The sequence below is a fragment of the Pinus tabuliformis genome, chromosome 1_1 (genome assembly GCF_031772625.1).
Source record: "Pinus tabuliformis cultivar Carrire ecotype Pingquan chromosome 1_1, CPIR1, whole genome shotgun sequence".
NCBI lineage: Eukaryota > Viridiplantae > Streptophyta > Pinopsida > Pinales > Pinaceae > Pinus > Pinus tabuliformis.
The window spans coordinates 531,227,817-531,371,995 of NC_142297.1; the positions used below are offsets into that span (position 1 = coordinate 531,227,817).

The 144,179-nt window shown below is 38.2% G+C and overlaps 1 protein-coding gene across 13 annotated transcripts; it reads right to left on the reverse strand.

Annotated features, from left to right (window-relative positions):
• Positions 1-31,440: 31,440 nt before the first annotated feature.
• Positions 31,441-99,660, reverse strand: LOC149214121 (BTB/POZ domain-containing protein At3g50780-like). 13 transcript variants are annotated; one of them, XR_016250888.1, is made up of 7 exons: positions 99,208-99,470; positions 98,889-99,002; positions 98,193-98,309; positions 97,733-98,063; positions 96,263-97,575; positions 95,821-95,927; positions 31,441-31,957 (listed from the first exon to the last, which is right to left on the reverse strand). XR_016250888.1 is itself a non-coding variant. In XM_089392194.1 (4 exons), exons 2-3 carry the CDS (start codon positions 97,742-97,744, stop codon positions 96,295-96,297), a joined length of 1,293 nt encoding a protein of 430 aa, XP_089248320.1. In that variant the 5' UTR covers positions 97,745-98,063; positions 98,889-99,470; the 3' UTR covers positions 31,441-31,957; positions 96,263-96,294. The 13 variants fall into 13 exon arrangements, 1 of the variants encoding a protein (XP_089248320.1); XR_016250883.1 differs by lacking the exon at positions 98,193-98,309 and adding an exon at positions 99,506-99,660 and having other exon boundaries at positions 98,889-99,410; XR_016250889.1 differs by lacking the exon at positions 98,193-98,309 and having other exon boundaries at positions 97,733-98,056.
• Between the last annotated feature and the right edge of the window lie 44,519 nt (positions 99,661-144,179).

Consider the following 144,179-nt stretch of genomic DNA (forward strand, 5'->3'; position numbering starts at 1 on the left):
AGAAGTTACAATTAGATCACATACATATAAATGGAGACTCAAGAGCTCTCATCAATGGTATTCAGGGCCAAACCAACTTTGTGCCCCCAAATCTTGAATATTGGTTGGATCAAATAAAAATACTAAAATTGTCTTTCCAACCCATTACTTTCCAACACATCTTACAGGGATCAAATATGGTGATAGATGGTCTATCTAAAGAAAATCTTAGTGTTGTTGTGGGGGTCCTTAGATACAGTTACTTTGAGGATGATATCTCTAGGGACATGGGCGTGCTACCTCTCCCTTAGGATGTTATTTTAGTTATTATAGTGAATATATATCAAACGGTTTGGATAATTTGTTCAATGTTTTGTTAGATGGTGCTCTATATACAAAGTAGGAACCTATGGTTTTATTGTTTTTTTGCTTATATGTGGATGAGAACTACAATATCTCCCTTTTTGTTGTTGGAATTATGTTGTATTTAGATATATGTGCTGGACTCTATATTATAATATAAGGCTAGTGTTTTTTCCTATGAAAAAAATGTAATGGAATTCCAAGTTCTCAATGACCTTCGGAAGACAATGTAAAATGATCCTGAGAGTGAATTGTGATAAAGTTCACTTTTTCAGCCTAAATCTGCACAAATAAAACTAGTGAAAGAAGGAAGTTTGGGTATATTAGGATAAAAAAGAAACATAAATGAAATGTCCTGTTTTATTTGAACTTTTTAAATAGGGTGTTGAGAGTTTGTCACAACAACCCTTAACATGGTTAGATTTTTGCTCAAGAGTTTCAAACAAATGACCTTGACATCACATAGTACCTTAACCATACACCCATCATTATCTATTCTACACCCTATAGACTATATTTTAAAAATTTTAGGTTAGACAATTTCCCGATTAAAGAAAAATGAATGGCTAAAGATCTATAACTACAAGACTGACGCACCATTAACATTTGACATATTGGATTGAAAAGTTAACTTTAGAGAAAAGATTCGAGAGATGATATTAATGATGAAAATTCCAATATAAATGTTTTACAACTTGTCATTATTCTATTGTTCATTTATTTATATTGTTCATTGTTTTCGCTATTTGTAATATCTACCTCAATCCCTGTCTCACAAATAGCAAGGATCTAAATAATTTTGTTATGGAGAAGTTGTATTAAAGGGTATGGGGAAAAGAGTTGGGTAGAAAGAAGTACTACATTGAGGAATTCAACCCTACGTGTGATCTACAACAAAAAGAGTTCATTGGAGCTAGCATTCCGTAGAGGGAAAAGGTTATTATTGCTCAATTAAGGACCAACTCGCATCAACTTTGGTGTGAAACAAGACAGTGGAAAAGGCCTGAAGAAGCTTGGGAAGAACGGGTGTGTACAAAGAAATGGCCTAAAGAAGCTTGGAAAGAACGGGTGTGTACATTTTGCACGTCTTGGGCAGTGGAATCGGAAAAACATTTCATTTTGGAATGTGATGCATTCAAAGACATCAGAGAAAATTATGGGAATATGTTAGCATTAGTTTCTTGGCATTGTCTTTTCAGCGAGGGGATTGTTGGAAGGTTGGGCCAGCTCATCATCAATTTAAATAAGAAAAAGATTTAATTGCAAAAGGCGAAAAACAAGAAACTAATGGTCTCATAAACTATATTTTTAATGTCATAGACTTTAAAATATCATTTCATTTCATATTATATTGTATTTCTTGATTTTTGAATCTTTCACAGATCACATCTGCAATTCATTTTACATTCAGGGACAGGTATCCATTTCCCTGTATTGTGCAACTTCTGGTAGAATTATCCGTATTATGGAGGTACAGAGGATGTTCAAAGTGGACAAAGTCGTTGAAAATGGGCAAAGGCACTCACCAAAGAAAAAGCACACTGAGTGGTTGATTAAAAAAAAATCGCAGCCAGATAGAGATACAACGAGATTGAGGAGGCTGAGATGGGAGGCTAGGGTTTCGACGGCGGAACGGATGCTCGATTGCGGAGTTGCAGGCTAGATCTCGGACAAGGAGAGGAGGCTCGCAGGGTAGGGAGTGTCCGGAGCAGAAGGACAAGCCCATAGGAGCGGACCTCAACAAATTAGTTTCCACTGGAGGAGAACAAAACGACAACCAGAGATTGCGGGTGCTGACCGGAAGTGATGGGAACGGAGCATGGGAGGGGAGAGATCCCCTCCTACAAAGCGGTAATAACAGGAGAAGCTAGGAAGGAAAGGAAGAGCGATGGAGAGCGAACCAATGAAGGAGAAACTTCAGAAGCTGGAGCACAAAGGCGATCAGGAATCCCAAGCAAATGTCTACCAAGGGCAACGAGGAAACCCAGTTTTGTAATCCCGCCTAATAGATTAGAAAATTACAGAAGCTACATGAGAGATTATGCTTTGATCTGTAAGTTCATAGGATATTGGCCAACTGAGAGAAATCTCATGAGATGGATCCAACAGAGGTGGAAACCAAAAGGACATGTAGAAGTCAAGTTGGGGGCAAAGGGGTTTTTTACAGTCATATTTTCTAATCTAGAAGACAAAGAACGGATCTTTGAGGAACAACCCTATTTCATGAACAATGCTGGTCTGTTCATGAGAGAGTGGGTAGAGTGCTACAACCCAGACAAAGAGAAAATGTTAGCTGCCCCGATATGGATAAGACTTTTCGGCCTACCATCAGAATTCTGGGAACCAGAGATCCTTAAAGGCATTGGAAATTCAATAGGTTCCTTTGTTAAAGTGGCTGAATCAACAAAGAGAGGAAAATACACCACATATGCTCGAATATGCTCGTACATGAACATCACAGAGCCTCTGCCAGATACTATAGAACTGGAATATCATGACGAGATATGGAATCAAACAATAGACTACGAACATATTCCATTTCGTTGCAGAAGATGCCATGAGTATGGCCACCTAATTAGGGAATACCCCATTACACTAGCTGAAAAGGAAAGGGAAGCAGAAAATGAAAGGAGAAATGCAGCAAGGAAAACAAGGGAAGAAGAAGAGGACTTCAAAGAAGTTCAACGAAGGAGAAGAGGAGGAAGTAAACAGGGGCCGATGGGTAAGCAAAAAGAAACCCAGAAAACAGAATCTCTAAACAAGTTTCAAGTCCTACAGGGAGAAGGTCTGGAAACAGAAGCAAGCGAGGAAGAAGAACTAGAAGGAATGGAGGTAACAGATGAAAATGCTGACAAAGAAACAGATAAATTGAATAAAGACCAGAGGGTAGAAAACCCAGAAGAAACCCAGGAGGATCAAGGAGAAATGGAGATAGACCCACAGAAAACAAAAGGAGAAGAAGAAGAACAAGTAATGGCGAAACTTTTACAGGAGTGGAAAAGGCTCGACGAAAGATTCATCCCAGAGGAACAAAAACAGAGGTACAAAGAAGCATTCCAAAGATATAAGGAAAAAAGGGGAATAATAGGAGATAAGAAAATCCAAAAAACGGAGAAACAAGAAGCGCAGATCATAGGAGTGAGCAGCACTGGCAAAGGAGGCAAAAAAAGAGGGAGAAGAACATTGAGTGAAACGATACAAGATGTGGGCGAAATGCTTGTCAACTCAGGAAGAGTGATACCTCTCTCCGAGGTATTCCAATCCCCCCCAAAACTGTTAAGATGATTATTACAAGCTAGAATATAAGAGGCCTCAACAGCAGAGGCAAACATAGATACCTGAATGAGAGATTGAAAAAAGAAAAACCCAGTATAATGATTTTACAAGAAACAAAAATAAGCACGGAGAAAATGAGAGAAATTTTGAATAGAAATAGGAATAGATATGAAATGATGGGACAAGATGCAGTCGGGAGCGCAGGAGGTCTGGTAATAATTTGGAATCCAGAGGAAGTACAATTCAGTAATTGGATGAGATTTCCAAGAATTTTAACAGGAACAGCAAGCATTGTAGGAACGGAGGAGGTGGTTTTTATAACAGGGGTGTATGGACCGCATATCCAGAGTGAAAAGGAAAACTTTCTGCAAAATCTAAAAGCATTAAGATGCCTAATACCAGGAAAAAATTGGATCATAGGAGGGGATTTTAATCTGATCAAAGCCTCATGTGAAAAAAGAGGAGGAGTTAGAAGAATGGATAAGGCAGTGGAGCAGTTTGGAGATCTGATAAGGGAACAAAAGCTGATTAATATTCAAACCATCAATGGAAAGCATACTTGGAACAACCGAAGAGGAGGAGCTAACCAAATAGCATCTCGCCTTGATAGATTCTTAATCTCTGAACAAATAATGATGAAGGACGTATTCATAGAAGCCACTATCCTCCCGGTAGCAGGATCAGACCATTGGCCGATTAAATTAGAAATAGACTTAAAACAAAGGCCTACAAACAAACCCTTCAGATTCGAAGCCTTCTGGCTAAGAAATGAAGGATTGATGGAGAAACTAGAAGAATGGTGGAAGACGAGTGATCAAAGAGGAAAGAACAAGATGCATACTTTCCAACTCAAATTGAAGGAAATGAAGAATAAGCTAAAGAAGTGGAACAAAGAAGAATTTGGTAATATTATAGAGGAAAAAAAGAGACTAGAGCAGAGAATGGAAGAGCTTCAGCAGATAGACATCTTAGAAGGCATACACGAGGAAAGAACAAAAGAGGAAGGTACTATATTAAACCAGGTAGAAGAGAGAAGAAAACAAGAAGAGATTTTATGGAAACAGAAATCAAGGGTGCAATGGCTTAGGGAGGGAGAGAGGAATACTAAGTTCTTCCATAAAGCAATGGTCCAACATAGACAAAGAAACAGAATTTTCTCAATAAAAAATCAAGAAGGTCAAAGAGTTCTGCAACATGAAGAAATAGAAAAAGTGTTGGTTAACCATTTCAAAAATATACTCAGAGAACCACAAGCTCACAGATCAGATGCCATATCTAAGATAAGTAGGGAAATCCCAAATATGGTAACAAGAGATCAAAACATGGCTCTAATGAGGAAAATTACGATGGAAGAAGTGGAGGATATTGTCAGAAACATGAAAAGGAATAAAGCTCCTGGACCGGATGGGTATACAGTTGAATTCTTTCAAGCTGGGTGGCATTTTCTTGCAGAAGAAGTTCTGGAAGTTGTAGAGGAGGCCAGAATAAATCAAAGAATATGGCCTGGAATAAACTCAACCCTGCTGACCCTTATTCCTAAAACGCATCAGGGAGATCAAGCTGAAGGTTTTCGGCCCATAGCCCTTTGTAACGTCATCTACAAAATAGTGGCTTCGGTAGTAGCTCAGAGATTGAAATCGATCCTACCAAGTATTATTTCCCCAGAGCAAACTGGGTTTGTTGAAGGGAGGCAGATTTTGGACGGGTTAGTGGTGGCTCAGGAAGTAATCCACACACTGAAAACGAAAAAAGAAAAAGGCATGCTGATTAAATTAGACCTCTCAAAAGCATATGATAGGCTAAGCTGGAAGTATCTAGAAACGATCCTTAAAGCTTTTGGATTTTGTGATAGATGGGTGAATTGGGTCCTGAGTATGATCTCTACCCCGAATTTCTCTATTCTGTTGAATGGGGCTCCAACAACAACATTCAATGCAACAAGAGGCCTCAGACAAGGGGATCCCTTATCCCCCTTTCTCTTCATAATAGCAGCAGAAGGATTAGGTAGATTCTTTAAAAAAGAATTAAGAGAAAGGAAAATACAAGGTCTCAGATTATGGGGAAATCAAACCACAGTTACACACCAACAGTTCGTGGACGACATAATGATATATTGCAAAGCAACCCTGAAAGAAGTGAAAAGGATAAAGAAAATCCTAGAGATATTTATGGAAGGCTCAGGGATGGAGGTTAATAATGAGAAATCCAGAACTTTTTTCTTTAACACTGTGGAACCCATTAAAAATCATCTAACCAGGGTCCTGGGATATCGGAAAGGGGATCTCCCTACCAAATATTTAGGAACAATGTTAGACTCTTCTTCCCTCAAAATAGGAAATTGGAAGAATATCCTTGAGAAGATCATGAAAAGATTGGAAAACTGGACTTTCCGAGCTCTGAATCTGGCCGCAAGGGTAGTTCTGTTAAAAGCCACTATTCAGGCAATTCCGATATATCCCTTATCAGTTATGGCTGCTCCTAAAGGAATATGTAATAAACTTGTAGAGATTTATAGAAAATTTTTGTGGGGGAGACCGAAACAGCAAAAGAAGTGGGCCCTCTGTTCATGGAACAGTCTAACTAGACCGAAGGAAAAAGGAGGCTTAGGCCTCAGAGACCCATGGACCTTAAATCAAGTTCTCGCCGCCAAGTTAAGATGGAGATGGATACAAGGGGGGCCGGATCTATGGAAAGAAATTTGGACAACAAAATATAATATGCCTCTCACCCCGGAAGAAATTCTAAGGGAGCAAGATATGCCACGAGGATCAGATATATGGAACCTAACCATTCAAAGCAGGGATTTAATTGACAGACATATATTTTGGGAAATTAAAGGAGGTCAGATTGCGAGATTTTGGGATGAAGCCTGGCAACAAAGGGAGAAAATGATAAACTTACAGGATCTGCAAGAAATCTACAGAACATGTATGGACAGAAACCTCATTACAGTTAAGGATTACTGGTCTGAAGAACAAGGAAATGAGGAATGGCGAAAATGGAAGCCTCTAGAGGAATGGAAACGGAATGCAACAGAAGACCAAAAAACAACATTCGGAAAGGAAATAGACTCCAGAAAGATAAAAAAGAGAGAAGGCAGAGACATCCTCCGATGGGGCAAAGAAACGAAAGGAATTTTTACCATAAAGGAAGCTTACAAAGTAAAAACACAGCTAGATCAGGGGGAGGAAGAACAAAAGTGGAAAAGGCTATGGAAAACAAAATGGTGGCCAAAGATAAAATTGTTTGCATGGTTACCCGGATGCAGGTGTCTTTACTAGCCCATAACTATGGCATGCGCCATGACACCTAGAGGCAGGAAGGAGCGCCGACGTCTGTACAAGGAGGCCTGTACAAAGCTCAGACAGTTAATGTACCGAGTTAATGTTCTTGGTCTGCGGCAAAGGAGGAGGGACGCTGCATTGATGCCGAGCATGGATGCTCAGGATTTGATGCGAAAGGGGAGAAAAGCCCAAGGTCGTTCCCCCGTGTTGCGATTGCAAGTTACGCATTATATTGATTTTGAAATGCCAGTTATGATGCAGAACCAACCCATTGTTGCTTTCAGTGCACGGAGAGAGGGCTTTCTATCTGCAAATTTTCAAGAGATTATTGAGTGTTTGGTAGCGTTACTTTTACAAGCCATGCCACGCAGTCGAGGGGTTCCTAGGAGTGGAGGAAGGTCCAGTACCCGCGTGGTTCTGGAAGCCCTATACCCAATTGAGCCAATCGCTGCAGAGCCACCTTCGTCTCCCAGTTCGGAGCAGGAATGTCTTCTTCCTCAGGGCACCTACCAGACTTTTAGATTCAGATTTCCAAGCCGCCTTGTTAGACCTGAAGTGGTAGTCACTTTCACCGTCTTCATCTCTGAAGAAGAGCCTGGCCGGTCAAATTCTAGTTCCCCTGCAGCTGAAATTGTCCAAGGCAGCGATATCCTCCTGGGTGATATGGAAGGCTTAGTGTATCGAACTCGTCGACACGCGGTAGCTCCATTTCAACCTGCTCCGGCCCAGCAAGCTATACAAGAGATCCTGATGCCACCCAACTCCAATGTGGAGATGGCAGTCTTCAGCCCCTGTGCTCCGATACAGGGCAACTCTGGTTACGCTGCCTCTGTGCAAGAGGTCTTGCCGCCACCCAATACAAACATGGAGGTGGAGGTCTTCAGCGCACGTGCTCCGCCAGATCAAGGAGAGCCGATTCAGAACGAGAACGAGATGGTGATTTGGCTTGACTCGCCAAGCCCAGACAAAGGAAAGCAGGAGGTCTCATTCGACCAGCCAGTCTAGTCCTCGGGTGCTCTGTTTTGTTTTTTTCTTACTGTCATGGTATTGCAAATCGTGTTGTGTCTTTGGGTCCTTTTTTGTGTCCAACTCAGTCCTAGGGCACGGTTAGGCCACTGCTGCAAGTCTCAGGCTTCAGGAGTTTGTTATTTTTGTTTAATGGTTAATGATGTAAACTGGCTCTGTCCTGCCAGTAGATATGGAGTTTTTGTCAGCTTAAGTCCAGACTATATGACGTCCAGGAACTATAATGGACTGTGTTTTATGAATCGGTTAAAGCTTCTTCAGCTTGAGGACTGGCTTCGGTCTCCTCACGGGATGTAAACCTCTGTACATATTTTCTTTTCTTTAATATCGGATTAGTCTTTACTTAGAAAAAATAAAAAAATAAAAAAAAAAATTGTTTGCATGGTTGGTAGGAAGAAAGCGGATTTTAACTTGGGATAGAATTCAAAAAAGAGGATTCTTAGGCCCTTCAAGATGTTGTCTATGTTATTCAGAGGAAGAAGATCAAGAACATCTGCTTAATGGATGTAATGTGGCCCAACTCCAGTGGGAAAAAACGAGAAATCTATTCTCAACAACAGAAAGAAACCCGCATGACATAATTCAAACCCTTTGCGATTGGGGGGAAGGAAAGTTCCAAAGTAAAATAGTTAGAAGAGCGTGGAGTATTACAGCCGGCTTTAATGTCTGGAATCTGTGGAAGGAAAGAAATGGTCGAATATTTAAAGGGAAATCATCAGGTCCGAAGGAAGTATGGAAGAGAACTCTAAATCAAATTAGAGAATCAATCCTAGCGGAGAATTGGGCGGAAGAGGATTGGAAAACCTCTGAAGCTGAAGCTGAGATTTTAAAGAAGCTGAATTTAGAGCAGGGGATGATTTACCATCAAAAAACAAAGCAGCACCAATCAATAGCAAACCAAAGTCATGCAGCCTATCGAAAGCCTCCTGAAGGGTTTGTGAAGCTCAATTTCGATGGCGCGGCAAAAGGGAATCCAGGACCAGTGGGTTTCGGCGGAATCTTCAGAAATAGACAAGGGGAAACAGAGTGGATCTATGCGGAACATGGAGGAACAATGACCAATAACGAGGCAGAATTCATGGCTGTATATCAGGGTCTCAAAATTGCCAGAAGAAATGGATACAGGAAGATAGAAATTGAGGGAGATTCCACACTAGTTGTCGATACGATAAGAAAATTAATCCAAGGAAAGAAATGGGAAAATGTAGTAAAAAGCTGGAGGAATGCAAGCATAGTCCGAGACATAGAGGAACTATTGAAATAGATCGACTACAAGATCACTTCGCATGTAAGAAGAGAGGGCAATAAACCCGCAGATTGCCTAGCAAACTGGGGAAGCAAAGAACCTTTGGATCGAATTGATGACAGCTAGACCAATCAGGTAACGCTGGCAAAATGGGACGGTCTAAAACAGCTCATTGGTAGTGATAATCATGATGCAGAACAAGGTTAATTACAACCCCGCGTGGAGCGGGATCAGGAGAGCTAGGCATGATCCGGCGGCAATAAGGAGAGGACAGAAGAACGGCGCCCTTAACGTCCTGACATCAGCAATAAATGATTTTGCAGTGAGACAGGGACGAGGCCCAAAACAAAAACCGATTACCAATACTAAAGCCATCATTCAAAGGAAGAGTGTCAATAGAAGTGGAGAGAAATCCCATCATAAGAGCAAAGGTGGCGAGAAGAGTATAAGGGAAAACAAAGGAAGAATGACAGGCAACAGAAAGGGCGCGAGAGAAGAGGCAACTTGGCAGAGAATCCCGAACCAGAGACTCAAACGCTCAAAAATGGGTGAGAGAAGAGATAAAACAGTACTAAAAGAGAAGGACACGGCTGAGGGCAGGTACTCTGATCAGGGAAGGGTCAAAATTGAAATTGAAAGTTCGGAAGAGATGGATTTCAGAAAGTGCGAAGAATTCAGAGGCAATCAGTTCGTAATCGGGCAGAGCAGCAGAGGCCCGAAGCAAGGTAGAGAGAGAGATGGTCAGAAGCAACAAGAGAAGAGGGGAAGAGGACGACCCCGTCAACCCACAAACAATGCAGAGGGCAACAGGACGCAGAAAAGGCAGAAAAGAGGGCACAGAACGATCAATACGGCTCTGAATGAGGCGGAACAAGCCTATAATCTGGAAACCAACGCAGATATAAGGAATATTATCGACGCCATGGAGGAAAAGGTGTTAGAGGAACCCTCTGACCCGGAAATGGATGAATGGTCCTCGCAGTTGCCGGACCCTGGAAACACGCGAGGGAGACTCACTCTGTATCGTCGTGCTCTACATACATATTGGGTTCTGAAACACCTTCTGGCCAAGGCCATGGAACAAGTGGCGACAGAGATGCTGGAGATGGATCACGAAACTGCGGCTGCAAAACAGGAAGTTGCAAATGTGGAGGAGCTGGTGAGGCAACAGAACGAGCACCTCAAGGAGATTAAAGAAACGCTGATGGAGATGAGGAAAGGCGGCGACAGCAACAACACCGGCAGGTGAAATGCAGCGAACTGAGAGGCATGTTTTCTGTGTCTTTTCTTTTTTGAAAGTCAATTCTCTGTTTGTTAGGAATACTATATGGCATGCGAAAAAGGCAGTAGATCATGGGGTGGTCAAGTAGGACTGAGAAAAAGATAGTTTGGTGGGATAAACTTGGGGAAAGAGGTCTTTTTGCTGTTATGTTATTTGGCAATGTCCAGTTTGATAATTGTATTGACTGTTGCAAGTATAGGAGCCAATAGATCTGGTTTCCCTTTGTGGCAGATTGAGGCTCCTAAGTTTTGTACTTTTATAAATGCATGTAGATAATAGAAATACCGCAGTTTAAAAAAAAAAAAAAAAAAAATCGCAGCCATAAGCTCCAAGGAGTATAAAATGTATTTGGTGAGTGGAAGGGGCTGTCAGATTCACAGAACACTTGATCACGGAGGAACTGTCAAAGTTCAGCAAACTAAATGACTTTGAGTCACCGGGATTTCTTCATAATTTTTAACAGGAGAATGTTGTTAGGGCATGCCCATATGGTTAGCTTCTACAGTGAAAATAAATCGCAGAATTATAGGGGCACCACTTGACATGCCCAAAATCTAAAGTATTTACAGGTTAAATTGAGAGAGAATAGTGGCAGTTTGCTTGAACCATTTTAGGGACAGATGAAGAACTCATGATGTCTCTATTTTTCTAAAAACAGTCAGTATTTCTTTAATAGAGGAAAGATTTGTGCTGAGACGTAGAGAAACCACAGAATGGAGAAGATAGGATTTAGAAGCAGAGCACAGAGAACTATACTCTGTTATTGCGCCTAGTGACGACTTCAAAAAAAATGAAGACACAGTTGATATTTTCATAGCAGCAAGTAGATTGACTGTGCCAGTGCGCAGCAAGCTTCATAGAACGTTATGGCAGTATCTGGGTTGGCTCCAGCAGAGAAACTGAGATGGGTGCGATTTCTTTATGTAATACCCTGTTATCTTGAATTCCTGTATTGTATTGAACATCATTTTTGCGGATTTTTCAGCGCTGATTCCTTAAATTACTACTGCCAAACAGAGATTGAGCTGAATATCCCTTTAATTAATCGCTTTCGTTGTTGTAAAGGCTGATAAGGAGTGAAAGCAGAGCAGAGCAGCTCTACATCAGAACCTGCAACCATGTCATCCAGATTAAACCACCAACAAATATGTCATCCAGCAAAACTTGATTAAGTATTGTAAGTGGGTGCATAACCAGGTTAATGAAACAAACAACTGTTCTTTTGCATGTATAAAACATTTGTTGCTTTGATGATGAATTTTTCAGAAATACTTTAAAAACAACTAAACTTGATTAAAAAATATCAACCGATACTTAACTAAGTTATAAAAGTTAGACGTTGTCATCCCATCCCACTTCACTAACCTTCAAGCCTCTTGAAAACATATTCTTTCATTAAGGAATTAAGACTTCTGTGATCCATAACATTGTTTCGATAATCTTCGGCAAAATCACATAACCAATCTTTCATATATATATCTATGCCTCTATTACCATAATTAATATGGTTCGCAACATTTACTGCTAACAGATTTGTATACCTGAATTGTAAACAACATTTAATCCTCACAGGATTGTATTACTAAAGCAGAGTTTCACATGAATCATGAACATGGATTTGACATTTCATTTTCTTGTTCCACACAGCTGACATGTAGAATTTTAATATATATATATATATATATAATAAAACTATATTTTTATATTAACAGAATTTTAAAATATATATATTAATAATAAAACTATATTTTTATATTAACGTAAGTTTTAAGTAAATATTGAAAGTGTACAAATTTATCAAAGGTTTGAATATCTCTTTTATTTATTTTTCTGGAAAATCTCTAGAATTTACCTCACATAATAGACGACGGAAAAATAGAAAAGCTTACTAAATACCTTTTATAAGTTTTCATCCATGTTTATTACTCATTAACTCGGTCATATAAATTAAATGTAATTTTCATCCATGGTTATTACTCATTAACTCGACCATATAAATTAAATGTGATTTATAGATCACGAAAAAATAAAAAAGCTTATTAAATACCTTTTATAAGTTTTCATCCATATTTATTACTCATTAACTTGGTCATATAAATTAAATGTAATTTTCATCCATAGTTATCACTTATTAACTTGCTCATATAAATTAAATGTGATTTATATGACTGGCACACTTCTAGACATCAATCCATAATAAACATCAAAATACCTTTTTTATGATACATCTCTTTGCTAAAATTAAAAAAAAAAAATAAAAAAAATCATAAAACTAATTAAACTATAAATTTATTTTACATTATTATTTATTATTATTAAAAATAATTAACATATAAATTGAATATATATATATTTAAGAAAAACATGGAACAAGATTCTTTTTTTAAGCTTAATAGGATTTAGATAACTTTAAATGGAAGACTATGTCCACGAAATATACAAACTTTAACAATGGTGCAAAAGTAAGGTAAGTAATAACAGTGCAACCCATTATAATTTAAAAAAAAATAAAAATAAAAATAAAAAATATTTTCCAACACATGTACTTTTCATTTTACTCAACGTTCATTTCCTTGCTCCCAAAACAGACCAATTTAAATATATACACATTGTATCAATTGTCACAATATAACCCTATAATTTCTAGTCATAAGGATTAGCTCAATTGGTCGAGCCCCCATCGTTAAAGCACATTTACTATTGAGAGGTCATGGATTCAAATCTCTCGACACCCTAGGGGTCAGGCTCTATGGTTGAGCCAGCAAGAAATAATTCCTTCAAGTGAATCTATCAAATACAAATATTCCATAAATATACTCATCACTTATCTTTTAAATCCATAAACCACAAAAAAACAAAACAAAAACAAAAAAATCATAACCCTATAATTTTCCTCACAACTAATAACTCCATTTGCCTAGTAACCCCTCTCCTCCATTTGCCTTGTAACCCCTCTCCTAGTATAACATATAACCCCTCTTCCTAATAAAACTTTGAATTATATAAATTCAAATAATTATATGTTTGTCGCCATAGAAGTAATACGGTTAATGTAATAGAAATAATACAAGAAATGTACCAAAAGCATTGGCTTGCAACTAATACAATTAATATAATAGAAATAAAGAGATATAAGACAATTAATGTAACGAAAATAGTAGCTGGCATGCTATTACTACCAGCTCCAACATTTTTTAAAATAGAATTAAGGGAATCATTGACGCTTTGAATAAGAAAGTTTATCTACTACTCTTAATAATGTGATTCATACATAGGAACGAATATCTGATTAATGACATTGATACATAGGAACGCATATTTAACTAATGCCATTTTGGGGATTTTTCTTTAAAGAATCGCAACTTAACATTTTCAATTAATCTAAAAGGGAGAAAATGGTTAAGAAATGCATTCAAATGATTTATCTACATATTTTGTTTTCCCTCGCATCATGTTTTCTTTTGTTCAGGAAAGTTTTCTCTGGTGGAGTAGACAATCCTCTTCTTGGAGAACGCTGTTCATTATCACATGCTGGTATCTGTGGAACTGGAGGAATGCACACATTTTCCAAGACACTAAGGAACCCCTCCAGGCTATTCTACAGCGTATATTGGCATGTTATGATTCCTATCATCAAAATTCCTCTACGTCAACACCTGCTGCTATATGATGCCGCGAGTTCGTGGTTTCTGCATGAGGTTTCTGCCTTTCATCCTGTCATTATCTTTTTGTTGGACCCTCTTCATCAAGGCTAGGCGTATCCGCCGCCTCTTTCTTTTATTTATATATTTTTTTGAAAGAACCTCTATATGGTATAGCCTCGTCAAGATTTGACACATCTCCAACAAGCTATATGATCAACTGGTCATGGAGATGTATTATATATGTCTCTATTCTCTTCTATGTGTTTTCTGATCTCGTCTGTCATAGTATTTCTTTTTGCTTAGGATGATAGGAATTATCTGCCTGTATGGAAAATCTATATGCATTTTATGAAGAGGTCCGGGCATATCCATGCCATATCAGTTATCTCGATCATGTATTGAAGATCTTTATATACTCTTAATATAAAGCTATGTTGTTTTTTTCTCTGAAAAAAAAAAAAAAAAGGGCAAAAACTTACAATTTAGGTTATTTTGACCATAGTGGAGGAAAAGATATAAATGAGTTTGTTTATACATATAGAATTTTCTAAGTGGTTAAAATAGGACCATAAATCATTGGCATATATAAATCCTCACCAATGTTTAAGCATCTTCGATTGGAATCTCCATGGAATATGGTTTATTTATTTGTTTTTAAAAAATTATATAGGTTAATATATATTTTACATAATATAATCACATGTAACAGAATAAGTGTTTTCTTTCTATTTCAATCACGTGTAACAGAATAAGTTTTTTTTCTCTGCCTTTCATTTTTGTTATGGATAGATAAAAGTTTGAAGATTAAAGTGGTTAGGATTTTAGATACATTCAAGGGTTTCAACGAGCTAACAGTGTGACAATTACATATTTATTTTTTTGTTGATGATGTCCTCACTTTTAGTCTGCTCTCACGATCACAATGGGCTGCATTTCACAATATTTTTATGAGATATGGGGAGGCATCAAGTTTGGTTGCCAATGGTAGGAAGTGGATACTTCTTTTTTCAAATGGAGATAGGGAGGAGATTGGATATACAGCTGGAATTTTGGTGTTGATATCAAATAGTTGGAGGAATGATTCACCTACCCGGGGTTTAGATTAAAGCCAAATAATTACAAGACTAGACACTAAACTTGTTATTGGACAAATTTCATAACAAACTGAATGGATGGACTAATAGGTGGCTTTCACTGGGGGAGATATACTCTCATTCAGGTCGCCCTTCAACAAATTACGGTATACTAGACACATCTGTTCGCACTCCCGCTATATATTATTGTGAAGATTTGGTTTATTCTTACTCGTATCCTCTAGTCTAGTACTGGTGAGACCCAAAAATATCATTTGATAAGTTGGGAGGTGATCACTAAGCTGAAGGAGTATGGAGGTTGGGGCATATTGGACATGAGGGTTTTTGAGCGAGCACTATATGGCAAGGGTCTATGGCAGGATATCATTAAAGTGAAGTACTTTAAGGGGATGGGTATTACAAATTGATATAAAAGGGGTAATATTGGTATCAGATCTGGAGAAAACATTTGATTAAGCTTTCATAAGGTGAAAAGATGGTTTATACAATTGCTTGATGGTCCTTTGGTAAAGGGGACCATATTCTAATTGGAATTGACCAAGTGATGGGTGTTTGTCCTACTCACTGCATTTCGGAGGATACTATTGACTTTCTACATGCTAGGGGTTACATAATTTTGGACCAGGTCATAAAATAGTGGTGTGGTCATTATCCTATTTGGAAAGAGGCATCGAAAATCGGCTTCAAGGGTTCACAATCTGCATTATGGCATTGTTACTTACAGGGTCTTCGACATGTTGGTTTGTGTAAGAACAAGAAGGGTGATTTTCTCACCTGGGCTAGGAAACTACATCTTAGATTTGTGGTGGTCGCGAAGGTATACAATTACATACTATGTTCATATTTCCCTTTAACTAACACTTGTTGGTTTTAGAATATTTGGAAATGGAAGGTGCCCTTGAAGATTGTCATTTTCTCCTGGTTAGCTTGGCATAATAAGATCCTGACCTGGGATAGTTTGTGCAAGAGGGATCTCAAGGACCAGGATGATGTTCTCTTTTCCGATAATCATTGGAAACAATTCTACATCTTTCTTGCAGTTCATTGTGACCTTGCAGGTATGAACCCTTGTTCTACGGATGTTAAAACTTCCTTATTGACAATTCATCATGGTGGGACAATGTCTCAGATGGTGGGTATCGAGGGGTGGACAACCAAAGACAGTGCCATTATTCATGTTATGGGAGCTCTGGCGCGTGAGAAACTATTATATATTTGAAGGGATTCCTATTAATGTTCACATAATTTGTTCCAACATCTGGGCATGGATGAGCACTCAGGTGGGAAGGTCTCAGTCTATCAAAGGGTACTATGTGAGATCTATTTCACCACATTTTCAATTTCCAAAAGGGATGTTTGATGGAGTTGCACAGGGCAGTTTTTGTGGTTGTGGGGCATGGCTCAAGATTTGTACAAGGACACAATATCAACTATCCTAGCATGGTGGATCTAGTACCAATACTAGAACAAAGATCTTGGCAGTCTGTGGATTACTATGGTTTGCTAAGAAGTTACAATTAGATCACATACATATAAATGGAGACTCAAGAGCTCTCATCAATGGTATTCAGGGCCAAACCAACTTTGTGCCCCCAAATCTTGAATATTGGTTGGATCAAATAAAAATACTAAAATTGTCTTTCCAACCCATTACTTTCCAACACATCTTACAGGGATCAAATATGGTGATAGATGGTCTATCTAAAGAAAATCTTAGTGTTGTTGTGGGGGTCCTTAGATACAGTTACTTTGAGGATGATATCTCTAGGGACATGGGCGTGCTACCTCTCCCTTAGGATGTTATTTTAGTTATTATAGTGAATATATATCAAACGGTTTGGATAATTTGTTCAATGTTTTGTTAGATGGTGCTCTATATACAAAGTAGGAACCTATGGTTTTATTGTTTTTTTGCTTATATGTGGATGAGAACTACAATATCTCCCTTTCTGTTGTTGGAATTATGTTGTATTTAGATATATGTGCTGGACTCTATATTATAATATAAGGCTAGTGTTTTTTCCTATGAAAAAAATGTAATGGAATTCCAAGTTCTCAATGACCTTCGAAAGACAATGTAAAATGATCCTGAGAGTGAATTGTGATAAAGTTCACTTTTTCAGCCTAAATCTGCACAAATAAAACTAGTGAAAGAAGGAAGTTTGGGTATATTAGGATAAAAAAGAAACATAAATGAAATGTCCTGTTTTATTTGAACTTTTTAAATAGGGTGTTGAGAGTTTGTCACAACAACCCTTAACATGGTTAGATTTTTGCTCAAGAGTTTCAAACAAATGACCTTGACATCACATAGTACCTTAACCATACACCCATCATTATCTATTCTACACCCTATAGACTATATTTTAAAAATTTTAGGTTAGACAATTTCCCGATTAAAGAAAAATGAATGGCTAAAGATCTATAACTACAAGACTGACGCACCATTAACATTTGACACATTGGATTGAAAAGTTAACTTTAGAGAAAAGATTCGAGAGATGATATTAATGATGAAAATTCCAATATAAATGTTTTACAACTTGTCATTATTCTATTGTTCATTTATTTATATTGTTCATTGTTTTCGCTATTTGTAATATCTACCTCAATCCCTGTCTCACAAATAGCAAGGATCTAAATAATTTTGTTATGGAGAAGTTGTATTAAAGGGTATGGGGAAAAGAGTTGGGTAGAAAGAAGTACTACATTGAGGAATTCAACCCTACGTGTGATCTACAACAAAAAGAGTTCATTGGAGCTAGCATTCCGTAGAGGGAAAAGGTTATTATTGCTCAATTAAGGACCAACTCGCATCAACTTTGGTGTGAAACAAGACAGTGGAAAAGGCCTAAAGAAGCTTGGGAAGAACGGGTGTGTACAAAGAAATGGCCTAAAGAAGCTTGGAAAGAACGGGTGTGTACATTTTGCACGTCTTGGGCAGTGGAATCGGAAAAACATTTCATTTTGGAATGTGATGCATTCAAAGACATCATAGAAAATTATGGGAATATGTTAGCATTAGTTTCTTGGCATTGTCTTTTCAGCGAGGGGATTGTTGGAAGGTTGGGCCAGCTCATCATCAATTTAAATAAGAAAAAGATTGAATTGCAAAAGGCGAAAAACAAGAAACTAATGGTCTCATAAACTATATTTTTAATGTCATAGACTTTAAAATATCATTTCATTTCATATTATATTATATTTCTTGATTTTTGAATCTTTCACAGATCACATCTGCAATTCATTTTACATTCAGGGACAGGTATCCATTTCCCTGTATTGTGCAACTTCTGGTAGAATTATCCGTATTATGGAGGTACAGAGGATGTTCAAAGTGGACAAAGTCGTTGAAAATGGGCAAAGGCACTCACCAAAGAAAAAGCACACTGAGTGGTTGATTAAAAAAAAATCGCAGCCAGATAGAGATACAACGAGATTGAGGAGGCTGAGATGGGAGGCTAGGGTTTCGACGGCGGAACGGATGCTCGATTGCGGAGTTGCAGGCTAGATCTCGGACAAGGAGAGGAGGCTCGCAGGGTAGGGAGTGTCCGGAGCAGAAGGACAAGCCCATAGGAGCGGACCTCAACAAATCAGTTTCCACTGGAGGAGAACAAAACGACAACCAGAGATTGCGGGTGCTGACCTGAAGTGATGGGAACGGAGCATGGGAGGGGAGAGATCCCCTCCTACAAAGCGGTAATAACAGGAGAAGCTAGGAAGGAAAGGAAGAGCGATGGAGAGCGAACCAATGAAGGAGAAACTTCAGAAGCTGGAGCACAAAGGCGATCAGGAATCCCAAGCAAATGTCTACCAAGGGCAACGAGGAAACCCAGTTTTGTAATCCCGCCTAATAGATTAGAAAATTACAGAAGCTACATGAGAGATTATGCTTTGATCTGTAAGTTCATAGGATATTGGCCAACTGAGAGAAATCTCATGAGATGGATCCAACAGAGGTGGAAACCAAAAGGACATGTAGAAGTCAAGTTGGGGGCAAAGGGGTTTTTTACAGTCATATTTTCTAATCTAGAAGACAAAGAACGGATCTTTGAGGAACAACCCTATTTCATGAACAATGTTGGTCTGTTCATGAGAGAGTGGGTAGAGTGCTACAACCCAGACAAAGAGAAAATGTTAGCTGCCCCGATATGGATAAGACTTTTCGGCCTACCATCAGAATTCTGGGATCCAGAAATCCTTAAAGGCATCGGAAATTCAATAGGTTCCTTTGTTAAAGTGGCAGAATCAACAAAGAGAGGAAAATACACCACATATGCTCGAATATGCTCGTACATGAACATCACAGAGCCTCTGCCAGATACTATAGAACTGGAATATCATGACGAGATATGGAATCAAACAATAGACTACGAACATATTCCATTTCGTTGCAGAAGATGCCATGAGTATGGCCACCTAATTAGGGAATACCCCATTACACTAGCTGAAAAGGAAAGGGAAGCAGAAAATGAAAGGAGAAATGCAACAAGGAAAACAGGGGAAGAAGAAGAGGACTTCAAAGAAGTTCAAAGAAGGAGAAGAAGAGGAAGTAAACAGGGGCCGATGGGTAAGCAAAAAGAAACCCAGAAAACAGAATCTCTAAACAAGTTTCAAGTCCTACAGGGAGAAGGTCTGGAAACAGAAGCAAGCGAGGAAGAAGAACTAGAAGGAATGGAGGTAACAGATGAAAATGCAGACAAAGAAACAGATAAGTCGAATAAAGATCAGAGGGTAGAAAACTCAGAAGAAACCCAAGAGGATCAAGGAGAAATGGAGATAGACCCACAGAAAACAAAAGGAGAAGAAGAAGAACAAGTAATGGCGAAACTTTTACAGGAGTGGAAAAGGCTCGACGAAAGATTCATCCCAGAGGAACAAAAACAGAGGTACAAAGAAGCATTCCAAAGATATAAGGAAAAAAGGGGAATAATAGGAGATAAGAAAATCCAAAAAACGGAGAAACAAGAAGCGCAGATCATAGGAGTGAGCAGCACTGGCAAAGGAGGCAAAAAAAGAGGGAGAAGAACATTGAGTGAAACGATACAAGATGTGGGCGAAATGCTTGTCAACTCAGGAAGAGTGATACCTCTCTCCGAGGTATTCCAATCCCCCCCAAAACTGTTAAGATGATTATTACAAGCTGGAATATAAGAGGCCTCAACAGCAGAGGCAAACATAGATACCTGAATGAGAGATTGAAAAAAGAAAAACCCAGTATAATGATTTTACAAGAAACAAAAATAAGCACGGAGAAAATGAGAGAAATTTTGAATAGAAATAGGAATAGATATGAAATGATGGGACAAGATGCAGTCGGGAGCGCAGGAGGTCTGGTAATAATTTGGAATCCAGAGGAAGTACAATTCAGTAATTGGATGAGATTTCCAAGAATTTTAACAGGAACAGCAAGCATTGTAGGAACGGAGGAGGTGGTTTTTATAACAGGGGTGTATGGACCGCATATCCAGAGTGAAAAGGAAAACTTTCTGCAAAATCTAAAAGCATTAAGATGCCTAATACCAGGAAAAAATTGGATCATAGGAGGGGATTTTAATCTGATCAAAGCCTCATGTGAAAAAAGAGGAGGAGTTAGAAGAATGGATAAGGCAGTGGAGCAGTTTGGAGATCTGATAAGGGAACAAAAGCTGATTAATATTCAAACCATCAATGGAAAGCATACTTGGAACAACCGAAGAGGAGGAGCTAACCAAATAGCATCTCGCCTTGATAGATTCTTAATCTCTGAACAAATAATGATGAAGGACGTATTCATAGAAGCCACTATCCTCCCGGTAGCAGGATCAGACCATTGGCCGATTAAATTAGAAATAGACTTAAAACAAAGGCCTACAAACAAACCCTTCAGATTCGAAGCCTTCTGGCTAAGAAATGAAGGATTGATGGAGAAACTAGAAGAATGGTGGAAGACGAGTGATCAAAGAGGAAAGAACAAGATGCATACTTTCCAACTCAAATTGAAGGAAATGAAGAATAAGCTAAAGAAGTGGAACAAAGAAGAATTTGGTAATATTATAGAGGAAAAAAAGAGACTAGAGCAGAGAATGGAAGAGCTTCAGCAGATAGACATCTTAGAAGGCATACACGAGGAAAGAACAAAAGAGGAAGGTACTATATTAAACCAGGTAGAAGAGAGAAGAAAACAAGAAGAGATTTTATGGAAACAGAAATCAAGGGTGCAATGGCTTAGGGAGGGAGAGAGGAATACTAAGTTCTTCCATAAAGCAATGGTCCAACATAGACAAAGAAACAGAATTTTCTCAATAAAAAATCAAGAAGGTCAAAGAGTTCTGCAACATGAAGAAATAGAAAAAGTGTTGGTTAACCATTTCAAAAATATACTCAGAGAACCACAAGCTCACAGATCAGATGCCATATCTAAGATAAGTAGGGAAATCCCAAATATGGTAACAAGAGATCAAAACATGGCTCTAATGAGGAAAATTACGATGGAAGAAGTGGAGGATATTGTCAGAAACATGAAAAGGAATAAAGCTCCTGGACCGGATGGGTATACAGTTGAATTCTTTCAAGCTGGGTGGCATTTTCTTGCAGAAGAAGTTCTGGAAGTTGTAGAGGAGGCCAGAATAAATCAAAGAATATGGCCTGGAATAAACTCAACCCTGCTGACCCTTATTCCTAAAACGCATCAGGGAGATCAAGCTGAAGGTTTTCGGCCCATAGCCCTTTGTAACGTCATCTACAAAATAGTGGCTTCGGTAGTAGCTCAGAGATTGAAATCGATCCTACCAAGTATTATTTCCCCAGAGCAAACTGGGTTCGTTGAAGGGAGGCAGATTTTGGACGGGTTAGTGGTGGCTCAGGAAGTAATCCACACACTGAAAACGAAAAAAGAAAAAGGCATGCTGATTAAATTAGACCTCTCAAAAGCCTATGATAGGCTAAGCTGGAAGTATCTAGAAACGATCCTTAAAGCTTTTGGATTTTGTGATAGATGGGTGAATTGGGTCCTGAGTATGATCTCTACCCCGAATTTCTCTATTCTGTTGAATGGAGCTCCCACAACAACATTCAATGCAACAAGAGGCCTCAGACAAGGGGATCCCTTATCCCCCTTTCTCTTCATAATAGCAGCAGAAGGATTAGGCAGATACTTTAAAAAAGAGTTAAGAGAAAGGAAAATTCAAGGTCTCAGATTATGGGGAAATCAAACCACAGTTACACACCAACAGTTCGTGGACGACATAATAATATATTGCAAAGCAACTCTGAAAGAAGTGAAAAGGATAAAGAAAATCCTAGAGATATTTATGGAAGGCTCAAGGATGGAGGTTAATAATGAGAAATCCAGAACTTTTTTCTTTAACACTGTGGAACCCATTAAAAATCATCTAACCAGGGTCCTGGGATACCGGAAAGGGGATCTCCCTACCAAATATTTAGGAACTATGTTAGATTCTTCTTCCCTCAAAATAGGAAATTGGAAGAATATCCTTGAGAAGATCGTGAAAAGATTGGAAAACTGGACTTTCCGAGCTCTGAATCTGGCCGCAAGGGTAGTTCTGTTAAAAGCCACTATTCAGGCAATTCCGATATATCCCTTATCAGTTATGGCTGCTCCTAAAGGAATATGTAATAAACTTGTAGAGATTTATAGAAAATTTCTGTGGGGGGGACCGAAACAGCAAAAGAAGTGGGCCCTCTGTTCATGGAACAGTCTAACTAGACCGAAGGAAAAAGGAGGCTTAGGCCTCAGAGACCCATGGACCTTAAATCAAGTTCTCGCCGCCAAGTTAAGATGGAGATGGATACAAGGGGGGCCGGATCTATGGAAAGAAATTTGGACAACAAAATATAATATGCCTCTCACCCCGGAAGAAATTCTAAGGGAGCAAGATATGCCACGAGGATCAGATATATGGAACCTAACCATTCAAAGCAGGGATTTAATTGACAGACATATATTTTGGGAAATTAAAGGAGGTCAGATTGCGAGATTTTGGGATGAAGCCTGGCAACAAAGGGAGAAAATGATAAACTTACAGGATCTGCAAGAAATCTACAGAACATGTATGGACAGAAACCTCATTACAGTTAAGGATTACTGGTCTGAAGAACAAGGAAATGAGGAATGGCGAAAATGGAAGCCTCTAGAGGAATGGAAACGGAATGCAACAGAAGACCAAAAAACAACATTCGGAAAGGAAATAGACTCCAGAAAGATAAAAAAGAGAGAAGGCAGAGACATCCTCCGATGGGGCAAAGAAACGAAAGGAATTTTTACCATAAAGGAAGCTTACAAAGTAAAAACACAGCTAGATCAGGGGGAGGAAGAACAAAAGTGGAAAAGGCTATGGAAAACAAAATGGTGGCCGAAGATAAAATTGTTTGCATGGTTACCCGGATGCAGGTGTCTTTACTAGCCCATAACTATGGCATGCGCCATGACACCTGGAGGCAGGAAGGAGCGCCGACGTCTGTACAAGGAGGCCTGTACAACGCTCAGACAGTTAATGTACCGAGTTAATGTTCTTGGTCTGCGACAAAGGAGGAGGGACGCTGCATTGATGCCGAGCATGGCTGCTCAGGCTTTGATGCGAAAGGGGAGAAAAGCCCAAGGCCGTTCCCCCGTGTTGCGATTGCAGGTTACGCATTATATTGTTTTTGAAATGCCAGTTATGTTGCAGAACCAACCCATTGTTGCTTTCAGTGCACGGAGAGAGGGCTCTCTGTCTGCAAATTTTCAAGAGATTATTGAGTGTTTGGCAGCGTTACTTTTACAAGCCATGCCACGCAGTCGAGGGGTTCCTAGGAGTGGAGGAAGGTCCGGTACCCGCGTGGTTTTGGAAGCCCTATACCCAATTGAGCCAATCGCTGCAGAGCCACCTTCGTCTCCCAGTTCGGAGCAGGAATGTCTTCTTCCTCAGGGCACCTACCAGACTTTTAGATTCAGATTTCCAAGCCGCCTTGTTAGACCTGAAGTGGTAGTCACTTTCACTGTCTTCATCTCTGAAGAAGAGCCTGGCCGGTCAAATTCTAGTTCCCCTGCAGCTGAAATTGTCCAAGGCAGTGATATCCCCCTGGGTGATATGGAAGGCTTGGTGTATCGAACTCGTCGACACGCGGTAGCTCCAATTCAACCTGCTCCGGCCCAGCAAGCTATACAGGAAACTTCTGGTTATAAAGCCTCTGTGCAAGAGATCCTGCTGCTGCCCAACTCCAACGTGGAGATGGAAGTCTTCAGCTCCTGTGCTCCGATACAGGGCAACTCTGGTTACGCTGCCTCTGTGCAAGAGGTCCTGCCGCCACCCAATTCAAACATGGAGGTGGAGGTCTTCAGCGCACGTGCTCCGCCAGATCAAGGAGAGCCGATTCAGAACGAGGACGAGATGGTGATTTGGCTCGACTCGCCAAGCCCAGACAAAGGAAAGCAGGAGGCCTCATTCGACCAGCCAGTCTAGTCCTCGGGTGCTCTGTTTTGTTTTTTTCTTACTGTCATGGTAATGCAAATCGTGTTGTGTCTTTGGGTCCTTTTTTGTGTCCAACTCAGTCCTAGGGCATAGTTAGGCCACTGCTGCAAGTCTCAGGCTTCAGCAGTTTGTTATTTTTGTTTAATGGTTAATGATGTAAACTGGCTCTGTCCTGCCAGTAGATATGGAGTTTTTGTCAGCTTAAGTCCAGACTATATGACGTCCAGGAACTATAATGGACTGTGTTTTATGAATCGGTTAAAGCTTCTTTAGCTTGAGGACTGGCTTCGGTCTCCTCGCGGGATGTAAACCTCTGTACATATTTTCTTTTCTTTAATATAGGAGTAGTCTTTACTTAGAAAAAATAAAAAAAAATAAAAAATAAAAAAATTTGTTTGCATGGTTGGTAGGAAGAAAGCGGATTTTAACTTGGGATAGAATTCAAAAAAGAGGATTCTCAGGCCCTTCAAGATGTTGTCTATGCTATTCAGAGGAAGAAGATCAAGAACATCTGCTTAATGGATGTAATGTGGCCCAACTCCAGTGGGAAAAAACGAGAAATCTATTCTCAACAACAGAAAGAAACCCGCATGACATAATTCAAACCCTTTGCGATTGGGGGGAAGGAAAGTTCCAAAGTAAAATAGTTAGAAGAGCGTGGAGTATTACAGCCGGCTTTAATGTCTGGAATCTGTGGAAGGAAAGAAATGGCCGAATATTTAAAGGGAAATCATCAGGTCCGGAGGAAGTATGGAAGAGAACTCTAAATCAAATTAGAGAATCAATCCTAGCGGAGAATTGGGCGGAAGAGGATTGGAAAACCTCTGAAGCTGAAGCTGAGATTTTAAAGAAGCTGAATTTAGAGCAGGGGATGATTTACCATCAAAAAACAAAGCAGCACCAATCAATAGCAAACCAAAGTCATGCAGCCTATCGAAAGCCTCCTGAAGGGTTTGTGAAGCTCAATTTCGATGGCGCGGCAAAAGGGAATCCAGGACCAGCGGGTTTCGGCGGAATCTTCAGAAATAGACAAGGGGAAACAGAGTGGATCTATGCGGAACATGGAGGAACAATGACCAATAACGAGGCAGAATTCATGGCTGTATATCAGGGTCTCAAAATTGCCAGAAGAAATGGATACAGGAAGATAGAAATTGAGGGAGATTCCACACTAGTTGTCGATACGATAAGAAAATTAATCCAAGGAAAGAAATGGGAAAAGGTAGTAAAAAGCTGGAGGAATGCAAGCATAGTCCAAGACATAGAGGAACTATTGAAATAGATCGACTACAAGATCACTTCGCATGTAAGAAGAGAGGGCAATAAACCCGCAGATTGCCTAGCAAACTGCGGAAGCAAAGAACCTTTGGATCGAATTGATGACAGCTAGACCAATCAGGTAACGCTGGCAAAATGGGACGGTCTAAAACAGCTCATTGGTAGTGATAATCATGATGCAGAACAAGGTTAATTACAACCCCGCGTGGAGCGGGATCAGGAGAGCTAGGCATGATCCGGCGGCAATAAGGAGAGGACAGAAGAACGGCGCCCTTAACGTCCTAACATCAACAATAAATGATTTTGCAGTGAGACAGGGACGAGGCCCAAAACAAAAACCGATTACCAATACTAAAGCCATCATTCAAAGGAAGAGTGTCAATAGAAGTGGAGAGAAATCCCATCATAAAGCAAAGGTGGCGAGAAGAGTATAAGGGAAAACAAAGGAAGAATGACAGGCAACAGAAAGGGCGCGAGAGAAGAGGCAACTTGGCAGAGAATCCCGAACCAGAGACTCAAACGCTCAAAAATGGGTGAGAGAAGAGATAAAACAGTCCTAAAAGAGAAGGACACGGCTGAGGGCAGGTACTCTGATCAGGGAAGGGTCAAAATTGAAATTGAAAGTTTGGAAGAGATGGATTTCAGAAAGTGCGAAGAATTCAGAGGCAATCAGTTCGTAATCGGGCAGAGCAGCAGAGGCCCGAAGCAAGGTAGAGAGAGAGATGGTCAGAAGCAACAGGAGAAGAGGGGAAGAGGACGACCCCGTCAACCCACAAACAACGCAGAGGGCAACAGGACGCAGAAAAGGCGGAAAAGAGGGCACAGAACGATCAATACGGCTCTGAATGAGGCGGAACAAGCCTATAATCTGGAAACCAACGCAGATATAAGGAATATTATCGACGCCATGGAGGAAAAGGTGTTAGAGGAACCCTCTAACCCGGAAATGGATGAATGGTCCTCGCAGTTGCCGGACCCTGGAAACACGCGAGGGAGACTCACTCTGTATCGTCGTGCTCTACATACATATTGGGTTCTGAAACACCTTCTGGCCAAGGCCATGGAACAAGTGGCGACAGAAATGCTGGAGATGGATCACGAAACTGCGGCTGCAAAACAAGAAGTTGCAAATGTGGAGGAGCTGGTGAGGCAACAGAACGAGCACCTCAAGGAGATTAAAGAAACGCTGATGGAGATGAGGAAAGGCGGCGACAGAAACAACACCGCCAGGGGAAATGCAGCGAACTGAGAGGCCTGTTTTCTGTGTCTTTTCTTTTTTGAAAGTCAATTCTCTGTTTGTTAGGAATACTATATGGCATGCGAAAAAGGCAGTAGATCATGGGGTGGTCAAGTAGGACTGAGAAAAAGATAGTTTGGTGGGATAAACTTGGGGAAAGAGGGCTTTTTGCTGTTATGTTATTTGGCAATGTCCAGTTTGATAATTGTATTGACTGTTGCAAGTATAGGAGCCAACAGATCTGGTTTCCCTTTGGGGCAGATTGAGGCTCCTAAGTTTTGTACTTTTATAAATGCATGTAGATAATAGAAATACCGCAGTTTAAAAAAAAAAAAAAAAATCGCAGCCATAAGGTCCAAGGAGTATAAAATGTATTTGGTGAGTGGAAGGGGCTGTCAGATTCACAGAACACTTGATCACGGAGGAACTGTCAAAGTTCAGCAAACTAAATGACTTTGAGTCACCGGGATTTCTTCATAATTTTTAACAGGAGAATGTTGTTAGGGCATGCCCATATGGTTAGCTTCTACAGTGAAAATAAATCGCAGAATTATAGGGGCACCACTTGACATGCCCAAAATCTAAAGTATTTACAGGTTAAATTGAGAGAGAATAGTGGCAGTTTGCTTGAACCATTTTAGGGACAGATGAAGAACTCATGATGTCTCTATTTTTCTAAAAACAGTCTCTATTTGTTTAATAGAGGAAAGATTTGTGCTGAGACGTAGAGAAACCACAGAATGGAGAAGATAGGATTTAGAAGCAGAGCACAGAGAACTATACTCTGTTATTGCGCCTAGTGACGACTTCAAAAAAACTGAAGACACAGTTGATATTTTCATAGCAGCAAGTAGATTGACTGTGCCAGTGCGCAGCAAGCTTCATAGAACGTTATGGCAGTATCTGGGTTGGCTCCAGCAGAGAAGCTGAGATGGGTGCGATTTCTTTATGTAATACCCTGTTATCTTGAATTCCTGTATTGTATTGAACATCATTTTTGCAGATTTTTCAGCGCTGATTCCTTAAATTACTACTGCCAAACAGAGATTGAGCTGAATATACCTTTAATTAATCCCTTTCGTTGTTGTAAAGGCTGATAAGGAGTGAAAGCAGAGCAGAGCAGCTCTACATCAGAACCTGCAACCATGTCATCCAGATTAAACCACCAACAAATATGTCATCCATGTTTATTACTCATTAACTCGGTCATATAAATTAAATGTAATTTTCATCCATGGTTATTACTCATTAACTGGCCCATATAAATTAAATGTGATTTATAGATCACGAAAAAATAAAAAAGCTTCCTAAATACTTTTTATAAGTTTTCATCCATGTTTATTACTCATTAACTTGGTCATATAAATTAAATGTAATTTTCATCCATAGTTATCACTTATTAACTTGTTCATATAAATTAAATGTGATTTATATGACTGGTACACTTCTAGACATCAATCCATAATAAACATCAAAATGCATTTTTTATGATACATCTCTTTGCTAAAATTTAAAAAAAAAAATCATAAAACTAATTAAACTATAAATTTATTTTACATTATTATTTATTATTATTAAAAATAATTAACATATAAATTGAATATATATACATTTAAGAAAAACATGGAACAAGATTCTTAACCATAGAAATTTACTCCTACTTTACCATAAAGATATTTAATCTATAAAGAGTCTTTTGTTACAATATCATGGCATACCAATACCACATACCAAATAAACCAAAACCCACTTCATATGGCACTTTTTTAAAGTAATCAATTTAATTAAAAGGACAAAAAGTGGAGATAAGTCTTAACATATGTATACTACTATGTATTCTAGAATATCCTTTGGAGGTTAAATCCCTACTATCCACCTAATATTTATTGATAATTAAATTAAAATTCTAAAAGCCCTATTCCAAAATAGACACGCCTATCAGTGTAATTAATAAAAGAGGTCAAATAAATTACTTAAATCTAAGGGATCATTTTTAGAAAAGAACCACTATTAGCACAATGTTAACCATTCATTCTGCAAAATGTTGATTTTTGTAGCATCAGATGTGCTCTAGCCTTGAAACTTTGCAGAGAGACTAAAACACATGCATTTTCCAATACCTAAGAATCATTTGGGAAAATTCCACCTAGAGATGATTTAATTAAAATAATTAACTTTTTTAAATAGTTTCTTAAGTCTAAACTTAAGAAATCTGGTTAATTAAAGGGTATTAATTAAATCATGTATGGATCTTCTAAAAGAAGATGATGATCAACTCCCGGTTAATCTTAGCCATTGATTATGTTTTAATCTTGGCCGTTGGAGCTCTAACGAGAAATTAGGAGGAGTTCGATGGGCACTTGGAGAACACATCAAATGAGAGATCATAGATCAAAATTCTCAAGAGTAGCAGCATTGTGTTTCCAGAGTAAGATCGAGTGATCTTCTCACAGTGAGGGGTAGGGATAGTAGTCCGGAAAAGAGATTCCCAGATCCGGAGAGTGCAAGGTAGAGAAGGCAAAGAGCAGTGCAATGAGGCAGCACAGAGGCAACACAGAACTTCAGAGAGAGCTCAAAATCCAGTTGGGAGAGACGAGATTCAGTAACAGAAGTCAGTGTGTGAGACCGGAGGGCCAGGTGGTCGAATTTCCATACAGCAGGAGGTCAGCAAAGGAGGTGATGTAGAGCCCAGTGAGTGTGACGCAAATCTGCGTAGGATTGACGCAAAAGTTGTGCAGAGGCAACATGGGGCTAGCCAGCGAACCCATGATCAGTGTCGGATCTCCCGAATCAGTGCGAGATTTTTCTCACTAACGTTTTTCCAGTATTTCTTTGTATTGGATAACCAGTCTAGGCATCCAACGATTTGTACTCAGATTTACCACTGCATAATAATTAAAGCCCTCAGTTGCTAAACCGGTTTTCCCAAATTGGATTTTTCCAAGAACATTGTCCAAAAACCATTATGTTGATGTGTGTGTTTATTTCTCTCCAGTGCAGTATTTAGTTTCTGCAGTATTTTATTTTGTATAGGCTGTAGTGTATGTATTTCAGTATTTGCCATAAAAAAACTACAAGTAACGTATTCAAGTAATTTAACAAGTAGGTGAAATATTATCAGTTTGCTACAGTAAGAATCCAATAACCAATTTTCCAGTAACTAAATTATTGAATAAAGATAAATTACATATTTATAAGTCACAAAAGTTAATTAACAAAAGCACTGTAAGTGCCCACTTCATTTAACTACATATGAATTCCTCCCAATAATAAGATCATATTCTCTTCAATAATAATGCATTTGGTTATCTCCACTTTGATGCTAGGTTTCTTATGAAAAGGATAAACAACCAAAAAGGTTCGCTGGACATTTCAACATTGCATTTGGTTTTCTTCTCTTTTGTAGCCTCGTTTTGGTAGCTTTTCATTATAAATACTTTTTATAATTATATTAATAATTCATTTGGTTATTTCCACTTTGATGCTAGGTATCCTATGAAATGGATAAACAACCAAAAGGGTTAGCTGGACATTTCAAAATTACATTTGGTTTTCTTCTCTTTTGTAGCCTCAGTTTGGGTAGCTTTTCATTATAAATACTTTTAAGTATATTTTATAATTATATTGATAATTCATTATCAGTGAGTGTAATATCTCTTAGTTTAAATGGCTACACAAAATTTGAAAAAAAAAAACTTTTGCAATTTGGTTGTTCATTATTGTCTATTATGACATAAATTAAGAAAAAAATTGCAATTTTGTTGCTCATTATTATCCATTATAATATATATTAAAGATAGATCCATCTTACCTCCAACTCTATTTACCAAATCTGTTAAAGTGCAAACCTTTTCCAAATTTTACTCTCTCAATAAGGTAAAAGTTTTTACTTCCACATATTTGATCTTTCTAATGCTTTATAATATTGGAGTTCTTTTTAATGCTTTATAATATTGGAGTTAAAGAAAATCTATGTTAAAAACCTAGGGTCTCATATGAAGCAACGCAATGCATGTCCATATTGTCACATGGTCAACTTCTGTTCTCCAAGTATAGTTGATTAATTGTGATTATGTAATTGCATCTAAGCGTATATTGCAATGACTTCAAGCCATTCTATATGATTGATTGTGATCCATACAGAAATGGAGGCCCAAATTCTCCCAAGGAGGAAAATTTTTAACTATTTTCTAAGACATTCATAATCACATAACAAAAATAGTTCCATGAGTTATTTTTGCAGGGATAAAATATTTACATTTAAAAAAACACATTCTCATTCACTAAACAAATCAAAATATGTTTTTTATTTACGCTAATACGGTAAACCATTATCGTTATCAATTCACACTTGGAACTAACCATACTAGAGTTCCTTTAACATCCGAGAGCTTCTTCCTCCCCAGTACTACACAAGGACAACATGCACATAGTACCTACATGTTGAAGTAGACAACACTTACACAATACCCATCTGTTACAGAGGCCTAGCGTTCTCAGACATTCACAGTGCTTATCGTTACACAGAACAATACTTGGACAACACTTATCTGCTACAGATGCCTGGCCAGGTTCATCGGAAGTGTGTGTTGCACCCCTTGTTATCTGTGGTAGATGCCCTATCTTCTCCAGTGAAAATCCTTTTTCACTCTCCACTGCTTTCTTGTTTGTACATAGAGGGCACAACTCTAGGATCTTTATTACAAAGAGGCAGGAGACAATGCAGTAGTTGATCAACCATCACACTTATCTTACTCCAGCGTAAGGATTACCAAATTCAGATAATACCCATATACCTGAAAGAGAATATATGAAATAAAGTTAGAACAGCTGGATGGGCACAAACAAATAGATTCTGAACAATTTCACTGTGAGAATGCACGAGGAGGTTTAGAAATTAGAACTCTTTGGATATAGGGAGGATGATGCACATACCATGTGGATAAATTATGTCTGTGTAATGTAATGCTCATGTCATATAACATTTTTTTACGATACAGCATATCCACAACAGGGGAATTCCTTTTCTGTTAGGACAGATTTTCTTGTGCTCTCCTAATAATGAACCATAAGATGTCCATCTTCTTATTGTTCTTGCCTTATTTTGTTAATTTTTCTCTAACTTTGTAGAAATGATGTTGTAGGACAGAGTGGTTGTTGCTTGCAGTTTATACTATGGTAAAGATGAGACAAATTTGTCTATCAAAAGACAGGAAGGAATTCTCAACTGCTACATCAGTTTGGTATAGAAATTGTTGGCTGCTACTTCACCAGAAAGTAAGACGCTAAATTGCAGAAGTGAGATAGTGTGCCTTGTAGCGTACCCAACAACCTCTGTACACTGTTAAGGCTACAGAGTACCTCAAAAACCACCAAACCTCATTCTGATATCAATCCAATTAAAAAATGCATGCATGTTCATGCAAAGTTTAGGCAAGCATAAGATAACAATTATTCAAGGAGGAATCCATAATTATGAGTGTAGATGATAATGCAAGCATACAAAACAGAACAAACTAGAAAATAAATAAATCCATAACAGGGACATCAACAAGTTCTGTATAATTACAACACAGTAGAAGAACACTTATCTCTCTAGGTAAATAAGTCCTAAAACTAGCTGCGAATGAAGGATGTTCCACCTAGCATTGGGATCTCTATCACACTTTCTATAGCAAAGGCCTTCCCCCAGCACAGGCTATCAATCCACAAGGGGTGAAGTCCTAAGATCTGGCTCTATGTCGTTGTTCATCCCATAAACCAAAAACTCCCACAGACAAGGAATCTCTCTATAGCTATCCCAATAAACCAGCACTCTTCCCCCTCGATTTGTAAAACACCAAAATGGGATCCCCTTCTTTGCTAAACAGTCCCCCAGGCTATCCCAATTCCCTTCCAATGGTCTAGCACAAGCTAGCTAGAGAATCTCTCTGTAGGGACTCCAGGGATTCTCAACTTTAGAATAGACTCCCCTCTACCTCATCCATCAGCCCAATTACCTATAGGGTTTTCAAGAATTCCTATGGTTGTAATACCTCAAAACTCTCTCAAAGCAGCACTAGAATCATTAGCCTAAGTACAATGGACAACAGCATAATCCTGCATGAAACTACACTACAAAGTACAAGAGAATAAATCCTTCTACCATCCTTCCACTTATACCATAACAACAATTCCCAACATGCTCAAAATTTGCAACTTATATTTCCATGTTGAGTATCCTCCACGTGTCTTCATGAAAAGCTCATATTTTCCTTCAATCTCTAAAGCTTAGGATAATATTAAACAGGGATTAATAATCAAGGTTTTATACTCAAGGGTTTAAGGACTTAGGTTAAATAACACACTAAGGGACTCTCCCTTCAGCCCTATTAAGCCCCATGTTACTCCTTAGATTCACTTGAGTGCACCCTACATTTTTTTATATAGGTGACCTAGCAAGGGTACCTATATATTTAATGCAACATTTTTGCACCATTGTAATCCAAAAGTCACAAGCCATGCAACAACCATATGAGGCCCTATAGGCATCCTAGACCTTGTGTCATGTTTTGTCAGTTTGTTATGGTCGAACCATGGCTAGTTCCTTTGAGTTCATCTCTAGTTCCTTTCATATTGGACATGACTGGAGGACATTTGATGGGCTTATATGAGGACTCATGGTTTTAGAGGAGCCTTGTCTTGTAGGGGTGATCACCGGTGTAGGGGTGAGGCCAACCCATGTTAGGTGCACATATGTCTTTCCATATGGTATTGAGTTTCTGAAACATGGCAGTCTCACGGTCAACGACATTTCATGCTTCCCAAAGGCATTTATGTTTCCCAATGCAAAGTGGTCCAAGAAGTAAAAAAGTTGACATGGTCTCAAATTGCAAAGGTCAATGAGAGGATGACATGCTACGTGGAGTTTTTCCATTTAGATGAGAGATTCTCAAGTTATGATTGGTCAAAGCTGGTCAACAACAAGGCGTAGGTTACTAGGGGAAAAGAAGTGGAGCGTTGTAGTGTTTTGGACACGCATTACATCCAAAGTGGTCTACTCAGTGAAAGGAACAAAATCCATGTCTTGGTTTTTGTGCATCCTTATGGGCATTAGAGATCCTTGATATGACTTATGATTTATGGGGTTTACCAAGCTTATGTGGCAACGTTGTTGAATGTTGGCGCTGACATAGCATACTACAGGGCATAACATGCTTGGCCAAGTAAGCAAGGACGTTGGAGCAAGAGAAAGGTAGCAATTTTGACCTAATATGCATGGAAAATTCAAGTCAAAGGTGAAATAGTTGTTGGAAAAGTCAAGCTAGCCATTGGAGGTGCTTATTACCAAGAAGATGAGGACAAGGACAAAAAATTAGTTACAAATCAAGTGATTAGTCTTATTCAAGTGGAGCAAATTCTCAAGGTGATCAAGCTAATTCCCAAGGCAAGTTGAGTTATGAAGATGGACGTTGAAGGCTTCAAGAAGGATGTTGGGAGATATATTACTATTCTTCATCATTTGACCTTCTAGACCCTTTAGCATTGAAACATTGGACTTCATTGGGGTGTAAGGGACAATTCAACGCACCTATGTGGGAAAACATTATTTTCTAGTAACTCGAACTAATTTCCAAAATTATTGTGGATGACAAGTCAAGATATTATCATTTTAATGGAAAGAGGAAACTAGTTTTTTTTCCCAAGGAAAAATCGCAATTTTATTCATTTTGAACAAAATTACATATTGTAGATGCTCAAAAGCATATGCATAAAACAACAGATCCTGGTGTCCAAGATCAATAAAAACTCATCAGAGAGTTTACACTAGTCTACTCTTTCCTACCTTTCTTTTTTTCCACTTTCCACCAACCACTAGAGTTGGGCATGGATGATACAATAGTCATTTGATTCTCTTTTACATTTACTGAAATTTCTTTATCAGAATTTGAACTTTCTAATGCATGAGTTCGTTTGGTACCACTTGCTTCTTTTTTAAATGTAATCATCTTAATCTGTTGTTGTTGATTGGAAGGCATTTGAACTAATGCAGAGTTATGCTCAGCCTCATCCTTCTGCGAAGTGTCCTAGGATTTCTGATCATTTATGTTTGTGGTGTTTTTTGTGGTTTCTGCACCTTCTGTTTCTACTTCCTGAGTTTCTGAAAACTACCAACCATTTGGCTTTTGTGGTTCTCTTTTTTCTTTTGGGATCTTTTTTAACTTGAGGACAAGCGCTTTGAAGATGACCAATTTGAAGACACGTACAACAGCAAAAAGCCGTATTCTCGTAGTCAAGGGGCTGAGACCACTGCAGATTGTTGTGAAACAACATAATGCGATCAGGTAAACCTTTACTAAGGTCTACCTCTACACAGATTCTGGAAAAGGTGAAAATGCCTTTTGAGACTTGATCTGCATCCACCTTTAAGAATTTCCCCAAAGAATTCCCAATTAAGTCTAATACTTTGTGATGCAAAAATGAAATGGTAGATTATGTAACTTGACCCACACAAACATTTTGGATATCACCATGATGTTTTCATCAAAACCCGGAAACCAAGGTATCATGAATAGACTTGCATTACCCCAAAACCATGGTCCCTTGTTTAATACATAATCCTTATCTTTTGTTGTATCAAACTTTACAATGAAAAAACCCCTAGAACATAGATGGATATCACAACTTTCGTCCAAGTAGAGAAAATCCATTGATGTAGCGCCTTTAATTTGGGCCAGAATCCATTAAATATACAGATAACTGCTCTTGCATGGAAATCAGCATAAATCTCAGTTACCTTGGGCGAGTTGATTATCAAAGCTAGCACCTGTGTCATCTGCTCCACGATATAGGGACCAAGAAGAGTGGGAGACTATTTTGGTTGTATTTATTGCTTTGCCTTCCCTTTGACTGCATCTTGGAATGAAGTTGGGCCTTTTGAGCTAGATCCAAGGAATCCTCCAAGAAGTCTCATGTTAAGGATGATAGTCAAGTTAGGACCGACGTCTTAGTCCTGCAATTTTGAGTCCTCTTGCAATGATTTCCCTGCATAAATCAGATTTTGAAGTCTTGTTGGGATACCCATTTGTTCTTGAATCTTTTTTTAAGAGCTTGTACCCACTCCCAGTTCCAGACCCTCATACAAACAGTTTTCCCTCTCAGTGTTCTAATAAAAATTTGGATCGGGGCTCCTTTACGCAGATCTGGTGATTAATCTTCAAGATCCGTCCTTTTATTATTCTCAACTGGTCTGCACTCTCCACGTGCGTTCAATTCGTGCTAAAAATCAAGGGCGGCACCATACCCATCTCTCACCTCCCATGGTCGTACATTTACTACAACCCCAGAACAGCCATAGAAAAAGCCTCCAGCTAGAAGCTCAACATCATTAAAGAACAGGAAATCACGAAATTGGTGTAATGATTGGAGCCAGAAGCACTATTTTGTAGATCTTGTGCGAGGATCTAGTAAGTACGTTGGGTATAACCCATTCGAGGGCTTAAAGCCTGTGTTTTGTAAAGGGTATGTGGATCTACAGATAATCTTTTCGTTGGAGGTCCCTCTCTTCAGAAAATCGAGAGATCCAAGGAAAAGCGATGAGATCACCATTTTGTGCTTGAGAAATGCTACCTGTTGAAAACCCTCCACCATCGCCTGTCTAGATCTGTTCTTGGGAGGTCGATAGACGCTGCACAAGGTGAAAACAATTTGGAGATCTATGGCACGATACCCATAGCTTGGAAAACCCCAGTGCTTCTCGTCAAATCCATCACAGCCTCGTTGGGGAGATTGAGCGATTGCTTCTGATTGGGAGCTTCATTTTCTTTCTCTGCAGTTATGAAAGTGGTCGGAGGCTGAGGCCAAGGCCATCACAAAAACTTTGGGGCTTTTGCGACTGACATACAATACAGAGAGCATCAATGTCGTGTGAGCCATGAAGCAGCAGCGATCTTCGCTCCCATCACCATGTAGAGACGACTCTCGAGGATATTTCTAGCATTTTGACATTCTGCCAACTCCCTCAAAGGTCATACATAAATCATAGCCAAAGATAAATCTATCCTCTGAAGACAAACATGGGAGAAGAAATCGGTCCTCGCGTAGAGGATAATCTAGAAATCTTTCACCGCACCATGTCACTAATAATGTGTTTGAGGCAGAGCCTTGAATCACAACATCGAGCAGAAAAGAGCCACAGACCAACGAAACCCTAGCCTCCATCGCGTTCGACCTCTTCTTCAAACCGAAAGAGGAAACTAGTTGTTAGCAATGAGAATTATAAATTGCTAGCTGGCTGCTCCTCCCATTTGAGGTTGTTGTCTGTGAGATCATTTTGATGGCATAATACAAAGAAACCATTTGTGAAAATACTTTCTTGTGTATTGAGTTGATCTTTTATGTTTTTCTTTTTTATTTTTCCTATAATCTTGTTTCTTAAGGACTAAGTTGCAAGTATACTTCAGCTATCACAAGACTATCATAGTGATCAATTGAGGGACAATCGATCACATGGAAGGGAAGATCAAGGCCCAAACCTTCAACTCACCCTTTGCTAGCTAGAAAAAATACACTTTTCCAAGCGTTGGACAAGCCTTCTAGGGTAAATCTCCATTCGCAATTGTGGGCTATTGGCACTATTGCTATCATAGTTGGGGCATATTGAAGGAGTAGATCCTCCTAGTGAGAGTGAATTTTCTTGCAAGTTGTCCAAGGCTAAGAGAGTGGGATAGTTTCACCTCCAACTCCCCACTTATCTCTAGTCTCAAAGGGAAAATCGACAAAGAAATGATTGTGGTTGGAAACTATGCAAATCAATAAGCTTAGAAACCTCACTCTTCGGCCATCCCATTTTAAAAAATTCCTAATTTTTTTTCTTTATCACCAATTTCTTGCAAATTTCCTTATCATATATAGATAGTAGTCTTTGGAGAATAAGAGCCTAAATTTTAATCATAGCTAAGGAATTGATATATCTGCTATTTGAAGAGTGTTGATTCGAAAAATCCACAGGTTAAGTGGACGTTTCAAGTCTCAAACGGGACTTATCATCAGAACTTGATTGTCAAGAGAAGGAAACGAAGACAATTGAATGAATAAATAGGAAAGCAAAAATAAAAATAATAAAATAGAGAGAAAAAAGAAGAATAGATATGTCGGCAACCCAAAAAGAAGAAAGAAAAAGGTGTAAGAAAATAATTAGAATTTGTGAAAATATAAAAGGAAATAAGGGAGATCAAACAATAATAAAATAAAGAAAGTAAGAAAAGAACAATAAATAGGATACAAAAAAGAAAAATAATAAAAACAAATTCAATAAAATAGAAAAATAGAAATTAACTAAGAATGCACTAAAATGAAATAATAAAAATAATAAAATAAAACTATAAAAGAATAAAAATAAAATCAAAGCAATAAATAATACTCAATACAACAATAAAACAAAATAAATGTAAGGAACAAATAGAAACAAAAACAACAATAAATAAAGACAAAAATTAAATAAGGATAGAATAAGAAAATGTAAAATATAAAATGGAATAAAGATATAAAATAAGATAAAATAAAACAAAATAAAGTAAAGAAATAGAAAAAGTAATAAAAGCAAAAAAAAACAATAAAATTAATAATATTAATAAAAATAAAATTTTAATTATAAGGGAATATCAAGGAAAAAGAATAAAGAATGGGAGAAGGGAAAATAAGGGAATATCAAGGAAAAACTAAGTCACCTGACACGGGGATTCGGGACACGTAGGATTCGGGATTCGTGGTGTCGGATTCGGGACACGCTGACCCCCGAAACAGGACACATTATATATTATTTTATTAAAAAATATATATATATATATATATATATATATATAATATATATATATTTAAAAAATATATATATATATATATATATATATATATATATATATATATATATATATATTAAAAATTAGATATTAGCATATTTCTTACACAAATTTTAATTAATGATACAAATTTATTGATTTCAAAGTTCAAACATAGATCTTGATTCTTCATCTATAGCTATTAGCATGCATAGTACATACAAAATTCAAATAAATGTCAGTGGTACTAGTCACATAAACATAAATGATAAACACACTGACAACTGTAGTTTTCTCATTAAGTCATCAAATCAAAATCTGTTACATAGGTAGGGAAGGGAAAAGCAATAGTGCCAGGTTCAGTTCTGGCACTGAAAGCCACTGATTACACATTTCAATAGGGAAGGGACATTCTGTCGTATGGTAAACATATATCTTCCTCTTCAAGATTGAACTTGAAACCCATGGAAAGCATTTCCAAACAGATCTCTTTATCTTCAAGATTGGACTTGAAACGCATGGAATGCATTTCCAATTAGAATAGGTCCATCGGAAACTGTATTAAACAGAGTCTGATGGTATGAATAAGACACAGGAATCTTAAATACAACAAATTTAGCGAAAACTAAATATATGATCCATTCAGATCATTGACGTGGCTTCCGTAATAAGTAATTGGATAGTTGTTCTCTTAGGGTTTGCTTGTAACCCGAATCATGATGATGTGATAAGGGAACATCGGCGTGCAACTCGTCACCTTGATCAATGATGATGTTATGCAATATACATCACACAAGGATTATTCGAGGCAATTTATGTTTGTCTGGTCGCCACATCACCCCATCGATAATTCTCCATGTTCCTTTGAACCGTGCTAACGCCCGCTCTACAACCAATCTTGTGCCATGGTGCTTCTTATTGAACTCAATCTTGGAAGCAGAAAGATCAACTGAGAGAGACACGCCCCCTTTTAGCCTAGCAGCAGTTCCGAGCCCTCGAAACGAATCCGCAAACCAGGACTCGTCATAAAATTCGAGACACGATTTGAAAATTCGAGACACGATTTGGAAATTCGCGGCACGTTACTGGACACGACGTGTCACAAGAGGACACGACGTGCCCTGAAATCTTGACACGAATCCGCAGAGAATCGTGTCGGATTCGACCGATTCGCGATTCGTCAAGGGTTTTGGACGAATCCGGTTTCATAGAGGAAAAAGAATAAAGAATGGGAGAAGGGAAAGGGAACAAAGGACAATAAATAAGTAAAGAAGAAGGATCAAATTGTATAAAAGGAAAAGGAAGAAAGAAAAGAGAGCACGGGGGGAGGGGGGGAAGGAAGGAAGAGTCCAGAGCAGAGGGGGGAAGAGAGTTCAAGGAAGGAGAAGCAAGAAGAGGAAAAAGGTTAGATGTGAGAGAGTAAAGGAATCCAGTTGTTATTGACTTCAACACCCTCATCCTTGTTCAGGTTGTTGGGATGTTTAATGATTTCTAGAGCTTCTCTAAACTTGCGCTTGAAATAATGGTCTTCTCTCATGATGATTTTCGTATCTTCAAGGCATAAATGGTGTTTAGTTTTGGAAGAATGTTCAGCAAGGGAAGAGGAGTGAATCCTTTCTTTCTTTATGTCTGCCCCATGTTCCTTGAGTCTTATTTCAAATGAACCACTGGTCTCTCCAATGTAGCACTTCCCACAAGAGAAATTAATTTTGTAAACTCCTTTGAACTAAAATTGGTCAACTTTGTCTTTAACAGATCTCATCTTTTGACAGATGGTCTCCAAGGGTTTGAAAGATGTAACAATACCATTTCTTTTAAGGACCTTGGAAATTTTTTCAGTGGTACCACAAATGTATGGGAGAAATGCTTTTCCCTTAGGGAGAGAAGAATTAGGAGAAGGGAGGCTCCTTTTGGTTCTTTTGATAGCTCTGCTAATGTCTTTGTAATTATATCCAATATATAGAAAAATATTTTAAGGTGGTTGATCTCTTGATGAAAATGCTCATTGTCAGATAATCTTGAGGCTCTAGTGATTAGTGTATTGAGGATCCCCATTTTCTGAGCAGGATGATGGTGAGAATCAACATGAAGATAGTTGTCAATGTGTATTTTCTTTCTATATACATGATGAGCTATGCTTCCATTTTCTTTCCTTGTGAAGAGGACATCAAGAAAGGGAATGGTATTATTATCCTCAAGCTCCATGGTAAATTTGATATAATTGGAAATTCCATTTAGGTGCTCCAAGAACTTATCTAGTTCTAATTTGACATGGGACCAATTAACATTAATGTCATATCTGCCTTTTTTTAAGTTTATTTTGCCACATTTTACATGGATATATCTAGTTCATGTGTGCAAATATGCAGGAAAATATATCTATAGCAAAACTCTACTTGCAGATTTTCACCCAACAAGCACTCAATAAGGCACTATTTTACAAGTGTATTTTATTTGCTTTGTTTTAGCTCATATTTGTTCGTCAAGTTTTTTTCTTAAATATATAGCTTAGATTTTCTTATTTCGGCATTTAATAGTCTAATTAGTAGCTGAAATAAATTTCTAGGTTGTGTACGCATGCAGTTTTGACCCCAAGACCTCATAATCTGAATTTTCAGCTTGTTGGAAATTCATTTTGTTGCATTTTTTAAGGCTTACAAGGTTTAAATCGGCCAAACTTCTACCTTCTAACCTCCCCGCCCCTAGATCCAAGATCTAGAAGTGCCTAGGCACTTTTGGGTGAGTTCTCAAGGGGTTGGCCCACTAATTTCTGCATTTTCTGCAGAAATTAGAGTCTTGTAAAAACATGGTAGCAAACTATTCTATACAACAATGCCCCTAACCCCATTTGTGGTCAATCATGGAACATCACTTTAGTCCCCATCTTGCTTTTATGGCTTTGGCTAACTATCCCTTGGTGGTAATAACTCACCATAATGTTGGTCAAATATAATCTAAGTAGGTAAGAGAGGGTTTTGGGATGGATCTACTAGGAAACATGATCTAGGGGGGGCTCTAATCTCTCCACTTATCTTCTATGTAAAAGTGTTCCTCATGTTATAAAGGTTGTCATACCTATTTGGAAGCACACTCATCTTATACCCTGGCATGGATCCCCATCTTATGATCTAGCACACTATGGCCATAGATTCTTGGAGATGATTATGCAATTGCTCATACTGTTTCACATTTCTCTGGGGCAATTTCATATTTCTAGAGGTAGTTCACACATCCCAAGGCACTGGCCACATCCTCTGAGGCACATTTTGGCTATTTTCACTTGCATGGGTCTCCTCTTGACATGCCACATTGAAGATCCTAGAGCACTCTCTTGTTTTATCACCTTTTGAGCAATATATGGCTAGATGTGAGGGATGACCCCACACATATGGACTTCATGCTAGCCATGGGGGAGCTTTATGACTTCTTTTGACTTGAAGAGTCACTCCTCACCCTTTATGGAGGATCTTTGCTTGAGCTATGGGCATGGTCACACCTGGGAGGCATCGTTTGAGGATTTGTGAGCATGATTTGAGGAGTCATCCACTTCTTGGGGCTTTATTCACTCATCCCATGAGGTGATTCCTTCTTTGGAGGCTACGTGCTATATTATTCTTTGCTTGAGAGGCTCCTATACCATGATTTAAGGCTTGGACTGCATTTTCAAGGGAGCGTTGAGATTCTTCACCGAGCCAACCTCATTTTTGTGGGATAACCTCCTCTTTTGGAGGGCTTTATGTACATGTGGTATGTTTTACTTGTAGCTTGACTTAGTCTCCTTCATTATGTGGATGACAAGTCATTTTTTGTACCTCTTTTAGGTTAAATTTAGGGATATAGAAAATAATAAAAAATGATAAGGATATAAAATCCTCCTCTAGAAATTGAGGCTCTCTTCTCATTCCAATTTGTTGTTGTTGTTGGATGCCATTTGAGAATACGACTTGTTGAAGATCCATTTATTGGACGTGTTGACGTCAAATTTTGGAGCTCTCTGTTTCTTGGTTATATTTTTGGTGCATTGAAAGATTTGTTGTGATATAAGGCTTCTACAATCTTGCAAGATCAATCCATTTGAGGGGCAAGTCTACCATTTGGAAGGAATATGTTTAGGGTTTTATCTCTTCCATCTTCCTTTGTTAGCTTCATTAAGTGCTCAATCCTTTTGTTTACTTTTTCTTGTTGGTTCCTTGGCAAAGGTTTTAAGTATTTATTTCAAGTTATAGTTGATCTTGTTGGTGAAGGTTTGAACTTTTTTTCGTTTAGTGGAATCCCTTCATGTAGGGCCTTGGTCTTCATGCCTTATCTTGACTAAATTAAGAGATTAATCTACCCTAGGGTTCTAATCTCGTACCCTAATCCTTAAGATAGGAGTGACCAATTTGTATAGGGGCATACTTCTTAACCACATAAGCCCTAATTGGAGAAAGGCACTTGTCTTTGTTTTTTTTCCACAACACTAGAGAAACTAGGTTAGGGTCTTAGAATCACTGACATTACCAATCCAAATACCACAACAAACTACTTTAGCGGAATATAAACAACAGTAAATCAACACTTGCACAAAATATACAATTTTCAATAACCCACTTCGTTATATTATCAATCTATAATACAATTGTCTAGGGCTCCCATACCATGGATAATGGCCCTCATACATCCACTAATACAAGAATATAAACTAGGGCTTGTTGTCAACAATTATGACAACCAACTTCCCTAAACAAGATACACAAAATGTCTAGTTGATGTAGTGCACCATCACAACTACCTTGGTTGTACCCTGAACACACCTGCCTCGTCCTCTGGCTCCCGATCTGCAGCAATAACAATCTGCCTCTATCAATGAATCCTGCTCTTTTAGGTCACTGAACACGGCTCCAACTACCCTCTAGTTTATCATAGGTCCATCAATGCCTCAACACTTAGGGTCTTCTCAATTGCCCACCTATTGCTTTTTAGACCTTCAAAGAAGTCAACACACTTTGGGACTTCTTGCCGACTAGATGCTCCTTAGTCCTTCAAGATCACAACTCTTAGGGACTTCTTCCCACTACCACCTTCTTATGCTACCCAATGAAGACAAACTTAGGGCATGGAGAGTTGCCCACTTTTATTGTAGATGTCCTTTTCTTACAAGCAACCTAAGGCTAATCAAACTACTCCCTTTGTCCTTCAAAGCTCAGTCATAAGCATCCTTCAAATCTGCTTCTCCTAGCAGCGCATTAGTCCTTTAATGGTTGCACTTAGGGCTCCCAAGATCATCTACTTGCTACCCTCCAAATAGCCTTAAGATGACCTTCAAATTGTCCTCAACTACGACACCCAACCACTTAGCAAAACCATCAACTTAGGGAGATCATTAACATACCTTTCCACATTGTTCAAGGTTTGTGCCTCTTGTTGTATATTTCGGCCTGCTTAGGGTTATGTCAACTCTCTTAAACAACTCCAAAATATCTTCTTCAGTTGCGCTTCAAACTCTCCTTAAGGCTTCCTTCCCTTGCTGCCACTTTGAGGATTGATATGCCATTGTTTACAGCCTTTAGGCCCCTCCAAAGGAGGGCTACACGACCCTCATCCCTCCTGCAATCAAACACAAATATTTGGCCTTAAATTTGAGGTTTGTTCCTCCACTAAACTCACACAATCCTGTCCATAACTTCCTTCAAAAACTTGGTTTCTCTTTCTTCCTTGAATCTTCCCAAACAGGCATAGAACCAACCAAGACATGGTCTCTTTGTCCTTCGTCGAGCTTCAAGAATCTGCGACCTCCTTCAAATGGTCTCCCACTATGATGTTTGCACTTGGTTGGTGAGGAATAAGGCTCCTCCTCTCCTCCTTTTACACATTTCATTAGGGTGTGCAACAACTAGCCCTTGGGGGCATCACTAAGTCTAGGTCAACTTGAATTTTATTGCACAAGCCCATACAAATCACAAATAAATTAATTTCTCTCAAACCACAAGGCCTCTTTTGGTGCCACAAGTGGCCCCTTGCTCCTTTAAGGATGCCCTACAATCTCCAAGTGCCAAGTGTCCAAATCTCTCCATGGTTTTGGCCCAACTTCTTTGGGTGCAAAACCCCCACGCTTGGGTTCTTAGCCCATAAGTGGCTTTGTGGTGCCAATTCCTCCGCAACCTCTAGCCTAGGGTTTGGAGAACCTCCCAAGCTACAAATCTCAACACTCCCTCTTAGTGAAGGAGGTACTTCCAACCCTAGGAAGTCTCCATCATCATCACCGACGACACTAGCCTATCTGGAGTCCACCATTGCAGCATACTCTATAGAATGAACCATGCATTCTCAGTAGTGCCTTTGCCTCGTCTCCTCTAAACCTAAAGACCTCAACACTTCCATAAGATTGCTCCCTCTGGAGCTAAACTCCCTTTGAGTCTACACGATCTCCACCGACTCAACCTGCTACTGATCTCGTGTCCTACAAGATCAGTTTGAGTGCACATCCCTCCAATCTTGGAAATGCAACATCAAAATTCGATGAAGAAACTAGCTTGCCAACATGTTATCCATCAGATGAAGCAATCTCGATCATGCCAATCTCGTCAATGCCAAAGCAATCCTCGAGTTGTCCCAACGACCCATGGAAGTCCATGATCAACAACCTACCTCACAATAAATTGTTGTTCACCAAGTTCTCCACCAATCCACCAGAACTCCTAGCCTATCTAATTGTCAAGCCAGTCAAATCACATCTCCATCTCTTCAGCTGAATCCTCTGCTGCTTGCTCTAGACAATCTCATCTCCCTCTAAGTTGCTTCATTGTGCACACTCTGATTCACTAGACCTTCAAAGTATCTCTGATACCACGTTGTTTTTCCACAACATTAGAGAATCTAGGTTAGGGTCTTAGAATCATTGACACTACCAATTCAAATACCACAACAAACTACTTTGCACAACGGAACATAAACAACAGTAAATCAACACTTGCAAAAAATATACAATTTTCAATAATCCAACTTCGTTATATTATCAATCTCTAATCCAACTGTCTAGGGCTCCCGTACCAAGGATAATGGCCCTCATACATCCATTGATACAACAATACAAACTAGGGCTTGTTGTCAACAACTATGACAACTAGCTGCCCTAAACAAGATACACTCACTGTCTAGTTGATGTAGTGCACTATCACCGCTTCCTTGGTCATACCCTAAACACACGTCTGGTCCTTTGTCTCTTGATCTACAGCAACACCAGTCTGCCTCTATCAATGAATAAAGCTCCTTTAGGTTACTGAACACGACTCCAACTACCCTCTAGCTTATCATAGGTCCATAAATGACTCAACACTTAGGGTCTTCTCAACTTCCCACCTACTTCTTCTTAGTCCTTCAAGAAGTCAATGCACCTTGGGACTCCTTGCCTACTAACTGCTCCTTAGTCCTTCATGAACACAACTTAGGGACTTCTTCCCACTATTGCCCTCCCGTGCTGCCCAATGAAGACAAACTTAGGGCATGGAGGGTTTCCCACTTCTACTGTGGATGTCCTCTTACACGCAATCTAGGGCTAGTCAAATTGCTCTTTTTGACCTCCTTTTGTCCTTCAAAGATCAGTCCTGAGCATCCTTCAAATTTGCCTCTCCTAGCAACTCATTAGTCCTTCAATGAATGCATGTAGGGCTGCCAAGATCATCTACTTGCTACCCTCCAAACAGCCTTAAGATGACCTTCAAATTGTCCTCAACTAGGACACCCAACCATTTAGCAAAACCATCAACTTAGGGAGATCGTTAACATATCTTTCCACATTGTTCTAGGTTTGTTCCTCCTATTACAGATTTCGGCCTGGTTAGGGTTATGTCATCTCTCCCTAAACAGCTCCAAAATACCTTCTTCAGCTATGGTCCAGACTCTCCTTAAGGCTTCCTTCCCTCGCTACCACTTTGAGGATTGTTATGCCATTGTTTACAGCCTTTCAGCCCCTCCAATTTAGGGCTACAAGACCCTCGTCCCTCCTGCAATCAAATACAGAGATTCAGCCTTAATCTAAGGTTTGCTCCTCCACTAAACTCACACAATCCTGTCCAGAACTTCCTTCAAGGACTCGACTGGCTCTTTCTTCCTTGAATCTGCCAAAACAGTCATAGAACCAGCCAAGACGTAGTCTCTTTCTCCTTCGCTAAGCTTCAAGAATCTGCGGCCTTCTTCAGATGGTCTCCCACTATGATGTTTGCACTTGGTTGTTAAGAAATGAGGCTCCTCATCTCCTCCTTTTATACATTTCATTAGGGTGTGCAACAACTAGCCCTTGGGGGCATCACTAATTCTAGGCCGACTTGAATTTTGTTGCACAAGCCCACATAAATAACAAATAAATTAATTTCTCTCAAACCACAAGGCCTCTCTTGGTACTACAAGTGGCCCCTTGCTCCTTTAAGGATGCCCTACAATCTCCAAGTGCTAAGTGTCCAAATCTCTCCATGGTTTTGGCCCAACTCCTTTGGGTGCAAAAACCCCACACTTGGTTTCTTAGCCCACAAGTGGCTTTGTGGTGCCAATTCCTCTACAACCCTCTAGCCTAAGGTTTGGAGTATGTTATATGAAATATTCATAGAAAATTATCAATTAATAAATAATATTAAAATAATAATATTAATAATAAATTAAATAATTAACTTAATTAATGGCCCATTAATTATGAAAGGGCAAAGGTCAAAAGGTGTGACCACTCACCTTCATGGCCAATCAATGCCCATATAGGCACATTGCCACAAAGGATTAATCACCATTCAAATTTTATAAATAATACAGTTACTTACTTACTTACACAAGACTACATTTAATTACACTACTGCGTACTCGTTTTCTCATACAGTGGTATCAGAGCCACCACCGCACATATTATCTCAATTGCCCCAATGTTGTTGCTATTCAACTCATTTTCCTTCAACATGTTCCGAACAGGTTCCTCACTCACCACTCCAGCTCACAGGCTTGTGCTAAACATTGTTGTCAAAAAAATCGTTGCTCCCTAGTCACTCATTTTGCCTGGCATCACCCATTCACTATGTTCCAATCTCTGCGGCAACCATATGACTCGTTGTTCTCTTGGCGCATTCTCCACCCTTACCCTTCTCCCGTCCAACGCCATTCGTCATCTGTCGTCCATTGTTGACCCTTGACCTATCGTACCGCCGCAACACTCGACAGTTTCGCTGAATCCATTCCCGGTGGCCGACCGTCTTGCTGTTCGTTTGATTCTCTTGATGTATTATCACAGTCAACCATCACTTTCTCCAAGTCACGCCCATTGGCTTGATCCAATATATCGGTTGAATAATACATATAAGTTGATTAGTTGATTAACATATTATCAGTTTATAAAAATAAATATAATTATATGTATTATATAATAGTTATAATTTTTGAATTTATGCTTTTGTGGTCCATATTATATTCAGTAAAGTCTTTCGGTAAAAATCACATTCAGAATGTTGGGTCGACACATTTCTAACAAAAATTAAAAATTAAAAAAAAATTAAAAAATTAAATATATATATATATATATATATAGTTAAGAAAAAAAAAGTGGGTTCCACTAGGAAGAAAAACAAATCCAAGATGGGGAATAATAAGGAAGCCGACTCAAAAAAATATCAAGAAGAACTCAATAAGGTATGGCGTCGTCTCAACAATGTTGAAAAGAAGCAAACAGAGTTAGGAGAAGGACAAAATAAGATAATCAAAACTCAAGAAGAATTAGCAAGCGATATTAAAAAAATAGATAATATTGAGAAAATGTTGCAAGGAATGCAAAACCAAGAAAAAAGGGAATTTGATTATCATTGGCAAGCCTTCTAAAATTGAGGGATAAAGACAAGCATGAATCAGCCCATAAGGTTAAAGAACAAGAAGAAAGGATGGATCAGTTAATAGAAATGGTTAATTCATTTTTTGTTGATCCTTTTATCGCTCAAGAACCAACACAAAGCCCCAAAACTCCAGATAGCGAAGATCCCCCAAATCGTTAAATTCTGAAAATACACTTCTTGAATCTCAGGTAGCTAGTACTATACAAAATTCCCAAAAAAAGATTATCAATGGATTAAAAGGAAGCTCCCAAAATACAATGTTAAATACCATAAAGGCATTATTGTTTGGTTTAATAAAATGGAAGCCATTTTTGAATAAAACCCACCAATAGGCAAACGAGAAAAAATCATGACCGAATCCAACAATTTGGAAGCAGGGGCATATGATTGGTTCCTATGTTGGTCTGGCAAATGTGGCGTCCATTCCTTTCATTGGAAGACCTTTGTGGACGCCTTGCTAAAAAGATTTTATAACAAAAAAGAAGATGATGTTTACGAAAAAATTGTTCATCCCAAGCAAAAAGGGTCTGTAAGTGAACACACCCAAGAATGCAAAGAATTAGCTACAAGACAAAGAGGATTTACTTATGAACAACTGCTTAAAATGTATAAAAGTGGACTTAAAGAGTACATTCGTGCAAAATTGAAATTGTACAAACCTCTAACTATTGAAGAAGCTAGACATGCAATAAAACTTATTGAATAAAAACATATGTTCAAAATGTCATCATTCAAGGAGACGAAGACCAACAACAATACTCAGGTAAAAAAGAATCAAACAAATGTAGGTATTGTAGAGACAAATGGGCGTCAAGACACAGATGCCTTAACAAGAAATTGTATACTTATGAAGTTGGGAAAGAGCCAGACACTTCAAGTAATGAGTCAGAGAAAAAGATAAAAAAAGAAAAACAATTATCACAAGTGTGGAGAAACTGGGCGTCAGGACATAAATGTGAAGACACATCCTTATGCTACTATAAAATAGTAGATGGGAAGAAAGTTGAAATACAAGAACACGATGAAGAAATCATTGTCACACATAGTGAAGATTCAAATCCTAAGGAACCATCATTAGCTGCAATCTCATGTGTCCAACAAAATCAAGGTCAAGAAAGCAATTCTTCAAAAGGTCAAAACCAACAAGTCACTAAAAAATACGTTCCACCACAACTTCGGAAGTAGAGAAACTGGTCTCCAAGACGAAAGAACATTAAGCCTACTACTCTACTAACAAACATGACAAGGAGATTACGCCCTAAAACCCTGAAGCTTAAAGGGCTCATAAGAGGCAAAAATGTCAATATACTTATAGATTCTGGCAATACTCGCAATTGTATAAACATTGATCTTGCTAAACAACTTAATCTTTGTATATGCCCAATCAAGGACCTGACCATGTTTGTCGCTACTAGGAAAAAGTTCGAAGAGATAGGAGAATGCCATAAGGTTTCAATCTAGATACAAGAACTAGAGCTACAAACAAATCTATTTGCCCTACCACTCAAAGAAATAAATATAGTTTTAGGGGCGGAATGGTTAATACAACTAGGAAGTTATATTACAAACCTTGAAGAACAGTTCATGGAGTTTAACTGGCACGGACGACATTATAAATTATATGGTGTTAGCACTTTCAGCTTCAAAGAAGGTACAAATACACGAGGACTTCACTAGGCACAAACAAAGTCAAAGTAAAGATGTCATTCCATAGCAACGTGTTCAACTAGAGAAAACCCTTCTTGTTATGCTTTTAGGACAAAGCATCTCTAAAAGGGGTGGCAATGTTATGAGCAAATATTCATAAAAAATTATCAATTAATAAAAAATATTAAAATAATAATATTAATAATAAATTAAATAGTTAGATTAATTAATGACCCATTAATTATGAAAGGGCACAGGTCAAAAGGTGTGACCACTCGCCTTCATGGTTATTCAATGCCTATATAGGTACACCAACGCGAAGGATTGTAATCACCATTCAGATTTTATCAATAATACAATTACTTACACAAAACAACATTTAATTACACTACTACGTACTAGTTTTCTCTTACAGGGTGCAAATCTCAACAGTGTTCTCCCAATAGTGAACCAAAAAAACCTAAGATCAAAATCATTTTATTTTTTGTTTGTTTTGAAAGGAATCTAATGGTGGAAATAAAAGAAGATTTATTATTTGGATTCTTTCATAGTATAATATAAATTCCATGCTTTATTTTTCTTCCTAGACTAGCTTATTCAAGGGTTTGTGCTTAATTCTTTATGTCTAATTCTAAAAAGAAAAAATGACCCTACAGAATTGTTTTTCAAAGTTTTATCTAACATTTTATGAGTTGATCCAAGGCTTTCTCAAATTTGGAAAATAAATTACACAAACAAAAATCAGATTTGGAGAAATCCTAAGGCTAGGGTTTGATACTTAAGGTTCATATTTACTCATATCTAACCTCGATTTCATTTCTAGATTGTTTCTACAAGTTTATCTTACATATCTAGAAGTGAAAGTAATCTCTGAAGAGCTTGTAATTGTTTATCTTTCATTTGGAGATTTTACTAGTGAATTCTAGTCCTAACATTGGAAACCCCAAGGAGGATTCACGATTCATAAATCTAAAAAGCAAAAATGACCCTATAGAATTGTTTTTCAAGGTTTTATCTAACATTTTGTGAGCTGATCTAAGGCTTTCTCAAATTTGGAAAATAAATTACACCAATAAAAATCAGATTTGGAGAAATCCATAAAACTCACATTTGGAGAAATCCTAAGGCTAGGGTTTGATACATAAAGGTTCATATTTACTCATACCTAGTCTCTATTTCATTTCTAGATTGTTTCTACAAGTTTATCTTACATATACAAAAGTGAAAGTAATCTTTGAAGTGTTTGTAACTTTGTGCTTGTTTATCTTTCATTTGGAGATTTCACTGGTGAATTCTAGTGCTAACATTGGTAACCCTAAGGAGAATTCACCATCCATAACTCTAAAAAGAAAAACTGACCCTATAGAATTGATTTCCAAGGTTTTATTTAACATTTTGTGAGCTGATCTAAGGCTTTCTCAAATTTGGAAAATAAATTACACCAACAAAAAACAGATTTGGATAAATCCGTAAAAAGCACATTTTGAGAAATCCTGAGGCTCAGGTTTGATACTTAAAGGTTCATATTTACTCATATCTAGCCTCTATTTCATTTCTAGACTGTTTCTACAGTGTATCATTACATATCTAGAAGTGAAAGTAATCCCTGAAGTGCTTGTAATTGTTTATCTTTCATTTGGAAAATTTACTAGTGAATTCTGGTGCTAACATTGGAAACCCTATGGAAGATTCACCATAAATTTCTCAATTTCTTGTTTAATTCATTGTAATATAGACTTAGAACTTGATTCTAACATTTGTTGGGCTTTTATTTAATGACATATCTTTTTCCCTAGTGGAAACATCCTAGACATCTTGCTCTTAAGTGGATATTCTATCTTTGATGCTTCTTCCTTCACTTCTAATCTTACATTTCTGCATTATTTTATCATAAAGTATATTTAGAAGTTGTGGACAGCCCTAAGCTTGTCCTTATCTTAAGACATAATCATTTGATAATCAAAGCACACATTATATGATTGATTTATGCTAGTAGCTTAAAACAATGTTGAAAATATTGATATCGGCAAAATATCAACGAGGGTCTTGAAAACATCTTATCGGCAATATTGGTGAAAATATCGGCAAAATATCAGAAAATATTTGCAAACATAAAAAAATGCATAATATATTCATTTTTTTCAGAGTTTTAAACATATAAAGCAATAACAACATGAAATAAACACATTGGCACATAAATATGAAGAAAGCACTAATATATATGATGTAGTGGATGTAAAATAAAAATGATACATCAAAGGCAATGCCAAATCTTGTTGATCCGTGATGCTTGTCCAATCAAGGACTCAAATGTGGACAACCAATACAAAATAATATCACATATATAAAATATCTCATTATCGTGAGTCATATGTAGCAAAACAAATAAAACTAGCAGCTAGCTATCTGAGAATAGTGCCCTATCCCCCTTTTATGGGAAAACACGATGGATTGTTTGCTAGGCTTGCCCCTAGCAGTAGAAGGCCTTAAACCTGCACCTAATGTCAAATAATGACTACTAGGTATGGAGTTGTGCTCTCCTATATCTATAGCAGATGGTGTTGATATTGATGCTCCCACAATGTCCTCCTCCTCCTCCTGCTCCTTCTCCTCGTGCTGCTCCTCCCCCGAGTCCTCCTCCTCTTGCTGCCTTTGTTCTAATGGTTCCTCTGGCTCTAACCATGCAGGTGACTCCTCCAAGATGGGCACCTCAGATTCCAAACTCCATTGAGACAATACATCAATATTGTCTAAGAAAATGGCATTTGGATCCATTAGTGTTTCTATTTGCTTCACTTAAAGTCGAAGATTGTAATGCACATACATTAAATCATTGAGGCATGAGAACTCTAACCTGTAAGAGTGTAAAAAAACTAATGAGTCTTGACTCTTGACACTTGAGGGTCATAAATTAAAATTACAATAAATGTATTTGCTCAACTAAAGGCTAAAGCTCAAAGTTATACCTGTTACGCTTTTTTGAGTGTATTTTCTCAAATACACTTGAATTGCGCTCACACCTTGAAGATCTACATGTTTGACTCAAGATTCTTATGGCCAATTTCTACAAATTTGGTGCCCTTGCACCATAGCTTCGCCGCCAAATATTTACAACAAAATAAAGAAATAAAAAACTTAAAACATAATTAAACTTTCAAATAAAAGTTACATAATTGAATTTTAAAAATTTTAAATTATAAATAAGTAAATTCTAATGAGTCATGACTTGTCACTTACGTGGCATGAAGAGGGTCATTTCCCTAATAGCATCATCAAAGTCAAATAGGCCAACACAATCCCGATAACACCGTATCTCGCGATTGATTTTGCTACAAAGCTTAGGATCAAGTACCATCCTCTGAATACAAGAATGGATCCCTTCCATCACCTCGCCATCAAAATCAAAGGCGCAAGCAAGATTAAGGAAGAGTGTTGCTGCATGAATGAGTTGATGAAGCATCCCTGTCCAATGATTATCAATCGCATCCCATAACATCATCTATCTATCAAGCCCAGCAGAACCCTTATCTACATAAGAAGAACAAATGGCCTCCTTGGCCCTATCCATGGCCTCATACAAATAAGCCATTGCAGGGTTGTCCCCATCTATCAATCTCATAACCTTTACTATAGGTTCACTAACTGAGCACTCTTCTTCTACTCCCTTCCAAATGTGTCAGTGTACACCATTTTTGCAATGGCTCTCTCGTCCTGTCACTTGTTGTATCTACAATCATGCCACTCATCAGAAACAAACATTTGCTTCAACTCAAACTGACATCGAAGCAAAGACTAGAGAGTAATAAAGTTGGGGGCAAAACATGTAATTGCAAGACACCGCAACTCCTTGTTTCTAGTGTATCTCCTCATGAGGCTAAGAACAAAAGCATGGTTATATATAAACTTGGGGACACTCCTAGCCAGATTAATCACTTCCTTGATGAAGGAGAGTTTCCCCATATCTTCAAGCAGCAAATCAATACAATGTGTTGCACATGGAGTCCAGAAAAATGTGTGGTGTCTCTCCATAAACATCATGTCAGCAGACACATAATTCGTTGCATTATCTGTTATGACTTACACCACATTCTGCACACCAATCTCATAGATGAACTCGTCTAACAACTCACAATCAGTGTTGCATCTTTTATGTGTTGATGCATCCACTGATTTCATAAACATGGTACCTTTAGGACAATGTACCAAGAAATTTAGAAGGGTCCTACCCTTCCTATTTGTCCAACCATCAGACATCACTATGCATCCAAACACTTCCCATGTTTGTTTAGACTCTGCCAATCTAGAGTTTATGTCCTGCTTTTCTGCTTGAAGGATTGGCCCCGCAACTCCTCATATGTAGCACTTTGTACCCTAGGCCCACAACAACAATAGCATCACACATTGTTTGCCAAAATGGATTGGTTTTGGTGATGCTAAGAGGTAAGTCGCTCTAGAAAAGACACCTCCCCATAACTCTATCTGCTTCTTGTTTCTCCTTTTTTTAACTGATTTTATGGAAGGTTGTACTCCATGTCCTGTTCGTGGAACAAAAAATGATGACCTCCTACTCCAGTAACATTAGCACTAGCAAGTGACGTTGTGGAGCCCCTCCCACTACCCTCAACTTCAAAATTAGAAGATGATATCCCGAAAGATCTACCTGCACGTTCAGGACAGTTGCTTCAAGAGCTTTTTGTATAAGCTCCATACTAGAAAGTTGAAACCGTACAAAGCCCAACATCATATGCAAGGAGTCTAGCTAGATGGTATTTCAATCGCGTAACCCCTCCTGTCAACTTGGTCCCACACAATTTGCATAATAGTTATGCCCGATTTGTCCCACCATCAAGTTCCCCATATTCCCAAAATGGATCCAAGGCTTTTGGCATATTTGTAGTGAACTAATAAAAACCTAAGGCACCAAAAAAACAAAATATGGCATTAAACTCCCATACACAAAAAATAATAACCACCTCATTTTAAAAAATAATTTTTTTACTACATTATTTGCAATGAAAAAATGGCAATAAGAGGGTGCATAAGAAAGTTTAGAAAAATGAAGCTTGTTGTCCAAATATGGAGAAAACACTTGCATTGGCTCATAGGCATGAAAATCATAGCAAATGGAAAGAAAACAAAGAAACAAAATGTTGGTAGGCAAAGAGGCAAGCAAACATAACCCTAAATCTATGAAAAAAATCCTTAACATAGGGGTTTTTAAGAACATACCTATTAATGGAAGAAATGAAGTTTGTCTCACTTTTCCTGAACCTTTGATCCACAAAAGAAATTTAGTTGGTGGAGATAATGGTTGTTTGATCCTCAATTCCTCCTTGAAAACCACCACAAACTTCTTCCCCTTCCTTCTCCAACACTACGAAAACAAAATGAGCAAATAAAACCCAAAAAATTGCTTTTGTAGTCGCAGCCCAGCTTGCCCATGTTGATTTGGGGTAGCATCGGACGTGCTCTAAGCCTCAAATTTTGCAGGGAGGCTTGGGCACATGCATTCCAAAGAACACAAAAGTCGTTTTGGGAAATTCCACCCAGAGACAATTATATTAAAATAATTGATATTTTTAATGAAGTTCCTAAGTCTAAACTGAGGAAAATTAAAATATTAATGGGTATTAATCTAATTGTGCGTGTAGCTTCTAGAAAAAGACGGAGATCAAGTCAAAACGATTTGAGCCATTGATTAGGAGCTAATCTAGGTCGTTGGTTGTCCAACAGGAAAATATAATAAGGGGCTTGAGGGTCATTTGGAAGATACACCAAGAGAGGTCAAGAAATCAATTTTCCGAAGTGAGAAGTTCTCAGGAGGAAATTTCAATTGAGAAGATTTCTTGCAGCAACGGGGCAGGGATAGCTTCCGGAGAGAGTGATTTTTGCAACCAGAGAATCATCAGTAGAGAGAGGCAGAGAGTAATCCATCAGTGGCAACGCTGAGCCATAGGAGCTAATGCAAAGCCATGCAAAGGCAGCACAGAAGCCAGTGAGGAGTCCGAAATTTGCAGAGGGAATTCGAGTTTCAGAAGCCAGGAGTCAGGGTGTGAGACTGGGAGGCAGAAATCGAATCTCTTGGGTAACAAATCGATCAGCTAGAGGAGTGACGCAGTCCCTAGAGAGCTTGACGCTGGGCTTACGAAGTTACATTGTAGAGGCAACCAGAAAAGTCGGGGGCAATCAATCTGGGGCTAGATCAGTCAGGATTTCTAGTGATAGTGTGAGGTAACCTCACAAATCTTTCTGCCAGTATTTCTCTCTATAACTGAATAACCCTATGAGGTATTCAAAGATGTATTTAGAATTTGCTATTGCTTAATAATAATAAACCCTCATAACTGCTCACCATTTTCCCGCATTGGGTTTTTCCAGGGACATTTGTCCAAAAATAACGGTGTCCTATGTATTTGTATTTCCTTGCTCAATTTCTATGTTTCAAAATCATATTTAATTTGGTGTAGGTTGCTTCAGTGATTTACTTCAATATTTCAAGAAGAAATCTTAAACAAGTTTGTAATGTAATTTACGATCTAGGTGAAGTAGATTCAGCTGGTTGCAGTAGAATTCCAGAAATTGTTAGATCTAGGAATTTTCACATGGTATCGAAGCCAAGTTGATGTGAAACAGGAAGACTGGATCTAGCACTAAAGCAAGGGCCAACTTGTTGCAGCAAGCAGCAGTTCAAATCCCCTAAGAGATTGCGCAGTTCTAGCCAGGAGAGCTATATTTTCAAGGTTGTCTCTCTCTGAGTGAGTCGACAGAGAGGTAAGACATCTAGATCGACAATTTTCCAAGGTAGAAGGAGCCACGCAGAGCTAGAGGGACGCAGTTTTCTGCACGCTGAGTGCTGGGCAGAAAAGTTGTCGGAAGAAGGAAGCACATCGCATAGTAAGGGAATACTTCCTCGGGGGTTTCTTGCTAAGGAAATCAGCATTTCTCATTTGTTGGGCAGCAAAGGAGCATCAGATTTACTAGCTCCATCAAGGAGTGCGTAAGCCGACCTAAAAGCTACACAGTAGGGAGAAAGAGGGGTTTGTTCGATATTTTTCGGAGGATATGGAAACTAGTGGCTTGAGGGATCAGGATAGGTTGGACGGAGCATCCAACTACGTCATCTGGAAGGCTAGATTGTATTTCCTTCTAGATGAGCATGCCCTCAAGACGTACATCGATAGTGTGGTAGCTAAACCTGCAAATGCATATCTTCTGAAGAAGTACAAGGCTGAGATGGCAAAGGCCAAGAGGATGATCCTGGATGGAGTCAAGGATCAAGTGGTGTGCCACGTTGCTAGCAGAGCAATTGCTAAGGAGATGTGGGATGCCTTGGCCACATTGTATCAAGGATCTTCCGAGCAGCAAAAGATGTACTTAGAGCAGAAGCTGAGATCTGCTCAGATGCAGAAGGGAGAGAGTATGGATCCCTTCTTCACAAAGCTGAAAGAGACTCGTGATGAGTTGTTAGCTACGGGGCATACACCTCTGGATTCAAAGTTAGTGAGACTGGCCCTAAATTTTGTCTCAGATAAGTGGCAAGTATTTGTCCAAAGTATCCTGGGCAGAGCAGCATTGCCTAATTGGGATGAGATGTGGGCAGCTCTAAAGCAAGAGGAGTTGAGGAGAGACCTGGTCAAGGTCAAACTTGACGAAAGCAGCAACAGCAGTGGGTCCAAGCCCAAGGAGGAGGAGGATAATGCAGCCCTTGCATCAAAGGGACAACACGGGAAACAGAGACGAAAGAAGGAAAGAAGGACGTCTCCAAGGTGAAGTGTTTTAGATGTGGCGAAATGGGCCACTATGCATCCCAATGTCCTCTGAAGAAAAAGGATAAGGATGAGAAGCACAATCCTAAGGTTGTAGCTGCAAAAATTGAACAGGAGGAGTTCACCATGATAGCCAAGATACCTCTAGGAGGGAGGTGGGCTGATTTAGAACTGTAGTTCGATAGAGCTATAGATGGGTAGGATCCTTGAGGAGCCCACCTCTTGGATCATCACCTTGCTACAGGAGCCCATGATCAGTAGTAGCAGGATGGAGGAGTTTTCAGTTGGTGCCAGGAGTGTTGGTGCGATAGATGCAGTAGTTAGCAACGCCAGAACTTGAGCAGCGCAGAGCAGAGAGGCAGTAGTGCATGGAGGCACAATGCAGAGCTTCAGCAACGAAGTGGCTTCAGAAGACAGCGTGGAACTAGTAGCAGTTAGGCTTTCAGCACCAAGGTGTATCCACTGGATACTTGTCCAGATTTGGGTGTCTTCAATTGCTTCTCTCAGCAACTGAGTTGCAGTATGGATGCAGTGTTAGCAATGGCAATGCTAGCAACATAGCAGATGCAGCATTTGAGAGGGAATTGTAGTACAGATGTAGCATTGGCAGTGGCAGTGTCAAAGGCAGCGTTATAGTTGCAATAGCAGCACAGTAGTTGGTGGACAGCATGTCAGACATCAACAACACAAAGGACAATGCTTCAGAGTTAGAGCAGTATGCAACAGTGTATATTGCCAAAGCACATTCTTCGCTAAGAGGGAGTGTTGATTTGGGGTAGCATCGGATATGTTCTAAGCCTCAAATTTTGCAGGGAGGCTTGGGCACATGCATTCCAAAGAACCCAGAAATTGTTTTGGCAAATTCCGCCAGAGATGATTATATTAAAATAATTAATATTTTTAATGGAGTTACTAAGTCTAAACTTAGGAAAATTAAAATATTAATTGGTATTAATCTAATTATGGGTGTAACTTCTAGAAAAATACGGAGATCAAGTCAAAACGATCTAAGCCATAGATTAGTAGTTAATCTAGGTCGTTGGTTGTCCAATAGGAAGATATAAGAAGGGGCTTGAGGGTCATTTGAAAGATACACCAAGAGAGATCAAGAAATCAATTTTCTGAAGTGAGAATTTCTCAAGAGGAAAATTCAATTGAGGAGATTTCTTGTAGCAGAGGGGTGGGGATAGCTTCTGGAGAGAGAGTGATTTTCTCAACCGGAGAATCATCAGTAGAGAGAGGCAGACAGTAATCCAACAGTGGCAGCGCTGAGCCATAAGGGTTGACGCAGAGCCACACAGAGGCAACGCAGAAGCTAGTGAGGAGCCCAAAATTAGTAGAGGTAATTCGAGTTTCAAAAGCCAGGAGCTGGGGTGTGAGACCGAAAGGCAAAAATCGAATCCTTTGGGCAGCAAATCGATCAGCCAGAGGAGTGACGCAGCGCCTGGAGAGCTTGATGTTGCGCTGACGCAGTTACTGCGCAAAGGTAGCCAGAAAAGCCGGGGCAATCAGTCTGGGGCTGGATCAGTCAGGATTTCCAGTGATTGCGTGAGGTAACCTCACAATTCTTTCTACCAATATTTCTCTCAGTAACTGAATAACCTTGTGAGGTATTCAAAGATGTATTCAAAATTTGCTACTGCTTAATAATAATAAACCCTCAGAGCTGCTACACCGGTTTTCCTGCATTGGGTTTTTTTGGGGACATTTGTCCAAAAATAATGGTGTCCTATGTGTTTGTGTTTCCTTGCTCAGTTTCTATGTTTCAGAATCATATTTAATTTGGTGTAGGCTGCTTCAGTAATTTACTTCAATATTTCAAAAAGAAATCTGAAATAAGTTTGTAATGTAATTTACGATCTAGGTGAAGTAGATTCAGCTGGTTGCAATAGGATTCCAAAGATTGTTAGATCTAGGAATTTTAACAACCCAACAATAAATTAGGTCATCACGCAATTTTTGGCCGTGATATCGACGATATTTCGGAGATATCACGATATTTTCTCGGCGATATTTTGTCTTGCCAAAAATGTCACGAATTTCTAAATATCGTCGATTTTCTTGGCGATATTTTGTCTTGCCGAAAATATCACGATATTTCTAAATATCGTCGATATCTCAGAGATATTATCAACACTTGCTTAAAATTGGTTTACGCCTCTTTGGAGTTTCATTTATTGAATGATAATCATTTAATTGCAAATATGAAATTGTTAATATTGTTTATCTTTCATATCAGTTTTGGTACACACATCAACTAGCTCCTAACCCTCTTTCTCAAGTGGACATATTGGTGGTTTATTGTTTCTATTTGGTTATATTTAAACATTTAATCGTTGATTGGAATCATTGTGTATCTAACTGTTATACATATATTTTGGTCTCGTTTCAAATAAATCATAAGCTTGCATGGTAATTCATTCAGTGATATGCTAATGCAATCAAGTAGGGCTACTGTTAAAATTGTCAACTAGGGCCAAACTCCATGTGGGTCATCTTATTTATGGAAACTAATATTTTTCTTGGATTACTCTCGTCCAGATATGTAGGATTGATCTAACGATCATCCAATTCCGACATGTATTCATGGAGATATGAATTTATTTGTATTTCTTGACAATTTGTCAAAGTCGGCCAGCATGTAAAATAGTGTTGCACACCCCCAACTAAACCTCAACTTGGGATATAAATAGAGGAGACCTTGAGGCATTAGAGCACTCATCTCATCCACACATCTCTCCTCTCTCCTTGTCTCTTGGGTATACGAAGGAAGGAGGACGCAGATCTCACGTGGGAAAGAGGATGCAGCTAGGGCATCATTGTGAGAGGACGCAGTTAGGGCAGCAAGGACGCAGGAAGGTGCAGCATCTTGTTTGGGGTGATTTAGGCCTACGTTGACCAATGTATTACCTCCATTGGCTACGGATTTGTATGGGCAGCCTCTCCTAGGCTAGCTGAAGTGTTGGACAAGTCTGCATTGACTGTTTGAGGGCACATTTATGACAACATTGACTGGTTAGGGTTGGCTGCAGTTTTCTGTAGCATTCACTGTTGTTTTGACCATCTTACTTTGACTGTTTTGGGCTGCCATTAATGTTGTTGGAGACCGAGTTCTCCTAGGTTGTCTTGAGGACATTTTTGGAGCTAATTGATCACACTTGTTATTGTTGTTCAAGGGTCTCTTTACTGCTATTGTAAATCACAGATTTGCGATATTGTACTATCTCTCTGTCTGCTGAATTATTGAAGAATATAGAAGAATTGATCAAAGGGTTTCCCCGCATTGGGGTTTGTCCCTGGCTAGCACCACATCTTGTGTCTCTTGTCTTGGCTTGTCTTCTGTTGATTTCATTTATGTTCTATCAGCATTTTACTTTTATGTTAATGTGATTGCTATATTGAGAATTGACATTGGGCTAATAAGAAGAATTGAAGTAAATTGCTCTAAGCATAGAACATACCATAATTTAACAAATACCCCCCTTGGCTTCTAGGAGTTCGCCTAAAGTGAAGGGAAAATTGTGTTGAGGTGATAGCAGTGCATTTGCTATCTTGTTGCCCCAAGTTAACACATGTTGGGGCTTCTCACAAAGGTGTTATTTTAGGCAATAACACCTTATATAAGCCCCCTTTCATTTCCTTGACTTGTAGAATCATAGCCCCACATCTCCCTTTAGTCCTTCTTCATTTGCAACAATTAAAGTTCTCATATTATAATCAAACATAGAATTACAATTCACATATGGTCTTGGTTTATAGCCATGTCTTCATTACATTCATATTTTGGGGTAGAACTAGGGGTATTGCATGCCTAAAATAAATAAGAGGATGCATAAAAAAGGTGATAAGTCTACAAGGCTTGTGGCATGCACCTCAAATAGAAGGCCTGAAATAAAAGATAAGTGAATAAGAATATAGGTTGCGAACTTTAGGTAAAATGGGTGGCCCAATGATGAAGAGAAATATGCACACAAATATGCGCAACAGAAATAACACCCACACAAACAACAATTAAAGTAATAAGAATCAACAACAAAAGCACGTCCACCACAAAACACTCAAAGAAAATACTACACATTTTTGTGACCATTATATTGATATGGCCAATGATCTCGGGCCTCTTTACATTCACAAAGGCTATGCACATGTCTTTTGATCATACAACCATTCACAATATACAAACTAACCAAAGGAGAGACAATGACCCTTTTCTCATTCGCAAATGTCATATTTATGCTTGTGCTCCTTAACTTTTGGCCTTACAACTAGCCTAACTAGTCAAAGTCCAAATAAAAAGCTTCATACTCCAAAGTTTGACAAACATTCACCAAGGACAATAAATATTTTACTACATTACAACATATTTTTGGGTCTTCAATCACAAATAGAACCAAAACTAAGGAAATATAACGAAATGTGCAGGATAGTTACAATGCTAGGGATGCCCCTTCATCAAATTCCCCTAGTTGGAAAAATGTGACCATGTTGGTCACAATGTTGTTGATAAAACAACCATTGAATATCTTGGTCTTCTCTTTTTTTTCATTTTTCTTCTTAGCCACACTTAATAGTAAATACCACTTATCCTTTCTTCTTCTCCCCTTTACATCCTTCTTCTTCATCTTTGTAATCTACACCTTTGCTCTTTAAAATTATAGGCAATCCATATACATACTCAACGTTTTCATTCTTCCTCGGTTGGACCTTCATCAATATTACTATCATCTCTTCCACCACTTGCCACAACTCATCCATCTCTAGCAATTATTGTGCACCCAAAGGGGCTCACTGATTCAAATTTCTCCCTTTCAATGGTGCTTCCTACCTCCCCTTCCACCGTCTTGTACATTGTTACCAATGTCTTAACAAACTACACTAATGCTTATTGCCCAAGCATCTTCTCATTATATCCTTCCTTTGTGCAACCAATCCTCTATTCCAATTATTTTGATCTTGTTATTCTTCATTGCATTTTTATTCTCTTGCATCAACTCTTATCGCTGCAACTATTACATTGATCCAAGTGGTTGTTGGTGGCCACTCGCCTATCCCACTTGGACCCCCACCACTGTCTCTTTCAGTTTTTCAGTTTCCTTAATTGTAGCACGATTTACTATTTTTGGCAATTTTTTGTGTCCTGAGCTTCCGGAGCCATTTTGAGGTCTTCCTCAATACCTCATTCTCCACATCCTCTACCCAACGCTCTTAAAGATTGGAGTTCTAACTCCTCTTACAATATCTACCCAATCCTTCCACTGAAGGCATGCTTCACAAACTTGTTCAAATAACTCTACTCAGCATCACAACCTTGCTAGAGTCATTTGTGAAAAATCGGTTACCTGATTCTTCACATAGTATCATAGCACAGATCGTGCGCAGAAGAGCTCAGAAGCATAAAGGAAGAGGAGTTCGAAATTACTGGAGAGGCAGCAATTCAAATCCTCAGCAGGCAACAGAGTCCTTGGGCCAGAAGATCAAAGTTTTGAGGAGAAATCGATTTCTCTTAGTGGGTCAACAGAAGGGAGCAACGTATTTTTCCTTGCAGAGCAAATATTCAATTGAGACAGATATTTTGTAGCAGTCGCTGGCAGAATAGCGTCAGTGGGAGAGAGAGAGACACTGTTGAGGGAATTCTTCCTCAAAGGACTTCCCGTCAAGAAGTCTGAATTCTCATTTGTTGAGCAACTATAGGGAGCAGCAGATCTACTAACTCCAGCAAGGAGTGCATAGGCCAGCCCAACAATAGCGCAGAGGAGAGAGGAGGCAGTTCGACATTTCGTTGGCAGAGATGGCAACTAATGGGTTGCGAGATTAGGATCGGTTAGAGGGTACTTCCAACTATGTGACCTGGAAGGCAAGGATCTCATGCCTTTCGGATCAACACGATCTCAAAACTTAAGTCGGCAGTGTGGCAGCTGAACCCACGGATCCAGATCCACTCAAGAAGTACAAGGTCGAGATGGCGAAGGCCAAGAGGTTGATCCTCGACGAAGTGAGGGATCATGTAGTGTGTCACATTGTCGGCAAGGATATTGCTCAGCAGATGTGGGAAGGTTTGGCCACAGTATTCGAAGGATCTTCCGAGCAGCGTGTTATCACTCAGGTTGTCCCCTGGCTCCAATGGGATACGGCCGAGGTAACCACAAACCAATCTTTGGATTGCAAGTTCTAGCCTACCTGCAATCAGAGAGGCCTCTCTCTTTATAATTTAGCTTTGTTTTGGGTGATTTTAGGCTAGTTATGATGGGCATGAGTTTGTTTTAAGTTTGGTGGGGTGGATGATGTTTCAAACAGAGTTGGCATGCAGAGTGTGAGAAGTTTAGACCATTGGGCATGGAGTCAAAGTTTAAGGGCTGCTGGATGTGATTTCTTTGGTAAAGAGAGGAATACAGAGCAGAATAGCTACACATGGAATAATTTTCAAGCTGAAATAGGATGAAATGAGGTCAGGGATGAAAGGCAATTAAGAATCTTTCACCATACTAACAGAGGGAAAGAGAATGATTATGACCAAGAAGCAATTAAGGATTTCTTAGCATGTAATCAACGTGCAAAAACTAGGGAAACAGGAGCAATTAAGTATTCACTGCTTATGCTAATTTTGAAGAAAAACATAGAAAAATCACAGAAATTGAACACAGAGTACATTAAAGTAAATTCTGGGCTATTCTTTCTTTCTGCAATTTAGAATGTGACATGTAAATGGTATAGTAAACATATAAACTGAAAACACAAGTGAGAAAGACTTATTGATCCATGAGATAGCACGAGAATTCTGTGGTATGCTCTTTAGCCATCAAATCCACACCAGACAGTTCAAAGCAAAGCATTCCAGCTATCTTTGTTCATAAAAGTTCTCAGACTTACAGCACAAGTCTAGAATGAGATTTATCAACCAACCAACCCTTATTACATTGCTTGGGGAGGTATTTATAAGAAAAACTATGTACAAACAAGATCTGATATAGATCTGAGAAAAATATCTAAGTTAACCTAACTTCAACTGCAAGTAAAGTAAAAAAAATCTAGCTACTGCTGCGCTGGAGGCAGCTCCATCAAAACATGGCTTAAAGGCGTCCTTGGTAGCACGGCTATCCATCTGCAATAACTGTTTCTTGGTCTCTGATCCGCTCCTCTTAGGTGGCTCTGATTCTCATTAAATCTGACTGATTTGGCTTTTAATGGCTTTAAACTCTGTATTGATACTCTTTGACTTTGTTGGATGCTCTTAAATGCTCATTTGTTTTGGCTTTTACTGCTCCACTGATACTCTTTAACGTTCTGTTGAACTGATACACTTTCCGCTGAATCGATGCTCTTTTTCTCCACTGATACTCTTTTATTCGGCTAAATCACCCTTGCTTTATCATTGTTTGGCAAAATATAACTGCTGCTGTGCTTTTTGTTGCTTTCTGCGGGCTTTAGAAGTGTTTCGGCGCTGGCCGATCAAAACATTATCAAAAAAGGAGGACTTCATAATGACGGAGGACTGTAGAATGGTGACTGTGCTGAGGCCGTAGGCTTGCTGTCCGGAGCTTTTCTGCATGGAGGAGGCCAAAATGGGTGAAGAATGAACATGCTTCCTTTGAACTAGAAGCGCGCGTGGGCGCAGACTGAAAATATGTGAAAATAGCCTTTTTACCCCTTATAAGGCAAAAAACCACTTTACACGGAAAATTTGATGAATTAGAGGACGGGAGCGAACATTGTAGCAAGGAATATATCAGGGCCGTTGGATCTAGCGAGGGCAGATCCAACGGCTGAGGTTAGATCGCAATATCACATCGGCGGAGGGGTAAGGGGTCATGAATATATGGAATAAGCGATGCAGCGACATGCGATAGCGATATCGCATTGGCGATCGCATATCGGGGGTGGTAAGGGGCGAAGGCCTTTAAACAATAACGATGAGCGATACCGAAATGGGGCGATGCGATATAATATAGACCGTTGGATGGGCGGGTTGATCGAACGGCGGAAGCGCGATCGCAATATCGCGTCGGCGGATGTCAATGGGACATGAACCATTATATACATGCGATTGCGATATAGCGATAAAGGCTTGCGATACATGGAAATGCGATGATTTGCGGTAAATCAGTGTTTTGTGATAAAACATGGATTAACGATAAAACGATGAATTGCGGTGAAGGATGGGATTAACGATAAAGCGGAGTATATGGGATAAATGGAGACTTACGATAGCGATTGCGATATCACTTCGGATGCAATAGTGATATCGCATCGGAGGAAGGGATCGGAGGAATGTATTCGGGCATATATACATTGCGATATTGCGATTTGCGAAATCGCATCGGAGGCTTGTCAATCGGGGAGGAAAGAATACAAAGGGGCCAACACCTGCACCCTTCGACTTGCGATATCGCGTCAGAGGGGATCCAATCAGATCGAGGGAAATGCAAATGAAATCGGACAAGGGTTTCTTTGATCGGAGGATGGTTTTAAGCATCGAAGAAGGGTTTTTATACGATCGGAAGAGGGTCAAAGCGATCGGAGAAGGATTTCTTTGATCGGAGAGGGGTTTAATAAGGTTGAAAGAGGGTTCTTATACATCGGAGGGGGGTTTTTGCAATCGGAAGGGGTCCAATCGCATTAGAATAAGGTTAAAGAGGCAATTAAAGGTTCTTACTAAGTTTCAAGTAAGCTTAGTAATTCCCAAAGCATTATTTATGGTTATATTTCAACCAAAGGAGGGGATATGTATATAAAGGCGATTTTTATCATATTTTTAATATGGGGAGGGGAAAATAAAGAGGGATTTACATAATAGAGTTAGAAATTCATACGAATTTGATCAGAAAGCGCTAAGCATAGAAATCTTAGGCTTAAAAGGGGAAATAGGACTTATAGAAGGCATATGACCAGCCCCTAAGTAAAGCAGATCTTTACTTGAGCAAATGTTATGGAATATGATGAATTTTAGTGATATTAAGCAGATCTTAACATCTCTGGGGGAAATTAGTGAATGATTTGGGGAAAGGATGAAGGGGAAGTTAGTCATGCCTCGCTTGAGCTGCTCCAAGGGAAAACTGTCCTGCAATTGTGATTTGAAGTAAATTGAACACTTTGAAACACAAAATTGATCACAATTCTTCATTCTGCAACCTCAAAACTGCCTACCCAGCCTACTTACCTAACATTTTTTCTTCTTTTTGGATGGGTGCACTTAAACTAGCAAACCCTAATTTTCTTCTTTTCTTTTGGCTACCCTCCTATCTAAATCTACCCTTATTTCTTCCAGGGGCTCAGATTAAGCTGTTGAGCACCCTTGTTTCTCTACCTATCTAATAATCTGCCAAGATTAAACAGTTTGGACAAATTTTAATTCTCTATCTTCTAAAACAAGCAATTTAAGCCTAGGGAGGCCAAGATTAAGCTGTGTGGCCTTCCCTTAACTGTGAAACTCTTCAAAAATGGAATGCAGTAGTGGAATTTGAGCTAGCACACTTTCATGGCCTTTTGTTTGGGGTTCATTTCTTTTATTTTTTCTTGGCCCATTCATTCTTCTTTTTGCCCTTTGATTATTTTTTTAGGGCATACCCTCTTTACATTTTTTAAATTTTTTGGTTTTCTTTGGAAATATGGAACCTTTGCAGCATGAAAAAGATGACATATTTGGCATTTCAACAGTCAATCATGAAATATGAAACCTATTGGTATAGGAGGCTAACAGTGGCTCCTTGGGGATGGCTTTTCCAGATGAAAAGCCAAGAACAACAGGTCAGAATGCCTTAGTCTTCAACTGTTGCTGTAATCTGAAAACGTCCTTCTCTTTGATGCTTTTGACTGAATTCTTGTAAGTTGTTATGCAGTATTCTTTCTGAGTTGATTTGCAGTAAAATTACAGCTCTGCTTCTTGCATTCTTAGTGCTTTATAAACATATTCAAATCTGCCTAAGCACTTCCTTTTGAGATAAATTCAAAACAGAGATCAGAATGGTGCATTTGCTTTGATCCTTCCTTCAAAATTTGTTGCGTTATTTCCTTATCGGACTGTTGTAACTGAAATGCTGAAAATACAAATATTAATGTACAAATATAGAGCTGAGTTATACACATCAACAGGGATCAAAATAGTGCTTGAGCATTCGCCCATTGACAGGGCCATCTTCAACTTTTGTGCCATCTAAACTTTTCAGAAAGTATGTGTTATTGCCTTGCACAGTTTGAATAACAAAAGGTCGTCTCCAAAGGAAATCAAACTTGCCATGTTTTCCTTTATCTTCTCTCCTTGAATCGCATCTAAGCACTTTATCTCCGATGAAGAAATCCTCTGCTTTTGTTCTTTTATCAAACATCTTCTTCAATTTTTCTTATAAAATCTGATTTATGTGATATACTTCCTCTCTTGTCTGTTGCAAGTGAATGGTTAGACTAATCCTTCTCTGAATGTCATTAGGCTCTGCTTGTATCTCTTGTAGTAGCTTGATCACTGGGATTCCCAAAGATGAAGGGAATCTTGCCTCCATTCCATAAACTAACTCATATGGGCTTGTCCCAATGGATCTTTTGGTTGTCAATCTATCGGCCCATAGTGCATTCACAAGCTTCTTGTGCCAATTCTTTTTGTTCTCCTCCAAGACTTTCTTGATGATATTGATCAAACTTTTGTTGGATGACTCAGCTAAGCCATTACCTTGAGGGTAATAGGCTGTGGAGTGACCTAAGGTAATGTGGTATTTGTGGCAAAAACTGATCATTCTCTTGGACTTAAAGGCAGCAGCATTGTGAGTGATAATCTTTTCAGGACAGCCAAATCTGGATAATATGTTGGTTTCTAGGAATTGCATGATAGTTCAGTCATTGGCTTGCCTACAAGGGATGGCCTCTATCCACTTGGTAAAGTAATCTGTGGCAGTTAAAATCCATCTGTGCTGGCCTGAGGATGATGGGTGGATTTCACCAATGAAGTCTAAACCCCATTGTTGAAATGGGCTTAAGGGGTAAGGGGAGCAGCTTTCTTTTGCCTTCAAAGATCTGGCACTTATGGCATGAAATAACAAATTTTTTCACATCCGCAAATAGGGTGGGCCAATAGTAACCAGCTCTTAGTATCTTATCAGCAGTAGACTTCCAGTATAAGTGTCCTCCACAGTCCCCTACATGAAACTCTTTCATAACATTATCAGTTTCATTCAATGTTAGACAATTCAATAAAATTCCTTCATGATTTTTCCAAAATAAAACACTGTCTATAACACAAAACTTTGAAGCTTTCATCTTTAAGAATCTCTTTTTAGCATGCAGGTTTAACAATACGAAACATATGTCAGCATACCAAGGTGATTGTAAAAAGACTTTATTGGTATGTGGAATCGCCAGCTCCTGTTCATTGTCCAGTTCATTAATGTCAAGGGCTTGAAAATTGGTTTCGGTCATCAGTTTGGCTAATCCTTGTCCTTTTATCAGTTTAGTGGGCTTGATTTCAATGTCATACTCTAGGATATTGGCAATCCATTTGCCCCTTCTGCCTTCAATTCCTTCTTGAGTTAAAATGTCTTTTACAACAGCATTTGGAACATATGTTATCACATGGGAGTATAAGATGTAAATTCTGAAATCCTTGATGGCTTTTACAAGGGCATATGCTTGTTTCTCCATGATTTGATACTTTAGGGGAGCATCTCTAAGGGCTCTACTGAAGAAAGCAATGGGCTTTTCACATCCCTGGTCATCTTTTTGCAGTAGGACAGCAGCAATTGTATGTTGAGAGGCAAAGGAAAAGATGATGAAATCTTTATCAAATTTCGGGCTTGTGAGGACTGGTGTTTTTGTTAAAGCTGTTTTGATGTCCTCAAAGGCTTGTTTGGCTTCTATGGTCCAATTTACTTTGGAATCTTTCTTGAGCATGTTATTTAACAGTCTTATCAGCTCGGCCAAATTGGGAATGAATCTTCTTAGGAAATTGATCTTTCTTAGAAAAGCTTGCATTTCTTTGACGTTTCTTGGATGAGGGACTTGAAGGATTGCTTGAATCCTTTCCGGGTCAATTCTAATGCCATCTTTTGAAATAATGTGACTTAGAAGTTTTCCTTCCTCTAGGCCAAACAAAGACTTCTTGGGATTTAAAGATATGCCATATTTTCTGCAAGTTAAGAGCACTTGCCTCAGATGTTTTAAATGCTCTTGGTCTGATTTTGAAAATGGAGTAAGGTCATCAAAATATATTACTAAGAAATAATGGGTTTCTTTGGCAAAGGCTATGTCCATTGCCCTTTGAAAAGTGGCTCTTGCGTTTTTGAGTCCAAAAGGCATTTTTTTATATTTAAAGGTTCCCCATGGTGTTGTAAAGGTTGTTTTATCTTGATCATCAGGGTGAACTAAGATCTGATTGAAACCTGAGAATCCATCTAACAGCGAAATTCTAGAAGACCCCACTACTCTTTGTAAAATATGATCCATCTTGGGTAAGGGGTAGTGGTCTTTGAGAGAGACTTGGTTCAAATTTCTTAAGTCAACACATAATCTAATCTCACCTATTTTCTTCCTTGTGGGCACTAAGTTGGATACCCATTCTGAAAACCTAATTAGTGCAATAATCCCAGCTTCAAACATTCTCTTCACTTCTTTCTCAATCAAGGAGAGAAGTACAGGATTGATTCTTCTTAGTTTTTGTTTGAAAGGCTTTTGATTTGGTTTTAAAGGTATGGTATGTTGTATGACTGAAGTATCATAGGATTTGAGGTCCTCATAACTCCAGGCAAAGACATCTTGGAACTCTTTAAACAGGTCAACATATTTTGGCTTTTGATCAAGTGGCAATGATTGGGATAGTTTTATCATTTTGGGCTTTTCTATGGTTCTAATGTTACAGCCTTTAATCGCAGCATTTAAAGGTTGCATCTTTGGCTTTCTAGGGATATCATTTGAATCAAATATGTCTTCTAAGGGAGTCAAGCCTGTGGAAAGAAAATTGTCTTTTAGCTCAATTACTTCAGCCTCTGCTTCAGCTATTTCATCATAATTCATTTGTTTGAGCTCTTGTATGTTTTTGTTATCAAAAGTGGTTGGGGGTAACATCTGTTTAGCTACCTCAGCTGATATGGTTTGTTGACTTTCGTTTATCACTTGTTGTGGGTCATCCATGTTATTCTCATCAATGTTTAAACTTGAGAATTCTTCTTGTAAAGTGAGGAAATTGTTTATCTGTATATCATATTCAAAAACTTGCCAATTCTTGATATTATCTGGGACTGCAGGCCTGTGTTTGATTTCAGCTGTGAAATGGTGATTGGGCTCAATAGGAAGCTTGCATGTGTTGGCAAAGGTTGCCAAGCTATGTGCATGTAAATTATGGCTTCTTGAAATTTTAGTAAGTTGGGATTCTGAGAAGGTATTCAGTATTTCAATGGTTGCTTTTCTATAAGCTCTGAATCTATTATCATTTGTGACAAAGTTTCCCTTCATTTGCTGTATGATCAGATCTGAATCTCCAAGGATTGAAACTTTTGTTGCCCCTAGATCTCTGATCAGCTTGAGACCTAGTAGGAGGGCTTCATACTCTGCCATATTGTTGGTACATCTGAAATTTAACCTATAGGCATGACCTTCAGCATGGTCTGTTTGTGTTCTGTGAATCCATACTCCTGCCCCTGCTCCTAGTTTGTTTACAGAGCCATCAAATTCTAAATACCATAAGATTTCTTGCTTGTGGTCAGTATTGGGAGTTTTAATCATTTTCGAAGTGGGCAGATTTGAATTTTCTGTTTCACATAGTGTGTCTTGTGTGCTGGTGACATCAATCATTTCAACAGTTCCTAAGTCTTGGGCAACCAATTCCTCATTTATACATATTTCTTGTTGTAAAGCCAAAGGCTTACCATTAGTGGGAGGACCCATATCAGTATTAAACAAGATGAATGAATCCATAACTGAATGGATAGAATAGATAGGAAAGTTTTGGGGCTTTTCTTCACTGCTTACCACATATTTCATCTGTACAGTCTCTTTGGTTGCCCAAATACTGAAATAGTGGCATGGGACATGTCTAATTTCAAAGATCCTTGGAGTTTGGCTCCCCAAGATCTTGATAAAAGCATACCATATTTGGGTGGAATATCAGCTACCACCACATCCATTAGGATTGTTTTGTTTGGGTATTGGACTAAAGACACACACAAGTCTTTGATTAGGCCTAAACACTTGACTTGACTGGAATCAAATGAGAACAAGTCTTTGTATGGTCTTGTGATATCTAGGTTTAGTTTCTCCATTACAGATTTGGGCATTAGATTGTGGGAAGCTCCTGAATCAAACATTGCATTGTGTAACACTTTATCATGGATGTGTAGACTAACATGAAAGGGCAGAGCACCTCCATTTACTGTTTTACCATCGACTTCTGGACCAAAAAGTAATTCAAATTGATCATCTAAGACATTAACATCATCCTTATTCTCTAGCATTTGCAGCGACCTTTTGATTTGCTGCCTGTATACATCATGTTTGGCAAGCTCAGAGAGAGGAATAGATATCTTCAATTTACCAATTTCTACTTCTAAATCAAAGGGTTTCTCCGATTGTGTTTTGGTGCTGTGACTAGCAGATTTTCCTTTTTCAACTATATTTTCAGTGATTTTCTCTTGATCTTCAGCGTTATCTTGAGGTATTTCTGTTTTAGAAGTGTTTTGAGGAGTGTTGTTTGAATTCTCTTCTGAGGAAGAGGATACCAATGGCTAGTTCTTAGAGGCCTGTACATCTGTTACATCCTCTACAGTCACTTCTTTTGGATTTGGGTCTGTTTTATCAGAGGGTTCTCTAAGAACAGTTTTGTCTTTTATCTTCTTAGGTTGTTTAGTATCCTTTGGTTTGATAGGTTCAGGCACATCAATGGTCCTACTTCTCAAATTATACTGCTTGTGAACCTCATATACTGTTGTATCATAACCTTCTCTGAAGTCAAATGACTCTCCGGACTTGGTTTGGAATTGATTGATATCATGGTCATCTTGGTCTTCTTGGGTTAGAAAAACTTGTTGCTCACCGTTCAAACCCATCAAGCTGATATGAGTATCCTCAGTTGGTTCAATAGATGTTGATGTTTCAGCATAGTTTTCTTGGAAATGAGGTCTTATATCCTGATCTGGGCCAGCCCTTCCAACATTTGGATTTTGGTTTTTCCTAAAGTTTGGGTTTCTAATAGTATTACTTTGTTGTCCTTCCCATGATGATTTTCTTTCAACATTTTCTACTCTATCTCCAACTCTGTGCATGCCATTGATAATTGCATCCAGTTTTTTATCTAAGGCTGATGGTTCTTCTTTAAAAGTAGTTCTTCTCTCGGCTCTTGCTCTATTTCGCTTAGCGATCAAGTTTGCCTCCACACTAACAACTATATTTTGCATGTCTGCTAAGGTTTGAGGGGCTCTTTCTCTCAATTGATATGCCATGTCGGAATCAAATCCATCAAGGAATTTGTATAAATCTAAATCAGGTGGAGGTCTAAGGTTTTATGGAATAGCATTGTAAACGTTGTTGAACCTAGCACAATAGTCTAAGACAGCTTCTTGAGGGCCTCTTTTGATAGTGTCATACTCAGATAGAATGTGCAGTGGATCTTTCTTTTTCTCCCATCTGTTGAGAAAAGTTTGGTAAAGGGCCTCTGGGTCAGCTATGGAATTTGCGGGAAGAGCTCTAAACCAGGGCCTTACATCTCCTGTGAGGCTTTGAACAAAAATCTTCATTCTTACACCATCATCATCTATTTCATAGTTTTCAAAATAGTACTGCATATTCTTGGTGTGTTGTAGGGCTGTGTAAGAACCAATACCATCAAAATAAGTGATCTTGGTTGGATAATCCTGAGGCATAGCCCCTGGATTTGCAAGTAACTGTAAAGGTGCAGATCTGTTAGCCATATTTACGGGGATAAATGGAATAGCAGGAAGAAATGGAACGACTGGAACAGCGGGGATAATAGGAGTATGTGCAGTGAATGGAGGAGTGAAAAAGGTGCTTTGGGAGGTGGATGAGGAACTAGGAGCAACAACAATGTGAGGATGGAATGAAACTTTGGCAGGGGTTGGAATATAGCTTTGTTGAATAGCTTCAGGACTTGAATCAGCAATATCTTCTTCTCGCTCTTGTTTCCTAAGATTTCTTGGGATTAAATTGGGATTTTCAAAAACAGTTGGGGGATCTGGATCTGGATTAGATCTGGTATATCAAATTTTCTTCTTTGGAGCCAGCGTCTAAACTTGTTTTTTGGTATTTTCTAGATATTTGGTTTAGAAAGAAAGAAATTTTGGAAAAATTCATTCTTCCCCAGCAGAGTCGCCAATGATATTATCACTCAGATTGTCCCCTGGCTCCAACGGGATACGGCCGAGGTAACCACAAACCAATCTTTGGATTGCAGGCTCTAGCCTACCTGCAATCAAAGAGGGCTCTCTCTTTATAATTTAGCTTTGTTTTGGGTGATTTTAGGCTAGTTATGATGGGCATGAGAGTTTGTTTTAAGTTTGGTGGGATGGATGATGTTTCAAACAAAGTTGGCATGCAGAGTGTGAGAAGTTTAGACCATTGGGCATGGAGTCAAAGTTTAAGGGCTGCTGGATGTGATTTCTTTGGTAAAGAGAGGAATACAGAGCAGGATAGCTACACATGGAACAATTTTCAAGCTGAAATAAGATGAAATGAGGTCAGAGATGAAAGGCAATTAAGAATCTTTCACCATACTAACAGAGGGAAAGAGAATGATTATGACCAAGAAGCAATTAAGGATTTCTTAGCATGTAATCAACGTGCAAAAACTATGGAAACAGGAGCAATTAAGTATTCACTGCTTATGCTAATTTTGAAGAAAAATATAGAAAAATCACAGAAATTGAACACAGAGTACATTAAAGTAAATTCTGGGCTATTCTTTCTTTCTGCAATTTAGAATGTGACATGTAAATGGTATAGTAAACATATAAACTGAAAACACAAGTGAGAAAGACTTATTGATCCATGAGATAGCACGAGAATTCTGTGGTATGCTCTTTAGCCATCAAATCCACACCAGACAGTTCAAAGCAAAGCATTCCAGCTATCTTTGTTCATAAAAGTTCTCAGACTTACAGCACAAGTCTAGAATGAGATTTATCAACCAACCAACCCTTATTACATTGCTTGGGGAGGTATTTATAAGAAAAACTATGTACAAACAAGATCTGATATAGATCTGAGAAAAATATCTAAGTTAACCTAACTTCAACTGCAAGTAAAGTAAAAAATATCTAGCTACTGCTGCGCTGGAGGCAGCTCCATCATAACATGGCTTAAAGGCGTCCTTGGTAGCTCGGCTATCCATCTACAATAACTGTTTCTTGGTCTCTGATCCGCTGCTCTTAGGTGGCTCTGATTCTCATTAAATCTAACTGATTTGGCTTTTAATGGCTTTAAACTTTATACTGATACTCTTTGACTTTGTTGGATGCTCTTAAATGCTCATTTGCTGTGGCTTTTACTGCTCCACTGATACTCTTTAACGTTCTGCTGAACTGATACACTTTTCGCTGAATCGATGCTCTTTTTCTCCACTGATACTCTTTTATTCGGCTAAATCACCCTTGCTTTATCATTGTTTGGCAAAATATAACTGCTGCTGTGCTTTTTGTTGCTTTCTGCGGGCTTTAGAAGTGTTTCGGCGCTGGCCGATCAAAACATTATCAAAAAAGGAGGACTTCATAATGACGGAGGACTGTAGAATGGTGACTGTGCTGAAGCCGTAGGCTTGCTGTCCGAGCTTTTCTGCATGGAGGAGGTCATAAGGGGTGAAGAATGAACATGCTTCCTTTGAACTGGAAGCGCGCGCGAGCGCAGACTGAAAATATGTGAAAATAGTCTTTTTACCCCTTATAAGGCAAAAAACCACTTTACACGGGAAATTTGATGAATTAGAGGGCGGGAGCGATCACTATAGCAAGGAATATATCAGGGCCATTGGATCTAGCGAGGGCAGATCCAACGGCTGAGGTTAGATTGCAATATTGCATCGGTGGGGGGGCAAGGGGTCATGAATATATGGAACAAGCGATGCAGCGACATGCGATAGCGATATCGCATCAGCGATCACATATCGGGGGTGGTAAGGGGTGAAGGCCTTTAAACAATAGCGATGAGAGATAGCGAAATGGGGCGATGCAATATAATATAGACCGTTGGATGGGCGGGTTGATCGGACGGCGGACGCGCGATCGTACTATCGCGTCGACGGAGGTCAATGGGACATGAACCATTATATACATGTGATTGCGATATAGCGATAAAGGCTTGCGTTACATGGAAATGCGATGATTTGTGGTAAATCAGTGTTTTGCGATAAAACATGGATTAACGGTAAAACGATGAATTGCGGTGAAGTATGGGATTAACGATAAAGCATAGTATATGGGATAAAGGGAGACTTGCGATAGCGATTGCGATATCACTTCGGATGCGATAGCGATATCGCATCGGAGGAAGGGATCGGAGGAATGTATTCGGGCATATATACATTGCGATATGCGATTTGCGAAATCGCATCGGAGGCTTGTCAATCGGGGAGGAAACAATACAAAGGGGCCAACACCTGCGACCTTCGACTTGCGATATCGCGTCGGAGGGGATCCAAACGGATCGGAGGGAATGCAAATGAAATCGGACAAGGGATTCTTTGATCGAAGGATGGTTTTAAGCATCGGAGAAGGGTTTTTATACGATCGGAAGAGGGTCAAAGCGATTGTAGAAGGACTTCTTTGATCGGAGAGGGGTAAATAAGGTTGAAAGAGGGTTCTTATACATCGAAGGGGGGTTTTTGCAATCGGAAGGGGTCCAATCGCATTAGAAGATGGTTAAAGAAACAATTAAGGGTTCTTACTAAGTTTCAAGTAAACTTAGTAATTCCCAAAGCATTATTTATGGTTATATTTCAACCAAAGGAGGGGATATGTATATAAAGGAGATTTTTATCATTTTTTAATATGGGGAGGGGAAAATAAAGAGGGATTTACATAATAGAGTTAGAAATTAATATGAATTTTAATCAGAAAGCGCTAAGCATAGAAATCTTAGGCTTAAAAGGGGAAATAGAACTTATAGAAGGCATATGACCAGCATCTAAGTAAAGCAGATCTTTACTTAGGCAAACGTTATGGAATATGATGAATTTTAGTGATATTAAGCAGATTTTAACATCTCTGGGGGAAATTAGTGAATGATTTGGGGAAAGGATGAAGGGGAAATTAATCATGCCTCGCTTGAGCTGCTCCAAGGGAAAACTGTCTTGCAATTGTGATTTGAAGTAAATTGAACACTTTGAAACACAAAATTGATCACAATTCTTCATTCTGCAACCTCAAAACTGCCTACCCAGCCTACTTACCTAACATTTTTTCTTCTTTTTGGATGGGTGCACTTAAACTAGCAAACCCTGATTTTCTTCTTTTCTTTTGGCTATCCTCCTATCTAAATCTACCCTTATTTCTTCCAGGGGCTCAGATTAAGCTGTTGAGCACCCTTGTTTCTCTACCTATCTAATAATCTGCCAAGATTAAACAGTTTGGACAGATTTTTATTCTCTATCTTCTAAAACAAGCAATTTAAGCATAGGGAAGCCAAGATTAAGCTGTTTGGCCTTCCCTTCACTGTGAAACTCTTCAAAAATGGAATGTAGTAGTGGCATTTGAGCTAACACACTTTCATGGCCTTTTGTTTGGGGTTCATTTCTTTCATTATTTCTTGGCCCATTCATTCTTCTTTTTGCCCTTTGATTATTCTTTTAGGGCATACCCTCTTTACATTTTTTAAATTTTTTGGTTTTCTTTGGAAATATGGTACCTTTGCAGCATGAAAAAGACATATTTGCCATTTCAACAGTCAATCATGAAATATGAAACCTATTGGTATAGGAGGCTAACAATGGCTCCACTTGGGGATGGCTTTATCAGATGAAAAGCCAAGAACAGCAGGTCAGAATGCCTTAGTCTTCAACTGTTGTTGTAATCTGAAAACTTCTTTCTCTTTGATGCTTTTGACTGAATTCTTGTAAGCTGTTATGCAGTATTCTTTTTGAGTTGATTTGCAGTAAAATTACAGCTCTGCTTCTTGCCTTCTGAGTGCTTTATAAACATATTCAAATCTGCCTGAGCGCTTCCTTTTGAGATAAATTCAAAACAGAGATCAGAATGGTGCATTTGCTTTGATCCTTCCTTCAAAATTTGCTACGTTATTTCCTTATCGGACTGCTGTAACTGAAATGCTGAAAATACAAATATTAATGTACAAATATAGGGCTGAGTTATACACATCAACAGGGATCAAAATAGTGCTTGAGCATTCGCCCATTGACAGGGCCATCTTCAGCTTCTGTGCCATCTAAACTTTTCAGAAAGTATGTGTTATTGCCTTGCACAGCTTGAATAACAAAAGGTCCTCTCCAAGGAAATCAAACTTGCCATGTTTTCCTTTATCTTCTCTCCTTGAATCCCATCTAAGCACTTTATCTCCGATGAAGAAATCCTCTGCTTTTGTTCTTTTATCAAACATCTTCTTCAATTTTTCTTGTAAAATCTGATTTCTGTGATATACTTCCTCTCTTGTCTGCTGCAAGTGAATGGTTTGACTAATCCTTCTCTGAATGTCATTAGGCTCTGCTTGTATCTCTTGTAGTAGCTTGATCACTGGGATTCCCAAAGATGAAGGGAATCTTGCCTCCATTCCATAAACTAACTCATATGGGCTTGTCCCAATGGATCTCTTGGTTGTCAATCTATCGGCCCATAGTGCACTCACAAGCTTCTTGTGCCAATTCTTTTTGTTCTCCTCTAAGACTTTCTTGATGATATTGATCAAACTTTTGATGGATGACTCAGCTAAGCCATTACCTTGAGGGTAATAGGTTGTGGAGTGACCTAAGGTAATGTGGTATTTGTGGCAAAAACTGATCATTCTCTTGGACTTAAAGGCAGCAGCATTGTCAGTGATAATCTTTTCAGGACAGCCAAATCTGGATAAAATGTTGGTTTCTAGGAATTGCATGATGGTTCAGTCATTGGCTTGCCTACAAGGGATGGCCTCTATCCACTTGGTAAAGTAATCTGTGGCAGTTAAAATCCATCTGTGCTGGCCTGAGGATGATGGGTGGATTTCACCAATGAAGTCTAAACCCCATTGTTGAAATGGTTTCTCAGTTGAAATGGGCTTAAGGGGTAAGGGAAGCAGCTTTCTTTTGCCTTCAAAGATCTGGCACTTATGGCATGAAATAACAAATTTTTTCACATCAGCATACAGTGTGGGCCAATAGTAACCAGCTCTTAGTATCTTATCAGCAATAGACTTCCAGTATAAGTGTCCTCCACAGTCCCCTGCATGAAACTCTTTCATAACATTATCAGTTTCATTCAATGTTAGACAATTCAATAAAATTCCTTCATGATTTTTCCAAAATAAAACATTGTCTATAACACAAAACTTTGAAGCTTTCATCTTTAAGAATCTCTTTTTAGTTCTGGACAACCCTGGAGGAGCATGCAAGTTTAACAATACGAAACATATGTCAGCATACCAAGGTGATTGTAAAAAGGCTTGATTGATCTGTGGAGTCGCCAGCTCCTGTTCATTGTCCAGTTCATTAATGTCAAGGGCTTGAAAATTGGTTTCGGTCATCAGTTTGGCTAATCCTTGTCCTTTTATCAATTTAGTGGGCTTGATTTCAATGTCATACTCTAGGATATTGGCAATCCATTTGCCCCTTCTGCCTTCGATTCCTTCTTGAGTTAAAATGTCATTTACAACAGCTTTTGGAACATATGCTATCACATGGCAGTATAAGATGTAATTTCTGAAATCCTTGATGGATTTTACAAGGGCATATGCTTGTTTCACCATGATTTGATACTTTAGGGGAGCATCTCTAAGGGCTCTGCTGAAGAAAGCAATGGACTTTTCACATCCCTGGTCATCTTTTTGCAGTAGGACAACAGCAATTGTATGTTGAGAGGCAAAGGAAAAGATGATGAAATCTTTATCAAATTTCGGGCTTGTGAGGACTGGTGTTTTTGTTAAGGCTGTTTTGATGTCCTCAAAGGCTTGTTTGGCTTCAATGGTCCATTTTACTTTGGAATCTTTCTTGAGCATGTTATTTAACAGTCTTATCAGCTCGGCCAAATTGGGAATGAATCTTCTTAGGAAATTGATCTTTCCTAGAAAAGCTTGCATTTCTTTGATGTTTCTTGAATGAGGGACTTGAAGGATCGCTTGAATCCTTTCCGGGTCAATTCTAATGCCACCTTTTGAAATGATGTGACCTAGAAGTTTTCCTTCCTCTAGGCCAAACAGAGACTTCTTGGGATTTAAAGATATGCCATATTTTCTGCAAGTTAAGAACACTTGCCTCAGATGTTTTAAATGCTCTTGGTCTGATTTTGAAAATGGAGTAAGGTCATCAAGGTAGATTACTAAGAAATCATGGATTTCTTTGGCAAAGGCTATGTCCATTTCCCTTTGAAAAGTGGCTCCTGCGTTTTTGAGTCCAAAAGGCATTTTTACATATTTAAAGGTTCCCCATGGTGTTGTAAAGGTTGTTTTATCTTGATCATCAGGGTGAACTAAGATCTGATTGAAACCTAAGAATCCATCTAACAGCAAAATTCTAGAAGACCCCACTACTCTTTGTAAAATATGATCTATCTTGGGTAAGGGGTAGTGGTCTTTGAGAGAGACTTGGTTCAAATTTCTTAAGTCAACACATAATCTAATCTCACCTATTTTCTTCCTTGTGGGCACTAAGTTGGATACCCATTCTGAAAACCTAATTAGTGCAATAATCCAGCTTCAAACATTCTCTTCACTTCTTTCTCAATCAAGGGAAGAAGCACAGGATTTATTCTTCTTAGTTTTTGTTTGAAAGGCTTGTGATTTGGTTTTAAAGGTATGGTATGTTGTATGACTGAAGTATCATAGGATTTGAGGTCCTCATAACTCCAGGCAAAGACATCTTGGAACTCTTTAAACAGGTCAACATATTTTGGCTTTTGATCAGGTGGCAATGATTGGGATAGTTTTATCATTTTGGACTTTTCTATGGTTCCAATGTTACAGTCTTCAATCACAGCATTTAAAGGTTGCATCTTTGGCTTTCTAGGGATATCATTTGAATCAAATATGTCTTCTAAGGGAGTCAAGCCTGTGGGCAGAAAATTGTCTTTTAGCTCAATTACTTCAGCCTCTGCTTCAGCTATTTCATCATAATTCATTTGTTTGAGCTCTTGTATGTTTTTGTTATCAAAAGTGGTTGGGTGCAACATCTGTTTAGCTGCCTCAGCTGATATGGTTTGTTGACTTTCGTTTATCACTTGTTGTGGGTCATCCATGTTATTCTCATCAATGTTTAAACTTGAGAATTCTTCTTGTAAAGTGAGGAAATTGTTTATCTGTATATCATCTTCAAAAACTTGCCAATTCTTGATATTATCTGGGACTGCAGGCCTGTGTTTGATTTCAGCTGTGAAATGGTGATTGGGCTCAATAGGAAGCTTGCATGTGCTGGCAATGGTTGCCAAGCTATGTGCATGTAAATTATGGCTTCTTGAAATTTTGGTAAGTTGGGATTTTGAGAAGGTATTGAGTATTTCAATGGTTGCTTTTCTATAAGCTCTGAATCTATTATCATTTGTGACAAAGTTTCCCTTCATTTGCTGTATGATCAAATCTGAATCTCCAAGGGTTGAAACTTTTGTTGCCCCTAGATCTCTGATCAGCTTGAGACCTAGTAGGAGGGCTTCATACTCTGCCATATTGTTGGTACATCTGAAATTTAACCTATAGGCATGACCTTCAGCATGGTCTGTTTGTGTTCTGTGAATCCATACTCCTGCCCTGCTCCTAGTTTGTTTACAGAGCCATCAAATTCTAAATACCATAAGATTTCTTGCTTGTGGTCAGTATTGGGAGTTTTAATCATTTTCGGAGTGGGTAGATTTGAATTTTCTGTTTCACATAGTGTGTCTTGTGTGCTGGTTACATCAATCATTTTAGCAGTTCCTAAGTCTTGGGCAACCGATTCCTCATTTATGCATATTTCTTGTTGTAAAGCCAAAGGCTTACCATCAGTCGAAGGACCCATATCAGTATTAAACAAGATGAATGAATCCATATTTGAATGGATAGAATAGATAGGAAAGTTTTGGGGCTTTTCTTCACTGCTTACCACATATTTCATTAGTGTTTCTCTGTACAGTCTCTTTGGTTGCCCAAAGACTGAAATAGTGGCATAGGACATGTCTAATTGCAAAGATCCTTGGAGTTTGGCTCCCCAAGATCTTGATAAAAGCATACCATATTTGGGTGGAATATCAGCTACCACCACATCCATTAGGATTGTTTTGTTTGGGTATTGGACTAAAGACACACACAAGTCTTTGATTAGGCCTAAACACTTGACTTGACTGGAATCAAATGAGAACAAGTCTTTGTATGGTCTTGTGATATCTAGGTTTAGTTTCTCCATTACAGATTTGGGCATTAGGTTGTGGGAAGCTCCTGAATCAAACATTGCATTGTGTAACACTTTATCATGGATGTGTAGACTAACATAAAAGGGCAGAGCACCTCCATTTACTGTTTTACCATCGACTTCTGGACCAAAAAGTAACTCAGGTTGATCATCTAAGACATTAACATCATCCTTATTCTCTGGCATTTGCAGCGACCTTTTGATTTGCTGCCTGTATACATCATGTTTGGCAAGCTCAGAGAGAGGAATAGATATCTTCAATTTACTAATTTCTGCTTTTAAATCAAAGGGTTTCTCCGATTGAGTTTTGGTGCTGTGACTAGCAGATTTTCCTTCTTCAACTATATTTTCAGTGATTTTCTCTTGATCTTCAGTGTTATCTTGAGGTATTTATGTTTTGGAAGTGTTTTGAGGAGTGTTGTTTGAATTCTCTTTTGAAGAAGAGGATACCAATGGCTGGTTCTTAGAGGCCTGTACATCTGTTACATCCTCTACAGTCACTTCTTTTGGATTTGGGTCTGTTTTATCAGAGGGTTCTGTAAGAACAGTTTTGTCTTTTATCTTCTTAGGCTGTTTAGTATCCTTTGGTTTGATAGGTTCAGGCACATCAATGGTCCTACTTCTCAACTTATACTGCTTGTGAACCTCATATACTGTTGTATCATAACCTTCTCTGAAGTCAAATGACTCTCCGGACTTGGTTTGGAATTGATTGATATCATGGTCATCTTGGTCTTCTTGGGTTAGAAAAACTTGTTGCTCACCGTTCAAACCCATCAAGCTGATATGAGTATCCTCAGTTGGTTCACTAGATGTTGATGTTTCAGCATAGTTTTCTTGGAAAGGAGGTCTTATATCCTAATCTGGGCCAGCCCTTCCAACATTTGGATTTTGGTTTTTCCTAAAGTTTGGGTTTCTGATAGTATTACTTTGTTGTCCTTCCCATGATGATTTTCTTTCAATATTTTCTACTCTATCTCCAAGTCTGTGCATGCCATTGATAATTGCATCCAGTTTTTGATCTAAGGCTGATGGTTCTTCTTTAACAGTAGTTCCTCTCTCGGCTCTTGCTCTATTTCGCTTAGTGATCAGGTTTGCCTCCACACTAACAGATATATTTTGCATGTCTGCTAAGGTTTGAGGGGCTCTTTCTCTCAATTGATATGCCATGTCAGAATCAAATCCATCAGGGAATTTGTATAAAGCTAGATCAGGTGGAGGTCTAAGGTTTTGTGGAATAGCATTGTAAACGTTGTTGAACCTAGCACAATAGTCTAAGACAGCTTCTTGATGGCCTCTTTTGATAGTGTCATACTCAGATAGAATGTGCAGTGGATCTTTCTTTTTCTCTCATCTGTTGAGGAAAGTTTGGTAAAGGGCCTCTGGGTCAGCTATGGAATTTGCGGGAAGAGCTCTAAACCAGGGCCTTACATCTCCTGTGAGGCTTTGAACAAAAATATTCATCCTTACACCATCATCATCTATTTCATAGTTTTCAAAATAGCCCTGCATTTTCTTGGTGTGTTGTAGGGCTGTGTAAAAACCAGTACCATCAAAATAAGTGATCTTGGTTTGATAATCCTGAGGCATAGCCCCTGGATTTGCAGGTAACTGTAAAGGTGCATATCTGTTAGCCATATTTACGGGGATAAATGGAATAGCAGGAAGAAATGGAACGACTAGAACAGCGGAGATAATAGGAGTATGTGCAGTGAATGGAGGAGTGGAAAAGCTGCTTTGAGAGGTGGATGAGGAACTAGGAGAAACAACAGTGTGAGGATGGAATGAAACTTTGGCAGGGGTTGGAATATAGCTTTGCTGAACAGCTTCAGGACTTGAATCAGCAATATCTTCTTCTCGCTCTTGTTTCTTAAAGTTTCTTGGGATTAAATTGGGATTTTCAAAAACAGCTGGGGGATCTGGATGTGGATTAGATCTGGTATATCGAATTTTCTTCTTTGGAGCCATCTTCTGAACTTGTTTTTTGGTATTTTCTAGGAATATTTGGTTTAGAAAGAAAGAAATTTTGGAAAAATTCGTTCTTCCCCAGCAGAGTCGCCAATGATGTTACCACTCAGGTTGTCCCCTGGCTCCAACGGGATACGGTCGAGGTGACCACAAACCAATCTTTGGATTGCAGGTTCTAGCCTACCTGCAATCAGAGAGGGCTCTCTCTTTATAATTTAGCTTTGTTTTGGGTGATTTTAGGCTAGTTATGATGGGCATGAGTTTGTTTTAAGTTTGGTGGGATGGATGATGTTTCAAACAGAGTTGGCATGCAGAGTGTGAGAAGTTCATACCATTGGGCATGGAGTCAAAGTTTAAGGGCTGCTGGATGTGATTTCTTTGGTAAAGAGAGGAATACAGAGCGGGATAGCTACACATGGAACAATTTTCAAGCTGAAATAGGATGAAATGAGGTTAGGGATGAAAGGCAATTAAGAATCTTTCACCATACTAACAGAGGGAAAGAGAATGATTATGACCAAAAAGCAATTAAGGATTTCTTAGCATGTAATCAACGTGCAAAGCCTAGGGAAACAAGAGCAATTAAGTATTCACTGCTTATGCCAATTTTGAAGAAAAACATAGAAAAATCACAGAAATTGAACACAGAGTACATTAAAGTAAATTCTGGGCTATTCTTTCTTTCTGCAATTTAGAATGTGACATGTAAATGGTATAGTAAACATATAAACTGAAAACACAACTGAGAAAGACTTATTGATCCATGAGATAGCACAATAATTCTGTAATATGCTCTTTAGCCATCAAATCCACACCAGACAGTTCAAAGCAAAGCATTCTAGCTATCTTTGTTCATAAAAGTTCTTCGACTTATAGCACAAGTCTAGAATGAGATTTATCAACCAACCAACCCTTATTACATTGCTTGGGGAGGTATTTATAAGAAAAACTATGTACAAACAAGATCTGATATAGATCTGAGAAAAATATCTAAGTTAACCTAACTTCAACTACAAGTAAAGTAAAAAATATCTAGCTACTGTTGCGTTGGAGGCAGCTCCATCAAAACATGGCTTAAAGGCATCCTTGGTAGCTCAGTTGTCCATCTGCAATAATTGTTTCTTGGTCTCTGATCCGCTGCTCTTAGGTGGCTCTGATTCTCATTAAATCTGACTGATTTGGCTTTTAATGGCTTTAAACTCTGTACTGATACTCTTTGACTTTGTTGGATGCTCTTAAATGCTCATTTGCTTTGGCTTTTACTGCTCCACTGATACTCTTTAACGTTCTGCTGAACTGATACACTTTTCGCTAAACCGATGCTCTTTTTCTCCACTGATACTCTTTTATTCGGCTAAATCACCCTTGCTTTATCATTGTTCGGCAAAATATAACTGATGTTGTGCTTTTTGTTGCTTTCTGCGGGCTTTAGAAGTGTTTCGGCGCTGGCCGATCAAAACATTATAAAAAAAGGAGGAGGACTTCATAATGACGGAGGACTATAGAATGGTGACTCTGCTGAGGCCGTAGGCTTGCTGTCCAGAGCTTTTCTGCATGAAGGAGGCCAAAATGGGTGAAGAATGAACATGCTTCCTTTGAATTGGAAGCGCGCTAGCGCAGACTGAAAATATGTGAAAATAGCCTTTTTACCCCTTATAAGGCAAAAAACCACTTTACACAGGAAATTTGATGAATTAGAGGGTGGGAGCGATCACTGTAGCAAGGAATATATCAGGGCCATTGGATCTAGCGAGGGCAAATCCAATGGCTGAGGTTAGATCGCAATATCGCATCGGCGGGGGGGCAAGGGGTCATGAATATATGGAATAAGCGATGCAGCGACATGCAATAGCGATATCGCATCGACGATCACATATCGAGGGTGGTAAGGGGTGAAGGCCTTTAAGCAATAGCGATGAGCGATAGTGAAATGGGGCGATGTGATATAATATAGACCGTTGGATGGGCGGGTTGATCGGACGGCGGACGCGCGATCGCAATATCGCGTCGGCGGAGGTCAATGGGACATGAACCATTATATACATGCGATTACGATATAGCGATAAAGGCTTGCGATACATGGAAATGCGATGATTTGCGGTAAATCAGTGTTTTGCAATAAAACATGAATTAACGATAAATCGATGAATTGCGGTGAAGTATGGAATTTACGATAAAGCGGAGTATATGGGATAAAGATAGACTTGCGATAGTGATGCGATAGCGATATCGCATTGGAGGAAGGGATCGGAGGAATGTATTCGGGCATATATACATTGCGATATGCGATTTGCAAAATCGCATCGGAGGCTTGTCAATCGGGGAGGAAATAATACAAAGGGGCCAACACCTGCGACTTCCGACTTGCGATATCGCATCGGAGGGGATCCAATCGGATCGGGGGGAATGCAAATGAAATCGGACAAGGGTTTCTTTGATCGGAGGATGGTTTTAAGCATCGGAGAAGGGTTTTTATACGATCGGAAGAGGGTCAAAGCGAACGGAGTAGGATTTCTTTGATCGGAGAGGGGTAAATAAGGTTGAAAGAGGGTTCTTATACATCGGAGGGGGGTTTTTGCAATTGGAAGGGGTCCAATCGCATTAGAAGATGGTTAAAGAAACAATTAAGGGCTCTTACTAAGTTTCAAGTAAACTTAGTAATTCCCAAAGCATTATTTATGGTTATATTTCAACCAAAGGAGGGGATATGTATAGAAAGGGGATTTTTATCATATTTTTAATATGGGGAGAGAAAAATAAAGAGGGATTTACATAATAGAGTTAGAAATTAATATGAATTTTGATCAGAAAGCGCTAAGCATAGAAATCTTAGGCTTAAAAGGGGAAATAGGACTTACAGAAGACATATGACCAACCCCTAAGTAAAGCAGATCTTTACTTAGGCAAATGTTATGGAATATGATGAATTTTAGTGATATTAAGTAGATTTTAACATCTCTGGGGGAAATTAGTGAATGATTTGGGGAAAGGATGAAGGGGAAGTTAGTTATGCCTCGCTTGAGCTGCTCCAAGGGAAAACTGTCTTGCAATTGTGATTTGAAGTAAATTGAACACTTTGAAACACAAAATTGATCACAATTCTTCATTCTGCAACCTCAAAATTGCCTACCCAGCCTACTTACCTAACATTTTTTCTTCTTTTTGGATGGGTGCTCTTAAACTAGCAAACCCTGATTTTCTTCTTTTCTTTTGGCTATCCTCCTATCTAAATCTACCCTTATTTCTTCCAGGGGCTTAGATTAAGCTGTTGAGCACCCTTGTTTCTCTACCTATCTAATAATCTGCCAAGATTAAACAGTTTGGACAGATTTTTATTCTCTATCTTCTAAAACAAGCAATTAAAGCCTAGGGAGACCAAGATTAAGCTGTTTGGCTTTCCCTTAACTGTGAAACTCTTCAAAAATGGAATGTAGTAGTGGCATTTGATTTAGCACACTTTCATGGCCTTTTGTTTGGGGTTCATTTCTTTCATTTTTTCTTGGCCCATTCATTCTTCTTTTTGCCCTTTGATTATTCTTTTAGGGCATACCCTCTTTACATTTTTTAAATTTTTTGGTTTTCTTTGGAAATATGGAACCTTTGCAGCATGAAAAAGATGACATATTTGGCATTTCAACAGTCAATCATGAAATATGAAACCTATTGGTATAGGAGGCTAACACAGCGAAAGATGTACCTGTAGCAGAAGATGAAATCCAAGCAGATGCAGAAGGGGGAACGCATTGATCTTTTCCTTACGAAGCTTCAGGAGATCCGAGACTCGTTGGAAGCAGTGGGGTCAACACCTCAACCTACCGAGATGGTGAGGCTAGCCCTAAATTCATTCTCAGAAGAATGGCAAGTATTTGTCCAGAGCATCCTAGGCAGAGAGATATTGCCAGATTGGGAAGGAATGTGGGTCGCCCTTCGGCAGGAAGTGATGAAGAGGGACTTAGTCAAGTGCAAACTTGATAGTAGCAGCAGTAGCAGTGGGACAAAGCCAAAGGAAGAGGATGAGAATGAAGCCCCCGCATCTAAGGGGCGGTAGGAGCAGCGGAAGAAGAAGAAAGATGTTTCAAAAATCAAGTGCTTTTGGTGTGGCGAACTTGTTCACTATGCTACACAGTGTCCTTGTGAAAATTCCTTAAACCCAGAATCCCTACTGCAGCAACTGATGATATTTCTCCTACTTGTTAGATTTACATGAACAAGTTATTTGCAATTTCCTACGACAAACATTGAAATACATACACCGCAGCCTACACATTTAAATAATATGCCAAAACAAGAAACTAAACAAGAGAAAGATAAACACAAATGACACAGTTATTTTTAGACAAATGTCCCCGGAAAAACCCAATGCAGGAAAACCGATGCAGCAGATCTGAGGGTTTTTATTATTAAGCTGAAATTATTTATGAATACAACCCCTAGATGCCTTGCTAACAATCCAGTACAGAGAATATCACTCAGCAAAAGAAATTAGTGAGACTACCTCACTGTACACTGCAAGTCTCGGTTGATCCAGTCGCTGAACCAACAAGTCCCTGACTACTTTTGTGTTGCCCCTGCACAGTCATTGTGTGGGCCTGTGTCAACCTCTAAGGCATTGTGTCACCTCTTTGCTAAATCGATTTGCTCTCAGGAGCTTATTCCAGCCCTCCCGGCTTAGAACGTCAACCTCCTCAACAAATTTCAAACTTTTGCGTGAAGGCTCTGCGCTGCTCTGCATGGGCCCTGTGTGAGCCCTTCCTAGCTCTGTGTCACCCTCTCTAGGCACTACATTGCCTCCTCTGTGTGTCTCTTTGCCTCTCTACTAATTATTCTTGGCTCCGGAGAAGATCCTCTAGCCAAAACTCTCTCTGCCCCTCTCTACATGATTACTATGAAATCACTGCACTACCTCTAACTTCAGCAATTCAATCTAACTGATCAACTCTCTGTGTGTTTTCCAAATGAACCTCAAGCCTCCTTAAATAATCTTCTCGTTGATATTCAACGAGACAAATTAGAAGCTAATCAATGGCTAAGATCATTTCAGCTTGATCCTCGTCTTCTTCTAGAAGTTACACCCACAGTTAGATTAATACCCGTTAATTATTTTAATTTCCTAAGTTTAGACTTAGGGACATTAAAAATTTAATTATTTTAATAAAACTCTCTCCGAATGGAATTTCCCAAAACGCTTTCTAGGTTCTTTGGAATACATGTGCCCAAGCCTCCCTGCAAAATTTGAGACTTAGAGCACATTCGATGCTACCAGAAATCAATATCCCTCTTAGCAAGGAATGTGCTCTAGTAATGCCTCTTACTGAAGCATCACCCTGACTTCATAACATCGTCCTCTATGTTGTTGATGTCTAACATGCTATCCACCAACTACTGTGCTACTGTTGCTGACACTGCCACTGTCAACACTGCATCCGTACTACATCTCCCTCTGAATTTTGCATCTGTGTTGTTTGCACCGCCACTTCCAACTGCTCCTGCACTGCAAATTGTCGTTGCTCCTGCAACAACAACGGAAAACATCCCAAATTACTAAACAAGTGTTCAACATAAATGCATCTCAATGTTGAAGATCTGATTGTTGCTAGTTCTACGCTATCCTTCTGAAGCCACTGCGTTGTTGTTGGTACTGCAATATGCCTCCCTGCACTGCTGCAACTTTGCACAACGCTGCTCAAACTTAGCGTTCTAACCACTGCATCTGTCGCTCCAACACTCCTCTGCACCAGCTAACACTTAGTCCATCCTGCTACTATTGATCTGGGCTCTCGTAGCAAGGTATTGATCTGAGAGGTGGACTCCTCAAGGATCCTACCCATTTGTAGCTTTTTCGAACTACAGCTCCAAATCAGCCCACCTCCCTCCTGGAGGTATCTCGGCTGCCATGGCGAATTCCTCCTCCTCAATCTTCGCGGGTGCAGCCTTCGAATCATGCTTCTCATCTTTGTCCTTCCTGAGAGGACACTATGTTGCGTAGTGACCCATTTCACCACACCTGAAGCATTTGATCTTCGCGACGTCTTTCTTCCGCCGCCACTTCTCCTGCTGCCCCTTGGATGCAAGGGATGCATTTTCTTCCTCCTCCTTGGGCTTCGACCCACTGCTGCTGCTTTTGTCAAGCTTGCACTTGACTAGATCTCTCCTCAGCTCTTCCTCCTTGAGAGTTGCCCACATACTATCCCAATCTTGCAAAGTTGCGCTGCCCAGGATGCTCTGGACAAAGACTTGCCACTCTTCTGAGACTGAGTTTAGGTCTAGCCTCACCATCTCGAAACCTTGAGGTGTAGACCCCACAGCTACTAACTCATCTCGGGTCTCCTGAAGCTTCGTGAGGAACGAATCTATGCGCTCCCCCTTCTGCATCTGTGCAGATCTCAATTTCTTCTCTAAGTACATCTTCCGCTACTCGAAAGATCCTTGATACAGCGTTGCCAAGGCATCCCACATCTCCTTAGTAGTCCCTCTGCTAGCAACGTGACAAACCATGTGATCCTTTACTCCATCAAGGATCATCCTCTTGGCCTTCGCCATTTCTACCTATTACTTCTTCAGCAGATCTGGATCTACAGGCACAGGCACCACGCTGTCAACATGTCTTGAGAGAATGCTCATCTAGAAGGAATGACATCCTTGCTTTCCAGATGACATAGTTGGATTCCCCATCCAACCTGTTTCTTACTACTACTGCTGAGCCAATAAGAAAACGGACTTCTTGGCAAGAAGTCTATTGAGGAAAAATTCCCTCACTGTGCTTCTCCTCTCTCTTCTGACAATTTTCTGCCCAACAAACTGCCTGCAGAAAAACTGTGTCCCACTAGCTCTTTCCTCACACTGAGGCTCTGCGTTGCTCCCTCTGGCACAACAAAATTTCGATTTGGAAGCCCTTCCTCTCTGTCGACTCACTCAGAGAGACTTTCCTCGAAAATTCAGCCTTCCTGACTTGGACTGCGCAATCCCTCTAGGGATTCGAACTATTGCCTCTTGCGGCTATTCGACCTTTTTCTTTGCTCAGTGTTGGGTTCTATGGCACTGTTCTTCTTATTTCACCTACACTGCTCTAACACCACATGAAAATTCCTTAAACCCGGAATCCCTACTGTATCAATTGATGATATTTCTCTTACTTGTTAGATTTACATGAACAAGTTATTTGCAGTTTCCTATGGAAAACATTGAAATACATACACCGCAACCTACACCATTTAAATAATATGTCGAAACAAGAAATTGAACAAGAGAAAGATACAACACAAATGACACAATTAATTTTTGGACAAATGTCCTCGGAAAAACCCAATGCGGGAAAACCGGTGCAGCAGATCTGAAGGTTTTTATTACTAAGCAAAAGTTATTTTTGAATACAACCTCTGGATGCCTTGCTAGCAATCCGATACAGATAATATCACTCGGCAGAAGAAATTAGTGAGATTACCTCTCTCTACACTGCAAGTCTCGGCTAATCTGGGAGTTGAACCAACGAGTCCCTGGCTACTTCTACGCTGCCCCAGCGTGGGCCTGCGTCAGCCTCTAAGGCACTGTGTCACCTCTTTGCTTAATCGATTTGCTCTCAGGAGCTGACTCTAGCCTTCCCGGCTCAGAACGTCAACCTCCTCAAAAAAATTAGGACTTTTGCATGAAGGCTCAGCGTTGCTCTACGTGGGCCCTGCGTGAGCCCTTTCTGGCTCTGCGTCACCCTCTCTAGGCACTGTATTGCCTCCTTTGTGTGTCTCTCTACCTCTCTGCTGAGTATTCTTGGCTCTGAAGAAAATCCTCCAGCCAAAACTCTCTCTGCCCCTCTCTGCATGATGACTACGAAATCACTGCACTGCCTCTAGCTTCAGCGATTCGATGTGACTGATCAATTCTCTGTGTGTTTTCCAAATGACCCTCAAGCCTCCTTAAATAATCTTCTTGTTGACATTCAATGGCCCATATTAGAAGCTAATTAATGGCTAAGATCATTTCTACTTGATCCTCGTCTTCTTCTAGAAGTTACACCCACAGTTAGATTAATACACATTAATTATTTTAATTTCTTAAGTTTAGACTTAGGGACCCATTAAAAATAATTAATTAATTTAATAAAACTGTCTCTTGGTGGAATTTCCCAAAACGCTTTCTGGGTTCTTTGGAATACATGTGCCCAAGCCTCCTTGCAAAATTTGAGACTTATAGCACATCCGATGCTACAAGAAATCAACAGTTCTCTCAAGAAGAAGGACAAGGACGAGAAGCATGATCCGAAGGCTGCACCGCATAGATCGAAGAGGAGAAGTTTTCCATGATTGCCCAGAGGTGGGGTGATATAGAATTGTAGTTCGAAAGAAATACAGATGGGCAAGGTCTTTAAGGAGTCCACCTCATGGATCAATACCTTGCTATGAGAGCCCAGATCAAAAGTAGCAGGATGGACCAATGTCAGTTGGTGCAGAGGAGTGTCGGAGTAACAGTTGCAGTGGCTAGGAGCGCCAAAGACTGAGCAACACAGAGCAGAGGGGCAGCAGTGCAGTTGGCACAGTGCAAAGTCAACAATAGTGCAGTTGGCACAGTGCAGAGTCAACAATAGCGCAGAGGCTTCAGAGGGTCAGCGCAAAGACCAACAGCAGTTAGAACTCGAGCAACAGATGCATCATGTTGAACACCTATTCAGTAATTTTTTATGCTTTTCCGTTGTTGATGCAGTAGCAGCAGCAGTTAGAGAAGGTTGCAGTGCAGATGAAGTGGCAGGGCCTACAGCAGCACTGAAATGCAAAACTTGAGAGGGAGTTGTAGTACAGATGCAATGTTGGCAGTGGTAGGGTTAGCAACAATATAGATGCAGCATTTGCGCAGTTGTTGATGGGTAGTGATGTCAGACATTAGCAATGTAGATGGAGATGTTTCAATGTCAGAGTGGTTCTTCAGCGAGTTGCATTACTAGAGCACATTCCTCGCTAAGAGGGAGTGTTGATTTCTGGTAGTATCGGATGTGCTCTAAGCCTCAAAATTTGCAAGCAGGCTTGGACACATGTATTCCACAATACCCAGAAATCGTTTTGGGAAATTCCACCCAGAATCAGTTTTATTAAATAATTAATTATTTTTAATGGGTGCCTAAGTCTAAACTTAGGAAATTAAAATAATTAAAGGGTATTAATCAAACTGTGGGTGAAATTTCTAGAAGAAGACGAGGATTAAGCCAAAATGATCTGAGCCATTGATTAGAATCTAATCTGAGTCGTTGTTTCTCAAAAAAAGGATTATAAGAAGAGACTTGATGGGCATTTGGGAAACACATCAAGAGAGAGAGATCATGAGATCAAATTTCTCAGAAAGGGCAGTGCAGTAGTTGGTAGAGAAGAGATCGAAGTGATTTCTGGTAGTGAGGGGCAGGGATAGTATCCAGAGGAAAGTTTTCCTAGTCCAAAGAGTACAAGGCAAAGAGGGCAGAACGACGTCCAGAGAGGCTAACGCAGAGCTATGTTGTGGCAGCGCAGAGCCTGAGAGGGAGATCGAAATTCTGTGAGGAACAGTCAAAATCCAGCGCCAGAGCCAGAATGTGAGACCGGGAGGCCAGAGAGCTGAAGATTCCAGCCAACAGAGGATTAGAAGGAAGCGCAGCATAGTCCCAGCAGAAGTGACACAAAGACTGCGTGGGTTTGACGCAGTTCTGCACAGAGGCTGATGCAGAAGGGACGCAGAGGCTCATTTCCAGCGAGATTAGTGCCCGTTCTTCGAGTGACAGGGTGAGATCATCTCACTATTTGTTTTTCCCAGTTTCTCTCTATATCGGATAGCTAGTTGGGAATCCAATGAATTGTACTCGAAATTACTACTGGTTAATAATATAGACCCTCAGCTGCTGCACCGATTTTCCCGCATTGGTTTTCCCCGGGGACTTTTGTCCAAAAACCACTGTGTAGATGTGTGCGATGCTTATTTCTCTCCTGTGCTATATTTAGTTTCCGCAATTTTTATTTGTGTAGGCTGCAGTGTATTTAATTCAATATTTGTCGTAGCACACAGCAAGTAAATTGTTTAATCGAATTAACAATTAGAACAATTAACATCAGCTACTGCAGTAGGAATCGGGTAACCGATTTTTCACATCATCTACACTTCTCCTTTTTCATTGCAAGTGTTGTCTCACAAAATCTGCCCTCCCCCGCCCCCACTTCTCAAGGTAACAATTCTACCTAGCTCCCCTTTTTTGCTAGAATTGCCCCAATCCCTCAAGATTCTACTTGCTTTAATATGCTTGATGCAAAGAAATCTGCAAAGAGAGATGACACCACACAAGTAACAATTTAAACAATAAGCATCCCACAACAAAACTACACACACCAGAAAACATTCAACAAAAACAGCCACCAAATTTTGCAACCTTTCTATTCAATTAATGGCAAATATCCTGGGCCACTTTACATTCATAGAGCCTATGCACAAGACTCTGGATTACACAACCATCCACAATACACAAACTAAAATCAAAAGGAGAACCAAAGGCTCCTTGCTTATTTACAAACTTCGTATTCATGCTTGTACTCCTTGGCTTTTAACCGTACAACTACCCTAGCTATTCAAATTCCAAATATGATGCTTCATATTCTAACGGTTGACAAAATTCACTAAGAACAATAAATATTTCACTACATTACATTTTTCTTTTCATTTTTTGGTCTTTAATCATAAAATAGAACCAAAACTAAGCAAACGTAAGGAAATGTGCAGAATAACAGTAGTGCCAAGGATGCTCTTGCATCACCCAAAGTTAGCTATTTAGCAGATCATAAGTGATTCGCATTATCAACAATAGGGCCTTCCCAAAGAGATTGATGAGATTCAACATGTGATCAGCATGCTATTTCCACAGTTTTTCCATTACTACTGTTCGGAGACCCAAAGCTGGTCCAAAGGCAAAGTTCCTATACCAGACAGTAAGTGCTGCTCTATTCTGAGTTCAGAGAATTTTTCAGGTAACATCACAGAACATTTGTGAAGGTGTTGTTTTGTAACTTCCCAGAATTTCTTTAGGCTGCAATGCATGAGTTGTCTTACTAAGTCTATATGCAAGTGCACATTGAGCTTTAATGAAGAACCAAACCAGTTTTTTAATAAGCATATACATCCATTCTTTACCTTGCTTTTGGCTAAAATATGGCCCCCAGATCACGGACTCTCAGCAATCTTTATTATAATTATTTACACCCTGTGCACCAGATATCTTTATTATAATCATTTACACCCTGCAAACATCAGGAATAGTTTTCAGCATAGTCCAAAGAGGACGTACACTATTTAAATATAATCAATATGATTAGTGAACCTCTTATAGGTTGCATGTTTTGCTTTACTAAGATCATAAACAATCCATCAAAATACTAAAGCAATTTTCTCATAGCAAGCTACATTGAATCAGTTCCACCGTGTAATTTAAATTTGCAGAATAGTGTTCACATGCAACTTCAAAGAACTTTGCTGTATGGCCAATGGAATTGCACATACTTTGATTTAAATGCCTTCAATAAAAAGCTTTACTATATCTTAACAGTAAATTCAATCTAGTCATACATGCACTTACTGGAAAAAATTGGCATCCAGAGGAGTAAAAATTTAGTTGGATGGAGAATTATGACTTCCCGAAGATGAAGCACTGCCATGTCTATCACTACATTTGGGCAGATCCAACGAAGAAACTGAATCCTTTTCATTTTGAGCCTGTCTGAGTTTGTCACACCATAAATCAAAAGCCATGCTCAGATCAGGCCATGCTTTTCTACTTTTGAGGCAAGCACTAATCCAAATTTTGAACACCTGTTCTTGGTCTGCAATAGGAAGAGTACCAACAAGAGCACTCAGCCCTTGCTCCAGACCACTGTGCAATTCATTGTCCTTTATTAAATATTCATCATCGTGAGTGAGCTTGGCTATGACAGGTAACCAAGTTGTTACCAGAGAAAGTCGTACAGATCTGGGACAAATCACTTCTCCGGTTCGCAAGGCCTGTAGTAGACGAACCAAAATGCTGAATAAGGTCTCTGTGAATGGATTTTGATATATCCTAGTAACCATTAACTGAGCAAGATCTTGCTCCTCGGCAAACATTTTCACAGCCATGTCAGACATCTGCAACACAAAAAGCTCATCAAGAAGCCAGCACAGTGCAGAACTTGCAACATTGATCTGATGAGAATTCCATGAAAAAAAGCTGGCAAATTTCCGCAGTTGGGACTTGACAAGCTCTAAATTACTCTGTAACTCTTGGAACAGTGCTAATTTATTCACGTCTGCAAAAGCTGGAGAGATGCTTAGATGATCATTGGCTCGGAGAACCCTCTTTGCTATATCACGGGCTTTTGCAGGTGCCCCGTTTGATACTAGAGACAACAATTCCCTTAAGATTTCTCCCATAGTGTTGACAGGTTTAAAGTCAGGAGTACATCCATGGGTGGAAAGACGAACAGCCAAGTCAGGGGACAATTGCAACTGTAGTGACATAATCGATGAACGAATTTGAGATTCACTCTCTGCAGTCCATGGTATTGCTTCCAAATATTGCATACATGAGTTTACACAGTCGGCGAAGAGCAATTCTGATGCAATCTCCAAAATTGACAAGGCCTCTTGGATGCTGTTGAACTTTAACTGCTTTGAAGAATACATCAATTGAATGCACTTCACATAATTCTCAACATTTTTGCAACTATTCAGGGTTAGCTCTATAGGCTGTATGCCACCACCAAAAGACCATCGTTCCGATAGCCTGGCATCAAAGAACTCGGACCTACGAAGAACTTGAGAATGGACATGAAGAGGAGGTTGTTCAAGTCCTTCTAAAGGTACCAATCTTAATATCACGTCTGCCGTTTCTTTGTCTCCAAATACCAACCTCTGCTGAGCCATTCAATTAGAATTGAACTGTGATTTTCCAAACAAGCTCTCTAAATCATCAAATGCAAATTAATCTTAAGTTTTTGAATCAAACCCTCTAAATTGTAAAAAGCAGAAATTCAGGATCTCCAATTAAAGGAATTGGCTGGGGCAGATTTACCAGATTCGCCATCCTTAAATAGCCGACAAAGAGGTTAAGTTCCTTTGTGCAAGCCTTGCTCTTCTTTGTACATGTAAATTTAAGTCCGCACCGAAAAAACCAAGACGAAGTCTTCTACCATAAGTTCTTTGAACTAAGTTCTAAAATGCTTGGTTTTGGAGCTGCGAATTATCGCCTTAAACATGTAATGCAACCTCTTATCACTGTATTACTCCCAATTTGGCCATCAGATTTGTGCTTTGCATAAATATCAGAATATATCCTCCCTAACCGTCTCCCGGTGTTGTCAAGCAATATAGACTCAATCCCCTTTAAAAGACCTCACTGTAACCTGAGAAAGCATATACAGTTAATATGTTTACGCTCTGAGCAGCCAAAATATTGCAGAGGACCATGTATCTACTTGAAAACTTAAAGCTTAAGAAAGTCAAAATTAATCGCAGTAAATCAAAGCTTAGACCTGACCGAAGAAAACACAAGGGTGCCGGAACCCACTATTTCATCATTATTTCTCCAAATAGGTAGGTTCTGCGCCAGTTTTTTTACAGCTATTTCATTCTAACGGCTAACATTTAAACTAAGACAAAGTTAGTCGGACCGAAACAAGCCTTTAACCTTATGGCAGATGAAATTCAACGAAAGGTGTTAGAATCCACTTTTTGAACTTTTGCTACCAGAAAGTAGTTCTACATCAAAATTTGCAGAAGTATTCATCAAAATGGCTAACATTTAAACTAGATATTCAAGAAAGCAAATCAATGCTTGAACCTTATGACCAAATAAATATTCAAGAAAAGTGCCAGAATACATTATTTAAACTTTATTGGTCAGAGAAAGTAGTTCTGCATCATGTTTTACAGCTATTTCATCATAATGGTTAACATTTGACTGAACTTAATCAATAAATCCAAGATTTATCGCGCTCAATCAAAACAAGAACCTTGTGACGGACAAACACTTAATAATGGTGTTGAATTTTATTGCCCAGAAATGGTAGCTCTGGGTCAAAATGTTTGTCATAATGCCTAAATTCAACCGCACGGAAGAAACATTAGAAATTCTACTAAATATTTGCATCAATGTGATCGGAAAAGGCACCTCAAGCTTGCCAAAACTGCTAAAACGAAGATTTAAAGCAACGTCGGTGAAGCCTTACCTTCAAGAGTCACAATCTGATCCTGTTCAGTAAAGAATCGTGCTCCAACACCATGGCTATGTTTCATTCCAACTGCGACCTCAAAAAACGCAAGGAAATCACGCTTTATATTTCCTGACAAGCGAAAAACCGTTGTCAGGTGGTCGGGTAAACTTGATTAGTCAAGGTGGTCGGTAAACTCGACCCAGTCAAGTTAGTAGTAATTTATGGGATACTCTTCTTAGAATTTTTGAAATATCATTCATGTAAAATATAGCATAGCCAGAAAGACTCCAGGCAAATTTGTCAATTGAAATCTCTCAAATAACAATAACTCCACCACTTCTCTCCGAGACATTGCCCTTCAGATTCCAGCACATCGGACTTGCAGCAAATACTAAAAGCCCAACCGGAAATGGCCAAAGAGCCCATCATGCGAGGGAACTGCGACTTCGCTGCCCAGAATTCCGCGCCTATTTTTGCCACGGAGCCGAGGTGTGGAGAGAAGGTGAATACGCTTCGCGAGAACACGCAGTCCCTCTTCTGTCCATTCGTGGATCGAACACTGGCCGTTAGTGTCATACTTTTAAAGGAAACGATCCGTAAGTGGGAGATGTGTAACTAGAAAGTTGACTTACCGACCAATCCAAATCCAGAGGCTCATTTGCGTAAGCGCCGTCAAAATCTCCAACGACCACAAAATCAGGTGATGGTTTTGTTAATCACGGTTGTCGTCCAAGAATTGGATGGAAGTCACCTTTGAGATGCCATCCTGATACTGTTAGGCACGCCAAGAAAACATGGTTTGCAATTTCCACCTAACATCTCGTAGTAGGTTGGAAATGGCACCTACTATTGTCATAGCTTGATTCATTTGCCTCACCGCGGGGAGGGGACATTCTGTCACAATGAAACTGTTTGGAATTATTTTTCAGGTATTAAGATAAGCATAGATTTATATTAACGAAGAATCTAATATAAAGATTTAAACATGGATCAGATCAAATTTCCAGAAAGGTTATTTATTTTAAATGGTAAATAATTTATAAATATTTAAGTAAATTTATTTTAAAGTGTAAATAATGTATAATTATTTAATGTCTAAATTGTATTTCTAAATGATGATGGTGGTGGTGGTGGTGGTGGTTAACGTCCACTCAAATCAAATTGATTTAGCAGACTTTTTTAGTTTTTAATTATCTGGCTCCTCGTCTTTCTTGGCGAGATTAATGCTATAGCTTTCTTTTTTTTTCTCTACGGTCTTCCAACTTCTTTTATCTTGCATCTTCTTCATCTCTTCTAGTTCTTGGGACATTGGTGTCTTAGCTTCGTGATCCATTGTGTTTGTCCTTTTGAAGGTAGTCGAAGAAGAAGTTTGGTCTAGGAGATCTGCTTTGCTGTTAAATGAAGATTTATTTTGTGCAGTATTCGAATCATCATAACTGTTGATGTTTGAGGGGTTGTCGAGTTCACTTTTTTGTTATTGGGCGGGGCTTTCTCCCTGCTTGTCTTGAGAGTTGTTTCTTTCTTGCTCGATTTCTTGTGATTCAAAGTTTTCTCTTGAGTATTCTTCTTTGATGACAGTGTAGTGTTATTTTTGTGCTCCTTCCCACCATGTAGATCTATGGTAGTTTTATCTAGCAGAATTTTTCTCGAAGGCTTTTGGGCAATTTTTGGCTAGGTGGTCTGTCTCAAAGCAGGATCAACATCTGAAGAGGACACTTTCATAATCGAGTTTCTGGTTCCACACATAGTCTTTACTTGTTAGGTTTATTTCAACTGGGAATCCGACGCTGAAGTCCATTTCCACACAGATGCGTGCATAGGTAGTTCTGGCATATTCCTCTGTTTCTGGGCACCTGCAGTAAAATTCCCCAATTGCATTTCCAATGGCCTTTATCGATAAGAGATTCCAGAGATGCAAAGGTAGACTTGGCAATCTCACCCAAACTGGTGCTGAGGTTATCACTGTTGTTGACGGATCGAATGATGGGTTCCATGGCTTCATGAATAGGCCTGATTTTTCCCAAAACCAAGGGACGGAATCTAGAATACATTGTCTGCTTTCAGGATTTTCAAAATCTACTATAAAGAAACCCCTAGCACAGAGGTATATATTAATTTCATCAAAAATGACAGGCTTCCATACCTCCGAGATCCGATTGTGGAGAGTTGTCAGCTGCGGCCAAAAACCATTGAACCGACAGATTAGGGCACTTTCGAAAAATTTCAAAGCCTCATCAAGTGAGGCCTGGACCACCTGGACAGTGGGAGCTGGGGCTTCACTAACGATATGGGCAGGAGCTTTCCCTCCAGAAGCAGACAGAAATGAGCCAGCAGTTATTTTTGCGAAGCTGGGAGCCATATTTTACTTGCCCGTAGAACCCAACGGCAGAGAAATAAAGAAGAAGATAAGATTAGATCTAGATCTAGCCGCAGAAGATTAGATCTAGAACCTAGCCGCAAAAAAGATTAGATCTAGATCTAGATCTAGCTGCAGAAGATTAGCTAGAACCGGGTGGCAAAATATCAGTAAGCTTTTTAGCTTTTTTAGCTTTTTTAGCTTTTTAATCGGCAAGAAAACCCTTAGAGTATTTTAATTGCATGACTCGTACACAGATCTATCGATCTCAACTTCAATTTAACTTTGCATAGGTCTTAGCTTTTACAAAGTTATCGTGGCAGAAAACAATCGATCAAAACCCCCTAGCCGCAGAACAAACAAGGGAGCCGCAGAACAAACAAGGGAGCCCCAGATCAGTTCTTAAAAATATCAGCCAGCCACGGAACAAATGAGGGAGCCGCAGATCAGCCGCAGCCGCATAAGAGATCAGCCGCAGTCCCAGATCAGTTCTTATGCACGCATCTACTGCCAAAGAGATCAGTCGCTGTCGCCGCAGCCGCAGAAGAGATAAACCGCAGAATAACGTGTGTATTGAGTTATTTTAAACTGTTTTTTTGTTGATAATATATTTTCAAGTCATATGGATAACTAATTAAATATGCATAGCATATTTTTTTCTTTTTTATTATTGCCGACATTGTTTTGTATTTAGAAAATATTTTATTTTTATTTTAAAAATGACTGATATATTTACACATCACCTTCGGTGGGTTGTAGAAGAATGAGCCTCTCAGCGCTATCAATTAAATCTAGAAACTATTATATAGAATAAAATACATGCACAAAATCTAATTTCATACTAAGACATATAGTGGTTAAGATTCCCAATTAACAATGGAAAATAAGTACATTTGCAATTATGTTCTTACATGTCCATATATATATAGAAAGAAGAAAGAAAGAAATCATTTTAACGTCCACGAGGCTAAAGATAGCCTATGCGACAGATTGCTTCTTCATATGCTCGATGTATCCGGCCCTTTTTATGTGAAGCTTCAAAATAAATACTCTCTGCTTCTCAACAAACCCCTCGCTAAATAGATTATCCCAAGAGCTAGTTGTTAGCATATCTGCATAACTTTCCATATTTCCTTTGAAGGCCTCACATTCTAAAATCAAATGTTTTTATGTTTCCACATTTTCCAAAAGAACAAAAAATGCATACTCTTTCTTCCCACATTTCTTTTAGCCTTTTCCAGCGCCATGTTTCACAGCGGAGTTGATGAGAATTAATCCTTAACTGAGCAATAAGAATTTTGGCTCTCCAAGGGATATTGGCCTTATGTATACTTTTGGTTGATGACTATGAGTGGGATTAAACACTTCAATATAGTACTTTTTCTTTCTTCCTAGCTCTTTATCCCAAGTACGCTTGTGGAATTTTTCCATAACAAAAGCTTTTATCTCTTTGTTGTTTATGGAACACACGTTCAAGCAAATACTCCATTTACCAAACCATTTGTTATTTTGTTGCATCTAAGTTTTTTTTCTTTTGCATAATATGTCATTAAAAACAACCTTAGGCCATCTACCTATTGAACCTCAGAATTACCTTCCCCTTTACATTTGTTCTCATCTTTTTCTCTTGATTTCTCATAAGACTACATATCCAATCAATGATAAATGCTAGATTTTGTCTTAGGAAAGCATTAAAATGATCGTCATATTATATTTTCATGTTCTTGCTATTTTAATAGATTTTTGCAAATTAGCTATTCTGCAGCTGACTGTGAGTTCCATAGTTACTCTCATGGTTTGGCAGGTTATAGGTGTTAAATGAAGAACTGGGCCACATGGGCATCTCCAGAATCAACTCCACGTGGATTCTATCCTATTCACTTGGTCCAAATCGACAGAAAAGCAAAGCATGCCTAAAGTCATGATTAAATATGGAGTCAAATACGTTATCTAGTAGCAGTAGGACATCTTGATTTGTTCTTTCGTAGCTAATCAAGAGTCTAATAGTTTTGTTGAAGAGGTAATGCGGATTATGCCACTTGTAGCTGATCAGAAGTTGAGGAGTTAATGCAGATCAAGCCACTTGTAGTTGATCAGAAGTTTAACAATCTCATTACAATTTGAATTAAGCCACTTGTAGCATATCTTCTTATAAACAGTCACGATAGATTCGGATCAAGCCACCTGTAACAAGATTTTCTCTTAGACAGTTATGTTATTTTTCTATAAATATCAGTTGAATGAAACCGAGAGGTAGTAAGAAGCTAGAAGGAATTACAGGCTTTTGTTAAATACTCTGTTCAGACTTCGTTTTATTGATAATACAAACTCTATTTTGTCAATGGTGGTTTAAAAGTGCATATTTAGTTAGCCGTCATCCAGCCACATCAGTTGCAAAGGGCCCCTGCACTGAAGGAGGTTTTTCACTTGTTGTTTTCATTTTAATTTCTATTACTCTTTTTCTACAAGTCTGTTTTCTCTAGTTTTGTTTCATTTCAGTTTGTAATTGATAGTGTAAGGATAAAAATCACAACTGTGCAAGTCTTCTTCTTCTGAGATATTATATGAGAAATCACTGAATGAAGAATGAAGTAATGGGAATACACAATTGCTTAGCTTCTTACTGTTTTGATTACTCATTTTCTTAGCATAGAACTGTTAATTAGTTGTATTAATAGATGTTCTCAAAACCATTTCGAAATGATGATAATTATGACTTAATTGGTTTAATATCTAATTCATGCAGTGATTGAGCTTGCTCAGCGCATTTTTAGTTTTACAAACTGTCATCTTTTCTTTTCTGTTTTCAGGTCATTACTTAGATGCATCACTTGACATTCCCAAAAAAATCATTTTAAAGATATTGATTCTATCATATTCCAAAATTTAATGGTTGAATGGCTAAATGAATGCAATTATTGAATTGCCTTATGCATCAATATTACTTTTGGTTTTAAGAATTAGATCCATGGATTAGGACTAAATGATAGGATAAGATAGATGATCTATTTCTCTTATTAGGTCCTAACTAGTTAAAATGATTCTTGGTCCATTTTTAGGAGATTAGGCTAACTTAGGAACCTATCCTTTTCTTTAAAACTCATTAGATCCATGTAAATCTCTTATAGATTGTATAGTCTTAGACATCAAAGAACAGAAACCCTCAAAACAAACATAAAATACAAAACAATGAAATAAGCGAAAAGTTAACTAAGCACATATAGTGCATCACACTTCATCAATCTACAAACCTCGGTTGATAATTCATGCAAGCAATTTAGGACACTAAAGTGACTAAAAACTACCCTCTTCCATTTGCTCAATTTTTTTTAAATACCTTATGACTCGCCCTATAGCAATTGCTTCAATAGGAGCAGTCCATGTTTCACTTAACAAGATAGCATAAGGAATTGCACTTTTAATCTTGAATTTGTTTGTAATCAAACGCTTCTGAATTTTCTCAATTTGTTTCCACTGCATGTCAAATGTAATGTTGGCCCATAGTTCACAACCATAGAGAACCACTGGAATCACTAGAAGCCCAAAAAGAGTTTGAGTAGTTTTCTAGTCTCATAACTCTGTCTCTTTACACCTATTTTGAAAAGCATAAAATGCTTTCCAACCCCCCAAAGTTCTTTTCTTTCTACAGCCACCCCATCTTAGATTTTTGTTGAAGTTAATTCTAAGGTATTTGTAATCCGCAACTTCTTCCAGAATGTTGTCTTGAAAGTAGAACTTATATTGTTTATGTTTTCTTTTCTTAGAGAAAACCACTACTTTCGTTTTGTTGATATTGACTTGCATCCCCACACTTCTATAAAAATGCTCAAGGGATAGTAAGTGTTGTTGCAAACCAAGAGCCGATTTAGCAATCAGAATAAGGTCATATGCATACAAAAGAAGCCTTATAACAAACTTGCCCAAATAGATACCATCACCCCCTTGCGAATTTAACCATTCCTCAAGCTTGTCGATATATAAACCAAAAAGGATAAGAGACAGTGGGCAACCTTGCTTGACCCCAATATCACTTCTAAAACTTTTAGAAATGCCTACTAAAGTTCTAATTTTGACTTTCACCTCTTCATATAGCCTATGCACAGTTGCTCTCAAATGTTTAGGAACCCCAAGTTCCTCCATTCTGTGCCAAAGCTTATACCCAGGAACCGAGCCAAATGCTTTTTTGAAATTAACAAAGCAACAAAAGGCTTCTTCCTTTTTCTCCCAAACTTTTTCAATGATGTGCCTTAAAGTTATACAATTATCGACTGTGGAATGTTTAGGTCTAAAACCTACTTGCCCTTTAGCATGCTTATCTCTTTCTTCTGCCCACTTGCTAATTATATTTTCTAGCATGCTTCCAAACAGCTTTGCAAACAAAGGGTTTATCATGATGGTCTTATAATTGGAGGGATTATTGATGTCACCGCTCTTGAAAAGAGATATTGCCAGACTAGTTGTCCAATCTATGGGGAGCCCATGTTGTATGATGTTGTTGAAAATTTTTGCAATGTGAGGTGCAAGAATCTTTGAGCCCCACTTTAGATATTCTTCTTGGATTTCAGCTAAGTCTTTTACTTTTCCAACTCCCAACTTCTTGATGCCCATCTCTACCTCTTACACCGTGAAGAGTTCATTATCAGTGTTGACCAAGGGGCCGGGTGGGGGGGTTAACCTTGGTATCCTTCTCATAGAGTTGTCTTGCATAGTCAACCCATTTAGAAGTTGTAATACTATTTCCAATTTGTATCTTTTTCGGTTGGAGCTCCTTCCAAAATAATTTGGGACTATTTTTCATAAGGAAGATTAGTTCTTCCCTCCTTGAAACCATGAAATCAACCTTTTTCTTGCTTAATAACTGCTTGTAAGCTTTGAGCTTTATGTTATCCTTGTTTGACTCTTTCCACATTCTCCTTGCCTTTTTGCATTCCTCGTCAAACTAGGCATTAACCGGAAAGAAATTTGTTTCAGACTTCTTAATCTTTGCTCTTTTGCACTTTACAAGTGCACATTGAATTAAATGTGTTAATTGATGACTATGAAGGTTGTGAATTGTGATTTTCTCCTTCTCGAAGAGCCTCTCTAGCATCATTATAAAGGTATTACAATTTTCTGGGGTCAAAAGAAGTATGCCTTGTGGGAGATTTTTTTGGACATGCTAAATTTTTTACTCTAATTGTTTCTTTCCAGTTCAAGAGAAACATAAATAAATTGGCTTGTGATCTGATTTTAAGTCCCACAACTGATCTCAAATCAAAACTTCGTCCATTTTCTCACACAAACCATGCGAGCAAATTACATAATCTACTACACTAGCTCCATTGTAAGTATTGCAAGTGAAATTACCGAACTTTGCCCATCTAGTCAAGCCATTACAAATGACTAAATCAAAGGCCCCACATAGAGTAAGCAATTGTTCACCAAAGTGATTGTAGCCCTTGTCCTCTGAAATTGTTTCCCACTGATGATTACTCTCTTTTATAAGACAAATAGGGTGGCAATCATTTTACAGCAAAGAATGTTAGCTTTCTCACTTGCAGTTCTAACATTGAAATCACCCACTATAAGGACTTCACCTAGCTGGGAATATTTGTAATATCTGCTTTTAAGGTTGCAAATGGATCTTTATGGTCAAGGCCTCTACCTTTGTATATTTTTGAAACTTGCGGCGCAAAATAGCATGCTGCAATTCTGATGTGGTTTCCATTTTCTGATATTTTAAACTAAATGAATTGCTTATTTGAGTCTTTTTTTTCTAACTGAATGAGACGACCTTCTTTCTCCCTTACTAAAACCATGATACTGCCATGCCCTTTGCCATTCCTTACTACCTTGTTCCACACTGCCATCTTCCAGTATCCTTCAAACAGAGGTGTCTTGCACCCTTCATGCTCATGTGTTTCTATGAGGAAAATTATGTCTCTATCTTCCGCAATATGCCCTAACTTAGGTCCTGGTCTCCATGGGTAATCTCTGCAGTTCCAATAAACTAATCTTAAGGAAACCTACGTATGACTTGATTGTTATTTATTTTGACATACAAGACTCACATTTGAGTCTTTGTCCCTAATTTCCCATACTGACCTTGCTCCCTGATTTCCTGTTGAAGAGTTTGTTGCCTCTTCTTTATTGCCATCTTGCTGCTCTGTTTTGAAAGGAGGTCCAAATCATGCTATCACAGCTTTTCCTTTAAAAATCCATGCTCTCTTGCCTTCATCTCTTGCTGCCCTAACCTTTAACATTTCCTCCTGTTGTTTTACAGTTAAATTCTCTTCTAGGAAAAAGCAAGAACCCCTTAAGAGATGTTTCTTGCTTAGAATATATATATATATACGAAATATTTTTTTTTCAACAATATAATTTCAAACAAAAATGTGATTTTATTGTTTAACAAGCAATTTTGAATGCATAAATAGATTCAGCACCATGAAAAAACTCATGGGATACTCAAATTCTACAAATTAAACAAAAACCTCTACTAGATTTTGGTTAAAATTAAATAGAAAAAATGACATGAAAAAAACCATTTCATTTATAAATTAGACTATATATAAGAAATATTATTTTTAAATTTATAAAAAAATTATTAATCTAAAAATTAATTAATTATGGTATAAATATTTATTATGAAATTTTCCTATAATTATAATACTCAATATTTGGTACATACATACTTACAACAGTATATGCCCTATAATATATCGTAATATTTAATTCCAAAATGCGATCTAAGAAATATAACCTATCACAAGATGTAAGTTACAATCCAGTATAATACTTGGAACTACCTTATAGTTACTCCATAATTACTCACTCAAATTTGAGATAATCTATTTAACATCTAGTTCTTGGGATAATCTATTTAGCAAGGGGATCTAAGAAATATAACCTATCACAAGATGTAAGTTACAAATCCAGTATAATATTTGGAACTACCCTATAACCACTCCATATTTACTCACTCAAATCTGGGATAATCTATTTAGCAGCTAGCTCTTGGGATAATCTATTTAGCAAGGGATTTGTCGAGAAGCTGGGAGCATTTATTGTGAGGCTTCACAGAAAAGGGGTCGAATACATCAAGCAAATGAAGAAGCAATTTATCCCATAGGTTATCTTTAACCTCGTGGACGTTAAAACAATTTCTTCTTTCTTTCTTTCTTCTAGATATACTTACCAGCTGTCTACAAATGTTCACGACATCATTATAGCCTTCGAACATCAACCCCACTTCAAAAGACCGTAGAGGATTGGCTATAACCTCAAAAGCATATACAGATAAGTAAACGAACTGAGAACCCAAAACACTGAAGAGCATTTGTGTATCTCTCGAAAACTCAATGGTCATAACTGAAACAAGAAACTTCAAAGTTATTTGAACTAATTTGAAAGTTGGAATTGTATTTTTTGTATATTTTAAGGATGAAAATTTATGATCAACCTTTGAAATTTTGGCTAAATTTATTATAAGTTCCTTAATATGTAAGAGATAAATTTAATGGTTATATTTTTGTAAATATATATATATATATACATATATATATATGTTCTTCTGCGTCATTTTTACACTTTCACCATATTTGCATTTTTTTAACTATTAAATCGATAAAAACCAGTCGGCCCACTAAATCAAAGTTCGAACCTCGTGTCTGGCAAAAAGCTTAAGGTGGGTGAAAGAATCCACTATTTGGAATTTATTGCTTAAAATTTTATCTTAATACCTTAGATTTAACGGAGCACAAGATTTTTATTTTTGATGTTATGAAAGGGGGAAGTGGAATTATTTACAATTAAGTCAATAAAATAAAGTCGGAGAAACTTTACCATCAGGAAAAAGAATCGAATATTTTGCTATGATTCAATCCAACTGCAACATTACAAAACGGAAGGGAATCATGCTTTTTAGATTTTGATGGGAGAAAATTACTCGTGTATTTTATTAAACATTACATATAAATATAATAAGTATTAGTTTAATATAGAAATTATATTTTAACATTACAATGAATAAGCTGAAAAAATATTTCAACTAATTAACAATTACATTTAATGATGAACATCAATTAATAGGCACATGACAAGTAGGAGTTAATTCTCCAAGTCCCTCCCTTAACTACTACTTGTCTTGTTCTTCTTGTCCGTAATGTCTTCATTAGCTTCTTTAAACATCTTCGAAATTTCATAGAGCGAACTCCATCAAGTTGTCTCATAACCCTCAAAAAGTTGTAGTTGGCAAACTGGATTCCTGAGTTCCACTCCCAAACTCCTAAACCACAGATCTCCCAAAGTCAATTATTGAACAACGTCTCAAGCTGTCACATAACCTCACCAGAAGACCACTCTCACATCTTCAACAAATGAGGGATCTTTCCCTAGATCCACAACTACCAAACTAACTTAACAACCATCTATATTGAGCCTTACTTCCACTCGATCTCTTAAATAGTAGCTTTAGACACAACCAATTACATTTTTGCAATAAAAACTGAACTACTAGTCATTCTATGGTCGACCTCCCATCTACCGAGATACATGGGTGCCAACCGCTATACTTGCTAGTTAGATAGAAGAGTCGTCTAGATACAAAATGTATCTAGAGTCAGTTATTACACCATGACCTTTTCATCTGATTTTGAAAATTCATCATCACTTAATTTACAAACAAATTATAATATTAATAATTTATCTACTACCCAACAAGATGCACATGATCTAGGTTGTCATTTTGCACATCCCTACATTGGACGCTGCCAAAACATCATGGACCAATAAGAAGACTCGGTCGGAATTCAATGAGTCTCGGCCTCAATTTTTGTTCGTAAGCAGCCCAAAAGAGAGATTTGAATTGAAACATTTTTGTAATCTCCTTGAGCTTCACACGCCGCAATGCACCCTAGTGCAAATGAATCCCATGATGATAGAATCTTCTGAATGATAGAATCTTCTGAATAACAGACTTTCCTTTGGCAAAACTCTCTTTCTTTGCCCTTGTTTTTCGTTAGTCTCATTGTTTTTTAGTTGTATTGTACCTTCATTTATTGTGGAATCCCATTCGTGACCACCGCTCGTGGTCTCCACTTCAACTTTTACTTCTGCTTTGGGTCTTGACTTCAAAGTTGTTGTTGCCTACTTCCAAAGTATTTTCGGTCTTTAGTGTCTCAGAGATATTAAACAACAAATAGATTAAGAAAATCCTTTCGGTAGAAATCACTTAAGAGAAATTTTTGGTCGACGCGTTTTGAACCAACAAGTGTAGTTCATCGTCAAACCAGATGAAGAGGCAGACCATGGCAAACACTTAAATAGAGAGCAATGTAGAAACCATAATTTCAAGTAACGACTATATTTGAACAATAATATTTAAATTATGATATTAATTTATTAATATATTAAAAACAAATATTATTAGGTAACAACTATATTAAACGACTAGTTTTTGAAAAATAATATTTAAATTATGATATTAATATATTAAAAACAAATATTAATAAGTAAGGCTTATATTAAACAATTAGTTTTTGAATACTAATATTTAAATTAATCTATTAAAACCAAATATTATTAAAAAATTATACTACTGGGAAATAATAAAAACAAAAACAAAAACAAACAAAAAAGAATAAAAAAATCAAAGTCAAACTCCAAAAAAGGAGGGAAGTCAAAAATTATAAAATGAGTCAAGACCCTAATAGAGACAAGATCATTTAAAAAATAAAAATAATTAATGGAAATAAAATCTCTAAAATAAAAATAATTAATGTAAAATAAATAAAGGAGTTGTCTTTAGTGCGATTTTTTGGACTTTCCAATGCCGGAATCCGGTGGAAAAATTTGAGATGAAATCTTGATTTGTGTTATTTAAACTAGCTTTTTTACTGTATATATGGATTCAGCACCCTAGAAAACCCTTAGGGCACTTTGGTTGCACAGGATTACCCATCAAGCTTGTGATTTCAATAAATTCCTGCTGGATTTTAGAGAAATTACAACAGAAAAACCCATTGTAAAAGCTTCCAAAAATTCGCACTGAAGACAACTCCTACATAAAAAAAAAAAAAAAAAAAAAAAAAAAATATATATATATATATATATATATATATATATATATATATATATATATATCTACCATTTAAAATATATATATATATATATTCAAAGAAAAGTAATCAATAAATAAAACAAGGGAAACAATAAAATACGAGGCTGAGGCCTATTAAACAAATAGATTCCTAAACTGTGGATGAGAGAAATATCTTAAGGAATGTAGTCTTTGTGAGGAGTTGTCATGATATCACATGAAATCACGATGACGAGCGTGTTCCCATTGTGGCCTTGTATGTGAGCTAGGTCTGTTTGAACCATCCAGCTAACTGATCCTAATCCCGAGAATTGACTAAATTAATCGCAGTAGATCTCACATGTCTTGACGCTCGTTCGCTAGTTGACGTGAATCTATAGATATTCAACAGAAACAACAATATCGGCTCAAAACAAACACCGCATATAAATCCCCACATCAATGGAATCCCCCTGCGGTAAGGGAAATATTGATAGTATTTACAAGTCTGTAATAAACCCTCTCTTCTCTCTGCAAATCTAACTAACAAACAATTCACACTTCCATATACAAACTAACACACTACTAAAAAAAGATGCAGTGATGAATTACAATCTCCCTGCAACAAATTAAGCTCTCACTATGCCCTTGGCCCCTCCCATGAGGGAGTTAGCATAGATAGACTCTAATACCAAGATAAAATTTGATAATACACACAAAACTACCCTTGTATTCTATTAAACATCACATATAAATACAATAAGTATTGGTTCAAGATAGAAATTCTATCTTAACTGTACAATGAACTAGTTGAGAAAATATCTCAACCAAACACCTAAATATGAGCTATAATAGTTGGATTAAATCTCTCAGGTCCAACTAATTAACAACCACACAATAATTACATTTAATGATGAACATCAATTAATAGGAACATGACAAGTAGGAGTTAATTCTCCAAGTAGAAAACAACAAATGGATGCAAAAATGGGATTTCTACCTCAATGTTTGTCCCTCAAATAGAAAAGAGTTAAAGAATTTTGTTATGGAGAAGTTCAGTAAGCCTATGTGGGGAAAAAACTTGGGCAAAAGGAAGAAGTACTATGTTGAGGAATTCAACTCCACTTGTGATCTCCAACAAAAATAGTACATTGGAGCTAACATTTAGTGGAGAGCAAAGATACTTATTGCTCAATTAAGAACTAACTCACATCAACTTCGGTGTGATACTGGAAGGTGGAAAAGACCTAAAGAAGTTTGGGAAAAACGAGCGTGTACTTTTTGCACTTATGGGATAGTGGAATCGGAAAAACATTTCATTTAGGAATGTGATACTTTCAAAGACAATAGGGACAATTATGGCAATATGTTAGCATCGGTCCCTTGACATTGTCTTTTCAGTTAGGGCATTGTTAGAAGGTTGGGTCAGTTGGGCCAACTCATCATCAATGTGAATAAGAAAATGAATAAATTGAAAAAAGTTGTTGGGGTCCCTTGGCATTGTCTTTTCAGAGAGGGGACTGTTAGAAAGTTGGGTCAACTCATCATCGGTTTGAATAAGAAAAGGATTGAATTGCAAAAGGCAAAGCACAAGGAGGCTAGGTCCCATAGACTATTTTTCCTATTAGAAAGTTGGGCCAATTCATCATCAGTTTGAATCAGAAAAGCATTGAATTTCAAAAGACAAAGCACAAGACGTTGGGTCCCATAAACTATGTTTAATCTCATAGACATTAAAATATCATTCATTCATCGTGGATCATTCTTAGGCAAACTAAAACCCAAAGACAAAGCCAAAACACCCCTCATTATTTAAAGCGGAGAAATTATTTTTTTCCTTACCTGCAGAGGTGTCTCATAGACTCTTCCTTGCCTAAGGAGAATACATAATCCCCGTATTCCCTTTCCTTCCTTGTACATGTCTTGGCTCCCGAGGTTCGAACTGGTCACCTGTCTCGGCTTTGAAAATTCATAAATGTGAATTTCTTTTCCTGTGTGATTTAACAAGGCCGCATTGCTAGCGTTCCCTTGTGGAGTTTAATAAAATATTTTGATGTCATGATGTATTGTATGTACTCCAAACAATAATAAAATTGTAAAATGAGTTATATGAATATTTGTTTAACTTTTTTTTATTAATTTTTTTAATATAATTAAACATTTTTTGGATAAATAAACGTTATATATATATATAACATTGAAGAGAATGATAACAAGTTAATAATTATTTATCTAATATTGAATGATGACAATTTTTTTAATATAATGTTCATATTATAGTACACATGTCATGTTATTAGAGTATAGATTGATATAATGAGAGTTGTCTAAATTGTACACATGTTATTTTTACATATTTTTTTCAAATTCATATTTTTTAAATTATTTTGTTGTAAATTAAAAAATAAAACCCATAAAAATTGTCTATTCAATACTTTACACCAATGAAAAAATGGAATTTTTGAATTTAATTACAAACCATTTGTGTTTAAGGTACATAGTAATTAACAAGGCCGCATAGCTAGCATTCCTGCCGCTTAGTTTAGGTTAGCTACTAATTGATTTTGTATTGCTATGATGTAATTAGTTTTGGTTAAATGTAATTCGTCCAAAAATTGATCAAAAGCAATGTTGTTATCATATATTTTTTTTCTAAGATGTTATATAACAATTTCTCTTTTTCTTTTAATGTGTCATTTATAAAGCCAATTGGTTCAAGAACTTTAGTGCTTTTCATGGGTGGCATTGGGAAAGATACAATGTAAGCCTTTTCTCTTTTTACAACTTTTTGTATTGTGGTGTTCATCAAGGTTGGAATTTGGATTTCTCTTTACCTGTTACCAGTCACCAAACATTATGCTTGAAATTTTTCCCTTCAAGATTGATGTGTTGAAAATAATTAACTCTTCAACAATAAGTGTTTGATTAAAAAATTGTCTTCCAATAACCTAATTATATTAAGAAATTTAATTTGTTGTAATGGAAAAAACAAAATGACTATAAAAGGCAAATGATTTAGCAATATATATATAATTGTCTATCTATATATGAGTAACATTGAACTCAAAACTGCAATGTCCGACAAAAGCTCGATTGTTCTTCTAGTGCATTCTCAAGGAGAAGGTGCCAACCTGGGATATTCTCCAGAAAAGATATAAGTCAGGCCCAAGGAGATGTGCTCTATGCAAAAATGACTCTGAATCAATTCAACACCTTTTTGTAAAATTCTCTTTCTCAAGGGAGGTATGGCAAGCTATTGGGGGACTGGTCCAAAAGAGGGTGTCATGGGATGGGAGGACAATAGCGGAAGTATGGCAAACTTGGTGGAAGCAGCACCCTGAAGAGAACCTGAGAAACCTTCCCCTAATCATTTCCTGGGTTCTATGGCTCGCAAGGAATAAAAGTATCTTTAAAGAACAAACCCCCTCGGTGGGGTTCACAGCTGTTGCATGCGCAACAATCTACTCTAGCATTCCTGAGCCATCCCGTGAGGAAACTCCATGCCTTGTTAGAGAGGGGAGAACTAAAGAAGGAGTCCCCTGGGCATACTTCGACAGGGCCTCCAGCCAAAATAACAAATGTGGGGTTGGGTTGGTTATTCATCTAAACTCTCATAGATGCCTCAAGGCCTTAGTGGAACCGGATCCAACAACTTTGCAGAACTGTCAGCCTTAAAACTTCTTCTCTGTTGGCTTACCCACATCTTCGGGGACTCAATAAATATTATCAAATGGTTCAATGGAATGAGCAGATGTCAAAACTACATATTATCACCATTGTTAGAAGAGACAAAGCATTTAAAGTCTTTTTTTAACGATTTTTCTCTGTCACATTTACAGGGAATGCAATGATACAACAAACCAGCTTTCTAAAGCGGGTGTGCAACAAAATCTGGGCAGTTGGCGGATAGAGGAATCTGATATGGATGCGATCCGTGTGTTGAATCTCCCACCATATGTTTAAAAATCCATATTTACTATAAACGCAACCTAATTTCAAGCATCTTCTTTGTTTTTCTTTTTATTCGCTTTGGAAAAAGCAGACACTTTACTCTATAACATTTCCATAACAACTTTTCATCACTCATAAAATATACAGCTGACTCATTCCTGTTTGGGTTGTTTTCCTTTCTAAGGAGACCCGGGAATGATTCAGCCCCATCAGTACGTGTTTCTTACTTATTTCTGGGACATATGATGTGCTGTTTTTTTGCTCAGAGAGCTGATCTAACGAGGTTGTTTTCCTCTCTGAGGAGGCCCATGTCTTTCAAAAATAGATCAACGATTAGATATCAGACAAGTGAAATGGTGGAAGGAGAAGACCTTCAAATACCATCTCAGTAAACTCTATGATTGGAAAATCATACAGTCACCTAAATGCCTAACAGCATATACAATGTAACTTTTTATATTTTGCAATAAAAAGTTTGATTTTTTCCGTGAAAAAAATAAAAATAAAAAATTATATCAAACTCACTCTAATAGGAATCCATATTCCATTTAATTAGCTTATTTTTAAAAATTTACTTAAAAATTCATATCAATATTTCATTTAACTTTTTAAGAAAAAAAAGTATATAAATATTCACTAGTAAATGTTTTGGATGCAGACTTTTACACATTTTAAAGTAGCTATGTGGTCTTGTTTATCATAATTTAATTGTTAAATTTGGATAAATTATTGATGATGATGATGATGGTGGTGGTTAACGTCCACTGAGACCAAATTGGTCTATCGGACCTATAATTTTCTTAGTTTTTAATTATCTGGCTCCTTGTCTTTCTTGGCGAGATTGGTGTTGTAGCTTTTTTTTTTCTCTACGGTCTTCCAACTTCCTTTACCTTGCATCTCTTTCATCTTTTCTGGTTCTTGGGACATTGGTGTCTTAGCTTTGTGATCTATTGTGTTCATCCTTTTGAAGATTATTGGCTGTTATTTGTGAATGCAGATTGACTCATCACCCTTATTCAATGAAAGTTAGGCTATCACCTTTATTTAAGGAAAGTTAAGCCACCTGCAGATGCAGATGGTCTGTAGAGATAAGCTTTTCCTTATGTCCATAGAAGACAAACTCTTAAGTAAAAATAATTTTAAAACATACTTGAACCCATTTCTATTTCTAATTATTCATATGAATAATTAAAATTATATATATAATTATTTGAAATCAATATAATTAAAAAATAACCCCTCTTGTTATATTCTTTTAATAAAAGTAAACATTAATATTGAGAAATCTAAATTTTAAAAAAAACTAATAGACATTTTAAAAATATAATATAATATGATATTGAAATATATCCATATATATAATATTAATATAACATAATAATACTAATAAAAATATAATAGAATATCATATCACATCGAATATTAAAAATATCATTAAATATCTTTTACTAATTTCTAAATTACATTAAGTTATATTTATTTATTGATTTATAATTCTTTCAAATTAATTATTTATATTTAAATTTAATAATTATATAAAATCGTTGGATGCTACAATTATGCGAAGAATCCAAGTTTAACTTTAACTTGTGGGCCACTATTCCTGTACAAGATTTGACAACACCTAGTCTATTGTCAATGAAGGCTGGTTGAATATTTTAATGTGGACAAGTAATTTATTGCAGGGAGGCATAGTAATTGTACGATCTGTTACCAGAACCATCATCACACAATAAGAGTGAAACTTACTCACCTCATCAAAATTGAGATAAAATAAAATTTTAAATTTTTAAAAAATAAATTATTTTTTTTCCCTAATGTTTACATTCAAAAATATATTTTAATTTTTAATCTATTTAAATTTAATGTTACAATCTTTCTTTTCTTTTTTTTTTCCCTTTTTTTTTCTTTCTTTCTTTCTTCTCTTCTTTTTTCTTTTTCTTTTTCCTTCTTTTTCTTTTTCTTTCTTTCTTTCTCTCTCTTCTTCTTCTTCTTCTTCTTCTTCTTCTTTTTTTTTTTTTTTTTTTTTTTTTTTTCAGATGAGAAAATCCGTAATTTCCATTAATTTCAGAAAATCACATGTTGTAGATGCTAAACACATATGCAGATAGTGGGCAATGCCACTTACAATACCAATACTTCAAGAGAAGTATTCCAGTAAATCCCATAGATTGGGCAACAAGTAAATGGGTGTGTAACCCCAAAACAATCTGCAAAACAGAGCTGTGGAGGATATCCAAACCCATCACAACAAACAACAAATAAAGCAAAATAAAGCTCTTGAGGAGAGAAATAGAGAAACAGTAAAATTCGAAATCTGGCTGCCCAGACAAAGAGGAGAGGCACGAAATGAGGAAATAGCAGCCAGGGTGCCACTCCTCCTCCGCCCCCTCAAACTCTCCTCTTGAAACTGTCAAAACCAGAGGAGGAGACCAAACTGCCCCAAGCTTCCTCAACCGCCTGCAGAAACCCTAGCAAAAAAACAGTCATGATGAAGCGACACGAAACAATGCAGAGAAAAGCACCTGCACATCCCTGTTCCCTCAACGCTTAAAAAAAAACGTAGTGGTATGCTAGCAAGCCACCAAAAAAAGCACCATCTGCCACAGCAAAGGAACCCATCCGGTCCCAACCAGAGCAGAGGCGAGTCCGGGGGCAGAGGCGGCTAGGGCAGCCACCTCGCCCCCACGAAGAGTAAAATATGAAGACCAAAATAAACCCCGCTCCCGCGCCGCAGCTCAGTTCAAGAAACACCAAAGACCTACTCCTTTGCTTGACCGCCAAGCAGAGCGGCACGGTAGGGTCGAGCAATGGACCGCTGAATACAAGACACTGACTCTCGCCTCAGCCGCTCGACACTAAACGATGCAAGTCGCCCCGGTGCTCTTCCGTTCAGAGCCCAAGACGAGCGGACCTCCAAACCGGAATCAGAGCCGAAGCCGAGGAATAGGATTCAGGTCTGCAGGAAAGGGGGAAGCAGGGCTGAAGATGTAACTCAAATTTAATGTTACAATAAAAAACATTATGAATACATTAATAATAGAGTACATAAAGGTCAATTCTTGTCATCATTACAGAATAAGAGGGGAGACATTTCAACCAATCATATTTGAGATGAATAGAAATATATTTTATTTAAAAATAATAAATTTAATTTCACAATGTTAAACTTCTCATAAATTTAAAAAAAAAATGATCAAAGAAAAACTAATAGCAAATTAATGAAAAACTGAATCTCCTAATAAATCTATATTTCTGTTAATTTATAACTTCCATTAATATTTTAATTATATACGTTATTTTTAAAACGAAGAAAAATCTCGAAAATAGATTTTGCCACCTAAATTCAAACCATTCTTAGTTCCGTTTTTAACCCAGAAAATCTTACGAAATAAAACACCTCTAGCTGAGCCTTTTATTGACAAATCAGAACAGCAGATACAAATGAGAATAAGAGCGATATATATATATATATATATGTGTGTGTGTGTGGTTCACGACTCTGGTCAGTGAGACGTCCACGGAAAAATCTGGGCGATAGCTAGGCTAAATCACCCCTCAGCCTACTGCAAGACCTGACCCCAAAGGTTTCGGGTGGATTTGACCCTGTGACCTCCTGATGGCGAGACACAATTTTTGACCAACTGAGCTAACCCTTGAGGCTCTATTTTCGCTGTGGTTCACGAGCACCCTAGTCAGTGAGTGATCGCTACGTCCACGGAAAAATCTGGGTGATAGCTAGGATAAATCGCCACTCGGCCTATTGCAAGACCTAACCCCAAGGGCTTCGGGTGGATTCGACCCAGTGACCTCCTGATGGCGAGGCACTGCTTTGACTAATTGAACTAATCCTTGGGGCTAGCTAAAAAAAATAACATATTTACACGTAGTAATTATTTATCTTATTCAAAAAAATATTGTAAAAAACTCGATTTGAAAAGTGTTGGGCATCCCAATTATTATAAAAATAAATTCTGTGTCAAATTATTATAAAGAATGGCTTGATTGAAGTAACTTTGAAGAGGGGACATAACTATGTTATAATATAAATGAATGATATCACAATTATTATTAAAAAAGGGGTCAAGTTTTAATTACATTACTTTTGAAAAGAAAGCTAAATATGTTATCATATAAATATAAATGATCATTTATTTAATAATATATAATGTTTTATTATATATATATATATATATTTATTTATTTATATATATAATATAATATAATATAATATAATATAATATAATGTTTTATTTAATTTATATATATTTTTGGTTGGATTAGAGGAATGGGTAATTGATATATGTGATTGATTTTTAATGTTATTATTATAATTGTATTTAGAGATATTTTTTAATTTAATAGGAAAGAGATTTTGTAATATTTTATTATGTTATATTATTAAAATATTTCGACTTATTCAAATTACATATAAATATAAATAAAATTATTTAAAATGAAATATATATATATATATATATATATATATATACCACCAACATATATTTATTTTAATTTTTAATTTATCATGCGTCTAGAGAGATATTTCTAGAGGTGTAAACTTTTTCTCAAATTTTGTATATAAAAAGAGGTTTGCATGTTGAGAGATTTAATCTCTCTCGACACTTAATAGATCGAGAATTAAGATGGATTTACTCTGGTTTCTAAGTGTATTTACCCTATTCCAAGAATAACATACAAATTTAAGCATGAGGAATTTGAACAAATAACAGTATAACTTTATAGAAGAAAAATGACTTTATGAATAAACTATTTTCAAAAAAAAAATATTTAAATTTATTATTATTATTTAATGTAATATATATATACATATATATATTTTAAATTAAATTTCTAAAAAATAATTTTCAAGACCTATTTCATAAATGTCACTAATAAACCAACTACAACATATTTCCAAACTTAACCCTACTTAACTAATCAAACAAATTATTTACAAACCACTACTCTAATTATAAATAAAATGTTTTAACAACTCTCTACAACAAATTTTACTTAATATATTTTAATTCATTATTATTTAAAAAAAGATACCTATTATTAATTATTTTTTATAAATAATAAAATTTAATTATTATTATTATTTTAATAAAAATATCTTTCAAATTAATCACATCAATAATATTATTATTATTATTATTATTACATCCACCATTATCATAATCATAATCATAATAATAATAATATATTTTGAAATATAAAAACCATTTTTTACTTTCTTAATTCTGGTTGCAAGTTGCAAAGGCCTTAGTTCACGTGACGTATTCAATGTTCTCGATATTTGGAATTTTGTATTTTGACAACCGTGAGTTCCGGTGCTCTGCACGATGGAAGGTTAAGAAAATGCGGATGGAAGTTCGTAGAGAACACGGCTACCTAAATTCCAGGTTTCCCGTATCTTCTTGGATATGAAAATTTGGTGACATAGTTGAATTCTTGCCTATTCATTTTATATTCTCCACTATTTCCGGATCTAACATATATATATATATATCAATTTTTAATGGAGTTGTCTATAATGCGACTTTTTGGAGATTCTGGTGACGGAATCCGGCGGAAGAAATTGAGGTTAAATCTTGATTTGTTGCAATTAAAATGGTTTTTTAACTGCATATTTGGATTCAGCACCCTCGAAAACACGTGGGACGCTTTGTGCAGAAACTAGCTATCAAACTTGCGATTCCAATAAATTCCTGTCGGATTTCGACCGGAAAAACCCACGAGAAAGACTTTCAAAAAGTCGCATTATAGACAACTGCATTTTTAATACCTGGTTAATGGTGACTGCGTGTAAGGCTTGACTACACGCTACAATGAGAGTGGTGGTTTATGGTTCGAACATTTTATATATATATATATATATTATTGGTAGAAGTTGGTTTGATTTTTATTTTATTTTTTTCAGAAAAGGAAGGAATAATAATATTTATATTAATTATAAGTTTAATAGGTTGTTAATATCTAGTAGAATTTTAAAAAATTCATGTAGTACTATCATATAACTACTCTAAATATGAACCAAAAAACATATAATAATTATTATATTTTAAAAAGTTTGACATATAAATTAAAATATGACAAAATAGATGATCCTCAACAAAAGGAAAAAAATTATGAATAGATAGTTGTTTCTCTCTTTTGTAATTTATCATTTTAGTAAGCTAACTATATAATCTCCCCAAGTTGATACATGTGTCTTACTTTAGATAGTGCATCAATAACTCCATTATGTTCTTTGTATATGTGTGAAAAAGTCACCCAACTACAATCTTATTCTTTTCATCCAGTTTATGACCATAGGAGGATCAAATAAGGACCACTCCATAGCCTAATCAATAACTACCTTTAAATCATCGAAGACATCCATTGTCTCAATGGATAACCAATTAGCACAATATAGGACCCCCCAAAGAGCAATGGTCTCCACCCGAGTGTTAGAGTCCATCCCATAGTTCCAACATAAATGATAAAAATATCTAGGCTCTATGACAATGTATGCCTCACTGCCACAATTACTATTACTTGACGCCCCAGCAAAAAACCCCATTGGATATTTGCACCATCTATTCAATAAATGAAAGCATCTCAAAGATCCCTTGTAGATCACAAACACAATTTCATTAAAGTATGTGCATTTTCATGCAAATACATTTGATATCTGGTGGAGAATTGTCAAATATAATTGCATTTTTATATCTCCAAATGCCCCAAAATATGTAAAGAGGAAGAGTGTGATATTTCTTGAAGCCCAACATCTAATCCTGCAAACAAGCTTCCATAGATGGGGAATTCCATTTGGCAAGAATATTTAAGATGGTCATCACACCAATTCAAATGGATACTTAAGGAAAAGGTGAGGCGCATCCTCATGCTCTTTTTTTACATAATACACATACGTCTGGTCTGATGAAACCTCACCTACACAGGTTATCCCATGTTAATATTTTATTTTTCCAGACCAGCCACCCAAAGCATTTGAGCTTTTGGGGAAGGTTCCAATTCCATATTTTACAAACCACCATCTATCCTCATAATGTTGGTGAGCACAAGTGATATACTTGTATGCCTCAACAATAGTGATCTAACCCAGCATAGATTTTCCATCCCACGCAAAGATATCTTCTCCATCAAAGTGATACTAGCTAGGTATAAGTTGCTTACATACATGTCCCAAGTCTTAGCCAATTCACCTTAAAGACCTAAATGCCAAGAGCATATCGAAGAAAGATATAGAGAGATGGGATCACAATAAGCCTGTGTTTCATTTAGTAATAAATACCCAAATTATCTATGTAGATGATAAGCATGACATACATAGTATGATTTCCAACAAATCCTCTAATAGGATCTAGACCTATCTCCACCAAATTTATGGATCCAATGTCCCATCTCAAATTCCCTATCAACTATTGTTTTACTTTCGTCAGATTATTCCATATATATGAAGTAGTGCAAGGTGACTTATCCACTCCAGAACATACCAATTTTTAAGGTATTTGTCCTTTATAATCCTCTGCCAAATGCCATTAGTATTTAAAGCACACCATAATCACTTTACCAACTTTGCCCATCCAAACTTCTCAATATTTATACCCCATCCTCAGTCCTCATAGAAATTTCCTCCAATCGAACAAGATGGATCTTTTTTACATCTTTGGAACCCGCCCATATAAATGTAGAAATGAATGAAATTGTCCAGTTGATGATATTTTTGGGCATCAAATAAAGATGTATCCAAGACACTGCAATACTCTGCAAGACAGATTGCACAAGTACCATCCTTCCCCCAAGAGTTAAACATTTATATACCCAAGATGATAATCTACATTCAAAATTTTCAATTATTAGCACCAGCCTCTAATCCCATGGTTATTTGGTTTTAGGTGGAAGCCAAGGTATTTGAATCCACTCTCCAACGGGACCATCTCCACAACAAATAAATTAGCTATCTCCGAAACCATGTCCTCTTTCAGTGACGAATCAATCAACAAAGATTTAGTTTTACTCATATAGAGTCCTAAAGCATAACCAAAATAGCATATAATTAGGTGTAAAACTTTCCATTCCCCAATGGAAACCTTCCTGGTAATAAGCACATCATCCAAAAAAATAAGGTGACCTATGGAAATGTTTTTAGAGATAAAAAAACTCCATAAATGACCTCTCGGAATGCGCCTTTGTAATCATCTCACTCATCTAGTCAATATCTGGTAAAAATAAAAGAGGAGATAGTAAGCATCTTTGCCTTAACTCTGTCGATGCCTTGAAGAAGCAAGAAGGCACCCCATTAATTAAAACAATGAAATTTACAAAGGTGATGCATGCCATAATCCAATCGACGACCCTCACTAAAAGATAAATCTTATATAGAACCATCGCAAATAACCCTAATCTACACAATCATATGCTTTTATTAGAACTAATTTCAATAATAGAGTATCCCCCTTTTTAGCCTTAATAGAATGCATACATTCCTGTGCAATTGCTCATGCATCTTGTATATGTTGATGTTTTAAGAACCCACATTATTCTGGAGTAATATATTTAGACAAGGTATCTTTTAACCAAAAACTATAATTTTCTATATCATTTTATACATTACATTGCATAGATAAATTGACATGCAATCCATGAAATATGTAGGCATAGATACTTTTGAAATCAAAGTGATGAGAGTGGAACCTAGTGCACCAGAGATCAAACAAGAGGTCCTCAACTCCTTCGCTAGAAATCGCAGATCCAGCCCCATGATATCCAGGAAATGAAGAAATAATTCCACGAACCACCCATCCATATTAGGCCTTTGTCCCTAGAGAAAGACTTTAAAATAGATATCATTTCATCATATGTGATCGACCACCCTATATTAATATTGTCAATATCATCAAACATAGTCAGATATGTTTGGATGACCCTTAACTAATTTTCAATGTCCACTTCCTCCCTGGCACAATATAATTGTCCACAATAATGAACAACTTCTTTATAAAGATCCTTTAGTGAGGATATGCTCCTACCATTGACATCCTATAGCTCCCAAATAGTATTTTCTCTTTTCCTTTGAGAGGCACAATTGGGGAAAATTTATGTGTTTTTATCACCCCCAATAATATAAATGGCATGCCTTTAAGCTTCCATTCTCCCTCTTGTTTCTTTAAAATCAATTGTTTCTGCCTTTCAAGTTCCAGGGCCATTTTCTTATGTGCATCAGAGAAGAAACCCAAAGCAGATGAATCAAATATCGCCAAAAGTTTTGTCTATTAATTCTTTGATATTATCCTTCTTTGTTCTCTTTCCCATCTCTGAACCACCTTCTTAAGATCATTTAATTTCTTACTAACCACATTCTTCCAAGAAATATTATTTTGTTGATCAACCTTTGTCCAAGTTGTTTGAACCAAATTCTCAAAATCACTGCCCTATAACCATGTGTGATTAAATTTAACAGGAAGGCCTCTCTAGTCGCATTCCCACGACTTTAGAGAATAATAGGATCATGAACAAATAACATCGATGAAACAACCCAAGAATGCATCAAACCTAGTCGCTCCTCCAGGTTTTCATGAACCAAGAAATGATCCAATCTTTTAGCAATCCCATTCCTAATTGGTCAAAGTTTGTTTGATTTATATTTATCTATTATATCTAGTGTGAAAATATGCCTTTAAAGAATATTATATTTTATTACTTTAATTTGATTTTATCAAAATATTTTTTTAGTAATACATTTATAATATGATTGATCTAGGTGGATATTGGTGGTCACCCACCTATTCCACCTAGACCTCCATTTGGTTTCATCTGTTTCCTTGATTATAGCAGCAATTATTATTTTTAATAGTTTTTCGGGTTCTGAACTTCCAAAGTTGTTTTGACCCCCTAAACAGTGTTTTTTTTTTGAGGTTCACAATAGGCTTGTAGTCACGGGGGAGGGCTTGTGGCAAATCTTGTAGTACTTAGAGAGATCTTTCCAACGAGGTATCATATGCGCCAAACAGAGATCATATGACCAAGTTACGACCCTGGGAAGTTGGCTGACCAACTAACCCCACCGAGGCTCACAAACTCTTGGCGTTCCATCTCCTGGGGTTAGGGTTTTCTTCGTTTATAGTTTTCCCTTATTGTTCAATAATAAAGGGCCCTTGAGCCTCATTATGACACAGTTCAAAGGCATGTAGCCACCACATCTCTTCTCAAAGATAAGCTACCATTGCTCGAGCTATTTTATTTCCATTTTGTATGTAAGCATATTTTAGTTCTTTGATATTGATGAAATGAAGCTTTATTTTTGCTGCATCTCTGTGTTTACGTTTGTATCTATATTTTGTTGTGTTCCTGTATAAGTCTAGATCAATGTTATCACAGTGGTCTTCTCTTTCTATGTTTTTCTTTGCATGTCCCCAATGAGGTCAGGGTATAAGGAGTTAGGGCTTGAATTGGTTAAATCCTTGCAATATCAGCCCCCCATACCCTGACGGCCTCCCATGGCAGAAGAAAACAAAGTAAAGGGAGCAGGAGATCCTTTCAAAATATTGCTCGAGGAAGCCCTTGTGCGACAGAGGAATGTGATGATGGATAACTTTTCCCAGATCCTTCAATGGCTACCCATAGGCGATGCATCTTCATCCAACAACCACTCTGGAGGCGTCACTCCATTTAAGGTACAAGTCAACTTTGACAGTCCCATATTTGAAGGCCAGATAGATGCAAACGTTGTACATAGATGGTTAAATTGTTGGAAGGATATTTTTCAGTTCATGACTTTTCTAATCGGGAAAAGATTACTTTTGCACTCCTCAAATCCACCCCCCATGTCAAGGACTAGTGGGAAACCTATTGTGAACAGAAGGATGAAAGGGAACCCTCACATTTTTCAGTCACACCCACTTGGAATTCTTTCTAAGATGCTATCAAGGAACAATATTACCCTGTCAGGAGCTATGGATATAAATACATAAAGTAGATGACGCTATAGCAGGGAAGGGACCAAGACATGTTGAAGTTCACAAATATTTTTCATACACTTTGCACGAAGTTGCGTATCAAAGATTTTGAGCGACATTTGGTACTCAATTACTAAGCCTGTCTACATAAGTACATTCAATACGAGATGGAGTTCCTGGATATCTCCTCGCTTGGCGCTGCCTATTGATATGATTTTAAGATCGAGCAGAAATTTAAACAAAAGAAGTGAGACTTTGGATCTGTGAATTTGAAGCAAGGGAAAGACACCCTCAAACCACGGAACAAAGGACAAATCCAAGGCGCCACGACCTAGGGCAACCCATCGAAGCCGCAAACAAAGAACAACACCACGTAGACAAAGAAGGACACTAATAAATGGTGTGAACTCCATAAGAGCTCCACTCACAACACAAGTGAGTGTTGAGCCAAGCAGTCACTAGTGTCAGAGCTGAAGGCTTCCAAATTAGATGCATGTTCTGACTCTGATTTAGAAACTGACAAGGGGAATGACAAAGGGAAGCAGATTATTGATGCAGATCCTAGTGCCACCATTGCCACCACCAAAATCCAAAAGATTGAGCCCGAAGATCCAGAGGAGGGGGAGCGGCTCTTCCACTCACAGATGTGGGTGAAGGGTTCTCCGTTGTAGTTCATTGTTGACAATGGAAGCCAAAAGAACCTCATTTCAATAGAGGTCATGAAGCAGTTGGGCCTACCAACCACACCACACCCGCAGTCGTACACTACCGCGTGGCTTCACCAAGGATGAGATCTATGCATAAACCAACAGTGTCGTCTTCCCTACAAAATCAAACCCTTCACATATGAGGCACTGTTGATGTTTCTCTTCTTGAAGTTTGTGATATATTATTAGGAAAACCATACTCGTGGAAGCGTCATGTTGTGTAAGAGTGTAGGCCTCACACTATTTTATTTATTTGGGAGATAAGTTATACATGATACTAGAGGTACCACTGCCTACCGCCATCTCTTTGATCTTTACAAAGCAATGCAGTAAGATCATTTACCAAACTGGGAAATTTGTCTTCCTTATGATTGACCCTCAGGGAAAAAAGAAAATTGTGGCCACATCCACGGCCTCTAGACAAGATTCTTCTGCACAACAACATCAAATGGACAAGGTTGTGGAGGAGTAAAGAGACATCTTCACCTCACCCACAGGGGTACCCCTACACTGTCAAGGCAAACACTCCAATGATTTGATCTCAGGCACATTGCTATACAATGGGCTGATCTATCGACGCTCTATTATGGAGAATGATGAAATCAAGAGGAAAATTCAGGATTTGTTGCAAAAAGGGCACATCAAGCCAAGTTCATCACCCTATGGGAACCCAATCATGTTGGTACAAAAGAAGGACGGGACCTGGAGACTCTATATTGACTATCGAGCATTGAATAAGATCATTGTTTGGAATAGGTATCTGATCCCACAGATTGATGACCTTCTAGACCGGCTCAAGGGGGCCAAATATTTCAACAAGATTGAATTGAAGTCTGGTTATCACCAAGTACCAATCAAACCCTTTGATGTTTGGAAGACTGCTTTCAAATCGAAGGAGGGCCTTTTCGAATAGATGGTCATGTCTTTCGGGTTGACGAATGCCCCGGCAACCTTCATAAGTGTAGAGCCTCTACTTTACACTTGATTATCCACCATTACCTACAGTTTTCCCTCATTCATCTCTCACTTTTGCCTCATTTTCCTTGCAAACCAACCCAGATCATTACATTATATGACTTTAAGCATGATTAAGGAATTTTGCTAATGTGTGACTGTTTTGTTTAGATTTTGACATATTTACAGGAATTCCGCAGCCATCTGATGATCCCGCAGCCTTTTTGTTAATCTCAAGGTTCCACGTGTCATTTTGCCAAATGAGCCACATGGGCACTTAGGAATCAAGTTGCTCGAGGTTCCTGTGCTATTTGTTCAGCCATCCACGTCATCTGTACCTCCGGTCAACGAGGGTCAAGTTACGGTCAACAAAGGCAACTTAACGGTGATGCGTAAGTTGTTGGGTCACGTCAGTTCAAACGGTGACTTGTCCGTGTTACGCAGGTTGTGGGGGACATAATCCAACTCTGGATTCAATGCCCATAACGACCAGAACCTCCAGCTCATCCACACAGGCTTATGACGTGTTATTGAACCTTAATTACGCATGACAGTTAGTTTATTTTTCAGTTTTAGCTGTACGCATTAGGCCATCTTTCAGATGCCTATAAAAACTTGCGTCTGCGTACGCTTATGTTACTTTTTAGTTGCTGTGTTTTATGAACTCGTTATTATTTTAGTGCATTCCAAAACTCTGTTTTAATAGTGTTGTTCTAGCACTCTTGACTGTAATTTTCTGCACATGGAGTAATAGAAGCAGTGCTGTTCTGAAGTTTTCAATACCTTGAGTCTTCTTTGGGTTATATGAATGGAGGGCCCCTGTTCATGTTAGCCCTTGTATAGTATTTTATGTTCAGCATTTCCTTATTTTCATTCAGCATTTCTTTTCTTGAAACATGTACAACTTAATTCACTTTCATGTTATTTCATTTCCAGCCTTTATTTTAAGCTGATCAGCATTGTTCTTTTGCAGGTTTTTAACCCGGGATTGTTTTGTGTTTGTGTATTTGCTTTATATCTAGTGGTAGTTTCAGTTGACAGATTCAAAGTTGCTGCCTTTACTTTATTTTCATAGCTGATTTTTAGTTTTATTTCTCAAAGTTGTCTGCTAACATATGAATGGTCTCTTTATTATAAATTGTCTATCTTTTAGAGATCAGAATACTAATAACTTGCAGCTGGCTTTGGGTACTTTTTAGACTAATCTTTAACTACTTTCTAATCGTGCTTTACACAGTACTATGTGTTAGAGGCAGAGAGTTAGAAAGAGCAAAACATTATAACTAGTCTTTAAAGTAGATTTTTCTCATTTTTTATCATTTCTTAGACTTATCTTTAGCTACTTCCTAATCGTGTCTTACACAGTACTATGTGTTAGAGGCAGAGAGTTAGGAAGAGATAAACTTTATCATTGGTCTTTTAAGTGATTTTCTTACCTTTTATTTGCAGCAACATGAATGGTTCGAAACGCGTCGACAAATGATTTCTCATGTGATTTTCGCCGAAAAATCTATCTTAAACTTGTTATGGATCACAGAAGCCTCAACTCTACAACATGAATGGTGTCTAATGCCATTAGAAAGTGGTTCTTTGCTTTCAAGTCATTTCAAGTTATTTATTTCCTTCAAGCTTTTCCTTTTCAGCAAGTAGTTAGAAACCACTAATCACACACTCTCACTCATCTAGAATTCACCTTACACACACCATCACTCATTTGTTTATAAATCACCACTCCATTTTAGGAAGATAAATTAACCACAAACAACACCCCAAACGACAAAAAGCTCTAAGAGGTTGCTTAAGTACATATAGTACACCTTCACTTCATCAGCTTACGAGCCCCGGGTTGACAATTAATGACATCAATTTAGGAACACTAAATTGACTAAACATTTTGGCGCCGTTGCCGGGGAAGTGAAATTAAGTAGCCATATTCTTAGAAAAAAAAAACATAAAAATTTCAAGGAAAGAAGTTGATAACTTATCAAAGTATGCTCTCCTCTTGCACTGCAAGGTGATCTGGAGGATCAGAAAAGAGAAAGTTATTGATTTGGTAGTTTCTTGAGTATGCTCTCTTCTTGCACCTAGAGTGAACTGGAAGATCAGAAAAAGAACTATTAACTTGACTAGAAGAAAAATAATAAAAAATGACATGCATAGAGCTAGAGATTCTAGAGGAAGGTTTTTAGCTAGAGCTCGAAGTTCAATTTTTACAAGTCCATCTGCTTCAAGGGATAGACAAGAGACACCCCCCTTATCTCCAACCGAAACTCCTAGTCCTAGAATTCCTGGAATTCAAGAGCCAAGAGTTGACTCTCCTACACCTTCTATTGAGTTTGAACCAGGAAGAGACTCTTCTCTTTCTCCTATAGAAAGACCAATTGTAATTGAGGAATTGGAATCATCTGAAGAAGAAGGAGAAATCTCTTCTCATTCACCTTTTGTAGAGGAACCAGAAGACTTTGAAATCCCTAGGAGAATCATCATGGCAGAGGAAGAAGGAGGTGGTAGAGGTAGAGGTAGAGGAGGAGGAGGAAACAACAATAACAATAATGGAGGAAGAGGTCCCCTTGGAGGAGGAAATAGAGATGGGGATAATTCATTTGGGTTTCCCATTGTTAATGAGGATTCCCGAGCCACTATGAAAAACATATGACCATCTGTCCTCCCTAACTTCCATGGGTTAAGGACTGAGGACCCTGAAACATTCTTATTTGAGTTTGAAGTGGTATGTCGAACTTATGACTACCTGGATGACTCCCAGAAACTCAAATTGTTCCCTTCAACACTTAAGGATCAAGCCTTGAAATGGTTCATGGGTTTACTCACTCAATCCATTAGGACTTGGGATGAGATGAAACAGACATTTTTGGATAGGTATTTGGACTATTGTATGCCTACTAATCACAAGGACGAGGTTTTTAAAATGATACAAAAAGAAGATGAGAGCTTAGAAGATTTACTTGAAAGATTTCAATATAACTTGAAAAGAGCAAAAATGAGTACCTTGGATGAGGAGACCTTAAAAGCCCTCTTATTAAAAGCCATTAGGGATGAATGGATAGACATCTTAAACATGATGGGGAAAGGGGATATTTCTCAACTTTCTCTCAATGATATAGCAGAACTCTGTATCCATCTCTCAAGGGGCAAATCAAAAACTCAAAAAGGGCCTAGAGATCCTTCTCTCCTTAGGGCAAATAAATCTGCAACAGGATCAGTGAGTAGGGCTGAAATCGGCAGTATGCTTGATGAATTTAAAACTGACATCTTAGGGAGTCTTAGTGAACAACTTGATACCCTTAAGATTCACAATAAACAAAAAGCAGAAGCTGAGGCTTTGGCTATCTTTTGCCCGATATGTAGAAAGAAACATGCTTTAAGGGAATGTCCCTTAGATGCACACGTTGTAGAAACATGTGTAATTTGCTCAAAAACTCATGAGACCAAGGATTGTCCTTCAATTCCTGGCCTCAAAGCAGTCTTTCAAGAGGATCCAGATACACTTGAATCTCTCTGTTTTATTGCAAGGAGACCTTGGCAAGGACAACAGAATCAAGGGTTTAACAACTCTATGAATTCTCAATCCCAACCAAATTGGAATCCTTGGCAACAACCTTGGCCTCAACCTCAAAATGCTTTTCAAGCATGGATGCAAAGCATGCAGAATCCTTATGGGAGATTTGCTCAATTCTATCAATATCCTCCATCATTTCAGAATCAGCAAGCTCCACAACTTCCAAACCAAGGTCAACAACTATCATTTGCATACCCTCAACAACAACAACCTCCTCCACAAAATCAAAATTCTCAACTATCACTTCAATCCCAGCAGAAATCAAATCAACTTCCCTCTCAGCCATTACCAAATCCAAATAATAGGAATCCTCAAAATGCTTACATGATGGAAGGTCAACCATTCCCTACCTATATGGTTGTTCCTCTCAATGAAGTACAACTCAGATCAGGTAGAATCTTAGATCAACCTTCTACAAGTGTTCAACAACCAAGCATTTCTGAGGAAGAATCTCTCAAAGTCAATAAAGGTTCTGAAGCATCACTTCAAAACCAAAATATCCAAAAAGAAAAAGAAAAAGAATCAACCTCTACAACTCCCATAGTTGAGCAACCTACACCTGTAGCTACACCTCCTTTTCCTGAAAGATTGCAAATTGACAAAGGGGTGGAAAAGCAGATATGGGTGCCTGACTATAGCTTCCTAGATGAATTGAAGAATGTCTATATCAAGATCCCCTTGTTACAAGCCATTAAAGAAATTCCCATTCTAGCGAATACAATAAAGGAGTTGAGTCTGAAGAAAACAGGAAAAAGAACCAGAGATACTAAAAGGATACGTCTAGTTGGAAAAATTGCAGACATAATGATGGGTAAGATTACCATGAAAAAATATGTGGATCCTGGTAGCCCTATTGTCAAAACTCATATTAATGGGGTTGCAATCCCAAATACTTTGATTGACTTAGGAGCCGCGATCAACATCATGAGTAGACAGACCATGGATCAGTTAAAGCTTCCTAACCTTCTCTTTACACCTACTTTGCTGCAGCTTGCAGATAGATCAATCATTAAACCTGATGGTGTATTGGAAGATATTCCAGTCTCTCTAGATTCTTGGGAATATCCAGTTGATTTTATGATTTTAACTCCCAAGAACAATCTAGGAGGACATCCTCTTATTTTAGGAAGACCTTGGCTGGCCACAGCTGATGCTTTCATAAGTTGTAGGTCTGGGGACATGTATATATCAGATGGTAATTCTACCAAGAAATTCAACTTGTATCCCCCAGCAAAAGCTATAACAGAAATAGGAGAAGATGAATGGGTAGAGGATGAAGATACTATTCAACCTGTTCTAACCATCTCTGAGATTAGTGAGGATAGTCAAATTCTAAATACATTAGAAAATTTTGAAATACCTTTAGAATATGACTCTACACAGTTTCAGTTAGATGCAGACATTGAATATCTCTCCTCTAGACAGATGTCTCTCTTCTCAATGGAAGAGTTTGGTAGTTCTACAGTTGAAATCCTTCCAGGAAAAACATTGAACATTAACAAAAACTTGGGAAGACCACAACAAGAAGAATTAACTAAACTGTTGCAAAAACATTCCACTGCCTTTGCATGGGAATACACTGACATGAAAGGAATCGATCCTAAGACTTGTATTCATCACATCTACATTGAAGAAAACAGCAGACCTATTAGGCAACCACAAAGAAGGATGAATCCAAACCTTAGGGAAATCGTGAAAGAAGAACTCCAGAAATTTCTCAAGGTAAACTTCATTTACCCCATTTCAGATAGCCAATGGGTTTCTCCCTTGGTTATAGTGCCCAAAAAGAATGGTAAATGGAGAGTTTGCATTGATTATCAAGAATTGAACAAGGCAACCTTAAAGGATCATTTCCCTCTACCTTTTATTGATCAGGTACTAGACACTTTAGCAGGTAAAAAGTATTTCTCATTCTTGGATGGTTTTAGTGGGTATAATCAAATTCAGGTAGCACCTGAAGATCAAGACAAAACCACATTTACTTGTCCTTGGGGAACTTTTGCCTACCGAGTACTCCCTTTTGGATTGTGCAATGCACCCGCTACATTTCAAAGGGCTGTATTAGGAATCTTTTCAGATCTGGTTCATGATTGTGTAGAGGTATACATGGACGATTTCACAGTTTATGGTAATACATTTGAAGAAGCTTTGGAAAATTTGGAAAAAGTACTGATAAGATGTAAGGAAACAAATCTTTCTTTAAGTCATGAAAAGTGTTTTATGATGTTTACTGAAGGGATTGTTTTAGGACATCATATTTCAGGAGATGGGATTAAGGTTGATAGATCCAAAGTTGAAGTCATCTCTAAGTTACCTGTTCCAAATTGCCAGAAGGATGTTAGGAGTTTTCTTGGGTTTACTGGGTATTACAGAAGATTTATTGAAAACTTCACTAAGATAGCATCCCCTCTTTTCAAATTGCTTACCAAGGACTGTGAATTCAAATGGGATCCTGAGTGTCAATCTGCCTTTGAAGCTTTAAAGACTAGAATATCTGAAGCACCCATCTTAAGGGGGCCAAATTGGAAACTCCCTTTCCACATTTCTGCTGATGCTTCAGATACAGCTCTAGGAGCTGTTTTGGGACAAAAGGATTCGATCCCTATGCCATTTATTACACAAGTAAGAATTTGACTCCCACTGAGTTAAATTATACTGTTATAGAAAAAGAGTTCTTAGTTGTGGTACATGCAATCAACAAGTTTAGACACTACATAACCGGCTATGAAACCTTTGTCCATACTGATCACTCTGCCATAAGATATTTAATGAACAAACCTGTCACTAATGGTAGAGTTACAAGATGGATTTTACTTTTACAAGAATTCAACATTACTGTGTTAGATAGACCTGGAAAACAAAACACAGTAGCTGATTTCTTGTCTAGAATCCAAAACACTAATGAAGATTCTCCAGTAGAAGATAAGTTTCCAGATGAATACTTGTTTGCAGTGACTACCAAGACACCTTGGTATGCAGATATGGCTAATTATCTTGTTACAGGGAAGCTTCCTCTACACTTATTTCCTAATGAGAAAAGGAAAATCATTCAGGAGAGTGCACATTATTCTTGGATTTCTAACGAATTGTTCAAAACAGGGCCAGATTGTATAATCAGAAGGTGTGTTCGGGAAGATGAAATGCATGACATCCTTAAGGCATGTCATGATGAACCATGCGGCGGGCACTTTGCTGACAAGAGGACAGCCTATAAAATCCTTTCTCTAGGATATTATTGGCCTTCTCTCTTTAAAGATGCAAAGCAGTATGTTAGAAGGTGTGACAGCTGCCAAAGAGTTGGGAAACCAACTCCTTCAAATGAAATGCCTCTACAGCCTCAGGTATGCATCGAACCCTTTGAGAAATGGGCTCTAGATTTCGTTGGACCAATTAATCCACCATCAAAACAAATGAAGTATATACTGGTTTGTACTGATTATGTTACTAAGTGGGTAGAAGCAAAAGCATTGCCTTCTGCCACTGAAAATTCAGTTGTTCAATTTCTTTTTGAGGATATTTTCACTCGTTTTGGTGTCCCAAGGGAAATTGTGACAGATCAGGGCAGCCAATTTACATCTAAATTGATGGAGAAGCTGATGGAGGAATATAAGATCAAGCACAGAACATCCACTCCCTACCATCCGCAATCCAATGGCCAAGTGGAATCTACCAATAAAGTTCTTGAAGGCATTATCACCAAGACTGTTCATCTTCATAGAAGAGATTGGGTGGAAAGGCTCCCTAAAGCCTTATGGGCCTATAGAACTACATGGAAGAACACAACAGGACATTCTCCCTATGAACTTGTTTATGGGAAGGAAGTCCTGCTTCCCATTGAGTTCCAAATCAAGACCTTCAAGATGGCAGTCCAATTGGGAATGAGCCTCTCAGAAGCTCAAAGACACAGAATGGACCAGCTAAATGAGCTAGATGAAATAAGACAAGATGCAATTCTAAGGACCGATCTAGTTCAGCACCAAAGATCTAAATGGCATGATCGTCATATCAAAGAAAGAAAGTTTCAGAAAGGAGATTGGGCTCTATTGTTTGATTCAAAATTCAAAGACTTCAAAGGAAAGTTTCAAACTCATTGGCTCGGGCCACATGAGATTGATGAAGTCTTTAGCAATGGAGCAGTTCGAGTGAAAACTGTTGATGAATTTCATACTCCTCTTATTGTGAATGGCCATCGCTTGAAAATCTACCAAAAGCCATTCTCAAAAGAAGAGTTTGTCAAATTGTTTAAAGAAGATTCTGCAATCAGGTTGGTGGAGAAGGATTCTTCTCCTCCATCAGCCTAATCTTTGGTTTTTGAAAAAAAAAAAAAAAAAAAAGAGAAAAGAAAAAAAAAAAAGAAAAAGAAAAAATAAATGTATGAGCCTGAAAACCAATCTCTGATTGGCAGTCTCATGCAGAAAACCTGAGGTGAAAATCAGGGTCACCTGACACCTCATGTTTTCCAAAAAAAAAATCTCTCTCTCTTCCATCTCATTTCGCCATTTCATCCACCTCATTCACCATCTCATTCATTTAATCACTCTCACCTCACCTCATTTCTTTCCATCCATCCATCCATTCATTACATTTCATTCCATCAATAAAGTCCTTTTTTTTAGACAACAAAAAGTTATTTTGTGCAGCCGGAGGGTACCACTGCAGATTCCGCAGCCATCTGGAGATTCTGCAGCCATCTAACGATTCCGCAGCTCTCTGCACCTGCATAAAAAACACAGTCTGTTTGAAAAGAAATTTACAGTCCAGAAGTCATCAACAATAAGTGGAAAAGGGTCATGCAACAACAATAAAACAATGAAGGGTTAGTGGAAAATAATCAAAGGCAATCCAAGCGCGGATCTGAGGTATGATCTAAATCTTAAACTAACGGTTATCTCATTTTGCAAAGTTTCCGGGGTTATGTTTCTTGCCATTTAATGTAATGATTACCAGTTTTTCCCATCATACGACCAAAGATACACGTATCCTCCACACTTATCGGTCATGTTCATCACGATTTTGAAACTCGATTGCGGCTGCTCTTCCATTAAGGTTTTCGTACCTAAGTGACGTAGACTACTGTACTACGTCTCTCTGCGTCATAATTCCCGCAGCCAAGTGTAAACCCATGACCGAAGCCTAAGGACCTAACCGTTTCTACCCATCATTTCATAACCCTCATACTCTCGTATCATTCCATTCACGCTATTTCATTTCCACAGTTCTTATTCCGCTGTGCTCACTACGCTGCTACCTCAGCCATACTCTGTTTTACTTCTTCCTCTCTGCTAATTCTGGTTATCAATGAACGTATGTTACTGCTGTTACATTAGAGCCGTAAATTTATTGTGTTAGGGCCATTGTTGAAGCCATGTAACCTTTTTTCCAAAAGTCATAGAACAGAGCCGTAGAGTCAATGGGTAAACTCTTAAGAGTAGAACCCTAGGGTTCAAAATTTCTGGAGGGATATCCTCAAGTTAAGGAAGCTTTGCAAAAAGCAAACTGGCTCTAATGCATCCAGAAATTCAGAGGTTACCACAAAGAGGTTACGAAGGCCTTTGCACGTTCCTTCAGAGACAAAGACAATCAAGTGGAGATAGGGGACCTGAAGTTTACAGTCACTGAGAGCAGTATAGCACAGGCCACTTCACTCCCACAAACTGGAGAAAGATGGTTTAAAAACCGATCAGTACAAGACCAACAGTGGAAGCAAATCTTAAAGAACCCAGGTATGGATACCAGCATTTTTACAAAAGGGATTCTTGTTACTTATGTCAAGGAAGAATGGACAACTTTACTTTTATTAGTGCAAAAATTCTTTACTTGTGAGGGAAGGTTTGGAGTTTTGTATGTTTACCATGCCAAAGTCATGATGCATTTCTTAGGAGATGATATTAACCTTCCATATTTTCTACTCTCAAGTCTTAGAAAAATGTGTTCAATTGCCCAAAGGAACCCAACAAACATTGAACCACATTTGTACCATCATGGTCTTGTTAAGATGCTAGTTGAGGAACAGTTGAAAGCAAAGAAAGATACATGGGAGAAATTTCTTGTGAGAAACCATTTTGAAGAAGCAGGAGAAACCTCTGTGCCTAGAAAGAGTAGAAGAAAAAGAAAAGAGGCTACCCCTGAAACTGTTATCCAAGAGGAAACTGTCCAAGAACAGATTGAAGAAGAAACTGATGTACATCATTCTGAACATGAAATTGATCCTGAGCCTGCTGTGGACACTGATCAAATAGCTCAAGGAATCATCACAGAAACCCTTTCAGAACTTGCCCAAGAAATTGCTCAAAAGAGAAAAGAGAGTAGGAAGAAACAAAAGAAAGATAAAGGGAAATCCATAGCTCAAGAAACCTACCTCACTCCTGAGAATTCTAGTGAGGAAGACACTTAGCCCTTAGCACAAAGGTTGGCCCAACTCCATGAAACTGCCCTTTCCAAGAAGGTGGAAAAACAAAAGCAAAAAGCACAAAAAGAAAAACAGAGTACCACCTTTGTGAGAAGGAGCAGCAGGTTACAAAGAAAAAAGGGGGCCACAGAGCACAAAAATCCATTCTTCATTGACTTGAGCACACCTCAAAAAGGTGCTACAAGTCCTAACTTTGAGAAAAGCCCTTCACACGCTGAGTATGTTGAGACCAGTCCTCCACATGAGGAAAGTCCTTTTGAGCATGAACCTGAATATGAACATGGATCCGAATTTCAGTATGAACCCAGTCCAAAGAAGTCACCTGAGGTTGACCCTGATCAGCAGAAAGTTTATAATTACCTGGAGACGCTAGAACAAGCAGTTGCTGGTCCCAGCACTGCTCAACCTTTGGAGCAGCAAGTCCAATCACTGAAGCAGGAAATATTTGAACTGGAGGTACTAAATCGCCACATCAAACAAGAAAATGAAAAACTGAAGATACAGAGCAATGTGGACAAGATGGTCCAAGATAACACCATGCTTCATATGGGCTTGTGGCAAAAGGAAAACAAAAAGCTCAAGAAGAGATGCAAGAAATTAAACAGAGCTTTGATCAATCTGAAATTCAGGTGTTTGATGAAAAGACCAAGAGTTAATGTGGCCACACAGAGAAAGAAGAGAAGGTTGGATGTCTTGGCAGAGGCATCCCAGCAGGTGGACTGAGCAATGTTTTTGATTGCATGAGGACATGCAATGCCCTCGTAGTGGGGGTATGTAGAGCCTCTACTTTACACTTGATTATCCACCATTACCTACAGTTTTCCCTCATTCATCTCTCACTTTTGCCTCATTTTCCTTGCAAACCAACCCATATCATTACATTATATGACTTTAAGCATGATTAAGGAATTTTGCTAATGTGTGACTGTTTTGTTTAGATTTTGACATATTTACAGGAATTCCGCAGCCATCTGTTGATTCCGCAGCCATCTGATGATCCCGCAGCCTTTTTGTTAATCTCAAGGTTCCACGTGTCATTTTGCCAAATGAGCCACATGGGCACTTAGGAATCAAGGTGCTCGAGGTTCATGTGCTATTTGTTCAGCCATCCACGTCATCTGTACCTCCGGCCAACGAGGGTCAAGTTACGGTCAACAAAGGCAGCTTAACGGTGATGCGTAAGCTGTTGGGTCACGTCAGTTCAAACGGTGACTTGTCCGTGTTACGCAGGTTGTGGGGGACATAATCCAACTCTGGATTCAATGCCCATAATGACCAGAACCTCCAACTCATCCACGCAGGCTTATAACGTGTTATTGAACCTTAATTACGCATGACAGTTAGTTTATTTTTCAGTTTTAGCTGTACGCATTAGGCCATCTTTCAAATGCCTATAAAAACTTGCGTCTGTGTACGCTTATGTTACTTTTTAGTTGCTGTGTTTTATGAACTCGTTATTATTTTAGTGCATTCCAAAACTCTGTTTTAATAGTGCTGTTCTAGCATTCTTGACTGTAATTTTCTGCACATGGAGTAATAGAAGCAGTGCTGTTCTGAAGTTTTCAATACCTTGAGTCTTCTTTGGGTTATATGAATGGAGGGCCCCTGCTCATGTTAGCCCTTGTATAGTATTTTATGTTCAACATTTCCTTATTTTCATTCAACATTTCTTTTCTTGAAACATGTACAGCTTAATTCACTTTTATGTTATTTCATTTCCAGCCTTTATTTTAAGCTGATCAACATTGTTCTTTTGCAGGTTTTTAACCTGGGATTGTTTTGTGTTTGTGTATTTGCTTTATATCTAGTGGTAGTTTCAGTTGACAGATTCAAAGTTGCTGCCTTTACTTTATTTTGATAGCTGATTTTTAGTTTTATTTCTCAAAGTTGTCTATTAACATATGAATGGTCTCTTTATTATAAATTGTCTATCTTTTGGAGATCAGAATACTAATAACTTGCAGCTGGCTTTGGGTACTTTTTAGACTAATCTTTAACTACTTTCTAATCGTGCTTTACACAGTACTATGTGTTAGAGGCAGAGAGTTAGAAAGAACAAAACATTATAACTAGTCTTTAAAGTAGATTTTTCTCATTTTTTATCATTTCTTAGTCTTATCTTTAGCTACTTCCTAATCGTGTCTTACACAGTACTATGTGTTAGAGGCAGAGAGTTAGGAAGAGATAAACTTTATCATTGGTCTTTTAAGTGATTTTCTTACCTTTTATTTGCAGTAGCATGAATGGTGTCTAATGCCATTAGAAAGTGGTTCTTTGCTTTCAAGTCATTTCAAGTTATTTATTTCCTTCAAGCTTTTCCTTTTCAGCAAGTAGTTAGAAACCACTAATCACACACTCTCACTCATCTAGAATTCACCTTACACACACCATCACTCATCTGTTTATAAATCACCACTCCATTTTAGGAAGATAAATTAACCACAAACAACACCCCAAACGACAAAAAGCTCTAAGAGGTTGCTTAAGTACATATAGTACACCTTCACTTCATCAGCTTACAAGCCCCGGGTTGACAATTAATGACATCAATTTAGGAACACTAAATTGACTAAACAATAAGGTTGATGGACGACATTTGGCAGCCCTTCACTAACTCATTCGTGGTAGTGTATTTGGATGACTTCCCGATCTCTAGCTATAGTTGGGAAAAGTACCTCGACCATATTCGACAGGTCCTCCAAAGCCTATGATAACACAAACTATGTGCCAATTTGGAGAGATACACTTTTGATATGAACTAGGTTCAATATTTGGGGTGCATCATTGATGAGTAGGGAGTGCATGTGGATCCAACCAAGAAACAAGTTATTCAAGATTGGATAGTCCCGACCACTCTAATAGAGCTCTACAACTTTCTAGGCCTTACCAAATTTCTACCGCAGGTTCGTGTTGGGGTACTCTCACATCACTTGGCCTTTGAGTCAAGTCACCAAGGGTGGAGCGAGAGAAAAGTTCTTTTGGTATGAATCCCAACATGAGACATTTTCTGAGTTGAAGCATCACCTCTACTCTACACAAGTGTTCACATTACTAGACCTGCAACAACTGTTTTGAGATTGAGATAGATGCCTCTGACTATGTTATTGGTGCAATTCTTGCTCAACTGGGGCATCCAATGGAATATAATAGTGAGACACTTTCAGACACAGTCCGAAAGTATTCCACCTATGCCAAAGAGATGTATTCCATTGTGTAGGTATGCTGACAATAGAAGCGTTACATTGTGGGGAAGGAAACGGTCATCCACACAGACCACCGACCCCTGCAGTTCATAAAGACACAAGGAAAGTTGTAGAATGATTTCCATTAGAAATGGTCCACATACCTACAACAATTCCATTTGAAAATTAAGTATAAGAAGGGAAACACCAATAATGTTGTATAATGCATCAGCTGACCGTCGGTCATGGTGTTGACCACTGTGCTTGACTCTTGTGGACACAAGACTTTGGGTGGCCGCATATTTACGAGAATGATCCATAATTCGACAACACATACTAGATGCTCCTGGAACGAAAACAAGTTCCTGATTTTCACCTCCATGATGCACTATTATGCCACTTGGGATACCTCTGTGTTCCTTCAAGAGAGCATGCCAAGGCAATTTCAAAGGCGCACTACAGTTGGGTTGCTGGGCAGTTTGGAGTAAAGAAAATAGTGGCAACGTTGGAAAAGTATTTTTTATTAGCCGAACCTGTTAGCGCTTGAAATTTCACCTCAGGCTGAGAAAGGTAAACCTCAAGGCAACATCAAACCACTTAGCCTCGTAGCTAGCCCTACGGGGCAGGAGAGGGCTCTCTCCGGTCTATCTTGATAAAGATCTTCAATGGGCGAGATAACCAATAGGGAAACACTGATTTTAGGCTAGTAAACTGATCAAGAGGTTTGATTTGGGATTTTTTTTTTTGAGTTTTGGTGGAAAATTGGGGAATGGCAATTTCGGGTGCGGTGATTGGACACAGTTTTTGCAGGGGGTTCTTTGGGGCGAGGTAGGAGACAGTAGTGATGCCTTTGATGGAGGTGGATGGATAAGAATGACCAGTGAGGAGCTAAGGAGAGCAAGCAATAACCTTGAATTCCCCTTAAACAGTAGAAAACATTGATATTAAACAAACTTAAAAGCAGAGCATGACAGTCATGAGTTCTACTTTAACACTTCATTTGCCTAATTTGCAGAAGGAAAAGTAAGGAAATGATTCACATAACACACTTACAAGTACAAAGAGAAACACACCATCAATACATGTGACCACAAGAATCCCAAAAAGGACTGCAAAACCCTGGTCTTCCTTTGCCCAAAATTGCAGAGATACAGTGAGTAATACAATAAGAGCTTCTCCCTCAAGAGTCCAACCATGAAAATGAGCAAGAAAGTACATAATATAGACCATCTAACCTCTTTCCCTGCCTCTAGGGGTCGAGCTCACTATCCTAGGAGCTGTTTCAACCAATTCTAAACTAACCACTGAAAACTAGGCAGTCAAAACAACTTGCCTCTATAAGCTAGGAAACCAATTCATTCATTTAATTTTTACCTATCTCATGAATGAATCTTCTAGAAGAGATACATAAGTGTCAAAGTATCATAAAATTACATTATTTACAACAAGGAGGATGAAAATCAACCCCAAAAAGTCAAACATAGTCAAAACTGCGTTTTTCTGAGCTGTAGGCCGAATTCCTGAGCAAATTGCCTGATGGGTCGCGCGCCTTCACACTTCACCAAATTCGCTCAAATGCTCTTGGGAACGGTTGCTCTATTGCTTGAAGGCACAATGAAGCTTGATGTAGGGAGATAGAGCCTTTATAGACTTGTTTGGAATAAATTTCATGTCACAACCTACTTTCTAATGTTTTTCCATGACACTTTTTAAACTTTGAATACTGCTGACTTTTTTGGTTTCCTTTTGTCCTGAAATTGGTTTGAATTGATGTTTTTCCTTGATAATTTTTGCAGGGATAACTTCTGAAGGGTCTTGGCAAAGGGGACCAGGGTTACATGCTGTCTTTTGAAGCATTTTGAATTTTTACAATTTTTTACAAAAGTTTGAAAAATGACCTTGGCTTTAAAAAACAGGGTTTTTAAATCCAAGGTGAAAATTAGCTGTACAAGATGAAATATTTTAAAGAAACACTTTGACAATCATACCTCTGGCTTTTCTGGGCATTTATTGACCTTTAGAAACATGACCTTGAAGACAAATTTGACCTAAACCCTAGACCTAGAATTTTGACCTCAAGACAAAACAAGTAACCTTGAAAAAGTTTAATGACTAAAACAACTTGAGCCAGCAATGCCAAGAGGGGAATAAAGAAACCAGCTCCTCCATCAGGATTATGGCATGCCTAATGGAATGAAATAAAATGACACTGATGAGACACCTACTTATGCAAATGCAAAGAGCTTTGATCGCTGATGGAGGGCTACTAGACCGACTCTAACAGAACCTTTGACAGGATGTTAGGAAGTACATAAGATCCTGCACTGCCTAAGTCATTTCCAAACCGACCATCAAGAAGCAAGGCATATATACTCCACTGCCTACTCCTAATCGGCTTTGGGAATCCATCTCCATGGATTACATGTTCGGCCGTCCTTCTACTAAGCATGGCAATGACTACATTTTTATGGTCGTTGGCAGATTCTCTAAGATGGTCATTTTGGTGGCTTGTAAGAAGAGTATCACAACAGAAGCCACTACGAAGCTTTTTTTTGAATGAGTGTGGGTACACTTTGGGATCCCACAGTCCATTATATCAAATCGGGACAACAGGTTCCTGAGTACATTTTGGTCAAGCCTTTGGCTGATCTTGGATACCAAGCTCATTAAGTCCACGACCTTCCACCCCCAAAAGGATGGCCAAACAAAGGTCATCAATAGGATGATCGTGCACATTATGCACATGTAGAAGTTGAAGCATCCACACACATGGGATGAAACTCCCCCCTATGTCCAACACAGTTACAAAAAATCTCTCATAGTTAAATTGGCCACAACCCCTTGTAGGTGGGGTTGGGATTCCAACGACTATGTCCCATTAATGTGGCCATACCATTTGTAGCTACTCAGGCAAATTTAGTTCATGTGCAGGCTGAAGCTGACAGGGCTAATAGCTTCATTGAGTGTATTCAATACATTCGCCTGTAGGTCCATGACATATTGGATAGAGCCAATGCTAAGTAAAAGAAACGTCATGATCAACATCGAGTGCCACACAGATTCTAGGTGGGTGACAAAGTTTGGTTACATTTGCAGAAGGAATGCTTCGCTGGGCCCCACCCCAAAATTCACCTGCTCCAATATGAGTC